The following is a 121,896-nucleotide window of genomic DNA, read 5'->3' on the forward strand; positions in this document are numbered from 1 at the left end:
ACCAGAGATAAGCAAAGCAAAACAAACCAAGTCAAGCAGATAGGTGTAAGTCTGGTCTCTAAGGACAATCAGAGGAACAATGTCATGGTAGCTTCTTCCTATTGCTGGGCCTTCAGTTTTATCTGTAAAATGAGAGAAATCATTGTGAGAATCAAGTCAAATAATGAATACGAAAATACCTGAAAATTACTATTTGCCTCTTTACTGCACAAATGCACACTGAGGCTGAGAGTTCAGAAACTTAAGTTGAGGTCACACAGCCATTGAGCAATGGTGCCAGAATTCACACACGAGCAGTTTCACGAAGTTCATGTCCACTTTACCCTGGACAAAATGCCCCTTCACAGTGCCACCAAAAGTCACAGATAACAAACATGAACAACTATCACATACTAAATGTTTCCAAGGATTTGGAACAGGTAGATGAGCACTTAAAACAGGATGCCCCAGAATCTCTCACCATTTCCCAGTTTCACAAGATGCTTTATAAAGCGAAGCTGTTGTGATGAAATGAGAACGAGTGGGTAGTAAGGTGCTTTATTTTAGATCTTTTTCCCCTCATGTTAGTCTTACAAGCCTCCTTACATTAAGTTAAAATTATTTTTACAGAACTGTAGATGAATGTTGGTGGATGTGTAGAATTCACCTGACAATCCACAAGAAAAATGTGTAAGAAAATGTTGAAGCTTCCTAAGGGTACTGCAGTGAAGTAAAAACCAAGAACTTTATGTATTTTAAATTTTACCTTCGAAATTACCTGTAAATATAGCTTAATAATCAGCAGGTTCTTTTGGTGCAAGAGCCATGCTTAATACAGCTTTCTCCCATGAACCCTACAAAGAACCAGTCATATTTTAAGTAGGTGTTCATAAACCTCTGTAATATTTTTGAAAAAAATAAACTTAACAGAGAGATCCTAATTTGCTTACAGCTATAAAGTCAAAACTAGAACTGACATCTCGTGACAATTTATCCCTCTTTCCACTATTCCATTTTACCCTATTTTAATCCCACAATACGAGAAATGAGAAATTGCAAGAGAGGTGACTTGGAAGTCACTTACAACCAACTTTCTTGTTACCATGAACATCCTATTCCTCTCCCACAGCTTCATCCCATCTTATCATCTGCAACCCTGGGATTCTTCCAAAGTCTCAGCGTTCTAATCACTGTCCCCCCAGTTCCCTGCTCTTTCCTTTCCACCCTCTCCGATTTATTCAACATTCACCTCTCAAGTCTTCCTTTTTCCTTTCAACGCAATCATTCATCCAAGGACTACGGACACACAAACCAAAGACAGCTTGGCCAGCGCCCCTCAGCAGCACAGCCTGGTCCGGGGCACCGCTTCCTAGATCTCTACAACGGTTACTCGGCAGTGATGTGTGAGCTGCAGTCCCATCTGCTGGGGTTTTCCCTGCCTGTTGTAGGATGCGGTGTTGATCCAGACGGTAGGTGCTCCCCACCACACGGACCCTCCCCCTGAACCCGGAGGAGTGTCCCCGGGGACAGTGGTCACCCCGCTGACCGGGCTGCGGATGGCGGACCCTGCGGCGCTCACAGGGAGGGACCGCCCACTGCCCGCTGGCCCTGACCTCGGGTGCAGGCCCACCCTTCTGGCCCCAGGCCCGGCCCCGCCTCCCCTCGCGGAGCCTCGGCAGATCGCCGCCCGCCCGGCCCCCGGGACACCGCCTCCTCAGAGGCCGGCTCCGGACCCGCTACTGCCGGAGCCTTACCAGCCGCGAGACCACACTCCCGGGTCGGCCTGCCCGCACGTGGAGCCACTCGCCCTTCAGCCTTCCCGGCCCCACGCCCCACCCCAGCCTTAGCCTCCCAAAGCTCTCCCCGCCGACCTGCGGCTTCCGAAAAGCGCGCGGACGGTGTGCGCCTGCGCACTGCTGCCGGTTCAGCCCCGCCTTGCGTGCGTGCGTGCATCCCGGCGTGCGTGAGTCTGTGAGACACTGAGAGCGCGGGCGGGGAAGCGCTGTAGGCTTCCGGGGGCGGGGTCTGAGCTCGCAGTCCCGCCCCGGCCCCGCCCCCGTGTCTCCGTTACCAAGCTCTGACTAGCTCCCTAGGTAAGTTGGTCTGGTTATTTCCTTTGGGAACGGGACTCCCTCACACACATTTTTAGACTCAATCTGGGAGTTAGAATCCGCATCTCAGATCCCCCCGTCACTCAGGCAGCGCGTCCTTTTCTTCCGTTGGCCCTGGAGGACTTGCTCCTGGAAGACTGGGAAGCATGCCCTTCTTCCCAGGGACTGTCCTGGCGCAGAACAAGGAACGGAATACCCCTCACAGCCACCTCTGGGTATTCAGTTCAGTTCAGTTCAGTCGCTCAGTCGTGTCCGACTCTTTGTGACCCCATGAACCGCAGCACGCCAGGCCTCCCTGTCCATCACCATCACCTGGAGTTCACTCAAACTCACATCCATCAAGTCGGTGATGCCATCCAGCTATCTCATCCTCTGTCGTCCCCTTTTCCTACTGCCCCCAATCCCTCCCAGCATCAGAGTCTTTTCCAATGAGTCAACTCTTCGCATGAGGTGGCCAAAGTACTGGAATTTCAGCTTTAGCATCATTCCTTCCAAAGAAATCCCAGGGCTGATCTCCTTCAGAATGGACTGGTTGGATCTCCTTGCAGTCCAAGGGACTCTCAAGAGTCTTCTCCAACACCACAGTTCAAAAGCATCAATTCTTCGGCGCTCAGCTTTCTTCACAGTCCAACTCTCACATCCATACATGACCACAGGAAAAACCATAGCCTTGACTAGATGGACCTTTGTTGGCAAAGTAATGTCTCTGCTTTTCAATATATTATCTAGGTTGGTCATAACTTTTCTTCCAAGGAGTAAGCGTCTTTTAATTTCATGGCTGCAGTCACCATCTGCAGTGATTTTGGAGCCCAAAAAAATAAAGTCTGACACTGTTTCCACTGTTTCCCCATCTATTTGCCATGAAGTGATGGGACCAGATGCCATGATCTTCGTTTTCTGAATGTTGCGCTTTAAGCCAACTTTTTCATTCTCCTCTTTCACTTTCATCAAGAGGCTTTTTAGTTCCTCTTCACTTTCTGCCATAAGGGTGGTGTCATCTGCATATCTGAGGTTATTGATATTTCTCCCGGCAATCTTGATTCCAGCTTGTGCTTCTTCCAGCCCAGAGTTTCTCATAATGCACTCTGCATATAAGTTAAATAAGCAGGGTGACAATATACAGCCTTGACATACTCCTTTTCCTACTTGGAACCAGTCTGTTGTTCCATGTCCAGTTCTAACTGTTGCTTCCTGACCTGCATACAAGTTTCTCAAGAGGTAGATCAGGTGGTCTGGTATTCCCATCTCTTTCAGAATTTTCCACAGTTTGTTGTGATCCACACAGTCAAAGGCTTTGGCATAGTCAACAAAACAGAAATAGATGTTTTTCTGGAACTCTCTTGCTTTTTCGATGATCCAGCAGATGTTGGCAATTTGATCTCTGGTTCCTCTGCCTTTTCTAAAACCAGCTTGAATATCTGGAAGTTCACGGTTCACATATTGCTGAAGCCTGGCTTGGAGAATTTTGAGCATTACCTTACTAGCCTGTGAGATGACTGCAATTGTGCGGTAGTTTGAGCATTCTTTAGCATTGCTTTTCTTTGGGATTGGAATGAAATCTGACCTTTTCCAGCCCTGGAAGAAACACTTGGAGTAACAGGCAAATTTGGCCTTGGAATACGGAATGAAACAGGGCAAAGGCTAATAGAGTTTTGCCAAGAGAATGCACTGGTCATAGCAAACACCCTCTTCCAACAACACAAGAGAAGACTCTACACATGGACGTCACCAGATGGTCAACACTGAAATCAGATTGATTATATTCTTTGCAGCCAAAGATGGAGAAGCTCTATATAGTCAGCAAAAACAAGACCGGGAGCTGACTGTGGCTCAGATCATGAGCTCCTCTGGGTATTAGGTTGGTGCAAAAGTAATTATGGTTTCAGACCTTGAATTTTAAATCATTATAACTAGGTTCAAACATATTGTGACTAATTAAAATAGGAACCATTACAATCAACATATTCTTGCCAACCAGAAATGTTTGTTTATTCCCATTGCATAAAAATCTGTACTTCGGGATTCAACAGACTCTTGGAAAGCATTTTCTGAGTCTTGCTGCTTGTGGAAGCATTTCCCCTGGAAAAAGTTGCTGAGATGCTTGAAGAAATGGTATTTGGTCAGGGATGAGGCAAAACTTCATAGCCCAACTTGTTTAACTTTTGAAGTGTTGGTTGTGGTAGGGCACTGTTGTGGAGAAGAATTGGGGCCTTTCTGTTGACCATTGCTGGCTGCAGCTTTGTAGTTTTGGGTGCATCTCATTGATTCTCTGAGCATACTTCTCAGAGATGTTTTTGCTGGGATTCAGGAAGCTGTAGTGGATCAGATGGGCAGCAGACCACCTAACAGTGACCATGACCCCTTTTTTGGTGCAAGTTTGGCTTTTGGAAGTGCTATGGAGCTTTTTCTAGGTCCAAGCACTGACCTGGTTGTCATATAAAACCCAGTTTTCTTCACACATTGCAATCTGAGAAATGGTCCATTGTTGTTGAATAGAATAAGAGAAGATAACATTTTAAAATGATGATTTTTTGGCGGGGGGGGATTTGTAGTCAGCTCATGAGGTACCCACTTACCAAACATTTTTACCTTTCCAACTTGCTTCAAATGCCAAATGACCATAGAATAGTCGACATTGAGTTCTTGGGCACCTCCTCATATAGTTGTAAGAGGATCAGCTTTGACGATGCCCTCAGCTTGTCATTGTCAGCCTCTGATCAGCTTTCATGATGGCTCTCAATCGGTCATTGTCAACTTCTGATGGCAGGCCGCTACATTCCTCATCTTCAGGGCTCTCGTCTCCTTTGCAAAACTTCCTGAACCACCACTGCATTGTACGTCTGTTAACAGTTCCTGGGCCAAGTGTGTTGTCGATGTTGCAAGTTGTCTCTGCTGCTTTATGACCCATTTTGAACTCAAATAAGAAAATCACTCAAATTTGTTTTTTGTCTTGCATCATTTCCATAGTCTAAAATACATATAAAGTAAACAGCCAGTAATAATTCATTAGCAAAAAACATGAAGCAAAAATGAGCATGAAAATGGTGTATAATATAACAACATTTAAGAATGTATTCCAGTATCAAATGGCAGAGTTCAACGAAGTAAAAACCACACTTTTGCACCAACTTAATAGTTCATGCCATGAGTCACTTGAGAAGTGTGGAGTTGATGGAATGAGCTCAGGGGGTCACACAAAGGACCATCTTCCCACCTTCTCATCCTGCCATCATCCTACCTGGGCTCATCACCTCAGTGTCCCAAGGGCACACCTACAACCCCAGGAACCTGCTGACATATTCTGGTTTAAAGCAAGAAGGGGCTGCGCTGGGGAAGATCGTGCCCTCCTGAGCACCTCTCTCAGAGAGGAAAGAGAAGACACTCCTTGGGAAGCCACAGGGCCTCCTCCTCTCCTGCCTGTGGGCACTGCTTCTCCAGAAAGTGAGCGCCTGGCACCAGGGCTGGAGAAAACGACTGTGCAATTCCTGGAGCAACTAACAGCACATGACATTGAAATGCAAGGCCTAAAGGAGTGTGAGATGGAACACTTCTTTTAGGACCTTTCTTTAAAAATTTTTTAAAGTGGAAATAAAATAAAAGGGAATGATTGGACAATACCTTTTAAAAATAAGGGAAAAGGGTAGCTCACAATTCATCTCTTGGATTAGATAGTAACAAAAGACTTTTTATTGTAATTCTTCATAATATACTAAATAATTCACTAATTATTATAATTACCCAGAATAAAATGAAAATTAAAAACATTATCTTAAGACCAGCTTAATAGCTTTGTTTACTAGCTGTTTTTCTACTTGTATATTTAGAAATCATGTCAATACTACATATTTGGGTAATAGCAATTTTCAGTGATTTTCATCACCAAAGTTTTAGTGATAGCATTTTGGAGAATTTGTATTATATAAACCACCACCTTAGCCTCCTAAGAGTACTGTTCATGCGTGTGAGTGTGTGCTAAGTCACTTGAGTCGTATCTGATCTGTGCGACCCTATGGATTGTAGCCTGCCAGGCTCCTCTGTCCATGGGATTTCCCAGGCAAGAATACTGGAGTGGATTGCTTTGCCCTCCTCCAGGAGATCTTCCAGGCCCAGGATTGAACTTGTGTCTCTTGCGTCTCCTCCGTTGGCAGGCGAGTTCTTTACCACAGTGCCATCTGGGAAGCCCATTGTTCACATATTAAAATTTCTCCAAGTGACTCTAGCGTTGCCACTTTACTTTTCACATTTGACAGAAAAGCATTTCCCAATCCAGTAGTTTTTTCTTCCTGCATAGTTGGCAAAAATCTAACTCAATTCCATGCCCTGTCTGAATTTCAACCTCCTCCTCACCTATAAACCAAGAATAAGCATCTCTAACCCAAGACGTTATTGTAAGAGTTATGGTTAGTATGAGCTCTAATACTTAAATTGTCAAAGCAGAAGCTTGCACATTGCAGACATTCAGCAGAAGCTGTGCTGCTGTATTACATTTATTGGTACCACTAGTGTTATTAGTGATATTTGGGGGATTCAAGCCCTAATCTATAGCAAGACCTTTTCTGTTACAAATGGGATATTTTAGAATACTGTCCTAATACTTTAGCATAATTTGTAAGAGTGTAGTGCTTGAGCTAAGCAGGTCTTCCACTTTCCTCCTGAGACCATACACTGTTTTTTTTTGTTGTTGTTGTTTTTCTGCTTAGTAAAAAATTTTAAACCTGCAAGGGAAGAAGTTTTCACTTACAGTGAACAGAGTGCAAGCTCTTGGTGTGAGGGATTCTGGGAGCTGGCCTCTCATTTCCATATTCATGAATATTATAAACATGATCTCCAACAAATGCCAATGCACACTTCAGTAATCTCATTTGTTTTTAAGCAGAGGGAGAATATGACCTCAAATAATGTGCATCTTCGTCTGCCAGGAGAGTCACTTTAATTTTAAAAGTGGTGTGTTTGTAGATCCTGGGAAATCGATGTGGTGGAGGGGAGGTGGAAGCAGATGGAACAAGAGTCAATTCCTTCTGCGTGGGATTCCTGATTGTGGCTGGACTCTGACCAAGTTCCCACCTTTCACCTCCTTAACTCAGCATTCAGGAAGAAGGCAGAGTGAAAATTGCGGGTGGAGGGCATGGGTCCCTGCCTCCATCAGAGAAGTAAAGGGTGGGTGGACCTGGAGTGAATGAGACATGCAATTTCAGTAACAGGTTTTCCCTAGCTCACTGGATGAACCGTGAGGCTCTGACAGGCTCCCTGGCATCAGCAACATGAATGGAGCTGCTGAGTGGGGAGATGGGCCTCCCCTGAAATGAGTGGACGGAGCAGGAAAGGAACGACCCGCTTCTATTGTTTTCCTCCTGAATCTACTGCCAACATGAGTCCATACCTCTGGCACTTCCAGTTTATACTGTATGTTGTGAGTTGAATTGTATCCCCCCCTCTAAAAAAAAACATACATACATCCAGTATCTGTGAATGTCACCTTATTTGGAAATAAGGTCTTTGCAGATGTAACTGAGCTAACCTGAGGTCATACAGGATTGAGATGGACCCTAATCCAGGGAACCGATGCTTCAATAGAGAAGAAGAGACAGAGAGAGAAGACAACCACCTGAAGATGAGGCAGAAGTAGGAGGTATGCAGCCACATGCCAGCGAACACCTGGGCTGCCAGAGGCTGGAACAGACGGGGAAGGATCCTCCGTGGGGCTTTGGAGGAGTGTGGCCTGGCTGGCCTCTCCACTTCTGGATCCTGGCCTCCAGAACTCTGAGAGCAAATTTCTTTTCTTTTCAGCAGCCCTAGGAAGCTAACACAAGGTATTCTTTTTTTTTTTTTCCAGTTTTCTGACACTTATTCCTGGAATTTGAGAATTTTTATCTATTTATTTTTAATATAAATTTATTTTAATTGGAGGCTAATTACTTTACAATATTGTATTGGTTTTGCCATACATTGACATGAATCCACAACAGGTGTACATGTGTCCCCATCCTGAACCCCCTCCCACCTCTCTCCCCATCCCATCCTTCTGGATCATCCCAGTGCACCAGCCCCGAGCATCCTGTCTCATGCATCGAACCTGGACTGGTGATTCATTTCACATATGATAATATACATTCAATGCCATTCTCCCAAATAATCCCACCCTCACCCTCTCCCACAGAGTCCAAAAGACTGTTCTATACGTCTGTGTCTCTTTTGCTGTCTCGCATACAGGGTTATCGTTACTATCTTTCTAAATTCCATATATATGCGTTAGTATACTATATTGGTGTTTTTCTTTCTGTCTTACTTACCAGTTTCATCCACCTCATTAGAACTGATTCAAATGTATTCTTTGTAATGGCTGAGTAATACTCCATTATGTATATGTACCACAGCTTTCTTATCCACTCATTTGCTGATAGACATCTAGGTTGCTTCCATGTCCTGGCTATTGTAAACACTGCTGCGATGAACATTGGGGTACACGTGTATATTTCAATTCTAGTTTCCTCGGTGTGTATGCCCAGCAGTGGAATTGCTGGGTCATATGGCAGTCCTATTTCCAGTTTTTTAAGGAATCTCCACACTGTTCTCCATAGTGGCTGTACTAGTTTGCATTCCCACCAACAGTGTAAGAGGGTTCCCTTTTCTCCACACCCTCTCCAGCATTTATTGCTTGTAGACTTTTGGATCGCAGCCATTCTGACTGGCGTGAAATGGTACCTCATTGTGGTTTTGATTTGCATTTCTCTGATAATGAGTGATGTTGAGCATCTTTTCGTGTATTTGTTAGCCATCTGGATGTCTTCTTTGGAGAAATGTCTGCTTAGTTCTTTGGCCCATTTTTTGATTGGGTCATTTATTTTTCTGGAATTGAGCTGCAGGAGTTTCCTGCATATTTTTGAGATTAATTCTTTGTCAGTTGCTTCATTTGCTATTATTTCCTCCCATTCTGAAGGCTGTCTTTTCACCTTGCTTATAGTTTCCTTTGTTGTGCAGAAGCTTAAAGATCTAAATGTAAGACCAGAAACTATAAAACTCCTAGAGGAGAACATAGGCAAAACACTCTCTGACATAAATCACAGCAGTATCCTCTATGACCCACCTCCCAGAATTTTGGAAATAAAAGCAAAAATAAACAAATGGGGCCTAATTAAAATTAAAAGCTTCTGCACAACAAAGGGAACACATGGTGTTCTTATGCCAGAGGGGCTGGTGCTAGGTGGTGGAGGCAGAGTCCAGATCCTGACCCCACTACTCATGATCTACCTCCAAGGACTGTGGGGGGATAAATGCAGCTGACCTCTAAGGCATCGAGGCCAGAGCCCGACCCCAGGAAACAGCGCCCAAGTGATAGGTGTGGTTATCGGCAAGTCCTTTGCCAGACATGGGTTGCACAGATTAGAGCTTCTCACAGAAAAATAACCCGTGCTGTTGGTGGTATTTCTACCGTGTAATTTAGCCAGATTCTCTTATTTTCATAGACTGTTGGAATCTCAGATACAGAAGAGAGATTAAAGGTCACGTACTGTAGTTTTCAGTCTCTTGGAGGTGTTTTCCCCACTATTTCTCAACTGTTGATTTTCCTGTCTCCAGCCAGCACCCACCCAGAGGAGCATTTACTGACCTGTGAGAAATCACATTCTATTTGCTGATAAGTTGACTTTTCACATTGAAAATAACTGTCCCTCTGTGTCACTTGCTGTTTGAGGCACAGACTCTTCATGTCAGAGTGAGGGTAACATTTGAAGACAGTTACCAAGTAAGGCCTCTCTGTGTCTTTCCCAATAAAATATTCCTCCATTTTAACACTCCTCATTGTGACTTGGCTCCTCTCTAATGCCTGGAGATGTCGCTGAAACTTGTACTCTGTTCACCTGTGCTGAATAGAAATGCAGAGACAGAGTTTTGGGTGAAGCAGAAAAGAACAGGTTTATTGTTTTGCCAGGCAAAAGGGACCATGGGAGGCTAATGCCCTCAAAATTATGTGTCCTGCCCTGGACGGGGTAGTGAGGAGTCGTATAGTGTTCAAGGACAGGGCGTGATCAACTTGTGGACATTCTTCCGGTGGGCTGGTGGTGAGGTAATTAGGAGTCAGCGTCATCATCAGGGACCTTCTGGTTCCCTCTGGTCCGGGTTCCATGTGCTTGTGAGCAGCACACAGTTAATTTCTCTCACCTGGTGGGGGTCTCAGCCTCTGCAAAACAGCTCAAAGGACATGGCTCAGAGTATTAGCTACAGTCCTTGAGGAAGAACTAAAGTCTTTGACTTTGTTTATTGCCTAATCTATTATCATTTTGTCTTGCTTGAGTTTTCCTTTCTGTATTTTCTCACTTCTCTGAATAAATTTATTCTTAGACTAAAGTTTTTCTATAGACAAAAGGCAGGTGGAAGACATGTGTGGGGGTCTGTTCTGGGAAGGCCTCATAGGGTCTCGCTCTTATCAATGGCAGGGTCCGGATTTGACTTCAACATTCTGGACATTTTTGGAGTCTTCTGTATATGGGGTGTATATGTATAGTCTCCTATATATGTCTTGGGTCTTCTCTATATGAATCCATTGTTCTTTTCTTCCTCCTTTCTTCTTTCCTCAACCATCCATTTTGCATCTCTACCTGTGGAATCACACTCAACTTTCTCCAAAATGATAGTTCCAAATTTATCCAATTCATACAAGCAACTTACTCTCACAGTACTTTCTTATTTTTTCTACTATTTATGACAAGTGTAGGTGATGGCAGGTGATACAGGAATACTGAAGAAATAAGTACTGATATCAAATGCAGTTTTAAAAAAAGCAAAAAATGTTCTTATATATTTGGAGATTTCCATGATTGAGAAAAGCAACGAAACAATTCTTCGATCAAAAAGGCATTAGGCAAGCTCCATTCCTTTCCTCAAATACAGGCCTTCTGAATAAAAGACCAGCAATATTTGTTGCTAACCTGGACTCTCAGGTTAAGGGGCACAGGTGTGAAGTCAATGGATGGTTGGAACCTGCTTCCTCTGGGGTCTTCCTCCTTATCCCTTGGGATAATCAGCTCACCTCTCCTTTGTTTTCAATTTATTAGTTTTTAATTTAATTTTTATTTTCTACTGAAGCAACTCACTCCAGTATTCATGCTTAGAAAATTCCATGGACAGAGAAGCCTGACAGGCTACTGTCCAAAGGGTCGCAAAGAGTCAGACACAACAGCATGAGCACACAGATAGTTGGTTTACAATGTTGTGTTTGTTTCAGATACACAACAAAGTGATTCTGATATACAGATTCTTTTCCAGGTTCTTTCCCATATAGATTATTACGGTTCCCTGTGCTATAAAATGGGCTTTCCAGATGTCTCAGTGGTAAAGAATCCGCCTGCAATGCGGGAGACCTGGGTTTGATCCCTGGGTTGGGAAGATCCCCTGGAGAAACGAATGGCTTCCCACTCTAGTATTCTTGCCTGGAGAATTCCATGGACAGAGCAGCCTGGTGGGCTACAGTCCATGGGGTTGCAAAGAGTTGGGCACTAATGAGCTACTGAGCACACACACACGTGCTGTGTAATAGGCCCTTAAGTTTATCTATTTTCTATATAGTAGTGTATATATTTTAATCCCAAACTCCCAGGTTATCCCTCTCCCTTCCTTTCCTGTTTGTTAACCATAAGTGTGTTTTCTGTGTCTGTTTTGTAAATAAGTTCCCCTGTATCATCTTTCTGAATTCCACATGTAAGTGATCTCATATGATACTTGTCATTCTCTTTCTGACTTACTTCACTTAGTATGATCACTTTTAGGTCCATTTATATTGTTGCAAATGTCATTATGTCATTCTTTTATAGAGCCAAGTAATATTCCTGCCTCTTTTTTTTTAAATCTTGGCTTTTCTACAAATTCCTCCTGTGTCAGGCATGGAGTCAGCAGGAATGAGATTCTCTGTTGTCAGGAAATTTGGCTACTTTCTGCATTTTAGGGAGGAGGTATATGATTCCAGGAGGTATCTTAGGTCTGATATAATAAGAGTTATGTATTAGGTCTATGTCCCTGGCTCCTGACACAGAGCTCCTAAATCCTCTGGATTCTGTGGGTATCAGGAATCTCTTTCATTCTAGGGAGGCTACTCCTGGCAGGTCCACGGACAGAGTAAAGATGGAGGTGGTCACCATAGTGAGAAGGGGGGAACATTCAGCACCATCCCATTCCCACCTCCAGTGGGGGAAGGGGACCAGAGACTTGGGTTAATCACAATGGCCAGTGATTTAATCAACTAGTGATGTACTGGAATCTCCATGAAAACTCCTAATCAATAGGGTTTGGAGCACTTTCACATTGGTGATGGCATCATTGACTCGATGGACATGAGTTTCAGCAAGCTCTGGGAGTTGGAGATAGACAGGGAAGCCTGGCATGCTGCAGTCCATGGGGTCACAAGGAGTTGGACACGACTGAGCAGCTGAACTGACTGACTGACTAAGCACATCAGGCTGCTTGGAGAGCCGTGCCCTCGAGGGAGTGGGGGTGGGGAATGGAAGCCCCCACTCCCTCCCCCTGCCCCACCCTATGTCTCTCTGCTATCTGGTTGTCCCTGAGTCGGATACTTCATGTGAAACTTGAGGATGCAAATAAAGTAACTTCCTGAGTTCTGTAAACTGTTCTGGCCAACAGCGGATCCTGACAAGGGAGTGGTGGGGACCCCCAATATATAGCAGGTCAGGTAGGAGGCCAGGAGGCCCGGGCTGGTAGTGAGGTGAAGGTATTTGAGGGACTGAGCCCTTAACAGGTGGGGTTGGATGCTGACTCCAGGCAGTGCTGTCAGACAGGTGGGAAACTGCTGTTGGAAAACAGTCCATGTTTTTGGTGCCAGGAGGGAAAACCCTTTCATCTGTGGACCGAAGTGTCATAAGAAAAAACAGATTTCTTGGCATCAAGATGTTAGGTGTGTACAGATGGATCTAGGATTTTCCCAGTGCTAATTGGAGGTGCCTGTTATCAGGAGATGCTAGCTGGTTCCAGGGCCAGCAGTGGTCTGTGCGCTGCACCCTGACACTGGATTGGTTATGAAGATGCTGCACAGATGGGTTAGGCTGCACAGTGCAGACCTTCAGAAACTTCCCCACATTGGGCTGTTTGGGGATTGCCTGGTTAAGGTCAGGGTCCAAGACTCTACCCTGGGAGGCGAAGATGGGCTTTTCCCAGAAGGGAATGAAAGCTCCTCACTGCCAGTTATCCTGAGAAATGTCTTATCTGGGCAAGAGACAGCACACTTGGAATTGAATGGCTAAGACAATGTGAATCCCAGACTGCCATGTTCCAGACCTCATGCAGAAAAGTCACTAGACCTCTTTCTCACCTGTAAGATGGGAATAATAGTTGGTAACTTTAAAATAAGTATTAAATAAATTAATGTTAAAATATTTACAACATAGAGACCATGCCATGAGGATGTGCGTTAAATAAACTGGGAGGAAGTATGTCCGTCTGTTCCGAGGCTGGGTAATTTGGGGTTTGATCACTGTGCTATGGAAATGCCTAGAGAGGTCAGGGGTGGGGGGAACTGCCACGAGTTAGCTAGAAATGAGCCAGAAGTGGGCAAGCTGCAGTCTCTCCTGGGTCTACATTCCAGCTGAGGTCTGAGATTCCCTAACACAAAGACCCAGCCCGGTCAGTGGGGAGCTCTTTGTTCATCCACCAGCTTCCTGCTCCCTGTCTGCCCATGTCGCCTGGCAGCATCTCTGCTGTCACCTGCTGCCCTGTCTCCTGCCTCAAACACAAATCTGGGTCATCTTTCCAAAGTGCATTTGTGGATTGGCTCGGTGGAGCCACTCCCAAAGGCTGCGGGCTGCGGCTGCGTTGGTGACTCAGGCTCCACGTAGGGGGCCCTGCAGCAATCTTAACTCCAGAGCACACTCGGGGCAGACAACCTCACTGGACGAGGCAGGCACCTCGGCCTCCACACTGTGATCTGAGGTCAGAGCACCACCCTCTGTGGCTCCTGACGTGGTGGCACCAGTGGGTCCCTGTGGCCCATCCCACGTCCCCATGCTGTGGTGGAGAGGCCAGGTCTGTCCACTGATGGGCAGAGAACAAATGACCTGACCAAATGAGAGGGGGACCACATGGCATCTGATGTGTTAACAGATTTCAAAAACACAGATAATTCAACTACATGCATGTAGACCTCAGAGATCTATAAAATTTAAATAGCCCTAATAATAATTCAAGGTACCATTCTGAGAGTGTTTTTGACAATTCTATAGTCTCCAAAGAATAAAAACTTGTCTTGGGATTAAAATATATGTGTTTCTAAGAATAAAAATAGTTTCAAATAAAGATCAGTTATTTGGACAAAAACTGCATCTTCCTGATATTTATGTGTAAAGAGAATCTTCAGGTGTTTATTAGTCATGATACCACAGGGCAGGTGGACTAATCAGATGAGGAGACCAAGGCCCCAGAAATCTTTCTCACCACACCAGCAGAATTTGATCTCTGGCTGTGTCTTGATTCTAAATTTACTGATATTACTTTAGAAGTTGAAGTCATTTCCAAATAAAACTCATGTTGTTATTACATCTAGAACAGTGACTGACATATACTGCATGCATATGTGCTAAGTTGCTTTAGTCATGTCCGACTCTTTCAGACCCTATGGGCCATAGAGTGCCAGGCTCCTCTGTCCAAGGGATTCTCCAGGAAAGAATACTGGCCTGGGTTGCCATGCCCTCCTCCAGGGAATCTTCTGACCCAGGGGATCGAACCTGCATCTCCTGCATCTCCCGCATTAGCGGGCAGGTTCTTTACCACCAGCACCACAGGGAAGCCCACCAGACATATACTAGGCAATCCCTAAATGCTTGTTGACTAAATAAATGTCATTTAAAAATATCCAGGAACGTCATATCTTTAGCTGTTTTGAAAGGATAAGTCCACGTTATAACAATCGATTTTCTACGGTATAGAACAAGATGCTCATCAGACACAATGCGCATAACACTTCACACTGTTTATTAAGCATTAAGCCACATGACAGGACAATTTAAACACCACAGGTATATATCCCATAATCATAGATCACCCTGGACGATATTTCAATAAGGCTTTACCCCACTGACAACTTCAAAGGCATAGAAACATGTGATTTTTTAATCAACAGAAGTCACAGCCAAATAATGGAGAAAAGCTATATTCACTGAGGTTAACTTGTAGCAAATAATATTTCTTCATTGATGAGTGGCTGAAAAGGTGCAATCATGGGATTCTTTCTGGATAACTCTGGGGAAAGACTGAAGGCAGGAGGAAAAGGGGATGACAGAGGATGAGATGGTTGGATGGCATCACTGGCTTGATGAACATGAGTTTGAGTAAACTCCGGGAGTTGGGGATGGACAGTAAAGCCTGGCGTGCTGCAGTCCATGGGGTCACAAAGAGTCAGATACGACTGAGCCACTGAACTGAACTGGAGAAGCATGTGCCACATACAGGCTGGGTTCCAAGGAGCTGGGCTGATACAGTTTCCTCTCATCCCAGTCTTCAGATAATTTCAATTTTTGATCTCTACAGGGGAAAAAAAGAACAGGAACATATGGCTATGTTTTAAAAATGTGAAAGAATTTTGTATACTCCTCCCTGGAACACAGAGAAGGAATATACTTTCTCCATCTGTGAAACAGAAGAGAGTTTGAACTGGAAGAAATGAGCTTTTATTGCCAGTCTGGCTTCTCTATGATTGTTGTTGTTTTGTTGCAAAGTTATGTCTGACTCTTTTGCAACCCCATGGACCGTAGTCCACCAGGTTCCTCTGTCCATTGGATTTCTCGGGCAAGAATACTGGAGTGGGTTGCCATTTCCTTCTTCAAAGGATCTTCCTGACACAGGGATTGAACCCATGTCTCCTGTGTCTCCTTCACTGACAAGTGGATTTTTTACCTCTGAGTCACCTGGGAAGCCCCTTCTCTGTGATACATTTTACTAATGCCAACTAGAGTCTTGGCCCCATTTCCTACCTTATGTGGAATAGGGTAGTTCCTTCTTTCCTTCAGAACTGTGACCATTGCATTTGATATAAACTTACATAAGCACAAGGGGCTTCCACTGTGACTCAGTGGTAAAGAATCTGCCTGCCAATGCAGGAGACAGGGGATTGATCCTTGGGTTGGGAAGACCCCCTGGAGGAGGGCATGGCAACCCACTCCAGTATTCTTGCCTGGAGAATCCTATGGACAGAGAGGCATGATGCACTGAAGCCCATGGGGATCACAAAAAGTCAGACATGGCTGAGCATGTGTAAACATAAGCACAAGTAAAACCAAGGTATTAAGATTTTCATCACTTTAATTAATCTGACTAAAACATATATGCATTGTGATTTACTATTGTATCCTACATTTTTTAAAAATTTACTTTCTGTTACCTTTGGAATTGATGGCAAGTATAGTGAAGGACAGGGAAGCTCAGTCCAGGGGGTCACAGAGCCGGACATGATTTAGTGACTAAACAACAAATAACGACTTCACATGGGCTTCCCAGGTGGCGCTAGTGGTAAAGATTCCGCCTGCCTATGCAAAAGACAGGAGACCTGGGTTCGATCCCCGGAGGGAAGATCCCCTGGAGGAGGGCGTGGCAACCCACTCCAGTATTCTTGCCTGAAGAATCCCCATGGACAGAGGAGCCTGGCGGGCTACAGTCCATGGGGTCGCAAAGAGTTGGACACGACTGAAGCAACATAGCTCTTGCACACATGCATAGTAACTCCAGGGTAACTGTTTTGTCTATCAGAGACCTGTCTCTGCTTAGATGAGTTTTCTGAGCTACAGTCTCCTGTGTTGTTCCAGGCATAGGGGAATAAGACATGATAAGATACACAAACACAGAGTCGCAGAAATGTTCCTCTAGAGTGTTTGCCTGTGTGGTTTTGCTTTGAATTTATCTTATTCCCCCTACATACACACACACCCCCACCACACACAGAGATGCTTATTGTGGAGCAGTGGAATAATCTGGAACTATAGGCCTCTTCCCAGCACCTTCCCGAGATGCTCAAGCTGTAACTGGGGTGTTGCTCCCTGAAGGGTGATCCCTCAGCTTATGAGCAGCAGCCCTTTAGGAAAGGGGTTTGCCGAGCCAGGAAAAGGACCTGATATTTCAGGACACACACTGACAGAGGGGTCTCTGACCTCTTGGGCCAGAAGCCTGGGATGGAGCTCTCACATAAATTAAATGCAATATTTAACTTCTGATTTTTTTGAGCACTACACAGCAGTCCCCAACCTTTTCAGCACTGGGAACTGGTTTTGTTGAGGACAACTTTTCCACCAACCATTTGTGGGGGGATGGTTTCAGGATGATTCAAATGTGTTTCATTTATTGTGTACCTTATTTGTATAATTATTATATTAGCTCCACCTCAGATCATCAGGCATTAGATCCTAGAGGTTGAGGACCACTGCGCCTATAGTATTAATATCTCAGGTACTCATAATTAAAATTAAGAGCCCAGAAGATCAAGTTGTATGCACTCAGCAAACTAATTCCATCACACATTTAGGTTTTGCATCCCCTGTTGATGATGACAGATGGGCATAAAGCAGAAAATGAAAGAAAGAAAAGTTGGAATGAGGATGCAATGGCTGGAGCATGAACAACCATTTTGGGCCATAAGACAGATGTTCTATGTTGATGCTAAAAATAGCAGGGAAGCAAGAAGGAAGGATCCTGAGATCCTGATGATTCTTGAAACCCCACTCTTGCCCCTTGATTGCCTTTCTTTAAACTCTTTTTCAGTTCAGTTTAGTTACTTACTTGTGTCCGACTGTTTGCATCCCCATGAATTGCTCTTTTCAGAGAGATATAAATCTCTTATTTGTTTAATATAAAAAAGAAGGAAAAGCAGAAGCTCCTACCACCTACCTCCCCCAAGTGGGGCAAAAGGAAAAAGAAAGAAATCAAAGTGGTGGAAAAACTCCAGTGGAATGACATTCATAAAATAACCTAATGCCAAGGCTCTAAAGATCCTTGCAGTTCAACAGACATTATTCCAACTTGTTGTCAACGCTGTGTTTGTGCAGATGCTTTTCTTACAAGTCACCTGCCCACTGTCTTCAGGGTTTCTATAACTGATGCACAATAGTTTAACATTTTCTTTCTCTAAATCAACATGAACTTGGTCCTTTCTGACAGCAAACCAGCAGTCATGTCAAATTCCTTTTTGAGTGTTTTCACCCATTTTCATTTATCTACCATTTGCCAGTTTATAAGTTGCTATGATTGTAAGTTGGGGGAACACTAAAGAAAGCTGAGGGGATATTACAGAGATGCATGACTGATAGTCTCAAATAAAAGAGTACAAAGGAGAAATCCATAGAAGTTTCTAAAGACTCCCTATGTGGTATGTTCCCTCTACTTCTCCAGACCAGACAGGGCTGGTTCTCTCTCCCTCTCTTTAGGGTGGAGGGAATTCGGCCCCACAGGGCGGCTTACCTGCCTTTTCCTCCCCCTGTGCTCTTAACACTGTGGCCGCCATCTCCTGGATGTGCTCCCAGGCCAGCTGTACGTGGGCCAGCTCCACTGTGCGTGAGCAGATGGCGAAGCGCAGCACGAACCGGTCTCTCAGGGAACAAGGGACCAAGTGGATTTTTTTGGCACTGTTTATGCTTTCCAGAAGAGCTTCGTTCAGTTTGTTGGAACCCTGCAGATTGAGAAAGGCAGTACTCAAATCTTTGGAGGCTCAAATGTGCAACACGAAGCCAGGTAGGTGTTGGGTGATACAGTCCCAGGTCAGCGGGAGAGCCACCTCACCACAGGCCTTTCATTCGCAGTCATAAAAAATTCAACTAAGTAACCGTGACGTGGGCCCGAGAGAGGGCTGCCTCCCCTGCACAATTCCTCCTGTTCCAGCGTTGCCAAAAGGTGAGCCTTCTGTGACCCAGGTTTACAGAGAAAAAAGGAAGCTTCGTAGACTGTTACCTGTAAGTTGATGAGCTTATCAATAACCTCAGATATGCAGATGGCACCACCCTTATGGCAGAAAGTTGATGAAAGTGAAAGAGGAGAGTGAAAAAGTTGGCTTAAAGCTGAACATTCAGAAAACAAAGATCATGGCATCTGGTCCCATCACTTCATGGCAAATAGATGGGGAAACAGTGGAAACAGTGGCTGACTTTATTTTTCTGGGCTCCAAAATCACTGCAGATGGTGATTGCAGCCATGAAATTAAAAGATGCTTACTCCTTGGAAGGAAAGTTATGACCAACCTAGACAGTATATTAAAACGCAGAGACATTACTTTGTCAACAAAAGTCCGTCTAGTCAAGGCTATGGTTTTTCCAGTAGTCATGTATGGATGTGAAAGTTGGACTGTGAAGAAGGCTGAGCGCCGAAGAATTGATGCTTTTGAACTGTGGTGTTGGAAAAGACTCTTGAGAGTTCCTTGGACTGCAAGGAGATCCAACTGGTCCATCCTAAAGGAGATCAGTCCTGGGTGTTCATTGGAAGGACTGATGTTGAAGCTGAAACTCCAATACTTTGGCCATCTCATGCAAAGAGCTGACTCATTTGAAAAGACCCTGATGCTGGGAGAGATTGGGGGCAGGAGGAGAAGGGGACGGCAGAGGATGAGATGGTTGGATGGCATCACCGACTCAATGGACCTGAGTTTGAGTAAACTCCAGGAGATGGTGATGGACAGGGAGGCCTGGCGGGCTGCCGTTCATGGGGTCGCAAAGAGTCGGACACGACTGACCGACTGAACTGATGAGCTTAAACAGCAGAACTGTATAATGGCACCAGGGCATGGAAACATACAGAAGAAATCTCACAATACAGTAAGTCTCCTGCATACGAACCTTGAAGTTGTGAAATTTCCAAGATGAGAGTGTGCATTCACTCTCACGTCAGCGTGTGTGGTGCACCGTGTCGCGTGCCTGCATGCTCTGCAGGCTGTGCTCTTGGGTCCTTTGCTGCACAGTCGTGGGTACAGTGCAGTAGGTGAGTGAAGTGAAGGTCACTCACTCGTGTCTGACTTTTGCGACCCCATGGACTATACAGCCCACGGAATTCTCCAGGCCAGAACACTGGAGTGGGTAGCCTTTCCCTTTCCCAGGGGATCAGAGTGCGGCAGGGAGGTATCTTTATTTCACGCCCAGGAAGTCTGGAAGCAAGCACAGAAGCAGTGGCGCTACACCTGGGCCTACCGTGCTGTTCAAGCTCCTGTACTATGAGATCAGAGAGGTTTTCTCTATTTTTTTATTTTTTAATGTAATATTTGTGTGAAAAGTTACAAACCTATTACAGTACAGTACTCTATAGCTGACTGTGTTAGTTGGGTGCCTAGGCTAATTTCACTAAACCTACATACAGACTAAACTCAGTGAATGCATCCTCACAATGGAACTCCTTCCTATGTAGGCAATTGCTGTGTAGAAAATGAAGCGTTGATAGTCAGCTTCTGGCTGGAGTGTTGGAAAACTGTCCTTGAACTATGGACCGAAGGACCGCCAGTGGCCCCCCTCTGGAGGGGAGCAGCCCACCAGCCTTGGACGGGGGGCCGGGGGCCCGCGCCCCACACCGAGAGGACCAGACAGGGGGCATGTGTTACAGACTGGGGGCCGTGCCCCTCCCGTCTGGTCGGTCCGGTTCTCCTTCGCATCCCCGCCCACCTCTCAGCCTTCGTTCTGTCCCCAGGCAGTCACTCCAGCCCCACACGCCTCATGGTTGATGTAGAGGGCCGGCACGTGGGGCCAGCGTGGGAGACTGTCCTGTTCTTGTCCATCTTGAGAGCAGGGAGCACAGTGGGAAGAGAAAAGTCCTGGTCGGCTGGAGGCGGGACCTGGGCCTCACGTCTCTGCAGAGTCTGCAGGTCGCCGACTGGCGTGAGGCTCTGACCAGTGGCCTGTGGACAGCGTGTGGGCCCAAGGCCACCTAGGAACTGCTGCTGCACACCAGATCCAGTTAGGGCCGGTTCCGCTCCAGGATGAGGGTGAGAGGGTGGGAATGATGCTTTGAAAGGATGGAACTTCACCATAAAGACGTAACGGAAGAGCAAACGCCTGAAAGTGCCAAACGCAGGAAATAAAAGCAAGCAACTCGGGAAAAAACTTTGCTCACCATTTTCAAATGGATCGGACAAGATTTGTTTTCTACTAAACAGACGCAAAGACAGAAAGCAGTCTGAGGTGTAACAACAGTAGCAACAGTGGAGACTTGACATCCAGAGCAGACAGCAACTGGGCAAAGAAAAGCAGCAAGATGGTAGATGCGGAGGCAGGAAAGGAGCGATAATGCCTGCACAGCATGCTTCCTCAAAGAGAAACTGGATTCATGCAATAGAAGTAACAAGTTTCACAGAAGAAACGTTTCGCTTTCTGAGGAGCCCCTAGGCTTGCGGGGCGGGAAGGGACATGCAGGTAGGTTTGCCCAAGTAAATGGGGAGGAGAAAATAAAAGTCTTGACTTTGACAACATGGTGCTCGTTGAAAGAAGCCAGTCACAGAAGCCAGCACAGTGATGATCCCGTTAACACAAATGTCTGGAGCAGACAGATCCACAGAGAGAAGTAGATCCATGGCCCTAGGGATGGGGCTGGGGCTTCTCTGGGGGAGAATGAAGATGTTCTCAAGCTAGACTGTGGGGATGGCGGTGCAACCCCAGGGACAGGCTAGACATCAAAGAAATGTATACTTTATATAGACAGAGAGTATGGTATGGGGATGATATCTCAATAAAACTGCAAAAAACTAAAAAAATTAAAATCTTTCAATAACACTGGCGGTAAAAACAAAAACAACTGCATGATGGCAAACACATCACAGCACATTTGCTGTGAACACCAGCACAGACGGAATCACAACTCTGCTCACCCTCTGGGCCCTGCGCCGAGCACCAGAGGAGACTTCTGCCCTCCTGTGCTCAGCTGTGTGTGTGATGCCCTGCCCTCCTGTGCTCAGGGGTTTCTGTGATGCTCTGTCCTCCTGCGCTCAGGTGTGTGTGTGATGCCCTGCCCACCTGTCCTCAGGTGTCTCTGTGATGCCCTGCCCTCCTGTGCTCAGGTGTCTCTGTGATGCCCTGCCCTCCTGCGCTCAGGTGTGTCTGTGATGCTCTACCGTCAGGTGCTCAGGTGTCTCTGTTATGTTCTGCCCTCCTGTTCTCATGTGTGTGTGTGATGCTCTGCCCTCCTGTGCTCAGGCGTGTGTGTGATGCTCTGCCCTCCTATGCTCAGGCGTGTGTGTGATGCTCTGCCCTCCTGTGCTCAGGCGTGTGTGTGATGCCCTGCCCTCCTGCACTCAGGTGTCTCTGTGATGCCCTGCCCTCCTGTGCTCAGATGTCTCTATGATGCCTTGCCTTCCTGTGCTCAGGTGTCTCTGTGATGCTGTGCCCTCCTGTGCTCAGGTGTCTTGTGATGCTCTGCCCTCCTGTGCTCATGTGTGTGTGTGATGCCCTGCCCTCCTGTGCTCAGGTGTGTCTGTGATGCCCTGCCCTCCTGTGCTCAGGTGTCTCTGTGATGCCCTGCCCTCCTGTGCTCAGGTGTCTCTGTGATGCTGTGCCCTCCTGTGCTCAGGTGTGTCTGTGATGCCCTGCCCTCCTGTGCTTAGGTGTGTGTGTGATGCCCTTCCCTCCTGTGCTCAGGTGTTACTGTGTGAGGCTCACAGCCCTCTGACAGCTTTTGTGTCAGGACTCTACCCTCTTGCTTCCAGGTTTTTGCATGAGTGGTTCTCAGCAGGCCTCAAAGCCTGAAGAATCGGTGTGGGGAAGGAAAGGGGAAGACCAGGGCCACGTGTGGATGGGCAGCACCTTAGCAAGGCAACTGAGTCCATGGTGCTTTCTCCTGCTTCCCTTTATGTACTTGAACATGGAGGCCTGTGGACAGGTTCGAGTCTGCAAATGGCAAGATAGTCAGAGAGTGGTCAGGGCGTTAGAGCTAAGGTAATGGCTTTCTCCACATGAGGCTGGTTGATAAGGGCCTGTGTGAGCAGTGCCCCTTGGCACCTGTGGAAAACATGGTTGTGATTCTCAGCACACGTGCCTGACACCCTCAGACGGCAGAACCACAGAGCCCCAGGGAACAGCGCCCCTCAAACCCCTGTTGCACCAGCAGCTGGGGGGCATACAGGGTGCAAGTCAGCGGGTCCCAAGTGAGCCGAGACTGGCTCCTCGCAGGCTCCCAGGTGATGCAGTGCTGGTCCAGGGACCACGCTTGGGCCGGTGAGCCCATGCATGGCTGAGTCCTTCAAGGATTCCAGTGGTACAGCTGGATTGACGGGGAAAATGTCCAGCACTCTCCTCCCAGGTACACACGGGCAGGGAGTCCGAGTACCAGGGAGAAGGGTGGGGGTTGCGGGAAGTCAGGCTCGGGAGCTGGGACCAGCAGACTGGAGAACTGGTGGGGAGCAATGCAAGGTCTCTGGGGAGCTCAGTCAATGTGTGGATGGATGTAATGAATGACCGCTTCCTCTCGTCCCAGTCAAGAAAACGCAGACAATGAAGTCGACTTAGACATACCTTTAGCCGGAAACAGACCAGTCCCAGAATGACTTCTGCACAGATTTCAAAGCGGGTGTCCTGGCGCACCAATGCCTCGAATGCATGGGACAGCTGGACATGCTGGAAAGGGAAGAGACATTTGTCTGAGTCTCTTGTCACGATTTGATTCAGAACTTCACCACCTAGAGAACAGTATCAGACCATGCATCTGTAACTCATTACTAAGCTTTAACCATTTTCTTCCAGCATCGATGTCACCCACGTCCCGGCTGTCCCCACAGAGGGTGAGAAACTTGTTACCAGGAGAAAGGGGCCACCGTCTTCCGAAAAACACCTCTTGTCTTCTGCTCAGAGGACTGTGTTCATCACACCCCATCTTTTAGAATTTTAGGCTAAATGTTGTCAGGAGGGATTTCAACTTTTCAGAAGAGAGGTGGCGCTAGTGGTAAAGAATGCGCCTGCCAATGCAGGAGACAGAAGAGACGTGGGTTCGATCCCTGGGATGGGAAGATCCCCTGGAGGAGGGCATGGCAACCCACTCCAGTATTTGTGCCTGGAGAATCCTATGGACAGAGGAGCCTGGCGGGCTACAGTTCATGGGGCTGCAAAGAGTCGGTCACAGCTGAGCACAAGCACACACACTTTTGAAGAGAGAGAGCGGACAACATCAGCTGGGGAGCTGGGCACTTCACCATCCTCTCCTGGTGCTGGCCCATGGTGTAGGGGCATGCTCAGTCGCTTCACTTGAGTCCAGCTCTTTGTGACCCCATGGACCTTAGCCTGCCAGGCTCCTCTGTCCATAGGATTCTCCAGGCAAGGATACTGGAGTACTGGAGTGCATTGCCATTTCTTCCTCCAAGGGAGCTTCCTGACTCATGGATCTAACCCGCATCTCTTGCATCTCCTGTGTTGACAGGTGGATTCTTTATCATTAGCACCACCTGGGAAGCCCAATAACACCACAATCATGCCCATTCTGCAGACCAGGAGACTGAGGCTGGTTCTAACGCAGTTGCCCAGCACCAGAGCTCCCGCTCTGCAGCTGTTTGTTGTTCCACAGCATCTGCTGCCATAGTGAGACCCTCATCAGCCCCAGGCTGCTGCCTCTCCCCGAACCAGCCCGAACTAAACATGGAGGTGTTTACAGAGACCAAGAGCTGGTTCACACAGTATGTGATCTGAGAACCAGCTCACCCAGGTCTCAGTGCCCATGGAGCTCATCCTGAACCCCGGCATCCAGTGTCGGGCTCACTAACAGCTATCCAGGGAGCGTCTGAGCAGAGGTCGCATTGCTCAAAGTGTTGGGACAGAAACATCATTTTTTTTTTTTTTGGAATATAGTTGCTTCACAATGCTGTGTTAGTGTCTGCTGTAAAACAACGTGAATCAGCCATATGTGTACCTATCTCCTCTCCCTTGGAGCCTCCCTCCCTTGCAGCCCACCCCTCCAGGCCATCGCAGGGCACTGAGCTGAGCTCCCTGCACTGAACAGCAGCTTCCCACTAGCTGTCTATTGCACACGTGGTAGTGTGTGTATGTCAGTCCTAATCTCCCGATTCGTCCCCCCTCCCCTCTCCCCACTGTGTCCTCTGTCTGTATCTCTATTCCTGCCCTGCAAATAGGTTCCTCTGTACCATTTTTCTAGATTCCATATGTATGAGAAACACCACCGTTTACATGAGGGGTCCCCAGGCGGTGATGGATCTGGTGCCACTAGAGGGCTCCAGAGACTGCTGGCAGGGGATCCCCTCAAGCTGGATCCTGGGGAGCCGGTCACCTGCCGGGGTGTTTCTGGCTCCTAGGAGGGCCCCTAGGTCAGTTGGTCCCCCTCAGGGAATCCCGAAGCGCTTGCTTCCCGGAGCTTCCAGCGGGAATCACCCTCGTGAGATGAACTACTTGTGCTTTGCCTTCTTTCCCCAGAGCAGCTGAATCTTCATTCAGCTTCTGAGCACAGGCTCCCCACGGGAGAACTCACGGGCCCGCTTCCATGTCCTTTCCCAGTTCTCTTCCCACAGAGATGCTCCAGACCCTTTACAGCCCCCAGCAGCCTCGTGAGCCAGAAGGGTGCAGGTGTGCATGGCGCCGTGGGGCCGAGCCGGCGCTCGCTCCACGCACTCTGCCACAGGGAGGGGCCTGGAGCCATTCGCCCTGCCCGCAGCCGCCTGGCACCTCTGCAGGGCTGCACCTGGCACCTCTGCACGCTCCCGTGCAGCCTGAGGGCCTCCGTCCGTCAGGTTGGGGCCACAGCTGAGGACACCAGCACCAGAGGACCGGCTGGAAACTGGCAGGCCGTCCACAGCCAGCTAAGTGAGCGGGTCTCCGCTGGCCTGCTTCCTCAGTTGCTTCAAAAAGGAAAAGAGCAGGGTATACATACTGCTATTGGAGAAGGGAATGGCAACCTACTCCAGTACTCTTGCCTGGAGAATCCCACAGATGGAGGAGCCTGGCGGGCTGCAGTCCGTGGGGTCGCGCAGCGTCGGACGCGACTGAGCGACTTCACTTACACACACTGCGCTGTGCTGTGCTTAGCCGCTCAGTTTCCTGTGCCCTGCTTGACAACATCTTACTTCATCTCTCAGGTCTAAGACCTCCCTAATGTCAGCTGGATAAATAATGACAGCACACTCACCTTGCGGATATAGGCCTGCAGTCCCTTGACTCCATACATCCTAAAAACAAACCACATCTTCAAAGAGCGGAACCTCCGGCCCAGCGGCAGCTGCCAGTGCTGAAATCAGACACAAGACGGCAGCTCGGTGAGGACTGTGCCAAGGGCCGGCTTCCTTTTCAACTCGTGGACTGGCTTGTTTCTCCTGAAGGCAGTTAGTTCCCTGGAGACCAACCCTCTGGCTGCCACAAGGGCAAAGCTGACAGCAGAGGAGTGAGCGCTGCAGCCAGAAGCTCTCTTTACAAAGCTCTGAGATGCCTGTGGAGTGTGCAGGGACCAGACCAGTGTCGGGCTCAGATGCCACTGAGAGCAGATCGGGGAGTGTGGCCCCTCGGGCCTACAACCCAGGAGGGGTGGGAGGGGGAACTTCACTGATTTCTCTGCCTACAGGAAACAAGAAGGGCGCAGCAGATCCCCATGCCCTCTGCTGCACATGCCCCATGACACCATTCTCTAGAGCGACATGCATCTTCTTCCTGCCCCGCAAGCCGCCATGGAACACGTGGGACGTCGGACGAGCCTTCCTGAGTTTTCCTGCATTTGTCAGCTGCCCGGGTGTGACACTCTCCAATGTTGTCAAGGTACCAAAGCGAGCAGGAGTGGACACAGAGGGGACAGGGTGCAGGGACATTTGGGAAGATAAAGATAAAACCATCCTGATTTTACATGGCCACTTCCTATTGGAGCTTCTAAAGGAGATGGGGAGCACAGGGGGTTTCTCTCCACCTTCGTTCTCCGCTGGCTGCCCGCAGAGCCCAGAGACGAACTTCCTGCTGGGCAGGGGGCAATGCCACTCAGGGGGTTGGGGTGCAGGGTGGCTGCATGAGGGGCACAGCAGGCTTGGGGGGCACTGCTGCTCTAGGGAGTGCACCCCTGGCCATTGCACCCCACTTCTGAACTGCAATGAAAGCACCAGGGGTTCCGCAGAAGCTTCTCGAGTTGCAAAGAGAAACGCGGGTCCAAGATTGAGGTGCAGAAGCATCCAGCACAGTGTCACTGCTGTTTACAGCGGGCACTGTGTGGATGCACAGGCCGTCTCACTTTATCTTCCTAACCGTGCTGGGAGCACGGGTTAGTAGCTCTGCTGTTTACAGCAGGCACTGTGTGGATGCACAGGCCGTCTCACTTTATCTTCCTAACCGTGCTGGGAGCACAGGTTAGTAGCTCTGTTTTATCCATGAGAAAGCAGGCATCTAGGGGCTAATGATGCGCCAGGCCAGAGAGCCCCAGTCGTGCCCACTGACGCCCGCTGTCCTCTGTGTAGCTGTACGTTTGCAAGCTGTTGGGGAATCTTGGTAAAAATTAACCTCCTATGCCTTTTTAGAAAACCCACTGTTGCCCCACTGAGTAACTAACTAACTAGAGCCCAGTGGCCCCTTGCTTACAGGCTGCTGCACTCCCCGGCAGCCTCCGAGAAACCAAAGTGTGAATGAAATCGAACACTGGAAAGGATAGCGAGGGGAAATTAATCTCTATGGCATGAGGGTAAACATGCACGCAGTGTAACTGTGTTCATTCCGCGTCACCCTAAAATGCTGTCCCTGCCTCTCTGGGGCCTGAGGTGGGACTGGGCCAGCGTCCCCGGGAGCAGGGCCTGTGCACCCAGGCTTTCCCCCCAGCCCTGACCAGACGTAAGTCCGGGGAGGAGAGGGCTGCTCTTTTAGCCACTTTACTCCCAGCTTCGCTCCCAGCTTCGCTCCCAGCTCAGAGCAGCACCACAGCAGCACAGTGCTCCTGCCTGGGGAAGGAGGCTCGACATGAGGGCTGCCGTCTGCGGACTTCTGATGTCCCCTGACCCTGTTCTCCCGCTGCTCTGGGAATGGTGGCTCAGGCACACAGCCTGAGCGAGGAACACAGGGCCCACATGACCTGAGGATACTTCTCTGCCTCACAGAGGAATATGGGCAGGGGCAGCAGCATTCCATCCAAACCTCACATCCGCTGTCAGTGGGCTCAGTGCAGCTGCCCCCTGCCTGGCCAGACTGCTAGGGAGGACCCAGTTGGAGGGTGTCCTCTTGCGGGACCCTAGTTCCAAGAGGACCGGGAGGCAGCAGGAGTGACAGCCCGGGACGGCCCCACACGGCACTCACAGTTTAGATGACCTTGGACCTGGACTTGGGAAGATAACTCTCCCACTTACCCTGTAGTCAGTGATAAGCCCTGCAAAGGAGAAAGAAAAAAGGAACCATTAGACACATGGGTCAATTACCTGCCTCATTCTTTTCCATCATCTCTTGAACCAGACCAGAGACCACTGAGGGCAGGGGCTGGGTGTTCTTTGAGGTGATTCCCCAAGGTATCAGATTCAAGGGGGTTCCAGAGAGCAAAGCACAAGAGGAAATGCTGAATTAGCAGTGGATTCCCACTCATTTCACTTTCTGCAGTTACACAACCAGGGAAATCTGAGATTTCTTCTGTGCCCTGGGGTAAATTGGCATTCAGACTCTGTGAAGTCTTCAGCATCCATTCATTCATGTGTGGGAAGGTGAATTTGTGATACAGAAGTGATTTGAATGTAAAAAACATCAAACTTTTGATGGGAGTTTATCTCCGTGTTCTCCTTTCTTAGTCCGGATTCTGGAGCTGTGTAAATACCCAGTGAGTATCTTCCGAGTTGGCTTCACAGGGGTTATGAACAAGGCCTCGTTTGCATTTAGGTCTCCTCTCGTGCCAAAAGCAGTAAAGTCAAAGCTGTGTATAGGGAAGAACAGCGGATGAAGAATCTCGCAGTCGGGAGTCTCCACATGGGAATCTTGGGCACAGCCATCAGGTGGGAATTAGAAAGCTGTGTGTTGCAATCTGATCCTCCAGTGTCGTCCTGGCTGTCCACCTGCCACAATCCTCCACCCACCCTGGTAAAATGTGCTTGGTCCACTGGGCGCACGGGTCTGCCTTACATTTACAGGAAAACCTAAAATTGCAGCTTGTTAGGACTTCCCAGCTGACAGCTGGAGAGACCAGATGGATTAGGATCATACCAGTTAGGATCATAGTACAGTTATAGTAACAGAGGAATATGCAGGGCCATTTTGCAGGGCTCAACCTCCTCATTTCATCTGGTACCCCGAGTGGAAGCCATAAGTCACGCAGCCTAAGTCAATTCCCAAATGATGCTTTTCTTCTCTTCATGCCCCTTGGAACAGGCTCATTAACAAACACCAACAGCAGTCATCAGAGGTAACAGCACCCAAGAGTGTCCTTGGCAGGTAATAAACACCCAGTAAGAAGGTGATGTTGTAAAGGAGGATGAATGAAACACTGCCGAGTTCAGGTCCCTGCCCCATCCTGATAGTCACTAGTCAGTTTACACTGAATTACAATTCAGAAAACTAAGACAACTCTTCAGTCACAGCAGCCACATTGCCAGTGCTCAAAAGCCACCTGTGGCTAGTGACTGCCACATGGGACAGCACAGAACCACAGGACACATCCATCATTGCAGAAAATTCCACTGGACTGTGCGATAAGAAGCCTTAAAGAAGAGGAGTCAGATCAGAAGCTTCTACAGCTGAACACCGTGGTTGGAGATGGAGCCTGTGTCCCAGAGAACCTGCTTCCCCGAGGACTGGCTGAAGACCTGGTCCAGCTAGGTGCTGCCCGGTACAAGTGTTTCCTGTTAACATAAAGAATGCTAAAGCCCTCTCCAGCAGCAAGTCCCGATGATGGTGTCACTTACACTGTGGACTACTTACTACATCCCACATGCCTCAGTTCAGTTCAGTTGCTTAGTCGTGTCAGACTCTTTGAGACACCATGGACTGCAGCACGCCAGGCTTCCCTGTTCATCCCTAACTCCAGGAGCTTACTCAAACTCATGTCCATCTAGTTGGTGATGCCATCCAACCATCTCATCCTCTGTCGTCCCCTTCTCACACCTTCAATCTTTCCCAGCATCAGGGTCTTTTCTAATGAGTTAGTTCTTTGCACCAGGTGGCCAAAGTATTGGAGTTTCGGCTTCAGCAGCAGTCCTTTCAATGAACACCCAGGACTGATCTCCTTTAGGATGGACTGGTTGGATCTCCTTGCAGACCAAGGGACTCTCAAGAGTCTTCTCCAACACCACAGTTCAAAAGCATCAACTCTTCAACGCTCAGCTTTCTTTATAGTCCAACTCTCACATCCATACATGACTACTGGAAAAACCATAGCCCTGACTAGATGGATCTTTGTTGGCAAAGTAATGTCTCTGCTTTTTAATATGTTGTCTAGCTTGGTCATAACTTTTCTTCCAAGGATCAAGTGTCTTTTAATTTTGTGGCTGCAGTCACCATCTGCAGTGAGTTTGGAGCCTCAAAAATAAAGTCTGTCACCGTTTCCCCTGTCTATTTGCCATGAAGTGATGAGACTGGATGACATGATCTTAGTTTTCTGAATGTTGACTTTTAAGCCAACTTTTTCACTCTCCTCTTTCACTTTCATCAAGAGGCTTTTTAGTTCTTCTTTGCTTTCTGCCATAAGGGTCGTGTCATCTGCATATCTGAGGTTATTGATATTTTTCCCAGCAATCTTGATTCCAGCTTGTGCTTCATCCAGCCTAGCATTTCTCATGATGTACTCTGCATATAAGTTAAATAAGCAGGGTGACAATATACAGCCTTGACATACTCTTTTCCTGATTAGGAACCAGTCTGCTGTTCCATGTCCAGTTCTGATTGTTGCTTCTTGATCTGCTTAAAGATTTCTCAAGAGGCAGGTCAGGTGGTCTGGTATTCCCATCTCTTTCATAATTTTCCACAGTTTGTTGTGATCCACACAGTCAAAGGCTTTGGCATAGTCAATAAATCAGATGTAGATGTTTTTCTGGAACTCTCTTGCTTTTTCGATGATCCAGTGGATGTTGGCAATTTGATGTGTGGCTCCTCTGCCTTTTCTAAAACCAGCTTGAACATCTAGAAGTTCACAGTTCACGTACTGTTTAAGCCTGGCTTGGAGAATTTTGAGCATCACTTTGCTAGCATGTGATGAGTGCAATTGTGCAGTAGTTTGAACATTCTTTGGCAGTGCCTTTCCTAGTATGTCTTTAAACTACTTAAGATGTAAGTGGGGTGAGCAGCTTCTAAATCTGCATGTAGTAAAAACAATAAAACTAAGCAATGCATATAAGAAGACTGGTGAGAAACACAGCCACATATTAACAGGATCAACATCTGGGTGGAGGGTTAAATTCAGGGTTATGCTTCTGGCCCACCTCTTTTCTATTGTCCAGATGTACAGTTTTTATAATGAAAGAATTGATTTGAAAATCTATATACCAGGTATGACTACTATTTTCCTATTATCTGTTTTGTGACAGAAATTTCTGTCCTCAAAATAAAAAATCCCACGTTTTTTGGTTGCTCTCTGGCACAAGTCCAATGAAACAATGTCTATAAAAGTGAAAAGCAAACGTGGGAACACGTGGGGGCCACCATCACTCCTAATGCTGTTGCCAGGGCACTGACCAGTCTAGGAGCAGCAGTGCGAGTCCCCCCACTCCAGGGATCGTTGGTTCTAGTGACAGACAAGTGACCAGTGAAGGAGCCGTGGGGAGATGCGAGGGGCAGATGACTGAGCGGAGGGGCCTGGCTCATGGGGAGAGGTCTGGGAGGACATTTGTCCCAGACCCAAGTGTTGGGGGAGGAGTCCCCCAGACCCGCAGGAGGGTCGTGGCCACAGCCTCGGGGGCTGCAGTGTGAGGGGTGAAGAGCAGGGCCACGTGTGCAGACCTGAGCGGTCTTGTTTTTGACAGTTAAATAATGAAGAGATTTCTTTTTTGAGTAGGAAGGCTTTTGAAACACTCTAAACATATTTCACTTAAAATTACAGGAAGATTAGCAGGTGAGTGATATACTATATCAGATAAAATACACCCTTACATCCACTGGCCATAGAAGTTTAAAGCTGATTTTGGGTGGTTTACCTGCTAAACACAAAATAGGTCATTGCTTTCATTGATTCATAGTTTTTAAGGGGAAAAAACACAAATAACTCAGGTTGTTCATCTCTAACAGCCATAGCTGTTTTGTCAGTCAGAAACTGCCTTTCCTTAAACATAGAGTAAAATTACTTTAAAGAAATTCCTGGAGTAATAAACTTTACTCAGTTGCCTTTGGCTCAAACTCTTTCTGTGGCTTGCAGGCTTTTAGTTTCCTGACCAGGGATGGAACCAGGGCTCTGGCAGTGAAAGCAATGGGTCCTAACCACTGGACCGCCAGGGGATTTCTGAGAATTCCTTCATTGTTGAAGAGCAGCATTTTGCAAGATGTCATGATCACTGAGGTTTTCATCATTCAAACATGAAATGCACTTTTAAATAGAAGAGTTTTTGACAGTTGGGTCATAATTCCTCACGGCTTCATGCCAATGCCATTACAAAAAACTAGAGTTTATTTTTTAGAGCAGTTTTAAGTTCTGAGCAAACCTAATCAGAGGATGAGTGTTTGCAACTGATGTGCTCCATGAGATGGTGGGGAATGTTAGGAAGGTGAACGCAGGTCTGATCTTCCCATGGAGATAGCACAGGGTGGGGTCTGGGCAGGAGGGAACGGGCTGTGCCCTGACTTCCATCCCTGCTGCTCAGTGCTCCTGCCACCATCACCAAAGCTGCCTCAGTTTCCAACCCATCCATTCCCACTCTTTAGGGGGAGGGTGGGGTCGAGTGATCCCTGGTGTCCTCTGTCATCCGAGGAAACTTGAGGAGAAGCTGGCACGAGTTCCCAGACTCAGCCTGTCCTTCCTTCCTGGGGCTCACAGTGGTCAGCATGGCACCAGCCGGGGACTCTGCGGGTTGGGGAGTGAGACAGCCCCCTCCCACCTGGAGGCTGAGTCTTACGGGGACAGACAGGCGAGTATTAATAAATAAGCTCCCCAGCCTGTGTATGACCATGAACGGGCACAGTGGACAGGGCGTCTGTGCGGGTCGCCTCATGCATCTTATCTTGTCTGGATCTCAAGTAATCATGATTTTTTTTTTAACGGAGAGACTTAATTTTTAGAGATCACATTCACGTGTCGATCCCACCCCAGCCTCGCCCACATCCTCTTCCCTGGCCCTTGGCCCACGTCTTCCTTTCCTTTTCTGCCCTGATGGTGTCAGCTGCTGTTGCTCAGTTGCTACGTTGTTCCTGACTCTTTGCGACTTCATGGACTGCAGCACGCCAGGCTTCCCAGCCCTTCACCATCTCCCAGAGTTTGCTCAAACTCGTGTGCAGTCTGCCCGGCTCTGCCCCGGCCCCCCAGGACTGTGGCTGTGATGCTTGACCCTGGCTCCCGGACGCTGCGGCCGCGGCCGTGATGGGAACAGACTGGAGGAAGCTGGGCCCAGCTCACCTGAGTCCTGGTGGCTGTGCCTCAGATAGACTGGGTCCAGCCTGAAGGCTCCGGTCAGGTCTGTCCTCTTTTTCACCCTGGTTCGAGACAATAAGCAACAGGACTTAATGAGGGGGCATCTTAGGGTCCTCTCCTCCTGCACTTTCTCCTCCCAGCTCAGTTGGGGCCTACTGCTCCCTGACACCCTTCCTAACACCCCCACCCAGAATGTGCATGCCCCTTCCCTAGCCTGCAACACACATTAACCTCCAGAGCCCTGGGCCCCTGCAGTGGGGGAGGCATGGTATAATAAAAAAAATAAGTAGTTAGCCTTTGTCCCTGGTTCTGGCACCCAGCTCCTGAAACCCTCGGGACAACAGCTGGATGGGATCAAGCCTGGGCAATTGGGTGGCTTCAGGGTCCAGGTTGGCTGCCAGGAAACTAAGTCTTGATTGGAAGGGCAGAAGTTTGAATTCTGCCCCCTGATCTCCGAGAAAGGACTTGAGATAGATCATCACCAACGGCTAGTGATTTAATCAGTCATACCTGTATATGGGAAAGACTCCTTAAACCCCTACACGATGGGGCGCAGAGAGCTTTGGGGCAGCTGAACCACATGGGCAGGCTGGGAGGGACCCATGCCAGGCAGGTACTGGGGCTCTGTGCCCCCCAATCCCACCCCTGCCTTGTCGTAGACATCCCTTCCATGAGCCATTCATTCAGGTCCTTATAATACACCACTAAATATAAATGAGTTGTTCTAGCCAACTGTCAAACCTGAAGGAGCAGGGGAAGGAGTTGTAGGAACCCCCAACTTTACAGCCAAGGTGAATGCAAGCGTGGGTGGTTGGGACCCGGGACATGTGACTGTCTTGCCAGGTCTGTGCTTACTCGGGTGTCAGAGCTGCATCAGGTTCAGGGACATCCTGCTGGTGTCTGGAGAGCAGGGGAACCGGGGTCTGGAAGAGGAACCCAGCAGGTTGGAGTCTGTCCCTCTCTGTCCTTCCAGGCCTGGCACAGCCCCCGCCGTTGATGGGCATCACAGGCAGGTGTGTGATGAACAGGGACTGTCAGGCAGGAGGCACTGCCTGAGCCATCCCAGACCTTCCCTTCATGCCTCTGGGCACCTCAAAGCCATTGTGTGCAAATGCAATCCTGGAGGCAAACTAGAGGAAGAGCCAAGTCTGGTGGCACTGAGGCTGGAAGCAAATGAGAGTCCCTGGAAGGTGAAACCCACGGGCATGAAGTAGGAAGCCAGGATGCAGCTCACAGAGGAGGATCAGGGAGCAAGGGGCTCTAGCTGATTTGAAGAGACTGCTTCAAAGCCTTAGAAGACAGTGAATTCCAATAGTGCGCCACGTTGCATCCTGCAACGTCCTGAGACCAAAGACTTTGTCCCCTTCCCAGAAGCAGCAGAGGAGGCTGGGAAGGGCAGGAAAGGAAACCGGAGATGTGAAATTGACAGCCAGGGTATGGGATCTGAGATTATGGAGATGAGAATTTCTTCCACCCAGATGGAATCATGTTTATTTTTTCAGCTGTACCTTTTATCACCATTCACTATCCTCCTCCCTCAATTTTCATGAAGTTGAAAATGGTTGCAATTTATTTTTTTCTGTGAGACCATGTTTTTAAAAAGTGTCTTTTGCAGAGTGAAAAAAAAGAAACCCAAAACAAAAAACTGCAGTGAGCAGTCACAAGCTGTTTGGGGCTGACCTGGGGGGAGAACCCGAAGCAGGGGCTACGTGTGAGTAGTGTGTACACGGGCCAGGCTGCCTCCCTGGCCTTGGGGGACCATTTCCTCTGGCCTCTCCATGATGGGGAAGGTCAGGCCAGGCCACAGAGAGACAGGAGAGAAAGGGCGTAGAAAGAGTATTGCTCTCAGCAGACCTCTGCCCTTTCTATGTAAAGTCACACTGCCCTCTCCATTGACACTAGCAATGACTTTGTAGCTGCTTTTTTTAAATTAAAAATACTATACGCCATGTTAAAGCGATGCAGAAAGGTATAAATAATAATATATCCACCTCATCACATGTGAAACAAAAGTTGCCCACAGGTTAGATCTCCCCTACACGTCCCTCCCCTCACTGCCCGCCCCTCAGGAGGCCATGAGGCAGCATGGGGGTTTATCACACCATTGGGTTCTACCGAATTTTCTGTGCAAATCACTAAGTAATCTAAGGTATTGTTTCACACATTTCTAAGTAAAACACAATGCAAATATAAGTTGTTTAAAGGTAAACGGCACCTCTCTCTGTGTAATTTTTAGAATTTGCTTTTTCTCCTAAAACTATACCTGTGGGCTCCTGACCTGGTCATCCACAAGGTCCTTGCTCACTTATCCACTTTTGCCAGCTCCCCGCAGGGCACTGCGGTAGTGGATCCCAACCTGTCCCTTCCCTTACTGTGCTCCATGTGCCCTTGGACGGACGACACTGTGTGGATGCTCCTGGTGTGTCAGGGACAAGCTGGGGATGGCGGCCTAGTCGTGGGCCAGCAGGAAAGGTGTGGTCCTGCAGCCTCGTGGGGCAATGACAGGTGCTCCTAAGGACCCGCAGCCCACGAGCCCGATGATCCGCGTCCCGGCCGACTTCTAGCCAGGGAGACACTTTTCCACCATTGGCAGTGCTTCCTATGCCTCAACGTGCATTTCTAATCACTAACAAAGTTGAGTAGCTTTGCCTCTATGAAGAGGCCACTCCCATTTCCTGTTTGGTGAGGACACATTTGTTCATTTACTGATTAGGCTGTGTGCCTCGGTGTGGTAGACAGGATCGTAAAAATGTGGTAAATATTAGGAATGCTGATCCAAAGGCTTGTTTGTGGGCCTCTGCTGGCCTCTGCCTGGCTGTGTCCCTCCAGCGAGCGTGGCTCGGTCAGTGTGGGGAGGGGCGTGGTCCTCACCAGTCCTGTGTTCACGCTTCTCTTGGTGTCCTGGGCCCCTGCAGATATTAGGCTCCACTTTCTCGAGCCCCACAGCAACGGCCAGAATATTTACTAGAATCCCACTGAGACCTGATATTGAGTCCGCATCTCCGTTTAGTTAGATCTCCTGGAATGACTTCCCAAAAACTGTGTCCTTTTCTTCATAAAAATCTTCACAGATTGCAACCTATTTATTCACAGTAACTTTTCTTGCTATTATAAAATATTTTCTAAAAATTTTGACAGCAAACAGTAAAAATCTGTAAAGAATTATCCTTCAATAAAAAATAATTTTTAAAAAGACATAGAAAAAAATTTACACATGCTGTTAATCATACGTGTAAATAAATGCAACCTTAAAAGTGTTGTGTATCCAGAAACCTTGCTGTGTTCTCTCAATAGTACCTTCTTAGAAGATTCTGTTTTCACTGGCAGACACTCACCCCATCTGGGAAGCGCGAGTTCTGTGGCTTGCAATCTAATCCTTACACTGTCGCTTCTCCGTTGGGTCCAACTGTGCAGGTTGGGAAAGCACAGCGCAGCCGAGGGTGGGCATTACAGGGATTGTGATTTTCTTTCTTTAAAGGCACTGCTTCTAATATTTTACCACCAAGAATATGTTTGCTGTAGCTTTTTTGGTAGATTTTCTTTCTTTATTAGATAAAGAAAGTTCGTTTCAGTTCCTCTTTTACTAAGAGCTTTTGTTCTGTATGTTTTAGAATTTTTATCTATTGCTTTTTCCATATTTAATGGGATGATAACCTTTTTCCTCCTTTACTGTTAAACATGATCAACGACATTTAAAAATCTGATAGGTTTAAACCACCCTGGGGTATCTGGAATGAACACATTTTGGTCATGATACACCAGCTTTTGTTTTCCTTTCAGTTCAGTTCAGTTCAGTCACTCAGTCGTGTCTGACTCTTCGCGACCCCATGAATCGCAGCACGCCAGGCCTCCCTGTCCATCACCAACTCCCGGAATTCACCCAGACCCATGTCCATTGAGTCAGTGATGCCATCCAGCCATCTCATCCTCTGCCGTCCCCTTCTCCTCCTGCCCCCAATCCCTCCCAGCATCAGAGTCTTTTCCAAGGAGTCAACTCTTCACATGAGGTGGCCAAAGTACTGGAGTTTCAGCTTCAGCATCATTCCCTCCAAAGAAATCCCAGGGCTGATCTCCTTCAGAATGGACTGGTTGGATCTCCTTGCAGTCCAAGGGGCTCTCAAGAGTCTTCTCCAACACCACCGTTCAAAAGCATCCATTCTTTGGTGCTCAGCCTTCTTCACAGTCCAACTCTCACATGCATACATGACCACAGGAAAACCATAGCCTTGACTAGACGGACCTTTGTTGGCAAAGTAATGTCTCTGCTTTTGAATATGCTATCTAGGTTGGTCATAACTTTCCTTCCAAGGAGTAAGCGTCTTTTAATTTCATGGCTGCAGTCACCATCTGCAGTGATTTTGGAGCCCCCCAAAAATAAAGTCTGACACTGTTTCCACTGTTTCCCCATCTATTTCCCATGAAGTGATGGGACCAGATGCCATGATCTTTGTTTTCTGAATGTTGAGCTTTAAGCCAACTTTTTCACTCTCCACTCTCACTTTCATCAAGAGGCTTTTTAGTTCCTCTTCACTTTCTGCCATAAGGGTGGTATCATCTGCATATCTGAGGTTATTGATATTTCTCCCAGCAATCTTGATTCCAGCTTGTGTTTCTTCCAGTCCAGCGTTTCTCATGATGTACTCTGCATATAAGTTAAATAAGCAGGGTGACAATATACAGCCTTGATGTACCCCTTTTCTAATTTGGAACCAGTCTGTTGTTCCATGTTCAGTTCTAACTGTTGCTTCCTGACCTGCATACACATTTCTCAAGAGGCAGATCAGGTGGTCTGGCATTCCCATCTCTTTCAGGATTTTCCACAGTTTATTGTGATCCACTCAGTTAAAGGCTTTGGCATAGTCAATAAAACAGAAATAGATGTTTTTCTGGAACTCTCTTGCTTTTTCCATGATCCAGCAGATGTTGGCAATTTGATCTCTGGTTCCTCTGCCTTTTCTAAAACCAGCTTGAACATTAGGAAGTTCACGGTTCACGTATTGCTGAAGCCTGGCCTGGAGAATTTTGAGCATTACTTTACTAGTGTGTGAGATGAGTGCAATTGTGTGGTAGTTTGAGCATTCTTTGGCATTGCCTTTCTTTGGGATTGGGATGAAAACTGACCTTTTCCAGTCCTGTGGCTACTGCTGAGTTTTCCAAATTTGTTGGCATCGAGTGCAGCACTTTCACAGCATCATCTTTCAGGATTTGAAATAGCTCAACTGGAATTCCATCACCTCCACTAGCTTTGTTCATAGTGATGCTTTCTAAGGCCCACTTGACTTCATATTCCAGGATGTCTGGCTCTAGGTGAGTGATCACACCATCGTGATTATCTGGGTCGGGAAGATCTTTTTTGTACAGTTCTTCTGTGTATTCTTGCCACCTCTTCTTAATATCTTCTGTTTCTGTTAGGTCCATACCATTTCTGTCCTTTATCGAGCCCATCTTTGCATGAAATGTCCCCTTGGTATCTCTAATTTTCTTGAAGAGATCTCTAGTCTTTCCCATTCTGTTGTTTTCCTCTATTTCTTTGCATTGATCACTGAGGAAGTTTGCCTTTAAACATCATTGAATTTTGTTTGCTAAAATTTGACTTAGAATTTCCACATGTAATTTTACGAGCTTGTCCTGCAGATTTTCTTTCTCAGCTTCTCATGTTTTTTTGAGATTTTTTGATGTGGACCATTTTAAAGTCTTTATTGAATTTGTTACAATATTGCCTCTGTTTTATGTTTTGGTTTTTTGGTATGCAGATCCTAGCTTTCCAACCAGGAATGAAATCTGCACCCCCCACATTGGAAGGCGAAGTCTTCCACTATGATTGATAAAGGCTTGAGAAAGAACATCAAGAAAAGAAGAAGAGATGGAGAAATTGGAAAACATGAACTAAATGAAATGGGATCAATGAATGTAAAACAGACAAAGTGAAACAAACTAGATAAAAGATCACCAAATAGTCCAGTTGTTTTAAGACATGGCTGCTCATTAGAAACATACCTGGAGTTTTGGAGAAAATTTTAGAATCTAGATGCATAGCAGAATTATCTTGGAATTTTTTGAAAAATACAAATGCCCAGGTATTGCTTTTTTTTTTCTTGGGAGGCTGTCTTAGCCACTGAACCACCAGGGAAATCCTTTTATCTGGTTTTAGAATCAAAGTGACACTAACTTCATGATAAGTCTATGAATTACATTTGTAATTAGACCTGTAGATGCCTTGACAGTTTGGTAGGACTTGCTATTAGAAGAAACTGAAGGTTTCTGTTGTGTAAACTGTCCCTATTGACACATTTTCCTTAGGGCTATGAGATGTTTTGGATTTCCTGTTATTCTGATGACATGTTTTGTAGTTACTGCATTGCACATGGTAGGCAGTTCTGGAGTGCTGTTGCGCACGTGCTCCCTGTTGTCTAAGACCCTGAGCATTTGTGGTGTGTCCTTCTTGTGTTTCCAGCGTGGCTGACTGCACCCTCTCCTCTATTCTGGCCCCTCTTTCTGGAGATCATCTGTTTTACGAGGCAGGGCGAGGGCCAGCACGTGGCTCTGTCGACCTCGGCTCCTGTTGCCTCACTTCCTGTTTCATGAGCGTCTCTTCGTCTTCAGTACCTCCCTCCTTCCAGTTTGGGAGTGTCTATTCTGCGGCTGTTTTTTGCTTCCTTTGGGCTCTCAGTTCATTACTTCTTGGCTCTGGTCTTTTCTGTTTAAGTCTGTTCTCCAAGCCCTGCTTTACTGTGGGCCACGACTTCTGTCCCACCTGCATATTCATTCAAGTCTTGAGATTTCCAACGACCTGTTTCCTTTTGTCCACTGGGCCATGGCTCCAGTGGTCTGTGGTGGTCTGCTCTTCAAAATGTAGGTCCCAGCTTTGCTTTTCCTGAAGAAGTTTCATGATACTACAATGAGGAACATTTTATTTAAACCAACGAATGGGCGTGTACATGCATGTGTGCAGACATGCACACGCACACACACACGAACAGAAACACCCTTTATAGGTACCAAAGTCGCCCCACCTCGGATGGGCCTGACAGTGAGGAAAACCTGTCCCTGTCACCAGACACATTCCTGAGGGAGGATCCTGAGGAGGAGGGGCAGGGGCTCCTGTTTTGTGCAGAAAGTATGGCTTCTTACATTTTTAAAAAAAAATCTACACCACCTTATGTGTAGGGCTCCCTGAATGAGGGCTCATGTTAGCTCTTCATGCCAATAATGCCATCAAGAATCCAAGATGCCAAAAGCACCAAGACCACAATGCAAAGAGGAGATTCACAGAAAACTGTGCCGCCCTGCACAGCATCTAGAATTACATCTTACCATAACCAGAGTGATTAAAAATCTTCCCAAGTAACTGAACTTTTAAAAAGTCCACTGTGACAGGAGTATACAAAAGCTTTAAAACTAAAAAAAAATGATTTTATTTGGGAAAAAAACCAAGTATTTTTAAAGGCAGAGTAAAACATGCCCTTGGTGGAATTTGAGACTTTCTTTGGAGAAAATCTACTTTTAAGAGACAATAAGGTCTTATCACTGACCTAGAGCCAGACATCCTGGAATGTGAAGTCAAGTGGGCCTTAGAAAGCATCACTACGAACAAAGCTAGTGGAGGTGATGGAATTCCAGTTGAGCTATTTCAAATCCTGAAAGATGATGCTGCACTCAATATGCCAGCAAATTTGGAAAACTCAGCAGTGGCCACAGGACTGGAAAAGGTCAGTTTTCATTCCAATCCCAAAGAAAGGCAATGCCAAAGAATTCTCAAACTACTGCACAATTGCACTCATCTCACACGCTAGTAAAGTAATGCTCAAAATTCTCCAGGCCAGGCTTCAGCAGTATGTGAACCGTGAACTTCCTAATGTTCAAGCTGGTTTTAGAAAAGGCAGAGGAACCAGAGATCAAATTGCCAACATCTGCTGGATCATTGAAAAAGCAAGAGAGTTCCAGAAAAACATCTATTTCTGCTTTATTGACTATGCCAAAGCCTTTGACTGTGTGGATCACAATAAACTGTGGAAAATCCTGAAAGAGATGGGAATACCAGACCACCTGATCTGCCTCTTAAGAAATGTGTATGCAGGTCAAGAAGCAACAGTTAGAACTGGACATGGAACAACAGACTGGTTCCAAATAGGAAAAGGAGTACGTCAAGGCTGTATATTGTCACCCTGCTTATTTAACTTCTATGCAGAGTACATCATGAGAAACACTGAACTGGAAGAAACACAAGCTGGAATCAAGATTGCTGGGAGAAATATCAATAACCTCAGATATGCAGATGATACCACCCTTATGGCAGAAAGTGAAGAGGAACTAAAAAGCCTCTTGATGAAAGTGAGAGTGGAGAGTGAAAAAGTTGGCTTAAAGCTCAACATTCAGAAAACGAAGATCATGGCATCTGGTCCCATCACTTCATGGGAAATAGATGGGGAAACAGTGGAAACAGTGTCAGACTTTATTTTTTTGGGCTCCAAAATCACTGCAGATGGTGACTGCAGCCATGAAATTAAAAGACGCTTACTCCTTGGAAGGAAAGTTATGACCAACCTAGATAGCATATTCAAAAGCAGAGACATTACTTTGCCAACAAAGGTCCGTCTAGTCAAGGCTATGGTTTTCCTGTGGTCATGTATGCATGTGAGAGTTGGACTGTGAAGAAGGCTGAGCACCAAAGAATGGATGCTTTTGAACTGTGGTGTTGGAGAAGACTCTTGAGAGCCCCTTGGACTGCAAGGAGATCCAACCAGTCCATTCTGAAGGAGATCAGCCCTGGGATTTCTTTGGAGGGAATGATGCTGAAGCTGAAACTCCAGTACTTTGGCTACCTCATGTGAATAGTTGACTCCTTGGAAAAGACTCTGATGCTGGGAGGGATTGAGGGCAGGAGGAGAAGGGGACGACAGAGGATGAGATGGCTGGATGGCATCACTGACTCAATGGACATGGGTCTGGGTGAACTCTGGGAGTTGGTGATGGACAGGGAGGCCTGGCATGCTGCGATTCACGGGGTCGCAAAAAGTCGGACACTACTGAGCGACTGAACTGACTGACTGAAGGTCAGAGCAGTGGTGACTGCAGCCATGAAATTAAAAGACGCTTACTCCTTGGAAGGAAAGTTATGACCAACCTAGATAGCATATTCAAAAGCAGAGACATTACTTTGCCAACAAAAGTCCGTCTAGTCAAGGCTATGGTTTTTCTAGTGGTCATGTATGGATGTGAGAGTTGGACTGTGAAGAAAGCTGAGTGTGGAAGAATTGATGCTTTTGAACTGTGGTGTTGGAGAAGACTCCTGAGAGTCCCTTGGACTGCAAGGAGATCCAACCAGTCCATTCTGAAGGAGATCAGCCCTGGGTGTTCTTTGGAGGGAATGATGTTAAAGCTGAAACTCCAGTACTGTGGCCACCTCATGTGAAGAGTTGACTCTTTGGAAAAGACTCTGATGCTGGGAGGGATTGGGGGAAGGAGAAAAAGGGGATGACAGAGGATGAGATGGCTGGATGGCATCACTGACTCAATGGACGTGAGTCTGAGTGAACTCTGGGAGTTGGTGATGGACAGGGAGGCCGGGCGTGCTGCGATTCATGGGGTCTCAAAGAGTCGGACACGACTGAGTGACTGAACTGAACTGAACTGAACTGAAGGTCAGAGCACATTGGTTCATATTTACATAGAAAACATTCAAAATACCCAAATGAACAATAAAAAGCTAATGAACAGAATAATGAAATCATTATAAAACGTATTTCCTATGCTTGTAATGAGGGCAAGTTTAAAAACTTCAATTATCTTGTCCATTTCAATATTTAGAGATTATAGTCAACAAGTTTGTTTTAAATTACAGATTAACCATTGGTAAAATTTCATTAAACCAAAAAGAGATGCTTCTGATTTTGAGGAATACAAAAAAGCCAGAGCAATAAAAAATATCCATTTTTATCTTATGTGTTGTGTTAGCAAAATCTTTAAACATATCTATAAAAGAAAAATTCAAGGGTTCCCTGGTGGCTCAGCAGTGAAGAATCCTTCTGCCAATGCAGGAGACTTGGGTTTGATCCCTGGGTCAGGAAGATACCCTGGAGGAGGATATGGCAACCTACTCCAGTATTCTTGCCTGGAGAATCCCATGGCCAGAGGAGGCTGGCGGGCTACAGTCCATAGGGTCACAAAGAATCAGACATGACTCAGCAGCTAAACAACAACATAAAAAAATGTACAACATAAAGCTGTGTGTTTGCTTGTTTTCATCTCTGAGGTGTTGAAGGATACCTGGCCTTTCCCAAAATCCAGTTCTTACAAGCGTCCTTATTGTCTCTGTCCTATTGTGTTAGGATAGCTCATTTTTACTGCAATACCTCTTAGAATAGCAAAATAGCTTAACATGATTCCCTGGATATACAGCACAGGGCAAAAAGCCTCTGAACAGACTCTTAGCCCCGCTCCCTGTCACCAGGCTGCAAGATGCGCTCACATCCTCTGAAAACACTCAGGGGTCCCTAATTAGGGATCTGCTCAGTGGATTTGCCACTCAGGTAGGTGAAGGGGCAGCTGCCCTGAAACAGGAGAGAGATGCTGTGGTCCATCCACTCTCCTCTACCTGTAGACTGTACATGCCGGGGCTAAAGTCCAGGACTGTTTTCAGTATATGAAAAGAAAGCGGAATCAGAGTCAGCTTGAACAAAAGTGGGCATAGAATCTAGGCTCTATTTTGCCTCATTCACCCCAAGAAAGCTCTTTTTTATACCCAATTGGAACAAGTCCAATGAATTTGCTGTGTATCCTTTTGTGTGTGTTTGTAAAATGTATATCGTTTTGCGTGCCTGTGATGAGTTGCATCCTGGGAGATACTTAATTCTGTCTCTGACTCTTTTTACTCAGTTATAGTTTCTAACGCTTTGCCCCTATCGTATCAAACATGTGGCTCTAGCATGGATGGTTGTCTGCTGCTAGTGATCCCATGCATGTCTCAGAACCCCAGTACCCTCAGCTAAGAAACCAGGATAATTCCTGTACCAACAAGGCTGCAATAGGATTAGATGAGGTGATGTATGAAGAAGAAAAGGGCACCTAATAGCAGATAATATCTTGAGTGTAAAATTTGTACTCAAGCATCTTTATTGCCATGAAGATGCTTTATGGGCACCCCTGGATGTGGGTTTAGGTATGTCCCCCTCTGCTGCCAGTGAGGGTAGGGGAATTCTCTCCAGACAGCCCAAGAACTTAGGTTTATATGTCACTTCTTGATAGAATCCAGTGCTGTAATTTAAGTTGGCACATCATTTCTTCAAGCTGGAAGTTTCTGGAAAGCATCACTCATGTATGCATGCTCTGGAAGCCTGGTGCCCACAGGAGCACAGGGCCAGGCTGTGTGTGGGGCCACTGGATTGTGCCAGGTGGGAAGGACACCCCAGCAACTGAGACCCACGGAAATGACTCTTTAAAGGCTCTCAGTAATTGATGAAACTTTGTAAAGTTGCAAGCATATGGAAAAACACCAACTTTAAAATGTAAACAGCTTATTTTAAACAAATTCAAAATCCATGTGGACCACAGAAAACCATCTGCAGTACCTGTGACCTATTCTGAGTTCTCTGCTGTGCACATTCATGTCTCGGGGCCTTTGCCCTGGCTACCTCTCCCCCTGGCCCTCAGGACGCTTGTTGCCTGGACCCTCCTCATGAGCCTTCTTTCAGATACCACGTCACCAAACACAGACAGGCATGGAGAACAGACCATATGAAAACCCAGGGAGAAGACAGCCATCTATACATCAAGGAGAGAGGTCTCAGGGGGAACCAGCCCTTCTCACACCTTGACCTTGGACTTCCAACCTCCAGAATGAGGTTTCTATTGTTTAAACTGCCCAATATATGGTTCTTTGTTATGGCAGCCCTAGAAAAGTAATGTAAGCACAGGGCCAAAAATAGTAGATGTTAGTAATTACTATGTTAAAACAAAAATCCTTCCAGATCAAATTCCATCAATCAATGTTCATACTATCATTATGATATTGTGGGATGAACCCCTGGGTTTAGGAGAGACCCGATTCTCCTGGATGGATGAAATCACCTCAAAACCCCTGACAATCATTCTGTTCAGGACTGCACCGACTCAGGAGAGAGGAGGCATATCCTCTCTTATAATTTAAATCTTTACTCATTTGTTTATTTAGCCTTTCAAACTAGCTGGTAGGAAGCTCCTGCATCTTCACCCAGCATCCATGGAAGCCTTGGCCATCACACCAGGCTCTGAGACAAGCCCCTGATGAAGCAGGTCTTCTCTTATCCTTTACTCGCTCCCCAGCTTTCTGGACACTGGCGTGCAATGCTGCTTTCATTGTATTCACCCTTATCACGTCTCAACATCTGGGTCATACATGAGTGGTCTCTGATAGCTGCAGTCTCTGCATCTGAAAGACGGGGCAGTGAAGTCAATGTCCCCCTCACAGGGCCAATGGCACAGCCACTGACTTCGGCTAATTAGTGTGTTGATGGACTGCATCTGCCGGGACTCGTTGAACATCCATTTCTGATATTATTTTACCCAGGAAATGAGTAAAACACCACAGCTTACCACGAGATCATCTGGAGTCATCTTGTTCCTTCCCCCAGCAGCCATCAGCTGGTCTGTCTAGGCTGATTTTGTGGCTTTTCTCAGTCAAATGGATCACTGGCCACTGAGGACCCCTTAACTGCTAGTTAATCTGCTCTGAGGCCAGCCCTTCTCCCAGAACCGAGGCCTCTGGGATACACACGGGGACTCATATTGACTCCATACCAGATGGGTACTCTGGAGCCACATTCCATCCACCAACTCCTTCAGATAGCATCTGTGTCTGTGTGTTAGTCACTCAATAGCATCTGACCCCATGGACTGTAACCCACCAGGCTCCTCTGTCCATGGAATTCTCCAGGCAAGACTACTGGAGTTGGCCATTTTTACCTAGGGGTGTGATTACTGGTTTGATTGCTCTCTCCCCTTTTGACACTCCCTTTTCTCCTCTAGGTCACCTCTATCTCCTCCCTCCCTCTTCTCTTCTCTACTTAACTCTGTGAAACTCTCTGGGTGTTACAGGCTGTGAAGAACACTTAGGGAATTGATTACTGGCTAGATTACTCTCTCCCCTTTTGATTCCCCCTCTTCTCTTCCTGGTCACCTCTATCTCCCTCCTCCTTCTTCTCTTGTCCATGTAACTTTGTGAACCTCTCTGGGTGTCCCTCACTATGCAGAATCTTTTCACCATTAACCTAGAAGTTTTATCATCAGTGCTGTACGGATGGAGAAGTCAAGAAGCTACTGTAAGAATAAGACTGAGAGCCAGAGGCAGGAGGCTTAAATCCAAAACTTCAGAACACCAGAAAATTCCTGACTCCAGGGAACATTAATTGACAAGAGCTCATCAAAAGCCTCCATACCTACACTGAAAGCAAGCTCCACCCAAGAGCCAGCAAGTTCCAGAGCAAGACATACCAAGCTAATTCTCCAACAACGCAGGAACATAACACTGAACATTAAAATACAGGCAGCCAAAAGTCACACCAAACCCACAGACACCTCAAAACTCACTAAGGACACTTCATTGCACTCCAGAGAGAAGAGATCCAGCTCCACTCACCAGAACACAGACACAAGCTTCCCTAACCAGGAAACCTTGACAAGCCACTAGTCCAACCCCATCCACAGGGAGGAACCTCCACAATAAAGAGGAACCATAAACTTCCAGCATACAGAAAGGCCACCCTAAACACAGCAATCTAAACAAGATGAAAAGGAAGAGAAATTTTCAGCAGGTAAAGGAACATGATAAATGCCCACCAAATAAAACAAAAGAGGAAGAGATAGGGAGTCGACCTGACAAAGAATTAAGAATAATGATTGTAAAGATGATCCAAAATCTTGAAAAAAAATGGAGTTACAGATAAATAGACTAGAGACAAGGATTGAGAAGATGCAATAAATGTTTAACAAGGACTAGAAGAAATAAAAAAGAGTCAATCAATAGTGAATAATGCAGTAACTGAGATCAAAAGCATGCTGGAGGGAACCAACAGTAGAATAACTGAGGCAGAAGATAGGATAAGTGAGGTGGAAGATATAATGGTGGAAATAAATGAAGCAGAGAGGAAAAAAGAGTTAAATGAGGACAACCTCAGAGACTTCTAGGACAATGTTAAATGCCCCAACATTCAAATCATGGGGGTCCCAGAAGAAGAAGACAAAAAGAAAGGTCATGAGAAATACTTGAGGAGATAAGAGTTGAAAACTTCCCTTAAATGGGGAAGGAAATACACACTCAAGTCCAAGAAACCCAGAGGGTCCCAAACAGGAATAACCCAAGGCAAAACACCCCAAGACACATATTAGTAAAATTAATGAAGATCAAACAAAAAGAGCAAATATTAAAGGTAGCAAGGGAAAAGCAACAAATAACACACAAGGGGATTTCCATAAGGATAACATCTAATCTTTCAATAGAAACTCCTCAGGCCAGAAGGGAATGGCAGGAGACACTTAAAGTGATGAAAGAGAAAAACCTATAATCCATATTACTGTACCCAGCAAGGATCTCATTTAAATATGAAGGAGAAATCAAAAGCTTTACAGACAAGCAAAAGATAAAAGAATCCAGCACCACCAAATCAGCTATTTAACAAATGCTAAAGGATCTTCTCTAGATAGGAAACACAGAAAAGTTTTATAAACTTGAACCCAAAACAACAAAGTAAATGGCAATGGGATCATACTTATCAATAATTACCTTAAATGTAAATGGGTTGAATGCCCTAACCAAAAGACAAAGACTGGCTGAATGGATACAAAAACAAGACTATATGCCGGGGTCCTGCCCCGGCTGATGCAGGGTATTCGAAGTGGGGATGGCATCAGTGACCTATTTATTTAAATATTTTATCAAAGATATACAGAGTAATAGGATGAGGATAGCTCAGTAGGAAAATTCAGTGGAGAAAAGAGGCTGAGTAGCTTGGTTTACGCGGGAGACCAATAAAACTTCAAGACAAGAAGTTTGCACCACTTACGTAGGCCACAGGCGTCCTTCCGTTCTCCCGAAGGAGAGGAGACACTGAGGCCTCCCCGGTCGGATCTTAGAAGCCCAGGCATAATTAGTAAGCATGGCTGGTTCCGCGCTCCAGATGGAGACTCAACCAGAGTGAGAGAGAGAGCAACATGGGGAGACCAGTATTTCGAGAAACTGATCCCAATTCTTTATTTCCCATGGTCTACTTTTATACACTGAGATGTTATACAAAAGTCACGTGGGGACAGCAGTCCTGACTTTTATCAAAGTCAGGTGCTTCACACAAATGCATACAGAGGTCTTAGGGGTGTTACATCATCTTCTGGCCAGGGGGCCTGCTGACAATTTATGACCCTCTCCTTGTGACAACGGTCAGTCAACCAGGACACTTATTTCTCCAGGGGTGATTATTCTTAAAATAGACGCCACCCAAAAAAAGTTACATTCCTATAGGGTGAGGGTGTAGTGGGTTTTAGTTAAGGAAAGAATTTACTTAGCCTAAGGTCTAACGTGATTAATATCAAAGGTTAATACTTATTTCCTCTATATATTCATTAATGTGTGTAAGGGCAGGGGATGTGGAAACTTAGCAACAAACATTGGCTCAACAAATGAAAAACCCTTCACCAATACAATTTCTAATCAGCCCATTATACTTATACTAATAGTTTTCTAACTTTTCTAAGGAACCTGTTTTTAGAAGGTTTAAAGCATCTCATGCCTCTCACGGTTGGGAGGCTGTGAGCAATCACATGTGGCCGGACAAGCCTGTCAGGCAGGCTAGAGAACCTTCAGAGGAGTTTGTAGGTTAAAACACTCTTATCACGCCCAGGAATTATTAATAACTGGAGCTTTAAGTTAACTCCTTCTCCAAAAGAGGTGGTGGGGGACAGCCCCCCGTAAAGTCAGAGATGTAGGTGAGAGCACAAACTAGTAAAGTAGGCAGGCTCTGGTTATGGGGGTAGATGCTTGAGGATTTCCAGGGGGACTCCTGAGGCTCAATCCCGCCTTTGCGTATGTCGAGCCTCCTTCCTCATGACCTTTGTCATGGGCGGAGTACCTCACTCTGGCCCCCAACAGCTATATATGCTGCCTACAAGAGATCCACCTCAAATCTAGGGACACATACAGATGGAAAGTGAAGGGCTGGCAAAAGATATTTCATGCAAATGGAGACCAAAAGAAAGCAGAAGTAGCAATACTCTTATCAGATAAAATAGACTGAAATAAAGGCTGTGAAAAGAGACAAAGAAGGACACTACATAATGATCAAAGGATCAATCCAAGAAGAAGATATAACAATTATAAATATATATGCACCCAACATAGGAGCACCGGAATATGTAAGGCAAATGCTAACAAGTATGAAAGGGGAAGTTAACAGTAACACAATAATAATGGGAAACTTTAATACCCCACTCACACCTATGGATAGACCAATTAAACAGAAAATTAGCAAAGAAACACAAACTTTAAATGATACAATGGGCCAGTTAGACCTAATTGATATCTATAGGACATTTCACCCCAAAACAATGAATTTCACCTATTTCTCAAGTGCACACGGAACTTTCTCCAGGACAGGTCACATCCTGGGCCATAAATCTAGCCTTGGTAAATTCAAAAACATTGAAATCATCTCAAGCATCTTTTCTGATCACAATGAAGTAAGATTAGATGTCAACTACAAGAAAAAAACTATTAAAAAAACAGACATATGGAGGCTAAATAACACACTTCTGAATAATCAACAAATCACAGAAGAAATCAAAAAAGAAATAAAAATATGCATAGAAATGAATGAAGATGAAAACACAGCAACCCCAAACCTATGGATTCAGTAAAAGCAGTGCTAAGGGGAAGGTTCATAGCAATACAAGCCTAACTCAAGAAACAGAAGAAAAATCAAATAAATAACCTAACTTTACACCTAAAGCAACTAGAAAAAAAGAACCCCAGGGTTAGTAGAAGGAAAGAAATCATAAAATTAGGGCAGAAATAAATGAAAGAGAAACAAAGGAGACTATAGCAAAAACAGCAAAACTAAAAGCTGATTCTTTGAGAAGATAAATAAAATAGACAAACCATTAGCCAGACTCATCAAGAAAAAAAGGAGAAGAATCAAGTCAACATAATTAGAAATGAAAATGGAGAAATCACAACAGACAACACAGAAATACAAAGGATCATAAGAGACTACTATCAGCAACTATATGCCAATGAAATGGACAACTTGGAAGAAATGGATGAATTCTTAGAAAAGTATAACCTTCCAAAACTGAACCAGGAAGAAATAGAAAATCTTAACAGGCCCATCACAAGCACAGAAATCAAAACCGTAATAAAAAATCTTCCAACAAACAAATACCCAGGACCCGATGGCTTCACAGATGAATTCTACCAAAAATTTAGAGAAGAGCTAACACCTATCCTACTCAAACTCTTCCAGAAATTTGCAGAGGAAGGTAAACTGCCAAACTCATTCTATGAAGCCATCATCACCCTAATACCAAAACCAGACAAAGATGCCACAACTAAAGAAAACTACAGGCCAATATCACTAATAAACATAGATGCAAAAGTCCTCAACAAAATTTTAGCAAACAGAATCCAACAACATATTAAAAAGATCATACATCCTGGCCAAGTGGGCTTTATCCCAGGGATGCAAGGATTCTTCAATATTTGCAAATCAATCAATGTGATACACTGCATTAACAATTTGAATGATAAATATCATATGATTATCTCAATACATGCAGAGAAAGACTTTGACAAAATTCAACATCCATTTATGACAAAAAAAAAAAAAGCCTTCAGACAGCAGGTATAGAAGGAACATACCTCAACATAATAAAAGCCATCTATGATAAACCCACAGCAAACATTATCTTCAGTGGTGAAAAATTGAAAGCATTTCCCCTAAAGTCTGGAACAAGATGAGCTTGCCCACTCTCACCACTACTATTCAACATAGTTTTGGAAGTTTTAGCCACAGCAATCAGAGAGGAAAAACAAATAAAAGGAATCCCAGATTGGAAAAGAAGAAGTAAAACTCTCACTGTTTGCAGATGACATGATCTACAAAGAAAACCCTAAAGACACCACCAGAAAATTACTAGAGCTAATCAATGAATATAGTAAAGTTGGAGGATATAAAATTAATGCTCAGAAATCTCTTGCATTCCTATACACTAACAATGAGGAAACAGAGAAATTTAGGAAACAGTTCCATTTACCATTGCAACGAAAATAATAAAATACTTAGGAATAAATCTACCCAAAGAACAAAAGACCTATATATAGAAAACTATAAAACACTGATGAAAGAAATCAAAGAGGACACAAATAGAGAAATACACCATGTTCATGGATCAGAAGAATCAGTATAGTGAAAATGAGTATACTACCCAAAGAAATCTATAGATTCAATACAATCCCTATCAAATTACCAATGGTATTTTTCAGAGAATTAGAACAAATAATTTCACAATTTGTATGGAAATACACAAAAACCTTGAATAGCCAAAGCAATCTTGAGAAAGAAGAATGGAACAGGAGGAATCAACCTGCCTGACTTCAGGCTATGCTACAAAGCTATAGTCATCAAGACAGTATGGTACTGGCACAAAGACAGAAATATAGATCAATGGAACAAAATAGAAAGCCCATAGATAAATCCATGCACCTATGGACACCCTATCTTTGACAAAGGAGGCAAGGCTACACAATGGAGAAAAGACAATCTCTTTAACAAGTGGTGCTGGGAAAACTGGTCAACCAAGTGTAAAAGAATGAAACTTTCTAACACCATATACAACTTCTAACACCATACACAAAAATAAACTCAAAATGGATTAAAGAGCTAAACGTAAGACCAGAAACTATAAAACTCCTAGAGGAAAACATAGGCAAAACACTCTCTGACATAAACCACAGCAGGATCCTCTATGACCCACCTCCCAGAATATGGAAATAAAAGCAAAAATAAACAAATGGGACCTAATTAAACTTAAAAGCTTTTGCACAACAAGGAAACTATAATCAAGGTAAAAAGACAGCCTTCAGAATGGGAGAAAATAATAGCAAACGAAATAACTGACAAAGAATTAATCTCAAAAATATACAGGCAGCTCCTGCAGCTCAATTCCAGAAAAATAAATGACCCAATCAAAAAATGGGCCAAACAGCTGAACAGACATTTCTCCAAAGAAGACATACAGATGGCTAACAAACACATGAAAAGATGCTCAACATCACTCATTATCAGAGAAATGCAAATCAAAACCACAGTGAGGTACCATCTCATGCGAGTCAGGATGGCTGCTATCCAAAAGTCTACAAGCAATAAATGCTGGAGAGGGTGTGGAGAAAAGGGAACCCTCTTACACTGTTGGTGCGAATGCAAACTAGTACAGCCACTATGGAGAACAGAGTGGAGATTCCTTAAAAAACTGGAAATAGAACTGCCATATGACCCAGCAATCCCACTGCTGGGCATACACACTGATGAAACCAGAATTTAAAGAGACACGTGTACCCCAATGTTCATTGCAGCACTGTTTACAATAGCTAGGACATGGAAGCCACCTAGATGCCTATCGGCATATTAATGGATAAGAAAGCTGTGGTACATATACACATGGAATATTACTCAGCTATTAAAAAGAATGCATTTGCATCAGTTCTGATGAGGTGGATGAAACTGGAACCTATTGTACAGAGTGAAGTAAGTCAGAAAGAAAAACACCAATACAATATATTAATGTATATATATGGAATTTAGAAAGATGATAACGATGACCCTATATGTGAGACAGCAAAAGAGACAGAGATGTAAAGAACAGACTTTTGGACTCTGTGGGAGAAGGCAAGGGTGGGATGATTTGAGAGAATAGCATTGAAACATGTATATTACCAAATATGAAATAGATCACCAGTCCAGATTCGATGCATAAGACAGGGTGCTCAGGGCGGTGTACTGGGATGACCTTGAGGGATGGGATGAAGAGGGAGGTGGGAGGAGGTTCAGGATGGGGAACATATGTACACCCATGGCTGATTCATGTCAACATATGGCAAAACACTATAATACTATAAAGTAATTAGCCTCCAATTAAAAAAATAATTACTTAAAAAAAATACTGGAGTTGGTAGCAACTCCAGGGGATCTTCCTGATTCAGGGATCAAACCCAGGTCTGCTGCATTGCAGGCAGATTCTTTACTGTCTTTACAGGGAAGCCCTCAGACAGTGTCTGACCTGATCAAATACCCCAGCAGAAAAGAATTCCATCTCAACCCAATTTAAAGTTAGAGCAAAGGGAGTTTTGACCTGCTATACAAACTCTCCTCAAAGTGTTCTCCTTTAGGTAAAATAGGCAAACACAACCACAAGAACACTAACATTCATAAAAGCTATAGCTTTTCTAAGTTCTTATTCGCATTTCTGACAAACTTTCACCCAAATACAAAAGGGTTTTAAAATCATGTATCAGAGTTTGGGGCTAAGACTGACCAAAAAGGACCTAAAACAGTGGTAAAGAACTTGCCTGCCAATGCAGGAGACGCAAGTTCAATTCCCAGACTGGGAAGATCCTGTGGAGAAGGAAAAGGCAAGGCACTCCAATATTCTTGCCTTAGAAATCCCATGAACAGTGGAGCCTGGCGGGCTACAGTCCATGGGCTCGCAAAGGGTTAGACATGCTTTAGTGACTAAACGACAACAACAAAGCACTGAGTGCAGCTTATCATTAGATAGATAAGTTAAAGGTGAACTTGGAGAACTGACTTCAGTTGCTTTCCTCAGCTTTTTAAGGTGGAACTCCATTTCCCTTAATTACACAATAAACAATTTTGCACAAAATTCATGCGAAACTCCTAGATCTAAGGATTCATTAACCAACTTCTTACTCTAATAAATTAAGAAGCAACATTTTCTAGTGATCCCATTCTACTCTGGTCTTCATTATTTCTTTAAACATCATCAGTGCAGTGAAATGTCATCCCCTTTAATTTCTGAATTCTTTTTTCTTGTTCTAAATATAACCAATGTGCTGATGGTATGGCTATTAAGAATTTCCAGGGAACTTCTTAGAAAACAGAATTACTTTTCTTTTTGCTTAGCAAATGCTTTTAAACATTTAGACTTAGATTTATTAAACATTTAAGAATAAAAACATAGAAGCAAATGAATTACAAATATGTAGTAAGGTTAATTTGTATTGTTTTTTTGTTGTTGTTAATACTAGGTAAATTAGATCAGATATTTTCTCTGTTAAACTTCTCTTGTGCCAATATGTTCTAGATGACAGCATACGACAGGGTAAGATTTAGTAAGAACTCTACCCATTGTGCAGAAATGCAGGCAGGCAGTGTTTTTTGTGTTTCCCCAGCAATGTCACTTCACCTGCCAGGTTTCTTTCATATGAACTTGTCTAGGAAGCAGGGTAAATTGCATGGTAATTGACATCTAGTGAACAGGGAAACTTACCACATGGCAGAGCAGTCAAAATTCACCAAGAGCCATTTGTGGGGATTAAAGTTAAATGAATCTGCAAACTGCCAAGGAATAAGAACAACAAAAAGAAAACACTTCAATTATTAATGCTTAGCTAAAAACAAGACCTCATGCATAGTAATTAACAGTTTGTATTCTCAAATTAAAATTGTCTGATCAGTCAGACAGAATGGGAATCAGGTGAAACTGTGGGGTCTGGGGCTCATGGGCACTTGGGCAGCTATCCCAAGCTACCTGAGCCTCGTTTCATCCATTTCAAATCCTATCTCATGAAACATGAAGCTAATATATCTGATTCTGGGCTGAGGCGCAAAGGGAGGAAACGAGCTTTGGAGCCAGAGAATCTGGGCTGGCATCTGGGCACAACTGCTTCTCCATGTGTCCGGATGGGAGTCCTGCTTTGTAGAAAAGTCATGAGATAACAGCCGTGAACGCCTCAGCATGGGTCCTGAGGGTGATGCAGAAACTGTCTGGTGCAAACCCTGTAACTGCTCTGTTGTTGTAGGGCCATACAGGTTGGGGAGCCATGTGATGAAAAGTGGCTGTGATCTCAAGCAGCTCTGGTTATGTCCAGAGAACTGGTGAGAGCAGTCATTGGGCAGGGCTTATAAAATGACGTCCCAGGCGGCCCTAAACCAGGCTTTGCTCATAGAGGGCGAGGGGAGGGACTCGTTGAGCTGGTAGGGCTGTGCCTTGGGCACCCTGCAGGGCACACCCACAGAACCAGAATTAGACTGTGGTCCACTGGGCATAAAAGGTACCAGGTTGTCGGCTGGAAAAAAAAGCACAAGCTAAAAGCTGAGAGTTATGCTTTATTTGACAGACTTTCCCAGGACTCCAAGCCCAGAAGACAGCATCTCAGGTCACTCTGAGGGACGGCCCTGAAGAGGGAAGGGGGAGGCCAAGCTATATAGGGGTTTTTGCAACAAAGATCAGGTAGTTGGAACATCAAAACATTACTGTCAATTAAAGGAAACCAAGGGCTTCCCTGGTGGTTCAGTGGTAAAGAATCTGCCTGTAATGCAGGAGATGCAGGGGACGAGGGTTTGATCCCTGGGTCAGAAGCCCACTCTGGTATTCTTGCCTGGAGAATCCCATGGACAGAGGAGCCTGGCAGGCTATAGTCTATAGGGTCGCAAAGAGTCAGACATGACTGAAGTGACTTATCACACAGGCCAAGGAAACCAAATATTTCAAGTTAAGGAATTTAGGGCTTTTCTTTGTGTGGGAAGATGCATGAGTCTGGGCTCAATGAAATCATTACCTTGATGGGCATCTCAGCTACCTGGGGCTAGTGTGCTGGGCATTCCTATCCCGAGTCCCCACAAGGCTCACTTTCGGGGGCGGCTGTGAGGTGATGTCTGGATGGCTGTAACACCCTTTATTTACTGATGTGGCCGCAGCATTTTCCCATGGGAATTTATGTGAGGGATAGGAAGTAGATAATATCTAAGGCCTTCCTAAAAATATATGCAAAAATAAATGTGTTAATCCTAATTTGGTGTGTTTGGATCAAGGGATGCATTTCAAAGACCTTGGATAATATAAAACACACAGAATTTCAAAGCATATGAAAGGTCATGGGATTTCTATCATCCATGAGGATGCCCACCCCCAAGAAGCAACACAAACACACTTTATAGTTCAGTGGGCTCTCCTGCTTTGACACTGGTGAATCCCAATTTGTTTTTGAGGAAAGTCATAGTTCTACTTTTCCACATAAAATGAGATGTTATTCATATTTTATGTTGTGTACTTTCAATTTTGCATAGTCCGAAGTCACATAAAATTTATCCACACTTCAAACTACTAGACTATTTGACAATCGGAATTTTAATTCACAGGTGCTATGGAAGAAAATTGGACTGATTCAGCTTAGAAAATACTTTGTGCATGTTTCCCAAACTTTATGAACTAGCAAAGTTCTCAGAGTATACATACCATGATCAACAATAGGAAATGAAAATATCGTAACTAATATACAGCAATCAGGATCAGCCCATTTTTCATTGAATTGACTTCCCTGGTGGCTCAGACGGTAAAGCATCTGTCTACAATGCGGGAGACCCGGGTTCGAGCCCTGGGTTGGGAAGATCCCCTGGAGAAGGAAATGGCAATCCACTCCAGTACTATTGCCTGGAAAATCCCATGGACAGAGGAGCCTGGTAGGCTACAGTCTATGGAGTCGCAAAGAGTCGGACACGACTTCAATTTTCACTTTACCAATATGGATGTAATAGAGCAACAACTGTTCTTGTTTCTCTAAATATTTCCTTCGTTCCAAAGACACCACATTCATTATACTCAAAACAGTGAGAGGATCTCTGGACACCAGTGGTAACAACTGCCAACAACTGGCTGTAGGGTCACTCGTCAAGTTCAAGTGTCAACCTATTTTCAAGTAGGACAAATAAGAGATTTCAACCAGCAAGACTGACTGGGGCAGTCTGTGTTTTCACTGACTTGTCAGAGCACGTGCCCCTGGCTTGTCCTCTGGCTGAGTGACAGGACCTGAGTCCACCTGAGGCCATGTGCCTGCATCTATAATTAAAGCAGATGACGACAGTGGCCATGCCGAGACCCCAGTTGGGAGGAATCTCCTGGGGGGAAAGCTTCAAAGTCTTTTGAAGGACAAAGGCTTTGGGACACCTCTCCTCCATCCTGACAAGTGGGGGAGCAGGAGGGGCCAGGAGGGGCCGGAGGGCAGACACTGGAGCTGCTGATGGCCACCTCACCCTTCCACCCACTCTAAGGGCGCAGATTCATTTCCCTCCAGGTTCCAATAAAAAGCAAAGTTGAGAAAGAGGCAGGAAATGACAAGGAGTTTCATTTGTTGATAACGAGAAACAAAAGGTGAAAGAAGGGCTTTGTTTGCTAGGAATTTCATTAGTTTCCTCCTGGGGGCTGATCTCTTTAAACCTCTCGGTCGTTACCCACAGGGATGTTTCTTCCTGCTGATGGAGAGGAAGGCGCTTATCAGCAGGGCTGGGCCGGGTAGACAGGATATTACAGTCCCTTATCTGCCAGCTGAGCAGCCAGCCCTCCCAGCCCAGCGACCATAGGAGGTTGGATGGTGTTACTCATTGTTGGGTACGAAACCCTATCTGATACTGATAGGAACTCACTGCAGAGAGGTGCTGCCCCACCTCTGCGGTGGTCTGACAATTAGACACCCACCTCATGAAAGTGAAACTTTGAGTTGTTGGTTCATAAGGAAGAGAAGAGTGTAGTGGGAACAGATCATGAAATTCTACACTAGACACTCAGAAAAGACCAGGCCTTGGGAGGGGCACATACATCCTGATGGATGCTTTGCCCCTGATCTCTTGAGGTCCCAGGGGAGGGAGACATTCCCAGTAATATGTATCATCACACACAGGACCACAACAAAATGCATTTACATGGTGGAGAGATTTCTTCTTCATTTCCCAGCACCAAACACCCACCTAACTATCAGCCATGAACTACAGGAGTCAGTGTGAGCACCCTGTTACCAGAACTTCTCATGTACTTTCACCCCTTCCCAAGATTTCCAGAGGCCTCCATGTACCCTCGAGGATTGATCTAAGCCCTTGCACACATTCAGAGATCAATAAGTAATTACTGAAAGAATGAGTGAATGAATGGATGGATGTGATGGAGGCATAAACCAGAATGCATCTTTATTCATTAGTGACAAAAGGCTTACTCATTTCAAAGATGAGAATTTTGTATTATATACCACTGATACCTACTTTTCTAGTATTATGGCGTTATGAGAATTCAAATCAGTCATTAGGAAATTGATTGGCAGCAGACAACAGATCAGAGAGAGGCTTGGAGGGACAGTCTCTCCAGGCTGTAGTGAGAAATGAGAACAACATGTACTGTGTGCACAGCTTGCTGTGTGTGGGTGCTGCTTCTCAGCCCTTTAAATATGATTAACGCTTCTGACTTTTATAATGACCCCTCAAAGGAGGCTTGATTACGAAATCCATTTTGTGAGGTATGGAGAGGTTACTAGCCTGCCCAAGGGCTCAAGGCTGGTCTTGGCGCAAAGCCAGGATGCAAACCAGCTGTTCAATCCCAAGACAACACCCTTGATTCCTGTACCACATGAGGCCATGGTCTCAAGAAACCCCTGTCTCTGAGCATGAAATCATTACTGACAAAGCCTGCTGCTCTGGGCCCTTCGCTGCATGTACATCTGAGTCCCTGGCAAGAAGGAACCTCCTGCCCTGTGAGCTGCTGACAGTGAAAACCTGCTTGGGTCTGGAATAATTTATTAGGATCTGTCCCTAAGATCATCTCTGTGCGTTAAGTCTGCACCCTGGAGAAGCAGACCATCGGTCAACCATTTTGATTGCTGTTTCTCAAAAGAATCAGATGTTTTAGGAGGCATTTCAGGCCATATATTCCAAATTCTGAGTGTGCGCAGGACATTTAAATGCATTGATGGCTGCTCGTTCCATCTCTATGAACGTGAACATCATGCTCAGTCGCATGATCAGAACACGACTGTGACATTGACCTAGATTGAATAGAATGGTGGGCTGGTTTTTAAAAACTACCCATTGATCTGAAATGCATTAAGATTTTATTTTCTTCCTAAATATTTCCCCATCATCTTATGAACTAAAAATCTATCCTATAATGACAGCTCTGCCCAGGATCTGCAGACTGAGAAATAGTATGAACATCAGGTGTGTCTTCTTTGAGAAGACAGTTTTTGGAACCAGGAAGGTTCTCACCCCCTGTCACAGGGAGGCGTAACTTCTAATCATCGGAGAAATGGGTATGGGAATGACTTGCTGAAACGAACCACAGTAGCGAAAAATAAAAGTATCACATCCTTATAAAGACAAATCACTGATCACAGTATATATACCTTTTAAAAATGGTCTTGTTGATTTCCTGCCCACTGAGCTCGTCGCAGAGCACTGACTATGTGTAACTGATTCACTTTGCTATACAGCAGAAACTAACACAACAGTGTAAAGCAACTACCCTCCAATAAAAACTTTAATAAGTAAGTAAATAAAAGTGATCTTGTTAAAGAGAACACTCACCTCCACGCCATTCAGAAGATGCCGGAACTCAGGGCAGATGAAGGCACTGCCTGCGTAGGCGGCGTCCACGTGCAGCCACAAGCCCTCCTTGTGACCTGAAGCCCAGAAATGACCTGTGAGTTCTTAGAGGGATGTCCCCGTGCTGGAGTCAAGCACCTGTCCCATCCCGACACCTTTTCAACATCGTCTGTCAATAGCGTTTGTCGGTCTGATGTCTGCATCCCTGACAGGCGGTGATGCTGAGGCAGCACCCCTTCATTGTTGCTGGCCCGACAGCGCCGGGCACGGGGACCAGTAAGCAGCACGTGCATGGAGGCGAGGGGAGCACCTGGACTTTCAGAGTTGACCCTCAGGCCCAGCAGACCTCCATGAGACCAGCATATCCCACTCGCATCCCACTGTCCACATCAACTCCAGGTATGCACTCTGCTCTGCTCTCCCCGCCTCACTCACTGCAAACTGTCTTTCCAATTCTCTGGGCTCTGAAGCCCTTCCCACAAGCATCTCTTGAGGTTGGGACCAACCACAGTCCCCACTGGTCTCTCTACCCCGCTCCATCTCCACAGGAAGTTCAGGCACCTATTTTATGCTTCCTGAATCTTCTCAGCTCCTTTCATGAGTGTGAATTTTATGTTCCAGCCATGCTAGAGGGCCTCACAGTACAGGAACCTTCTAGCATTGAGCTGGGAGGGAGTCCTGTCTGAACGTGCTCCTCAATTCACATGCATCTGGGTTCAAATCCCTCCCCCAGGTGCCCAGCTGCCATGTGGCCTTCCTGCCTGCCATGCTGCACGCTCCTCTGCTCTCAGCAAATGGAGATAAAGCAGCACTCAGACCCTGAGGGATAAACCAGATGACACTCATACTGTACCCATCACAACACTAGGGCAGACTCAGCGAGGAACGACATGATCACTGTGACTTTCCCCAGCCTCAGCACTGGGTGCTTCCCATGGCTGTGAAATACGCAAGCAGGAGAGCTGGTGGGTCTAGATCAAGGGGTGGGCTCCTTCCTTTATGGGGGCAGATGCTGCCTCAGGAGACCTGGATCAGGGCACCCTTGCAGGGGCCGGTCAGGACCTGCCAATGCATCTGTGCAGGTGAATAGATTCACAATTCACTTTTGCCTGCGTGATGCTGGTTCATCACACACAATGCTATGAGGAGTGAGGAGCAGTTCTGAATTCTGCTGATAAAAGATGGAAGAGACATTTCAAAGCCGTGATTCAGTTTGAACTTCAGAATGGAAGGAACAAAAGCCCTCAGTTGGATTAAGATCAAATGTGTCCTGGGACAATGATAATTAACACAGAGGGTCACAGTGGGTGAGGCCTAAAGTGCCTGCCCCCGGGTGCCCTCAGAGCCCCCACAGATGTGGCTGGGTGCCAGAAAGGGCACGAAGCCTTAGGAGAAATGGGATCAGGAAAGGACGCAACGGCCAGCACCGCTGCAGGAATGCTGTCCTCTGTCGCTGCTATAGCTCAGTTCTACTGAGGGAGGGAGGAGCTTCAGACACGCGTACAGGATGGACACAAACTCTCAGGGCGAGTTTGGGTTCTCCGTGGGGCCACAGAGGCTACTGTCAGAGAACTGCATTTTCTGCTAGAGGCACCTGGGTAGAGTCTGACAGATGCCAGGGTCTGTGCCCAGCTCAGGCAGACAAGGCAGGAAGGAATATAGCCATGAGGGCAGGAGGAGGGGGATGGAGTTCTGGGGACCCCTCAGCCCTCACCCTGTGAGAAAGATGCTTGTCACACAGTAAAACCACAACCCCTTTCCTTAGCTGGGCCTCACCTGGGAAGACGAGGAGAGGAGATCTGACCTTAGACCCCAAGGAGGGGGCTGGAATGATGCCAGCCCCCAAGGCTGTGTCACTGCAGAGAGTACAGGAGATCTCGGAGTGGGCAGTGAGTGGGGAAAGGCAGAGGGGCCTCAGGTGGGAAGGGGGTCCCCAGAAAGAAGGCTGCAGAGAGAACTAGCCTCACCCCAAGGAGCTCTGGCCTTTGCCCTTGTCTCTGGGGAGGGGAAGGCTGTGTCTGCTAGGACTCATCCCCCAGACAGTGCAACAGCAGGGTTTACAATGGGGGCTTTAGGTCACTTCATATCAGTTCTGAGTCCTGGAGGACTGGGAACTAGAAGTATTCACTGGATCTCCCAGAGGGGCCAGGAAATGTAGGCAGCCTCCCGGCCAGCGTGCGACAGCCCAGGGACACACCCTGACTGACACTACAGGCTGAGCGAGCATCCCTGGCAGGGAGGGTCCCACCCTGTGCCTACCATCCTGCTGTGGGACTGGAGGACCTCACAGGCGAGGATGACCAGAAGCCCCCAGGCTGGACCACACCCCACTCTGCCCCGGGCACCTCCTCTCTGCTCCCAGGTGTGGAGTGTCAAACCCGCAAACCCGAGGGAGGAAGCCCTGACCTGGGAACTGGTGTCAGGACCAAGGGCAGCTCTGGGGGACTGGCTTCCCTCCAACTGCGAACTTGGCCTAAAACTCCTGCAGACAAGCGAAAAATCATAAATGACAAGGGATTCTTGTGGCAACGGAACCATTCAGCACCTTGACTGCAGTGGCAGATACATAAACCTATACCAGTGATGATGAAATTGTCCCAGGCTTAATAAACACCCCCTACACACAAATGAGGACAAACGTAATTGGGGAAATCTGAATAAGATGACCTCCCAGATTGCACTATGTCAATTTTCTGGTTGTGACATGTATTGCAGTTTTGCAAAATGTTACCATCAGAACAAACTGGGAAAAGTATACAGAGGCTGTCTACTATTTCTGATAATTGCACATGGCTCTGTTGTTCATTTGCTAAGTCATGTCTGATTCTTTGTGATCCCATGGACTGCAGTACTCCAGGCTTCCCTGTCCATCACCAACTCCTGGCATTTGCTCAAACTCATGTCTATCGAGTCAGTGATGCCATCCAACCATCTCATCCTCTGTCATCCCCTTCTCCTCTCACCTTCAATCTTTCCCAGCATCATGGTCTTTTCCAACAAGTTGACTCTTCGCATGAGGTGGCCAAAGTACTGGAGTTTCAGCCTCAGCATCATTCCCTCCAAAAAAATCCCAGGGCTGATCTCCTTCAGAATGGACTGGTTGGATCTCCTTGCAGTCCAAGGGACTCTCAAGAGTCTTCTCCAACACCACAGTTCAAAAGCATCAATTCTTCAGCACTCAGCCTTTTCTATGATCCAGCTCTCACATCCATAGATGACTACTGGTAAAACCACAGCTTTGGCTAGATGGACCTTTGTTGGCAAAGTGATGTCTCTGCTTTTTAATATGTTTGTCTAGGTTTGTCATAGCTTTGCCTCCAAGGAGCAAGCATCTTTTAATTTCATGGCTGCAGTCACCATCTACAGTGATTCTGGAGCCCAAGAAAATAAAATCTGTCACTGTTCCCACTTTATCCCTTTCTATATGTGATGAAGTGATTAGACCAGATGCATGTGGCTCTATCATTATTTCAATAAATATTTCAATTGAAAAAGGAAAAGACTAAACATAAACTCCTGCAGAAGGAACTTCTGGATACCCTTGCTGAGTGGATTCCCCATGGGGTTCTCCTCTCTCCATGAGGAAAGGGAGAGCCAAGGGCCACATCCTGAGTCTCGTATGTGATTATCCAACAGCACAACTTGCCTTGCAGCCTCTTCAAGTACTGAGGGTATCTGTAGGAGTCAGGGGTCCTGGAGACCCCATGGCTGGAACACAGGAGTTGCACGCCCCAGGACCAGGCCCACCCAGCACCCAGGTGAGGCTGCCTGGACAGAGAGATTTCTGCTCCGCCCACAAAGGAGGAGGCTGCCTCTGTCCCTCTCGAGCCCCTGCTGCCTGCATGTTTCCTTGCAAGGCTTCCATGGCCCCACGGACAGAAGCAGCAGACCTCTGGAACTGTCTGCTGCATCCTCACCAGCCATTCCATCCTGCCTGCCCTGTACCCCGTCCCACACCCCCGGGACCTCCGCCTCAGCTTCCCACCTTCATACCTTCTGTCTGTCTGCCTTCAACTCTCTGCTTTCTGTTTCTTACCCTTTTCTCAATAAAATCTGCCAGGAATTTCCACTGATCACTCCAATGTGACCAACTGAAACAGTCTCACTGGCAAATTGTTTCAGAAGAAACTAAACAGAAAGTGTCTTTCCTGGGACTTCCCTAGTGATCCAGTGCCTAAGACTCTGCGCTCCCAGTGCAGGGGACTATCCCTGGTCAGGGAACTAGATCACACATGCTGTAAATAGAGTTCACACGGGACTTCCCTGACCATCCAGTGGTTAAGAATCCACCTGCCAATGCAGGGAACATGGGTTCAACCCCTGGTCCAGGAAGATCCCACATGCTGTGGAACAAGTAAGCCCATGGACCACAGTTCCTGAGGCCCAAGGCCCCGAGAGCCTGTGCTCTGCAACAGGAGAAGCCCCCGCCAGGAGAAGCAGGTGCACAGCAACTGGAGGGTAGGCCCTGCCGGCAGCAACTGGAGAAAGTCCGTGCACAGCAGTGAAGAACCAGTGCAGCCATAGAGAAATAATCAATTTTAAAAAAGAGTCTGTATGCTGAAACCAAAGATCCCACATGCCTCAATGAGGACTGAAGAGCCCATGTATATAACTAAGACTTGGAGCAGCCAAACACATACATAAATAATAAACATTGCTTTTCAAAAAGGCATCTTTCCTAAAGCAGTAGTTGGGAGAAGACCAGGTTCTGATGAGCCTCTTGGTCAAATACTGGCCAAGATAACTAATCTGAATTATTTTAATGCTTTTCTCTGATTGCACTATGGAACCAGGTTGACCTGGTCTTGTCCAAAGTTGAAGAATGCTAAATATTTGGTGACAAGCAAGAAAATGACACTCAGAGGAGGGCAAGCAGGTAAAAGGTGCTCATTCACTGTGAAGACACCACCCATGGTTCATAAGAGCCTTGCCAATAATAAATAGAATTGTCCAAATTGCCCTCGTGGATAAGCCTGGGCAGTGAGTGGAGGGTAGTGGTGCTCATTGGATCCCTCAGCCCCCCGGGAACAGCCTCTATGTTTGGCACCAAAAGCCCCTCAATGATCCAGCTTTTCCCACAGCCCCCAGCCCCGGGAGCATGGGAGCCCCAGGACAGGACAGCAGCCAGTGCTGAGGGGCAGGGTCCTGTGGGCTGTGTCCCGTGGGGCTCTCAGCCCTCTAATCTGATAGCCGTGGACTGCTGTCAGCTGGCCAGGGCCCGGATGTCCAGTTCCCAGCCTGACATCTGGATCCAGTGGCCCAGCACCTTGCCCAGGATCAGGGTTTGCAGCCCGTGAAGCCACGCCTATGGACATAGCCAGCTTGTCCCTCCTCCCTGGCCTCAACCCCGGCCTTGCACCTCTGACTCCAGCCAGCCGGTAGGACAGCTGTCTGCCGTGGTCACGGCTAGGGAGCTAGAGCCCATGGTCACAAGCCAGGAACGCCCAGGGCCACCTGGTGGGCCAGCCAACAGCCTCACATCTCCTGAATCGCAAGGGCTCCCCCCACCCTCCTGCCTCACGCCCTCTCTGTGTGTTAACTCAGTCATTCAGAATCCCATCAGTTCATAATGACAGGTTCTTCGGACTGCACTTTGCAGGTGGGGACAGAGCTCAGAACTGAAGCCACAAGGGCGGCTGGGCTGCAGCACAGCTGCTGTGACTGCGGCCGGCTCAACGCACGCCACCCAGCCATCATTCATGGTGGGGGGGAGACGGTCACTCCTGCATCCCCTGAGTGTGGTCCACAGGTGGACCCAGGTGAGGAGAGCTGAGAAAGCCCTGGAGTTCCACAAATGGGCAGTGAGCCAGGCCCAGCAGCCGGCTGGATGCCTGGCACAAGCCACAGCGTGGCCAGGAAACATCTAGACCCTCCAGGGGGCTCCTGCTACCTGCCTCCTCCCACCCTGGGCAGCGGCTCTGCCTGCAGCTAAGGAGCTGGTTCTCCTGCCCCGAGGACAGAGAGGATGCTCATAAACCGGGCCCTTGCCTGAGGAGAGGCCTTCCAGCAACAAAAAGCCCTGCTGTGTTCTGGGAGCCTCAGGTCCAAGACACTTATTCCCCGCTCACCTCTGAATTCTCTGAATTCTGTTTAAGAAAACCTCAATGCTCCACTGAGGGAGGAGGGAAGTTAAGTGAACTGTTAGCCACTCAGTTGCGTCCGATTCTTTGTGACCCCATGGACTGTAGCCCGCCAGGCTCCTCTGTCCACAGGATTCTCCAGGCAAGAATACTCAAGTGGGTTGCCATGCCTTCCTCCAGGGAGGCTCCCAGTAAACACACAAAGCTCACTTCTTGCGAGGAATCTAGTTTTTTTTTTTTTTAATTGATTTGCTTAATTGCTTTATTTGCTCACCTATATTCAGGAATTCCAAGAAGGCAAAAAAAAAAAAAAAAAAATGCTGGAAGACTTACTCCAAGGACAAGAAATTCTCCTGCCGTCCTACACACAACCCTCTGAGAATCTGCAAAGTTGGTTCTCTTCAGTGGGACAACACAGCCTTCAGCGATCTGATATCACTGTGGTATTTTACTTATTAACACTGTACTGGTACAGCTAAGGTTAACTGTTGTCCAGTTAGCCCAAATTCTGAGTTTTTGGAGTTCAAGCTTAAGATTTGTGCCACTGTAAACATGAGAAGAGTTTGGCAGATTATCCCACAATAAGTTTCATGATGTTAATATTATAATATGGTGTATTACTATATAATTATATTACATTTACATAATATATTATCAGTCAGTCAGTTCAGTTGCTCAGTCATGTCCATCTCTCTGCAACTGCATCACCAACTCGAACTTGCTCAAACTCATGTCCATTGACTTGGTGATGCCATCCAACCATCTCATCCTCTGTCATCCCTTTCTCCTCCTGCCTTCAATCTTTCCCAGCATCAGGTCTTTTCCAATGAGTCAGTTATATATTATCATAATATTATAATATATTATTATATAATGGTATAATATAATATTAAGTTAATATTATGAAGGAGAGCCCAAAGAGGCAGCTCACTAAAGTCTTTGGATATCAGGAAAATTTTTTACAAAATAAAATTTAATCAGATACTTACAAATGGGCCCCACTTCTAAGAGGTTGTCAAAGGAGCAGCAGGACGTGGTCCCCAGTGTAGCCACCACCTGGAGGGTAAGAAGCAAATGTCCTTTGTTCAGTCCTACATCACAGTCCCTGCTGTCACCTCCACACACACAGCCACACCCCCAGGCCCAGCCCTGGCAACCCACGAAACTCTTGAGACCAGGGTCTGCATCTTATTTGTTCATGTTGCTAGCAACTCACACTTTGCTGGCACAGATTGGGTGCTGAAACATTCACTGCATGCAAACACCCTCCAGATCAAAAAGCATCTGATGTTTTCAAAACCAAAAAGCCTAATTGATCTATGGTGGCGGGTGCTGTCTAAATAATGAAATTTCTCTTTCAATGTGACAAGACTGACATTTCATTCAGTCTGTGTAGCCTTTATGCAGCCTCCAGCAATTATCTGTGCCCCGAGAATAGAGATGGAAGAATCAGAAAAACAAAGCTAGTAAACTTGAGATCCAGGCTGGAGGCCTCCCTGGTTGCATTTCACCTATAACCACCTGTGTTTAATCTGAAAACTGAATGTGTCTCAGCGTTAAAGCGGTCTGACCAGGGAGGTGTGGGGCTCTGCCCTGGGATGGCTCCGCTGACATAGTCGCCTGAGCCGGAGAGAGCGATGCTTTGTTATTCAGGTCAGGGAAGGCCAACAGTGTGGGAGCCTATGGCCACTGAAGAGATAGCTTGTGATACCCACAGGGAGAGGGGATGCCGTGCCATGCAGGGCCACACAGGGAAGCACCACTGTTGATCAGGAGGTAGAGGAAGGGATGGAGAGAGGGGAACGGGTGGGCAGGAACTCCAGGTTCCAGCAGAAAGGAACAGGCGAGGCAGGCTTAATACTGACAAGCGTGAGTCATTTCAGATAACTGCAATGGGCTATGGGCACAAGAGCTGCTCTGGTTGTCTGGTCCCTGGTTCTGGGGAATCAGGGCAGGAGAACAGCGGCCTGGAGTGTGAGAGCCCCGTAGGGGATGTGGCAAGGTGTGTGGGCTCTAAGAGAGCTGGTTTGCTTAGGAAAGGGTCACTTTCCTTTCAGGTCCCCAGGAGCTGGCTAGACCTCCAGGGTCAGCAAGCTTCTTGAGACATCCAGTTACCAGCAAGACAGAAAATGAAAAGGCAAGATGGATACACAGACGTTGAAGCCAAGCACGTGGGACAAAGAGGCCAGATTGGAGGCCCAGCTCTGCATCATGTGGACACCTGCTGGGTGTTAGTTTTCTCATTTACACCACGAACACACTGGACCAGGATATGCCCAGAGTCTAAGGTCTGTAAGTTTAGACCCTTTCCTAAGCAAACCAGCACTCTCAGAGCCCACACACCTTGCCACATCCCCTACGGGGCTCTCACACTCCAGGCCGCTAGTCTCCTGGCCTGATCCCCCAGAACCAGGAACCAGACAATCAGAGCAGCTCTTGTGCCCACAGCCCATTGCAGTAATCTGAAATGACTCACGCTTGTCAGTATTAAGCCTGCCTCGCCTGTTCCTTTCTGCTAGAACCTGGAGTTCCTGCCCACCTGTTCCCCTCTCTCCATCCCTTCCTCTACCTCCTGATCAACACTGGTGCTTCCCTGTGTGGCCCTGCATGGCACGGCATCCCCTCTCCCTGTGGGTATCACAAGCTATCTCTTCAGTGGCCATAGGCTCCCACACTGTTGGCCTTCCCTGACCTGAATAACAAAGCATCGCTCTCTCCAGCTTTGACCTTTCCCATGGCTTCTTAGTCCCTCTCCTCCCACCTCTGTGCCCACCCCTCACACCCCTCCCCACCTCAGTCCAAGCACCAGCCATTCTCCAAGCCTGCTCAATCCTGACCATATGAGTCACTGAGTGGGAATCTGAGTCATTGAGCCATTTTCCTCTGGTGTTTGCAATTCCTTCCAAAAATATAACTGAATATTAAAACACTTTGTCTAAGGGTCCTGGTTTGGTAGGTAGAACGAGACCCATAAAATGCTTTGTCTATGTCATAAAGCTTGTGTAGCTTTAAAAAAAACCCACAGGATGATTCAACCATCTTAATATCACTTGCAAATTATTTTCTCAACTTAAGAGTCTCTTAGGAATGACACTTCTGACATCCAGGAATTCCTTTCATTTCATCTCATGTTCCTCAGTAAAATCCTAATGGAAATAAATGCCATACCATCTGTTTTTAAAATGCAACCTGAATATCCTCTTGTTAAAATTATTTTCTATTAATGTGTATATGGCAGTGAGTCTAGAATAATTTCACCAAATATTAGTACTGTTTGTCTCTTATGATGAGATTTGGTTAATATTACATCTTTTATTCTGTGATTCTTATGTTAGTATTGATATTTTCATTCTGCCGTGGAGCATTTTGTAAAATCAAGAAAACACTGCCCAGTCCTGGGAGTGGCCTCAGCTGAGAACATGTCTCAGCTTTGCAGACATTATATTCACTCATCAGGACCCTCCTGATTTGGGTGTCTTTGGGACCCCCTACTTTACTGTTAGCTTAAGTGAGACACTCAGCGTGGGGTCTGGGGATAAACAGGCAGGACCAGACCAAGAAGAGAGCGCAGGTATGCTTAGCTCTGGTTCTGCCAGTTAAAGAACCCCGCACACTGGCCATGCTGGAGGCCCTTCCAACCAAGCCCATCCCTGGGCAGCTCCCTGCACAGCATGTGGGCAGCATGGGACCCAGGGTCCCAGGAAGATGTGCCAGGCTGGTGATGGCAGGGCCCATGTATTCGTGTTTTGAGGGCTGTGAGTCAGCTTGTCCTCATTCTCAGAAGCCGCTTTAACCCCAGCACCTGCTCTGCTCCGGGCTGTGATTACTGGGCTCGGCTCAGAGATGCTAACCTGATTTCAGCTGCTCTGCAGAGACCTAATCACATTTGCAAAGGGGGAGGCGGGCTGGGCGCCCCACCTCTGAGAGCCTGGGGCTGTCCTGCTACCCTACTCTGCCCCCCTCCCTCGTCTGTCAATCTCACCACTGCCCGCTAGGCTCTGCCCTCTGCCTTGGGCCTGATCTTATCAGGTCAGGAAAGCAAACCACCAAGAGGAAGAAACCGGCGAGTTCCTGGAGGGCTTCCAGCTCAGATCTGCCCCATGTGCCCCCTACTTTCCACAGCAGGTCACACTCTGAAGGGGCTGTAGCCCCTTTGTGAACCATGAAGGAGGTGGGCAGGGCTCGTGGGCTTAGGAAAGGCTCACGTGCCTTTCAGGTCTCCAGCACTGGCTAGACTTCCAGGGTCAGCAAGCTCCCTGAGACATCCAGGCATCAGGGTCTGCATCTCAGGATTGGGCACAGAGTCACACATGTGAAGGATGATAACCACCAGGCATTCGTTTCAATGGGAACCAGCAAATGTGTCAAAGCTCAAGCAACACTCTTGCCTGGTCCAGGCAGCCTCTGCTTCCAGCTTCACGGGCCCTTGGCTGCCCCTTTAAGACAACGGAGAAGAAAATGGCAACCCACTCCAGTACTCTTGCCTGGAAAATTCCATGGACTGAGGAGCCTGGTAGGCTACAGTCCATGGGGTTGCAAAGAGTCAGACACGACTGAGTGACTTCACTTTCACTTTAAGACAACGGCCAGCTGCATCTCCTCATGCCTCCAGTGATCCTCCCCATCTCTGTGCTATTGCAGTATTGTTTTCTTCCCCAAGACAGGCTCGTGATGCATGTCCTCCAGGACGGGGGGCTTATAGGTTAACTCTCAGCAAAGACTTCACTGACACCCCGCTGCTGAGCTCATCATCCCTCTGCCCCTTGTCCATGTGCGTGTGTGTGCGTTAGTTGCTTCAGCCGTGTCCAGCTCTTTGCGACCCCATGGACTGTAACCCTCCAGGCTCCTCTGTCCATGCAGTTCTCCAGGCATGAATACTGGAGTGGGTCGCCATTCCTTTCTCCATGGGATCTTCCTGAACCAGGGATCAAACCAGGGGTCTCCTGCCTTGCAGACAGATTCCTTGCCACCTGAGCCATCAGGGAAGCACTGTCCGCATGCATAGTCCTCACCAAATGGCACAAAGATCAGTGGACATGTGTATCTGTCACCAGGAGCATTGCAAGAGGAAAGCAACCATGCCTACGCACGGATCCCCGGGGCTGGCAAAGGGAGGGCTCTAAGGAAGTAGGTGTTTCATACAGGTTGAAATATGAGCTCTGATGAAACCCTCTGCTCCAAATCGCTGGACCTCTAATGCCGATTACACTGCACCCTGGTGCAGACTGTTACCTTAGTATCTCCACTCCAGCCAGTAGGATGCTTGAAGGCCCTTCTCAATCTCAGTCCCACAGGCCCAGTATGTTATGGGTGTTCATTTGTCAAACAAGTGAGTGACTTAGTGAATTAGCATGGAATTGTTACTTAGTCCATCATGATAGGCTTTGAAGTGCAATGAGTGTGAGTATCTGGCCCTTGCTCCGAAGACTGTGAACTTGTCACCTTTTGCTTCAGAGCCCACCATAAGGATAGTGAAATGTAATTGATGGAGGTATAGATAGCTCTTAAATGGTGCATATAAAATGCCCCAACAGAGGTCTTGGCCACCCTGAAGAGCACATAGATGATGCTTATTTCAAAGTCTTCATCAACACAAAGACATACAGTAGCAGCCAAAATGAAACACTGTGCTGCCTCTGAATTTCCACCACCAGGTTATGAGGGTATAAACAAGAATGCTGCCTGCCACATCAGTAAGCAAACAAGGCTGTGGCCACCAAGCCATCGGCCACTGCAGCTGCCCTAGACTGTGCCCCCTGAGTGGATTCAGGACGGAGAAAAGCCAGATGCTGACCCTGGATGGTTAAGGTGTGTATCAAAGGAGTGATTTCCATGAACACAGACTCTTGCTTCTTCCCATATACAGAACAGTGCTAACTTCAAAATGAGATGTTCAAAGTAGAATTAGCATCAATTCTATACAATCTCTTTCAGAAAATAGAAGAGGAAGGAACTGCTTCTCAAGTCTTTTTATGAAGTCAGTATTACCCTAACATCAAAACAAGACTATAAAAAGGGAAAACTACAAACCAATATTACTTATTCATATAGAAGCAAAAGTCCATAAATGTTAGTAATTAGAATCTAGCAATAGGAATTACATTATGAACAAATGAGATTTACTCCAGGAATTCAAGGCTGGTTTAATATTTGAAATCCACTGTAATCCACCTTGTTAACAGACTTAATAAAACCACTCAACCACATTGATCAGCGTTGAAAAATAATTTGACAAAATTCAACACTAATTCATGATAAAAATTCTCAGAACTTCAGGAATGGAGAAAACTTTCTCAATTTGATAATGAACATCTACAGAGCCTAAAGATAACATCACATTTAATGGTTAAAAACTACATTCATTTCACTTTAACGTTGGAAACCAGATAAGAATGCCTACCTTCATCACTGCCAAACAAATAGTACTTGAAATTCTATCCAGTGCAAAAAGGCATGAAAAATAAATAAAAGGCAAACAGGTCAGAAGGGAAGAATACAGTTGTACCTGTTTGCATATGACATGGTTATCTAGACAGAAAAATCCATAAAATTCATTTTAAAAAAACCCTCCTAGAACTAACAAGTGAGTTCAGCAGCATTACAGGATACAAGGTCAACATAAAAAATTAACTGTGTTTCTGTAAGCTACAATAAACACATGGACACCTAGATTAAACATACAATGCTGTTTATAACTGTTCCAAAAAGAATTATGTAGGTATAAATCTAGCAAAGCAAATATAGGCTTATATGATGAAAGAAATTAAAGAAGATTTAAATAAACAGACATATCATGTTTATGGCTTGACAACATAGTAAAGATTTTAATTAACATATAGGGCAAAGAGAAAGTCTCAAGGGAAATTTTCAAAATATTTTTAACTCAATGAAAATACAACTTACCAAAATGTGTGGAATGCAGTGAAAATAATGTTTAGGGGAGCTCTATAGCATTAAATGAATACGTACACTAGAAAAGAAAGAAAATTTTCAACCCAGAATGTAAGCTTCCACCTTAGGAGACTAGAAAACAAAGAGAAAATTAAATCCAAAGGGCCTAAAAGAAAAGAAATAATAAAAATTAGAGTAGACATCAATGAAATTAGAAACAGGAAATCAATAGTGAGAATCAACAAACCCAAATGCTGGTACTTTGAAAAGATCGATAAAATTGATAAACATCTAACTAGGTTAACTAAGAAAAAGAGAGGACACAAGTTTCTAGTATTAGAAATGAAAGGACCATCACTACTGATTCCTGGGTGGTAAAAGGATAATATTTAAATAATATTATGAATAACTCTCTACGCCCACAAATTTGAAAACCTGAATGAAATGGATCAATTCTTTGAAAGACATAATTTTACAAAAACTCACATAAAGAAAAATCGATGCTCTCAACAGGTCTGTGCAAAACCACTGAAATCCAATGGTTGGGATTAAGAGGCGGGGCCTTTGGGGGACCGTGAGGACGAGGGCCTTGAGAATGGGATTAGTGCTTCTATAAAAGGGCCCCCACAGAGCTCCTGAGCCCTCCTCCATACACGAGGACACTGCACCCAGGAGAGGGCCCCCAGAGTCCTGGAGCCCCTTCCTCCATATGAGGAGGAAGTCCTGAGCCCTTCCTCCCATGAGGACACGCGAGCTGTCTGCACCCAGGAGAGGGCCCCAGAGTTCCTGAGCCCTTCCTCCATATGAGGACCCTCAGCTGTCTGCATCCAGGAGAGGGCCCCACAGAGCTCCTGAGCCCTTCCTCCATATGAGGGCACGCTGGAAGTCAGCTGTCTGCACCCAGGAGAGGGCCTGAGCCCTTCCTCCATATGAGGACACGCCGGAAGTCAGCTGTCTGCACCCAGGAGAGGGCCCCCACAGAGCTCCTGAGCCCTTCCTCCATATGAGGACACGCCGGAAGTCCTGAGCCCTTCCTCCATATGCGGACACGCCGGAAGTCAGCTGTCTGCACCCAGGAGAGGACCCTGAGTAGCACCCACACTGGCACCCTGATCTCAGACTTCCCGCCTCCACAACTGGGGGAAGTAAAGTTTTGTTGTTCATCAGGCACCTGGTCTGTGGTAGCTTATTGTAGCAACCTGAACAGACTAAGATGGCCTGTATCTATCAAAAAATAAAATCAATAAATTAATAGCCCCCAAAACAGGCAGCAACCAGCCCAGGTGGGTTCACTCGTAAAATCTACCCAACGTTTAAGAAAAGAATTAAACTAGATACAGAAAACAAATTCGTGGTTACCAGCAGGGAGAGGGAAGTGGGGGGAGAAATGGTAAGGGCAGGGGATTAAGAGGTGCAAACTACTATGGATAAACCAGACAAGCAAGTATTGGGACACACAAGGAAATATAGCATTATATGATAATAAGTGTCAATGGTGCATAACCTGTAAAAATGCTGAACCGCTATGCTGTATACCTGAAACTAGCAAAATATTGTAAACCAGCTATATTTCAGTTTAAAAAAGAGACAAATAAAACTAATTCTCTATTATCTCTTCCAGAAAACGGAGGAAAACAGAATGTTTCCTAACTCATTCTGTGAGGCCAGTCTCACCCAAGTTCCAAAATCAGACAAAACATTAAAAGAAAGAACCACAGACAAATATCTCTTATGGATAGATGTGAAAATTCTCAACAAAACACAAGCAAATTGTATTCAATAATATATACAAAATAACAACCAAGTGGGACTATAGGTATGCAAGACTGACTCAGCACTGAAAATCAATTAATATAATCTATCATGTCAAAAGGCTAAAGAAGAAAAAAAATCACATGATCATATCAATAGATAAACAAAAACTATTTGACAAAATCCAGCAAAATTTTAAAAATCCTAGCCAATAGGATAGAGCAGATAATTTGATAGATGTTCTACCTCAACTTGATAAAGAACATCTATTAAAAACCTGACATCAGAGTTAATAGTGTGAAACTAGAGGTTTTCCTGATAAGAACAGAAACAAGGCAAGGATATTTGCTTTCACCATGCCAACAAAAAAGGGTCTAAAGATACGCAGATTGAGAGGGGAAGATGACACAATTATCTACATAGAAATACACCTCCCAAATCAAAATCAAACCGAAAATCTCCTGAAACTAGTAAGCAATTACAACAATACAGAGAACAAAGGATAATATACAAAAGTCAGTTTCTTTCTCATACTCCAGCAATGAAAAATTTGAGTTTGAAATTAAGAACACAATACTATGTACACTAACACCAAACTAGAGAGGCAAAGCGAGAGAGGGAGGGAGAAATACTTAGATAAAAATCTAACAAAATATGTATAAGATCTATATGGTGGTGGTTTACTTGGGAAGTCGTGCCTAGCTCTTGCAAACCCATGGACTGTAGCCTGCCAGGCTCCTCTGTCCGTGGGATTCTCCAGGCAAGAATACTGGAGTGGGTTGCCATTTCCTTCTCCAGGAGATCTTCCTGATCCAAGAATTGAACCTGGGTCTCCTGCATTGATTCTTTACCAACTGAGCTACAAGGGAAGCCTCAAAATATATATGAGGAAAACTATAAAACTCTGATGAAAGAGTTTATCAAAATAAATGGAAAAATATTCTATGTACATGGGTAGGAAGACTCAACATTGTCAAGATGTCAGTACTTCCTAATTTGATCTATAAATTCAATGCAATCTCATTCAAATTCTAGCCAATTATGATATGGCTATTGACAAACCACATCCAAAATTTATAGAGAGAAGCAAAAGAATGCAGAATACACAACACAGTATTGAAGGAGAAAAAAAAGTCAGAGGATTGACACTACCCAACTTCAAGCCTTAGCAAAAGCTACAGTAATCAGGACAGTGTTGTATTGGGGAAGGATACACAGACAGACCAATGGATCAAAACAGAGAACCCAAAAATAGACATACACAAATATGGTCACCTGATCTGTGACGAAGGAGCAAAGGCAGTTTAATGGGAAAAGAAGAGTCTTTTCAGCAAATGGTGCTGGAACAGACATTCACATGCAAGAAACGGATTTGGATACAGACTCACACCATCTACAAAAAACAGCTCAAAATGAACCATAGATATAAAGGTAAAACGCAAAACTATAAAACTCCTAGAAGCTAACACAGGAGAAAATCTGAAACATATTGGGTTTGCGGATGAGTTTTTAGGTGTTACTGACATAGTCCATGAAAAAAATTGATGAGATGAACTTAAAAACTTCTTTGTGGTAGATACTTTCTAAGAATGAAACAACATGTCTCCAACTTGTTGGCAAAGCATACCTCTTGATAAAGGGACTGGTTTCCAACAATAGTCCAAAATATAGAAAGAAATCTTCAGACTCAACAACCTGATGAGTTTTTAGGTGTTACTGACATAGTCCATGAAAAAAATTGATGAGATGAACTTAAAAACTTCTTTGTGGTAGATACTTTCTAAGAATGAAACAACATGTCTCCAACATTGGCAAAGCATACCTCTTGATAAAGGGACTGGTTTCCAACAATAGTCCAAAATATAGAAAGAAATCTTCAGACTCAACAACCTGACATTTGTTGATGTTTCTACAATTATTTGTTTATGCTCCTTATTCCCTTGGAAAATCCTTGAATCAAGATCAAATTATGTATAAAATCATGCCTTCCGTCCCTTCCCCAGACTACATGTTAGTTATTCAACAAATGGTGGTAAATTTGAATTGATCAAAACAATTTTTGGATAAAAAAGCTCATCTCAAAGAGTAACTCTTAAAAAGTAATGGAAGTTATAACATGTGGCACCTAGAGTCTGTTGAATCTAGCTTGCTCTACAACTCGGAAGTACCCAGATTTGGATGGGTGCCTAGGAGCATGGAATCCTGGGTGCACAGCAGAATCTGGAAGCTGCTGGGAAGCGACTCCAATATCTACCATTGTCCCCAGAGAGGCTGGAGCAGGGCCTGGGCATCGGCATTCTTCTTAGCTCCCCAGGTGACTCCAAAGTGTAGCCAGATGACCCCACGGGGCCAGTGCCACAATCCCACCCGACATCCCAGTGCAGCCGGGAGACGAAGTCGTGGCACACCAGGCAGGGCGGCTCCCAGGCTCCGGTTGTAACAGCAACTGCTTCCTCCCCACTGGAAAAGGCCCAGCCATGTACAGCAAAACTAGCTGATGTTTGGCTAGATGTTTTAATGATATCCTATTTAATTGTATTTTAAATTAATCACCGCTGGCTTGCAACACCTCTCTCACAAGCGATGCATCTTAGTATCTTCTGAGGACACGCCTCTAGGTGGAAAGCGCACTTTATTTTTAACTCAGCTAACTCCGATGTCCGTCACTCATCTACCATGTCAAGGGTGTGCCCCATGGTGTCATTTTTAACAAGAAGCAGAAGCAAGACTTTTTGGTTTAGCAGTATCCCCTGGGCTGGGTACTCTGTGTTTCTGAGATTCACGCAAGCAGAAGGGAAAATCATTGGCGTTTTGCTCCAGCCGCCCTGAAGGAGAGGAGCGCTGACTTGAGTATGCCTGGCCCGTGACCACCGCGGCAGCCAGGAAATGATCGTGTCACCACAGGCCCAACCCACTGCCCCAGCAGGGCCCAGACACTCCTGTGGGGCCCGGGGAACTTACGAAGAAAGGAATCAGGCCGGCTGCCTTGTCTCTCTCCAGGGCCTCCTGCAGCGCGGAAGCTCGCATGGCAAACTTGCCATCGGAAGGGATGGCTTTTAATCTCACTCCGCCAATTAAGCCGGCTTTTTCCACGGAGGAGTGTGCCTGCAAGAGAGCGCCAGGTTAGACTCTGCAGCAGCTTCTGCATGCCTCCTGAGCATCAGGAGGCAGAGCTTCGATCCCCCCCAACTCCCTGCACCTCCAGGCCAGGAGCTGTTTCAGGTCCTGAGGACTCTACTTCCAAGTTTCATGATTCCAACTCAGATGGCAGAGTGCTGGGCTGTGCTCGCAGGCGAGCGTGGGGTCGTGCTCAGTTGTGTTTGACTCTTTGCGACCCCATGGACTGTACCCCGCCAGCCTCCTCTGTCCATGGGATTTCCCAGGCGAGAGTACTGGAGTGGGTTGCCATTTCCTCTTCCAGAGGATCTTGGCAACCCAGGAATTGAAGCCCCATCTCTTGTGTCTCCTGCATTGCAAGCCATCAGGGCAGTCGTATACGGAGCTGTATTGAGGGCTTTTCCGTCCACTGGTTTGAATTCCACAGAAGCAGTGGATGCTCATTTGGAAGCACAGCTGGGAAAATGACACCTGGTAACATCACCTGATGATGATATTACTTTATAAGTGTTCTTAGTAAGCTCCTAGTCCCACTCTTATCATCTGAGGCTCTAAAATTGCATGCAAAATATATGACGATGCTCAAAAGTAGCTCTCCTTGTGGTTTGTGCGTCCTCTTTGCCCTCAGATGAGGAGCAAGGTGATAGAGTTATGTATTTACAACCAGCACCTTGACCCCATGCTCCTGGGGGGCTAATGCTCACCTGAAATGTAGATTCCACTCAGGAGGAGCTGATGGGAGGTGACTCTCCCAGAGGGCACATCCTTGCTAATTCCTTCCCTGTGTATGTGGCTTCCCTAACTCCTACAATCTTCCCCAAAGAGCATCCCTCAATAAATGGTGAACCCCTAAAGCCCCACATCAGACCCTGCTCCTTGGAAACCTGAACCCAAAGCCACAGAATTGAGCCCTAGAGCCCATGGCTGTCCACTCGATGTAATGAACCCACCTGACTCCTGTCATCTAGGATAGTACTAGCCACACAGCATCCTTGTGAGAATCTAGAGACCACCACGGATCACTTCTCTTGGGTGAAATTCCCTCATGAAAACCCTGCTGGGAAAGGCTACCACCTAACATTCATAGCAACTTATCTCAACATAGATACATAGAGACCTACACATGCATTTTTAAAAGTTTTCTCATGTCTGTCTGGGAAACAAGGGAGAAATAAATAGAAGTGAATAGTTTTCTTCCTCTGTGGGCAGCTCTAGCACCAGAAGTTAGAGTACACACAGAGACAATCCTCCCAACAATGCATCAAAGTATGCATATTATATTTGATTTCAGGCTACATATGTTTATTCCCTAGAACAAAGCTATCACAGTTGAAGTGCCTGGCTTAACAAATTCATTAAAAATATTACATCAGTGATACAGAGAACAAACTTTTGGACATCAAGGGGGGAAAGGGGCATAGGATAAAGTGGAAGATGGGGACTGAAGTATACGAATGACTACGTATAAAATAGATGACTGATGAGAACATACTGCACAGTGCAGGGGAAGAGAAGGTACAGTCTATTTATAGGGTGTGCACTAAGTCACCCTTAAACACGCTCCAAAGTACAGTCTGAGCAGGCAAAAACTGTTTGATCCCACTTGCATGAGGTACCTAGAAGTCAATTTCATAGAGTCAGCAAGTATGTAGATGCCAGGGGCTCCCCCTCCTCCAGGGGTATGGAGGGAAGGGGTAATGGGGACTTAGTGCTTAATGGGTCTGAGTTGTGGTTTAGGAAGGCGAAAAATCTGGGAGACAGACGACAGCGAGAGTTGCACGACAATGTGAACGTCCTTAGTGCCACTGAACTGTATAGCGTGTGTGTTAGTCGCTGGTCGAGTCCAACTCTTTGTGACCTTATGGGCTGTAGCCCACCAGGCTCTGCTGTCCATGGAATTCTCCAGGCAAGAGCACTGGAATGGGTAGCCATTCCCTTCTCCGGGGATCTTCCTGACCCAGGAATAGAACCTGGATGTCCCACATCGCATGTAGATTCTTTACCATCTGAGCCACCAGGGAAGCCTGAACTGCACAGTTAAATATGGTTAAAATAGCACGTTTTATGTTATGTGACTTTTGCCACAATAAAAAGATTTTAAAAATACTATGTGGGCAAAGCTAAATCAGCTATTCCTTGTGGAACCAAAACCTCTGGTGGTACCATTTTTTGGGTGCCCTCTTGACTCCCGGTTCACTCGTGGAGCTGCTGCTCAAGGCTCTTTCCTTCTGTTCTCTCTCACACAATTGCGCTTTGCTTTGGCTTTTAACCTTTTTCAAGAAGGCTGATCATGGAAACTGATCATGGCCTAGATGTCCCCACTTGCAGAGATCTCTAAACCTTACAGAGCACTGCGTCATCCCTCATCTTGGGTCAACAGCTAGCTGGCAGAGCGGCAGCACCAGGTGGCAGGCCCTTTTGACCCTGTCTGGTGGTTTAAAAAAGGCTTTGAGAACTGACGTGATTGGCCTGAGATCACAGAATTTAAAATAGCAGGGCTGGGACGTGAGCCCAGGTCTTTGAGCCCTTAGCCCCACATGGGGCTCCACTACGCCGTGCTGAAGGCAGCCAGATGGCCTCAACATGAGCTGGGACAGGTGGGGTCGGGGTGATTTCACGGCACGATTATTCTCTTTCCAACCTAATCTGCTAAGTTCCACTGGCAGCCTATATCTTTTCTTTAGCAGAGGTCCCTGGCTTAGTGACACCTGGGGGACTGTTCTTGGATTGGAAAGGATACTGCAAGCCCTATAGTTTTTTCTTTTTTAATTTTTGGACACACCCTGAGGCATATGGAACCTTAGTTCCCCGACCAGAGACAGAACCCACAGCCCCTGCAATGGGAGACAGAGTCTTAACCACTGGACCACCAGGAAGTCATCAGTGTGGTTTTGACTTGACACCACACAAACCATTCCACCCGAGGAGGCTCAAGGGGGCTCTGGGCACCGCACTCACCTGGTCAGACGCGTAGGCCACCAACTTCTCCATGATGGCAGCCTGCGTCAGCTCCGGGGAGGCAGCCTGCAGGCGTCGGGTCACTTTGGTCCGAGCGGCCAGCAGGGCCACCAGGGTAGCTTCACTGGCAGTTCCCTAAGTCAAAGAAAAGGTCAACAGGACCTTCCAACTGCAGCCAGGGAATCATCTCTAAATGTGAGAGATGTGATGTGGGATCTTCCTATTTTCTTAGAAGACACATCTGAAATTGTCAAGTCCATTCTCCCATGCATGGGGAAAAGGCTGTACATCCGTGACTGACACTGCAGCTCTTATTATCAATTCAGCATTGCTTTGCCTGCTTCATAAAATACCCACCAGCACTTACTGGCACTTACTAGGCATCACTGGTACCAGACTTGGCAGACACATTCCCATGGACACTTTCTAGTCTGGACAGGAGGTGCTGGTCCATTTCCCCCAGAGGAGGAAATGGGACCCAGGGCACAGCTCCTGGCACAGCTGCACACACACCGCAACTTGGACAGACACATTTGTCTGTTTTCACAAAGGGGCTGCCCCTTCTTTAAGACCCAGAAATTGCCCTGGAGGGTGTTCCCCAGTCACTAATGTTACAGACTGAATCCCTCTCCCCCAGATTTCATATGTTGGAGCCCTAACTCCCAATTTCTCAGGACGTGACCACATATGGAGACAAAATCTTTGAAGGGATCACAAAGTCAAAATGAGCCTTTTAGAGGGGCCCATGGTCCAGCCTGGCTGGTGTCCTCATAGGATGAGGAGCTGAGCACATGTGCCTGCGTGCACGCATGCGCATGTGTGCGCATGCACATACACACACACACACGCAGAGGTGAGGCCACATGAGCACACAGGGAGGAGACGGTTGCGGGCAAGCTATGGGCAGAGGCCTCGGGGATGTCAGCCGCGCCACCACCGTGATCTCAGACGTCTCGGCTCCGGACGATGAGACAACCCTGTCTGCTGCCTGGGTCATCTGGTCTCTGCCTCTTCCTTGTGGCAGCCTTATCAAGCTAACACAATGACTGTCAACAACTTATTTTGGCAAAGGAATCAAAGATGCAAAATTCACCTCTCTGAGGGTGGGCGGCGGTGAAAGAGAATATAAATTCAGCACCCAGTCTGTCAGCCCATCTATGTTGCAAACTAAGCTCATTTTTAATTGTATCATCTTCGGTTGGCAAACCTATGTTCAGAGAGTTTAGGTAACTTGCCCCAAATCAACAGTAAATGAGCAGTATGGTTAGAAGCAAACCCACATCTGTCTGCAGGGACCACTCCACTTGTGATCACGGAATCTTGTGTAAACCCTGAAAGAGAGCATGAGCTGAATAGTATTACCGTTAGAAAGAAAAAGTGTAAAAGGTAAAAATTTTGTTGACTGTGAGAAAGAAATTCATAAAATAAAAACACTCATAGTTCTGTAGAATTGTGTAGCTCTAATGCATAAATTCTTACATACACATCTGTAATCTTAATTCCAAGAAAACACACTGGTCATAGCAAACACCCTCTTCCCACAACACAAGAGATTACCCTACACATGGACATCACCAGATGGTCAGTACCAAAATCTGATTATATTCTTTCCAGCCAAAGAAGGAGAAGCTCTATACAGTCAGCAAAAACAAGATCGAGAGCTGACTGCGGCTCAGATCATGAACTCCTTATTGCCAAAATCAGACTTAAATTGAAGAAAGTAGGGAAATCCACTGCCTCCTTCATACACACTGACATGGGAAGCTCACTGAAAGGCACAGGCCCAGGGGTGCATGTCCTTGTCTTCCCCTGACACTCCTGTGAGAGCGCAGCTCGCCCTCAACATCACCCTCTGTCGGAGGCCTTGGAACTCCCACTACCCACCAGCGTCCATGCTTCTCTGAACCATATTCTAAGGAAAGGCTTGAATCACCACAGCAGTTCACAGTGGGTTTTCCTTTAGGCGCTGTCCATGCCTTGAAAGAAAACGCCCCTTCTTCAGGCAACAAAAAGCGATTTTTCAAAAATATGACTGATGAAAAAACTGTCAGCCAAGCATCCATAAGTGCAATGGCTCGAGGAGGCATGGCTTCATTGTAGGAAATCTGTTTCTTTTACTTTAACCTTTGCTTCCCATTGCTTTTTTCACTAAAAGCATACTGTTTATACACAAGGACCTGCCCCAGGGAACCCTGCCCTCCTGCTTGAATATTAAACCAAAGTACCTTTGTTCAGGACCCTGTCCACCTGTGGATGGGAGTGCTCAGTCGCTCACTTGTGTCCAACTGTTTGTGACCCCATGGACTGTAGCCCACCAGGCTCCTCTGTCCATGGAATTTTTCAGGCAAGAATACTGGAGTGGGTTGCCATTTCCTTCTCCAGGGGAATCTTCCTGACACAGGGATCAAAGCACTGACTCCTGCATCTCCTGTATTGGCAGGCAGATTCTTTTACCACTGAACCACCTGGGAAGGAAGGAAGAAAGTAACACATCCTCTGCCCGAGGCATCATCCTCTGCCCGAGGCGTGCCATTCTAGGAGGTAATTGCAAGATTGTTTTGTTTTGTTTTACTTTGCTTCCTCAACTCCTCTCCCTTTCTGTTCTATAAAAGAACTTGGCATCCAGACCCCCAACAAGAAGGCTGAGACATTACTCTTCTATCTTCTTGGCCAGCCAGTTTTCCCAATAAAGATACATTCCTTGCCTCAACAACACATCTCTCAGTTAATTGGCCTGTAGTGCAGCGAGCAGAGTAGGCTTGGACTGGGTAACAGCTTGGTGACAGGGGCAGCAGGACAGGTGGGTCTCTGGCCTCTGCTGGAAGCAGGTTTGGGCTAAGGAAGGGACGGGGCGCCTGCTCTTGCACAGAGAGCAGTAAGGATACCTCTGTTTTCTTGCTGCAGACAAAGGTTGCCATGGTGAGGCTGCGGCAAGGCAGAAAGAACCGCGGTGAACATTGCCACTGGCTGCTGATGCTGGAGCAGGAACATCCTTTCATTTTCTTGGTTTTCAAGTGTCACCCCACACACAGCACGAAACTGGCTTTTCTTCCACGTGAGCTTTCAGAGCCAATTAAGAGACTATTTCCATGGCCCTGTTTGTCCAGCTCAAAGGACGGGTTGCCATTTGACGCAGACACCCATCACAGGGCCGACGCCTGGCAGCTGTGATTATGGCTCTGAGGGGCCAGCATCCCCCACATCTGAGGGCCCCCCGGCTGTCACCAGGCTCAGGCACTCCAAGCCCTTGCAAATTAGAGACAATCAGCCTTGTCAGAGGGAAGGGTGGGCTTCCTGCCTCACACACAGACACGATCGACTGCTTTCCTTGAACAAACTGGGTGGACAGGGCTCCAAGAGGGGTTGTATTGAGTCCTGGGCTGAGGGATGTCAGAATTAGTCCCAAACAAATGCCTGGGCTTCTGCTGTTTCTAGAAAATGGAAGTGTCTTTAAAGGAAAAGGTAATTTAAAGATGAAGCCCATGGCAGCATGCCCATCTCTGGACACTCACACCGCAGCCAAGGGCCCGGGACAGGCTGGTGGGACACCCTGGTCTCCAGCTCACCTGTGTACCAGCTTTGCCTCCAACTAGCTCAAGCCCTGGGGCCCCAGGCACTATGCTTCTGAGCCTTGGGTTGTTGGTAACCCAATCCTCATAAATATTTGGAGGTTGAGAAATGAACACCGAAAACAGAAGAAATAAAGCTAAAACCCAGCCTAACTCAGAGTGGGTGTTCAACACAAAGTTGGTATTATTGTGATATACACGCCTTGGATGATGAGGTATCTGTAAGATTTTTGAGTAGTATCAAATGAGAGAAATCAGCTCGGGCTGCTGAAAAGAATCAAACATGAAACTGTTTCTGTCATGATCTCCAGTGACCCAGAAAAACTCTTTTTAAACATTTTTGTTTGTTTCTGATTTTTGGTGGAGCTGGAGCATTTGTGCTGAATATGGACTCAACCAGGCGAGACTCAGTAGAAAGCTGAGGATCCTCTTAGGAGATTGTTGACCTTCATCCTAAAGAGTATCCTTTGAAATATGACTCACGAGTGAAAGATGTGATACTATACATATTTTTATATATATTCTATTTATATAAATTGTGACACCATAGAAAGTCATGCAAATGGAAGGAGATCATGCATGGTAAACATACCATACTTAATTAAAAAAAAAAGAGAAAATCATGCAATAATAATATTCTCAAAGACTAAACAATAGGAGGACTTCCCTGGTGGGCCAGGGGTTAAGAGTTCACCTGCCAGTGCAGGGGACACGGGTTCAGTCCTAGTCTGGAAAGACTCCACATGCAGGACAGTTGAGCCTATTTGCTACCACTACTGAGCCTGCTCCCTAGAGCCCGGGCTCTGCAACAAGAGAAGCCACCGCAGTGAGAAGCCTTCACACCGCGACTAGAGAGGAGCCCCTGCTCACCTTAGCCCGTGGGCAACAGCGCAGATCAGGCACGGCCAAAACTGTTTACAGATAAAATAGATAAACAGTGGGAAAACCCACACAAAACAGTAAGTAAAACACCACACAGGAAATGTACATGATGTATTATCCCAATTTTGTTTCTATTATGTACATATGTATGTATACCCACACTCACAGCTATTGAAATAACACTGGGAGGAAGCTGCCGCAGAGTGTTTCTGCATCTCTTCTATTTATCTAACGGATGTCTAGGTTTTGTTAGTGGAAAGGAGATGGTGCTTTTAAGTTGAATAGCAGACAGAATGATCTCTTTTCGCTTTCAAGGCAAACCATTCAATATCACAGTAATCCAAGTCTATGCCCCAACCAGTAATGCTGAAGAAGATGAAGTTGAACGGTTCTATGAAGACCTACAAGACCTTTTACAACTAACACCCAAAAAAGATGTCCTTTTCATTATAGGAGACTGGAATGCAAAAGTAGGAAGTCAAGAAACACCTGGAGTAACAGGCAAATTTGGCCTTGGAATATGGAATGAAGCAGGGCAAAGACTAACAGAGTTTTGCCAAGAAAATGCACTGGTCATAGCAAACACCCTATTCGAACAACACAAGAGAAGACTCTACACATGGATATCACCAGATGGTCAACACCGAAATCAGATTGATTATATTCTTTGCAGCCAAAGATGGACAAGCTCTATACAGTCAATAAAAACAAAACCAGGAGCTGACTGTGGCTCAGATCATGAACTCCTTAATACCAAATTCAGACTTAAATTGAAGAAAGTAGGAAAAACCACTAGACCATTCAGGTATGACCTATATCAAATCCCTTATGATTATCCAGGGAAGTGAGAAATAGATTTAAGGGCCTAGATCTGATAGATAGAGTGCCTGATGAACTATGGAATGAGGTTCGTGACATTGTACAGGAGACAGGGATCAAGACCATTCCCATGGAAAAGAAATGCAAAAAAACAAAATGGCTGTCTGGGGAGGCCTTACAAATAGCTGTGAAAAGAAGAGAAGCAAAAAGCAAAGGAGAAAATGAAAGATATAAGCATCTGAATTCAGAGTTCCAAAGAATAGCAAGAAGAGATAAGAAAGCCTTCTTCAGCGATCAATGCAAAGAAATAGAGGAAAACAACAGAATGGGAAAGACTAGAGATCTCTTCAAGAAAATTAGCGATACCAAGGGGACATTTCATGCAAAGATGGGCTCGATAAAGGACAGAAATGGTATGGACCTAACAGAAGCAGAAGATATTAAGAAGAGGTGGCAAGAATACATAGAAGAACTGTACAAAAAAGATCTTTATGACCCAGATAATCCCGATGATGTGATCACTGACCTAGAGCCAGACATCCTGGAATGTGAAGTCAAGTGGGCCTTAGGAAGCATCACTACAAACAAAGCTAGTGGAGGTGATGGAATTCCAGTTGAGCTATTTCAAATCCTGAAAGATGATGCTGTGAAACTGCTGCACTCAAGATGCCAGCAAATTTGGAAAACTCAGCAGTGGCCACAGGACTGGAAAAGGTCAGTTTTCATTCCAATCCCAAAGAAAGGCAATGCCAAAGAATTCTCAAACTACTGCACAATTGCACTCATCTCACACGCTAGTAAAGTAATGCTCAAAATTCTCCAAGCCAGGCTTCAGCAATACGTGAACTGTGAATTTCCAGATGTTCAAGCTGGTTTTAGAAAAGGCAGAGGAACCAGAGATCAAATTGCCAATATCCGCTGGATCATGGAAAAAGCAAGAGAGTTCCAGAAAAACATCTATTTCTGCTTTATTGACTATGCCAAAGCCTTTGACTGTGTGGATCACAATAAACTGTGGAAAATTCTGAAAGAGATGGGAATACCAGACCACCTGACCTACCTCTTGAGAAATCTGTATGCAGGTCAGGAGGCAACAGTTAGAACTGGACATGGAATAACAGACTGGTTCCAAATAGGAAAAGGAGTACATCAAGGCTGTATATTGTCACCCTGCTTATTTAACTTATATGCAGAGTACATCATGAGAAACGCTGGACAGGAAGAAACACAAGCTGGAATCAAGATTGCGGGGAAAAATATCAATAACCTCAGATATGCATATAACAGCACCCTTATGGAAGAAAGTGAAGAGGAACTAAAAAGCCTTTTGATGAAAGTGAAAGTGGAGAGTGAAAAAGTTGGCTTAAAGCTCAACATTCAGAAAACAAAGATCATGGCATCCAGTCCCATCACATCATGGGAAATAGATGGGGAAACAGTGGAAACAGTGTCAGACTTTATTTTGGGGGGCTCCAAAATCACTGCAGATGGTGACTGCAGCCATGAAATTAAAAGACACTTACTCCTTGGAAGGAAAGTTATGACCAACCTAGATAGCATATTCAAAAGCAGAGACATTACTTTGCCAACAAAGGTCCATCTAGTCAAGGCTATGGTTTTTCCAGTGGTCATGTATGGATGTGAGAGTTGGACTGTGAAGAAGGCTGAGCGCCGAAGAATTGATGCTTTTGAACTGTGGTGTTGGAGAAGACTCTTGGAGTCCCTTGGACTGCAAGGAGATCCAACCAGTCCATTCTGAAGGAGATCAGCCCTGGGATTTCTTTGGAGGGAATGATGCTGAGACTGAAACTCCAGTACTTTGGCCACCTCATGCGAAGAGTTGACTCATTGGAAAAGACTCTGATGCTGGGAGGGATTGGGGGCAGGAGGAGAAGGGGACGACAGAGGATGAGATGGCTGGATGGCATCACTGACTCAATGGACGTGAGTCTGAGTGAACTCTGGGAGCTGGTGATGGACAGGGAGGCCTGGCGTGCTGCGATTCATGGGGTCGCAAAGAGTCAGACACGACTGCGCGACTGAACTGAACTGAACTGAGCAGAGCCAAGATTGACAATGAAGGTAATCAATTGACAGTGTGGAAAAATGGAGATAGTGATATAAATAAAACCACGAGAAATTCCCCCAAAATACAGAGGAGAAAATGACCAAAAAAAAGGGGGGAATTGCCAAATAAAAGTGGAAAGTTATGGAAGAGGTACCCAAACCATGGAAAGCTAAAGTTCCTCAAAAACAGAGTATAAGGGACCCAGAGACAATGACTAAATTATAGTGGGAGGAAAACGTCCCCGGGTGAGGGAAGAGCTGAGTCTCAGATTAACTGGGCTTCCCAGATGCTGGGACGTGGGGTCAAAATGAATAGCAGAAAGGGAAAAAGTGTATCTTGACAAAAATTGTGGAATCAGAAAGAAAAAGTAGGTCTATCATGAGGGTCCATCTTGTCATGAAGTGTCAGATCACCCGCAGGGCTGGAATTCAGTCAGACAGAATTCACCACCAAGGTCCCCATGGCAGCCTGCCTCTCTCAGAAAGCCACCCGACTCCCCAGCAAGGGGAGATGCAGCTGCAGGGGCATGGGCTGGGGCTGTGGGCAGCAGCCCCTTCTCCAGGCTGGAAGCGGCTTGGAGCTCAGACCTTTGTGTGTGGTTTTTCCCAGGTTGCCCCAGGCTGCGTCACCTTGACCAACAGAAAGCTGTCCAAGGTGGCCGAAATGTTTGCCATTGTGAGAAAAGTCACTGTTGCTGCCGTGTCTAAGTCCCGTTCACAGCACCATATTGAAGATTTGCATACTCAGAGTGAAGGATTCATTTCCATCAGCCACCACTCAGAAGTGCTGTTGGAGGAGGGAACGGGCTATAAGCAGAGAGGTGAGACAGGAGGGGACGAGGGAGTGCGGTTGAGCCTGGCCAGACTGGGCAGGAGACAGACGGTTTCATATAGAGTGACCCAGCAATTCTCTTATCAGTCCTGCTAATAAATGGTTCGGTGATGCTCTCAACCATAGTCCTTTCACAAGAGCATCTGTGACTGATTTTCCCATCATGACCCCGAGCCGGGACGTGATTTATCTCCACACTGGCAGAAACCGCAGGGCCCCAGTTGAGCTGACAGAAGGAGAATTCTCCTCCGGCTTTAGCGGGGGCCGTGCAGCAGGTCCGTTTGTTCTATTTTTCCCTAGAAGGATCTGCCAATATCGTCACCACAAACATTTTCACGACCGTCCTAATCTTGGGAGCATTCCATAATCCCAAGCTGCCAGAATGATGCACAGTCAACTTCATGATCAAAACTCTCATCCTGGCCATCTCCTTTTTATGAATCTGAGCATCACAGCCAGGACTGCAATACAATCCATATCCAGATCAGTTGCTCAGTCGTGTTCGACTCTTTGCGACCCCATGAATCGCAGCACGCCAGGCCTCCCTGTCCATCACCAACTCCCAGAGTTCACTCAGACTCACGTCCATCAAGTCAGTGATGCCATCCAGCCATCTCATCCTCTGACGTCAGCCTGTATCATATCTCTGTCTGCCACTAACATCGGTCCTGTGAATATGCCATGCCTCACTGTCCATCATCACATCAGCCATCCCATCACAATCATCAGAAAGAGATCTGGCAAAAGAGTTACTCTGACACAGGAAGCAGGCTGTAGGTCACAGAAAAGTCAGCCCTGGGTCATGCCACAAGGCTTGTTTATCGAAGAGTATTTCAACATCTCCGAATGAGATGACATGAATGCAGCATCAGGACGACCTGACATGCAGGTTAGAATGCTTATTCCTGGGCCCACCAAAGACTTGTTGACCCAGATCTGTGAGGGTAGAAGTCAGACTCCCTCTGTGGGTCCCTCCCTCCATGACACTGACCCACACTGGTTTTGTTTGGGAGAATAAAAGATGCCACACTTTCATCCTGGAAGCTGAGAATCCCCACTGTATTTGGAGGAGGGACCCTGCTAGTGTGATTAAGTTAAGAACCTTGACAGGAGGGGGAGGGGGTTATCTTGGATTATCTGGATGGACTCTCTCTAATTTCGTGGGTCCTGAAAAGTGAAGACGCTTTCCTATTTGTGGTCAGAGGAGAGGTGACCTGAAAGAAGGGTCAGAGAGATGGGACACAGCCACTTTGCAGTCAGACAAGGTGCCATGGCACAGGAATGTGGGAAACTTCTAGAACCTAGAAGAGGCAAGGACAGAGTCTTGCTTGGGACTTACAAGGGATCAACCCTGATTTTAGCTGTGAGATCCATCAGGCTTCCACCAGAAAGAACTGTAAAATAATAGGGGTAGTCAGCAGATTAACACACTAGCATTTAAGAACCCCAGTGAGTCGAGCAGTCTCGAGCCTGGAGATAGGCTTGCCCCCATCTCATCCGGCCACACCAGCAGGTGACCTCACACTGAGGCATCCGGGCCTCAGCTCCCATCAGCCAAGTGGACACAAACACAGCTGCTGCGACTGACTTTCAGAACCTTTGAGAAGTCGATATCTGAAAAAGGAAATTCTTTTTTTCCCAAAGTATCGGAGGCGTTCCCTGCGAGGGCGGTGGGTTGATTGCTGTCCCTCTTTGCTGCTAAGAACGGAAACGGCTGGGCAGTCCTAGTTTCATGAGTGGCATTCATGCCATAGACGTCCCGCCATGCCTGTCATCGTGTGTCCCATCCCCTGACGCGTCGTCTGGCTCGTAGACATGCTCAAGGGCACGTGCTAGATGAAGAATACATTTAATCATCACACCGCAGAGGCAGCATCTTTAGGTGAATGGTGGGTCCCCGTGGGTGCAGCTCTTTCCAGAAGGCTCCGCAGCACTGGGTCACAGCTGCCACTGCGGACGGCCCTGCGTGATTGTCAGCTTGCGGCTCTGTGGTCAGATGGGTGTGGACTCAGACCCTAGCTGTAGAACTTACCTGCTGGGCATCGACGGGCAAGTTACCTGACTGCTCTGAGCCCTAGTTTCCTTGCCTGTAAAACGGGGGCTGGGAAATGGTCCCTCATCAGAGCGCTGTTGTGAAAATTAAGTTTGGGCCTGGGAAGCACTCTGGTAGATGGGCAAGCAATGGGGACCCACACACGTCTCCACAGCTGTGTGTATACTTCTGTGCACCAGCCAAGCGACAGCCACCATGCTGCCCACCATCAATGGCGGCCTGGAAGTGAGAGATGGCTGGGGAGCCAAACCAGATGCAGAGCTTTCCCAGGGCTCTGCTCTGCTCATTCTCCAGAAGAAACGAGGACCCAAGATGCTTGCGGGCCTCTTGCCCACCTGCACCCCCAGAATCCGGACCCTGCCCTCTCCACCTTACCTGGATCACCCCGCCGCCTTCTCCAGCTTCTCCAGCCAGAAATGCCTCTGGCAGCTGCAGCATCTTCCCCAGCCAGTCCATCATCACCGTCTCGAGCTCTGTGCACGCCGGGCTGGCAGCCTGTGGGCAGGAGGAAAGGATGAACCACAGGCGGCTGCCCTGAGCTTCCCGCCAGCTTGGGATCCAGGGGTATGACAAGCAGGGGAAACTTCCTTACTGCCCTTGATCAATTGAGGGAAAGGTTTCGAACATTTTCAAAAGGCCCATCCCTGGATGGGACTCACTTTGAAGGTGGGCTCGCACAAGGTGGAGCTTCTGGAGCAGCAGCGGCTGGACCGTTCCCCCCAGCAGCCCCACGTCGCTGCCAAGGACCACTGGCAGGACTTCGTGCTGAGAGCTGGCGCCCATAACCTTCTGCTCCGTCTGGCCCTGGAGAGCCAGGAAGGAGCCATGCTCTCTGGGGCCCAGGTTGGCTGCTGGAGTCCATGTTCTCTGCACAGGGTTTGCAAGTCTCTACCTGCCTCACCCACAGGCTTGGGTCCTCTGCCCTCCAGGGCTTCTCCATCATAAACCTTTAGGGGCTGGTGCCAGAACAAGGGCCTAGATCTGGCTGAATTTCAGAAGCAACAGCAGGCTTTATTCATTTATTGACCTCTAGATTAAAATTGCCTGATCCCAGGTGCTATTCAAACATCTCCCAAAGTTTCAAACATGGTCTCCAGCCACGACTTGGGAGGATAGCGGGGCAGGAAGGCATCGACCTCTGCGATGACCTGCCCCACAGCCGCATGTTCCCAGGCCAGCTTCCTCATTCAGCTGTCTGTTTGTTTATAGAAGGACCTAGTAAGACTCTCTGGTGGACCCCGGTCCACAGTCACAGTGAGAGGAATGAGATGGGCTGAGTGGAGGAGGTGAAGCCCCAGGAACCTCCCAGTCTCTGATCTTGCCTTCCAAGCTCTGGGATGGTTCTCCTTGGGCTCAGAGGGGGTGAGCTGGCCATAGGCCCCACCTGCAGATGAACCAGCCTTTCCAACCATGTGGGTCTCACTGTGGTGCTCTGGGTGCCCTTGGCCCTCACACGTGCCCCAGTTCCCCATATATTGTGGGGCAGCACCATCCAGAGGGCCCCCCTCCATCCCACCCTGGCCAAGGCCCACTCCAGGCATGGGAACCTGCCTCACTGCTCAGAGCCCAGGGCTCGGCCAGTGCCTCTCAGAGACAGTGAGGCAGCCCTCCAAGCCCCAGGGCACCAGACCATCCTCAGAAGAACAGACCCGGAAGGACAGGTGCCATCACCCTGAGGGACAGGGGGCTCTGGGTTGGAGTCCGAGTGGAGTCCCCTGTCCTGTCTGATGTAAGGAATGTGCTTTAGGGGACATGTGCTCTGAGGGTCCCCGAGGCCACATGGGCAGCACCCAGGCTGCTCTTCCAAAGAGAAATCCCTGCAACCAAGGCAAGAGTTGAGGGCTGACCCTCCAAGTCTGCCTCTGGGACGCTGAGGCCCCCTTCCCAGCAACTGTGGACCCCAGGCTAGAGAGGAGCAATGAGGGAGGGGGCCGGAGCCGGGGCTCAGGGGGTGGCGGGGGTGCCGGAGCTTGGGCGTTTAGGAACTCACAACTTCTTAGTGCCTGAGGCCGTTATTCAGCACAAGTCAGGAGTTAGGAGTCTGCTCAGCTACTTAGCACAAGCAAGCAGGCACCCTGGGCCCAGAAGGCTGAGTACAGACCCTGGCCTGCAGAGAGGCCCTCAAACATGGGCAGCGCTGGGGTCCCTCACACAGTCAGCAGGCGGCCCTTCTCTGGAGCGCTCTGCATGGGGGAAGCCAGGAATCTTTCCTGTGGTGCTGGGCTGGGATCTTTCTAGGCCTTTTTACAAAAAAGTTTTTATTGGAGCATAGTTGATTTAGAATGTGGTGTTAGTTTCTGCTGTACAGCAAGAGAATCAGTTATATGTATACCTATATCCCTTCTTCTTTAGATTTTATTCCCATATGGGTCATTATGGAATATTCAAGAGTTCCCTGTGTTATATAGCAGGTTTTTATTAGTTATCCACTTTATATGTAGTAGTGTATATATGTTAATCCCCAGCTCCTAATTTATTCCTTCCCCACCTTACCCCCTGCTAAACACAAGTTTGTTTTCTATGTTTGGGATTCTAGTTCTGTTTTGTAAATAAGATCGTTTGTACCATTTTTAAGATCCCACCTATAAGCGACATCATATGATGCCTGTCTTGGTCTGCCTGCCTTACTTCACTTAGTATGATAATCTCTACGTCCATCCACATTGCTGTGAATGGCATTACTGTGTTTTTTTTTAACAGATGAGTAATATTCCATTGTATATAAAGACGCCCCAGGGTTGGTGTGGAGGCAGGGCCGATCCCCTGCTCTTGGCAGCGGCACTTCTGTTGGGTTGGGGTCCCTCCTTGGACAGCATCCATAGCCAAGAACAGAGCGCGTGGGACCAGGGCAGTCATGTTTCTCAAACTGCAGATGGTCTAGAAATCCCTCGTTCTGCTTGGGAGACATGCAGGTCCCCAGGCTTGGGCTGCAGAAACTCCAGGGCCTCTGCTGTGGTTTGAATTCAAACCAAGCACCTCTAAACACACTACTGTGCAGAACAGACTTTTGAATATAGACAGACTCCCCCTCTGCTTCCCTGAACTCCAAATTCCCATGCAAGGCCCCTCTGCCCAGACCTAAGTTCCTCTCTTCCCACAGGGGTGGCACCACCTGCTCACTGCCTGAGTCCTGGCTGCATGTCCCATGTGGGAACCCCAGGACCCCTGCACCCCCACCAACACTCACCCAGGAGAAGCCGATGCAGCCGATGGCCCCACACAGCATGTCCGCGAGCATGGCCGGGTACGAACTGGCCGTGGGGAAGTAGGCGAAGAAGTAGGGACTGTGCCAGTGGGTCACCTGTGTGGGACACGGGCAGTCACTTGGGGCCGGGGGGCAGCCCTGCAGGCAGGGGCCAGGGTGCTTGGGTTTGCCACAGAGAGTCAAGTCTCTATTAATAGAAAAACCTTGTTTTAACTGCTGGCCAGAAGTGTCAGCAAGGGGGCTGCTCCTGAGATCCCATCTCCTTGTGTTATGAGACTGCTTTTCCTAAAACTTCTCCAAAAAATAGTCTATATCAGAAAAGGAAAAAAAGAGAGAAAGATTTGATTTTTGAGGTTTCCTCAGCCACCTACTCAGAGAAGGCAATGGCAGCCCACTCCAGTACTCTCGCCTGGAAAATCCCATGGATGGAGGAGCCTGGAAGGCTGCAGTTCATGGGGTCGCTGAGGGTCGGACAGGATTGAGCGACTTCACTTTCACTTTTCACTTTCATGCTTTGGAGAAGGAAATGGCAACCCACTCCAGTGTTCTTGCCTGGAGAATCCCAGGGACGGGGGAGCCTGGTGGGCTGCCGTCTATGGGGTCACACAGAGTTGGACACGACTGAAGTGACTTAGCAGCAGCAGCTGCCTACTGCAGCATCCTCACTCTCCTGTCCAATCCATTCCCAGCTAATGGAGCAGAAACTTCTGGGTTTGGCAGTCTCATGGAAACCCCGTGAAATGGTACCTACAGGTGGGACCTTCGGGAGGTAAGGGGTTGGAGGCAATGGAAAGGGCGGACCCTCTGTGCGGAAGAAAGGCTGGGATGAGAACCTCCCAGGATCCAAATCTGTGGGAACCTTGACCTTGAATACCCAGCCTTCGCCCCATGAGAAGAGGATGCACCTATCCAAGTTGCCAGCAGTGGGATCTGCTGCTGCAGAGCAGCTGGGCCGTCCCCGGCTCTGACATTTAACTGCACTCATGGGAGGGATTTCGTGCTGAGCGGCTTGTCACATTGGCATAACCTCTGGGCTGGTGAGAACCAGAATCCTGCTCTCTGCTCAAAGCGCAAATGTCACAGGAACTCCTGGGAGGAGGAGGGCGGGGAGGTGCCCTGGACTTAAGGAACCCATCAGGAACCCCATGGGTGGGGGCGCCTCATCCTGAGTGTCAGGGTCTGAAATTCCAGGCCCTGGGCTCCTGACTAGAGCTGAGGGGGTGAGGCTAAGGGTCTGAGACCCCTCACCACAGCAGTGAACATGCCTTTAGGTAAGTCCAAGGAAAACCTCACCATGCAAGCATGGAGCTGCAGTGGAGTTTCCTTTGAACTTGAGCTGTCTGCTTCCCTCCAAGTGACTCTTGGGAGACAGCTGTCCTGGGTGCTCCCCAGGTCTGTCTGCAGCCCCGAGTATACCCCACGCCCAGGCTCATGGACCACAGACAAAGAGGCCCACTTTGGTGATCCACGCTGGGCAGTCTCAGCACCACGCAGCCCACTCTGAGATAAAATAAACGAAATATTTTTTCCGCACACTGATCGCCCCTCTGCTGATTTAACTTATTTGAAACTAACCATCTCTCTCATGTCCCAGGGTCTCAGGGCAGGGGACTGACCTTGTAACCGAGCAGGACCCTATGGGGCTGGAAACAGACCCCTCCCCCATAGCCTTTGCGGTGGCTCCTCTCTGCAGTACCCAGATAATAGTATCTGACATGCACTTCCTGAGTTGTTTTACAGATGATAAAATCCCTACAACATGGAAGAAATTAACTACCTGATGACCATGAGCACATAGCTCCCAGCCTTTCGGCACCTGAGAATTGATCATGTGAACCCCTGTGATCCTACCCCGTGGCCTCACCATCAACCAACAAGAGGAGGAGCTGATCACTACCTTGAGACTTTAACAATGCTTTCCAGAAACCCACCGGGAGTTCGGGTGTTTTGAACGTTAGCTGTCCTGGACTCCTTGCTGGAGGCCTGCAAGAAATACGGCACTATCCTTCACCACAACCTGTGTCAGATGACTTGCTTTACTGCACAGGGGCCAGTGGACCCAGGTTGGCTCAGTAACAACCTAGGCGGCTGGAGGGAAATCAGAGTCGCCACGTTTGGAGCCCACACGATCTGGACTGCAGTCCTGCTTCCATCACTTACTAGCTGTGTGACCTTAGGCAGATCACTCAACCTCTCTGGGCTTCAGTTGTTTCAGCTATAAAAGAGAAAATAACAAAGTTTCTCCCCAAGAAAATGACTGTGAGGATTAGGGGCAATGATACAAGTGCATTGCCTGACACCCAACAGGTGCTAAGCTGACAGCTGCCCTCCCCTTCTTCAACCATGGATGTAGGCTTACCCCCGGCATGATGATCTTCTCGACGTCCTCGATGATGGCCTCAAATGTCTCTGGCTCCTGCGGGGCGGTGGTGGGGATCAGGGGGCGCAGGTAGCCTGGATCCACGTCAGGGAACACCTGGCGCCCTTCAATGCCCTCCAAGTAGTCAGCCACGTAATCCACCATTTCCTTCCCCCGCCTGCGGAACTCGCTTGCATTCATGGTAACTGGCCTTCCTCAGACGCAAAAGCTGCACAGAGAGAAGAGAAATCAGTTGCAGATGTGACGATGCCTCATCTGTAGTGGAGCAGATCCAAGCCAACCACGGGGGCTGCTGGGGCAGAGAACCAAACACCCCTGACTCCACCCAGACTCTGAGTCAGTTACACTTTTCCATGTCCATATGGGTTTGGAGACTGTAGCAAAGTACTTATTCTACTATTCACCAGCTACTCAGCTAACCACAATGCCACGTCTCTGTCTCATTTCTTTTCCTGTCTGTATCATGAAATGGACCAGGCACACATTTATTTCCATGGTCCATTGCAACTTTAATAACAAGCCTTGGTTTCCAAATCGTGCCTTATTCTTCATGGGCTGTGGGACAGAGACTCTCTGAGTCTCCCTTTATCTGAGAAAAGCAGATGACCATGCTGATCTTTCCGGAAGGTAGAAAGGCAGCCACGTGGCCGGTGTCCAGCATGAGCACAGCCTGGATAGGATAAGCCCCATCAGCAAGTCTTCTATCTCTATCTTGACTTTCTATATCATCACCAGATGGGACCACACCTCTCCATACAACCTGCTTCTTTCCTCATCACATAACATCCAGGTGATCCTGGTCCTCTGTGGTGGTAACATTCCATAAAGAATCCATGAACTCTGAATTAGCAAACACTGGACCTTTCCCAGAGAAAATGCAAGGTTACATTTATGTGCATTTCTAGTCACATTTTTGTCAATCAATCAATACATAATCTTTTTTCTGTTCCCTTTGGTGCGTTAGTCGCTCAGTTGTGTCTGACTCTTTGAGATCCCATGGACTGTAACCCGCCAGGATAGACTGTCCATAGAATTCTATTGGCAAGAGTGGGCAGCCATTCCCTTCTCCAGAGGATCTTCCCAACCCAGGGACTGAACCGAGGTCTTCCACATTGCAGGCAGATTCTTTACCATCTGAGCCTCCAGGGAAGGCCCAAGAAAGCTGGAATTAGCTTTGATTTGTAACCAGGCCTATTGAATCCTACTACTGTTGTCCAGAGACATTAACATTTGCCATTTGAAATCAGGCATGTATGCATGCTAAGTCACTTCAGCTGTGTTGGACTCTTTGCTACCCTATGGACTGTAGCCCACCAGGCTCCTCTGTCCATGGGATTCTCCTGGCAAGAATATTGGAGTGGGTTGCCATTTTCGTCTCCAGGGGATCTTCCCCACCCAGGAGTCAAACGCATGTCTTTATGTCTCCTGCATTGGCAGGCAGGTTCTTTACCACTAGCACCACCTGGGAAACCCTGCTGCTGCTGCTAAGTCGCTTCAGTCGTGTCCGACTCTGTGCGACCCCGTAGACGGCAGCCCACCAGGCTCCCCCGTCCCTGGGATTCTCCAGGCAAGAACACTGGAGTGGGTTGCCATTTCCTTCTCCAATGCAGGAAAGTGAAAAGTCAAAGTGAAGTCACTCAGTCGTGTCCGACTCTTCGCAACCCCATGGACTGCAGCCCACCAGGCCCCTCCGTCCATGGGATTTTCCAGGCAAGAGTACTGGAGTGGGGTGCCATCGCCTTCTCCATGGGAAACCCTATTTCCTTTTAAATACACTTTATTTAATACACCTTGGCCCCATTGACTTTGAACTTCTGGCCAAGAACTCTTTAACTCATGAATGTCACTTATCTAATACATGTGTTTTCTCCCTAAGGCACATCACAGCCTTCTTGCATGTAGGACCCCTGGAATGCACGTCAGCACTATATTTGGGGGCCATTTTTAATAGTCAGGTAACCAAGAATAACATAAAGACACAGCAGTAATTAGACCACTTGCTGAAGCAACTAGGCAGAGTGTTGCCTTATTAGATTCTGCTGGCAACAAGCCCCTTGGGCAACTTAAATTTTTAATCCTTTTATGTCTGTGTGCCCAAGAATGATCATAAAGGCACCATTGTGGCGACTAATAATACAAATGAATTGTTGAAAACAGTTGTACCTGCATATAGAAAATCTATGAATAGTAAGCATGGACTATATTTTCCAAACTGGAAATGTGGACAACACAAAGAAAGAAAAATATTCATCTAGAATCCCACCACTCAAAAATTCTGGCACACACCCTTCCCTGTTGTTTCTTATAAGAGACAATTGTATGCTAAGTCATGGATACATTTCTTAATTCTAATAGTTCGAAGATTCATAAATCAAGATTAGTTTTCCTGTGGGAGTAAGTGTTGGGAGACGGCTCTACAAGCCACTGTATCTAGCTGATGATCTTGAGATCATGTTCTCAGCACTTCTTCCTTCGTTTCCCATCATCTGTGTTGCTTTTCTTTTATTTTTTTGACAATTTTAATGTTAAACATATCAAGACAGGTTTTACTCAAGACTATTGCAATAGGAGAGGGAGACTGTCTCCCAAATACAACAGGGGTCAGTGGGGATTTCCAGAAGACAGGTAGAGCTAGGAAGCAGATGGTACTTTACTAAGAATAGTTTGGCTGGGTGTCCAGGAGGAGGAAGAAGAGCTGAATTGTATCCCAAGGGCAGAAGCTCTCTAGATAAACCAACTTAGCATGATTTTCTGCTACAGCTGGGCTCAGCTCCCTGAGGCCAGAAGGAGGAAGAAGAGCTGAATTGTATCCCAAGGACAGAAGCTCTCTAGATAAACCAACTTAGCCTGGTTTTCTGCTACAGATGGGCTCAGCTCCCTGAGGTGCAAACCTGCACTCAGGAGCGGGCTCAGAGAAGCCTGAGTGAGTCTGGCTGAGGAGAGTGTCTCTGAAACGGGGAATCAGCCTGTGGTGGCTCTCCTCTCTTGGCCTTCTCTCCAAAGTTCTCTGTTCAGATATCCTCCAGGAATAGTATAGAAGCCACCCATGGAAGGTTCCAGGCTCCATCAAGGCTACTGACTGGGTCAAACCTCCACATCCAGATGATTGTTTGGGGGTACAATTTTCACAAGTGAACGCATGAGTGACGGTGACTGGATATGATATAGGATTTGATTCTAAATTTCAGCAACAGCAAAGGCTAAAATAATAGCATGAGAAACACCAAACTGAGTCTTTGAGTTTCCATTGCACCTTTGTGTTTCATAAGCTGCAGGTCAAGGGGGCTTATCCAAAATATCGTGGCCAGAATTTCCAAAGGCTCTGAGTGCAAAGCCATGAAGCCTTCGTTATATGTACACTTTCGGGTTCATAATTCCTTGGGCCTGAAGGCTTCTAAATTTATTTTTCACTTGGAACAACTCTGATTATGTCAAATGTCACACATAGAGTAAAACTAGGTTTTACTTCAAATTGCCGTATTTTAAATTGACTTGATTCAAATTCAACCAAAATTGCATCAAACAGCTGATCTTTTTGCTAGCTTGTTTTCTTTCACGAAGTAATTATGAGTACATTTCCCAGGTTGATAAATACTTTTCTATTGCGTGATTTCTCCCAATTGCATAGTGTTCCAGAGGGTGAATGTGCTGTGTTCACAACGTACCTCACTATTGTTGAATATCTACGTCATCCCTGGTTATCACCTACGTTAGTGGGGACAGTTGGTGTAGCCTAACGGCCAACCCTGCACGATCAAGAACTAAAAGACTCTGCACAGCATGACATAGATGCCACTGTGGTTTCCTTTTCCTCAACTGAACACAAACACAATAATAAAGCTCTGTCTCAAATAATTTTTATCATAATTAGATAAGTACATGGGAACAGCTGAGGAAAAGAGGCACAAAATAAGCATTCAATACATGTTAGATTTTCTATAAAGCACTGAAATATACAACCTCAATCTTTTGTTTCTTCACTGTTTTGTGTCAAAATTTTCTTAGGAAAAGTATTTATTCTATAATTCCTTTAGAACAAATTATTATAGAGATACGTATTTTGTGTGCATGCTCGGTCATTCCATCATGTCCAACTCTCTGCCACCCCATGGACTGTAGCCCGCCAGGCTCCTCTGTCCATGGGATTTCCCAGGCAAGAATACTGGACTGAGTTGCCATTTCCTCCTCCAGGGGATCTTCCCAACCCAGGGATTGAACCCAAGTTCCCTATGTCTCCTGTGTCCATTGGCAAGTGGATTCTTTACCGCTGGGTCACCTGGTTAAAATTATATGGCCAGACTTGTCCCCAAAAAATATTTTTGCCAAATTACTCACTCACAGGGACTGTATAAAAACTCTAGATTTGCCACACAATGGCAAGCACTGGGCTTGAGATACGTTTTCAGCTTTGCCAGTCAGGCAAAGTTTCGTGATTTCCTTTTATGTTGATCTATGAAGACAAATAGTTTTCTCACACGACTTTGGATAGTGGTGTGAGATTTCTTTTCTTGGATTTCCTTTTTAATGAACTGCTTGTTCATTACATTTTTAGATGTTTTCTTATTTAATTACAAGAACACTAATATAATAAATACTTGCACCCTATAATAAATACTTATACCCTATGTGTGATATATTTTGCAGACATTTTCCTCATTTTTATTTGATATAGTTTTGCTTTTAATTTTATTCTGACCTATAAGAATTCTAATGTAGTCAGATCTCAGGATCTGTTTCTTTGTGATTTGTTCCTTGTGCAAGATTATTAAAAAAGGCTTCTTAGAGTAAATATTCTCACAACCTCTATTTGCCCTACTAAGGCTCCAGGGATGCTCTGAGGCTTCAGAAGGATGCTTAGGTTCCTGGAGTATCAGCCGCTCTCTTCTAATGGGAATACATGAGTATGGATAGCCAAATGGGAGGTCTTGGGAAAAATAAACTGACAGATGCACCAACTTACCCTTCCGAAGAAATATTCCCAGTCAAATTGTAAGATAAGACCTGATTATTATTTTCTAATCATTCTGTCCTTTATTTGCCAATTCTTTCCCACAAAGACTTTTCCAGAAGACTTTTAGTACAAAGTCACAGAGAATCTTGTGTTCATTGTGGAGCTGTTTGCTGTCTCAGCCCTCAAGCTGAGCAAATATTGTCTGGAAGATGTAAGCGATGATAAAGGTTATGACTGATGCCTTTCCGGGCCTTGGAACGGTGGCTGTTGACATTATCTGGTTGCAGCTGCAGCCCTGTGGTGAGCCCCACCTGCTCGAGGCCGTATGAACCCGTCTGCAGGCCCCCAGGCCTCCTGACTGACCCTTAGGCCATTCGTTTTTGTATTGCATCATTTCACTGTCATCCCCTGCTAACTGCGGGCTTCTCTAAGCAGAGTCCTCAACTCTTTATTTTGGTTTCTCAGGACCAATCAGACCCTACACCACAGTAAGTACCGTGACTGTTTTCTGAATGAGGAACGAGAAAATGAATGAGTGGAAGACCTTTTTGTCCTCTGAACATTTTCTTTCTGACATATTAGATCCTACTCTCTACCTTTAAGACAGCCATAAACCAGTTCATCATGTACCTCCCACAAAAACAGGAGACAGTTTGCCCTTTCCCCAGGGAATCCTGAGCCTTCTCCCAGACTCCTGTGTACAGTTCACGCTGAGCCTTTAACCCTGCAGGTTTAGAACCGACCTGGTTTCCCCAGTCTTGCACCCAGAAGTTCATCTTGGATTTGAGCTACCCTCTGCTCTGGCCCCAGCAGTCCTTGTGGTCCTAGTTGAAAATATTCCCCTTCCTGGACTCCTGGAATTCTGCCTTTGCCACAGGTGTTTGGAGAGAGCTGGGTGCAGGCTCCAGCCAATTCTTCCCTGGCGGTGGGGGTTGGGTGGGCCCTGTGCAGAGCTTACGAGGTGACTGCACAGCCAGCCCTGAACACACAGGGCCAGCCACTCCCACCGCACAGGGCTCTGAGTACGGTCATGCCTCTGGGCGGAACATCAGAACCAAGGTGGTTTGCATCTGTCCATGGTCCTGCCTGTGGATTCAGACAAACCTTTATTTTGGTTTCAAACCCTGGGACAGCAGACTCTTCAATCAACCTTTCCTGGCTTTCCTTCTCTATCAGGATAAAAAGAGAAGTGCTTACTTTAAAAAAAAAAAAAAACACCACTATTCCAGGAAAAACAAACCATAATTTATGTTTCAAAAAACACTTCTCCCTCTGGAACTGTGAGGCCTTGTCTCTTTTTTAAAACCTCAAGCACATGAATACTGGGCGCAAAACTAAATTGGCTCATCTCCCCCTAAATTGACTGGTTTCTGGATGATCATCCTCTCTATGGGCACAAAGAGAATAAACAATCCTGACGGGAAAAAGGCTTCTAGCCAAGGCTGTCAGGAAGCCTCCAGCAATGAGACCTATCTAACAATAAGAATGGTGATCTGTTAACCTGTTTGGGAAAAAAAAAATCCTCTAACATCGTTTGTGCCACTTAACACGCTAACTAACAGTGAGATATTTAGGGGCCTTAAGGCCAGGTGGGGGGTGCAGACTGTGTTCTGGAGCTGGGACTCGGGCCATTAGTGCAAAGCCACAACTTTGTTAGGCTCACCCGGATGGAGCTGGTACCGTGGAGGAGACGACCAGCATCACAAAGGAGGTGGGTACCTCTGCCCTTCAACCTCCCACCAGCACCCTCCATTGGCAAAATGCTCCCAGGACCCAGGTGCCCTTGTAATTGGGGAAACACAGCCTGTGAGGGCCCCAGGGGAGCAGGGAGAGGCAGGAACAGAGGCCCCAAAAGGCAGTCCTGACTTGCTGCATGCTTTACCACATCTGTGCCACTGCTACCCTCATCGTACAGGAGGAAGAGGTGCTGAGAGTCTTCCCAGGGATGAATGCAGAGCTGAGGCAGAGCCCGTGTATCCTGCCAAGCACTCTGTCCTCTCTATACTCTCTTACCACTTTCTTACACTCATACAATTACTTTACCTAAGCTGAGGTGTTCTTGGTGAAATAGGGACTCTTGCATCAGTTTAAAAATGGTCAACATTACCATGCATGCTGGAGACTGTGTGGAAAAAAGGGAATCCTCCTACATTATCAGTGGGAATGTGATTGGTGCAGCCACTATGGAGAACAGTATGGAGGGTCCTTAAACAAACTAAAAATAGAGCTACCATATGACCCTTCAATCCTACTCCTGGGCAAATATCTGGCTTCAAAAAGATACATGCACCCCAACGTTCACTGCAGCACTATTTACAATAGCCAAGATATGGAAGCAGCCTAGATACCCACTGTCAGCTGAATGGATAAAGAAGACAGGGTACATATATTGAAGGGAACAGTAAAAAGTGAAACAGTGAAGTCGCGTCTGACTCTTTGCGACCCCATGGACTGTAGCCTACCAGGATCCTCCGTCCATGGGATTTTCCAGGCAAGAGTACCAGAGTGCATTGCCATTTCCTTTTCCAGGGGATCTTCCCAACCCAGAGATCGAACCTGGGTCTCCTGCATTGTAGGCAGATGCTTTGCTCTCTGAGCCACCGGAATGGAATAGTACTCAGCCATTAAAAAGAATGAAATCATGTCATTTGCAGCAACATGGATGGACCTGAGATTAGCATATTAAGTGACAAATGAATTTATCCACAAAACAGAAATAGACTCAGAGAAGATGGACTTGTGGGTGCCAAGGGGGAGGGGCAGCGGGGGCGGGGTGGACTAGAAGCTTGGGGTTAGCAGACACGAACTATTACATGCAGGGTGGATAAACACCAGGGTCTACTATGCAGCACAGGGAGCTATAATCAATATCCCGTGATAAAGCATAAAAGAAAACAGTATTTTAAAAAATATATGTATGTGTAACAGAATCACTTTACTGCACAGCAAAACTTACAACATTGTAAATCAAGTACAGTTCAACACAATTTTTCTTTTAAAAAATGGTCAACATTTACATTAACTTACATGTACTAAGTGCAATGTCAACTTTTTGCAGGGGCTCCAGTTAATCTTCCTAACAATCTTATCAAGACTATTATCACCTCCTGAGCAATAAATCCACTGAGGCTCAGAGAGACAGGACGCAGCACTCTGACCCCTGACCCACCACAAACTGAATGCACTGGACTCAAACACAGGCACAGTGCATCTCCAACAGCTTGGGGGTTTCCTGGAAACAGTACGATCAACCCTCTAGATCAGAATGAAAAACCAGTTTTTCCCTGAGATTCCGGGAATGATTTCCTAGATGCTCCCTAGAGGCCAGGAGGAGGCAGTCTCCAAGGGCACCTCCCTTCTCCTGATTGCATCCCTGACACAGGGTAACTAGGAGGACAAGCTACTTGCCACATTTCATTGCAGGTGGGCCTCTGGCCAGGCCACTGGGCCTCCACGCCTCCGTCTTCAGTCTGTAAAATGGCACAGCGCTAAGCATCACATAGGGTTCTAAGTAGGGCACACCACCGCTTCTGTGGTCCATGCCATGGCAACATCACCAGGAGTTTGCTGTCAGAGGGGAACCCCACAGAAGCCTGAGCGATGGGCAGTGGGCTCTCCCTGTCAGGGCTGGACACCAGGGGGCACCTCCTCTCTGGCCAGCTGGGTCTGGATTAGAGAGGTTCCCTACTGCACTTCATAAAACCAGAGTCTTCCTCTCTGCCATCCCTCGACCGTGCTCCTCTTCCCAGCAGTTGTGAGAAGCAGAGAGAGCAGGGGTTAAGGTCAGAGCAACAAACGTGAGTCCTGGCTCTGCTGTAAGTGGCTGGGTAGCCGCCGGCTGGCTCCACGACTTCTGGAGTCCTGGTTTGGCCCCTTGTAATCGGGCAGCGAGATGCTGCAGGCACAGGACACTGCAATTCTCAGACTCAGAATGCTGGCCAGGTCTGGCATTTATGCATCCTTATGTTAGGAAAGAAGCAGGTCAGATCATCACGGGGTCAGACAGAGCGCCAGGGAAGTAGGAGAGAAATGGAGGGTGAGGAGAGAGCATGCCAGCCCTGGATGCAGATCAAACTTAGAGAGGAAAGCCTCGCTCCTCTGACATGAGAATCTCGCATCTGTTTCTGATTCAGTCCCTGCTTAATGAACAGTCCCCATCTTAGTATTTTCCTGGCCAGAAACTCTTTATGAGAAGGAGCCATAAAGAAAGGCACAGCACAATTTTTCAATCTTACTCTCATGGGAAGATACTGATTCCACTCATACTCCTGCAGATGGGTTGGGATGGAATAGACAGCTGGCTGAAAAACTCACAATTTAAGCAACTTCAAAAGTAGAGAATTATTGGTGACATTTAGCCAGTTAATAGTATTTTACTTTATCCCTGAGCTCAGACCATTCAAACAGCTGTCGTCAGGACATGTGTGTCGTTTAGCAGCCTCTTACCACTTATTTTCCCCGAAGCGTAATGACACCGTGTGCAATTACATTAATATCGTGCTCATATGTACCTTATCAATACCTGCTGATTTCAAAGTGTCACATCCCACATTAATTGCAGTTTGTTGGCTGTTGTGAACAGCACTGCTGTGGGGAAAGCAGCCGTGAGCTACCCACCATAGGGCCAAGCACTTCTCCCCTGTTGAATCTGTCCCTCAGAGATAATCATTCCCAATGGGATTCAAAGGTGTGAGTTTTACAGTTCTTTGGTATGTTGCCAAATTTCTTTCCAGAAAAACTAGAATTAAAAAAAATGTCACCCATCAGGCTTCGTAGGCATGAACACGCCATCCCTGCTAGCTTTTCAAATTAAGTTTAAAGTTTTCAAATTTAAGCTTCAAATTAAGCTTAAAATTTTATCGTTTTCACTCCTGTTTACTCTTCTAGGATAGTCACATAAGAACCATCAGTCACTTGAATCTGAACTTTCCTCTTCTGTTTCCATTTTAATTTAGTGTCAGACTAGACCTCCTCCCCCTTAACTTTTTTCCTTATTTTTTTCTCGATCCTTCACCCTGCCCCCTTCTCTTATTCTCTTGGAGTCACGTTAATAATTGATAAAAGGTCACAACCTTCTGCCTTTTTTATAGACTTGAGACGATGTTTTAGCTGCCTGCTTCTTTTCATCACAGGCAGGATGCCCTGTGACTACAATACATATTGACTTCCCAGCTAGAATAAACACCTGCCACCTGCCACTGTGCGTCTAGGCAGTATCTCTGGCACAAGCTTTATGAAGTCCCCACTTTTTCCCACAAATTGGGTCAGGAGTAAACACTGACTTTCTGGATTCACTGTGAACACTCACTCCTTGGGCACGGGTGCAGGCCTGTCACCACATCACTCACGAGCCTGCAACTGAGGATCCCCCAAGTCAAATCCTGGGAACGCTTGCCACTTGGTGGCTCCATCCTATGTTCCAAGAAAACAAAGGAATCGGTGTTGCCTGGCCTTCTGCTGAGTTCGTTGGATGCCTTATATCATTCACACTCTCAGCACCCTGGCCAGTGTTAACTCTGCCATCTTGCTAAGGCTCTGAGGGGCGGATGCTCCTATCGAGGCCAGAGCTGGTAAGAGGAACAGCTCTGCTGGCATTTCCAACCCTGAAGCCAGCCTCCTCCTGACCCCTGTGGCTGGACAGCCACACACACACCTGGGCTGTCTGCCACCTGCGTTCTCACGTGGCCTGAGGAGTCAGAGTGCCCATCCCTAGGGGCTCCCACCTGGGCTGGGGAGACAGAGCCAGTGTTGTCAGGGTCCTGCCTGGTCACCAGAAGACGCTCCAGGTGAGGGCACTGGCCCCAACCTGCGCTGGTCCCAACACGACAGAAACAGGCAGAGGCTGAACGACCCGGCAGAAGCACTTCTCCCCCAGCTCCTCCAAACCCTGACAAATGCTCAATGGTGACCGTCCATGGCCTGGGGTAGCCCTTCACCTCTGCCCTAAATCTCCACAGCAGCTCCGCAAAGCAGCAAAATTATCCCCACTCTCGAGATGAGGAGATGGGCTCAGGGAAGCAGGTGGCTGGACTAAGCCCCTCAGCTCATCAGTGGTTTCACACGTGGTCTGTGAGCTCAGGACACCATCCAATTCCCTTTGGTCTGGGGTCCCCCACACCCCTCACTTACAGGGAACCTCGCTGGATGCAGAGCACAGGGGGACTTTAACCTTTCCTCTGAGGCCGTATTGCTGCCCTCCTGCGCCCCGAGTGTCCTCCTCCAGAAATGCCGAAGAGATCCAAGAGACTGAGGACAGCTTTTCTGAAATACGGAGGGAGTCAAATTTTCCTGCAGTCTCTCCCTAAACTTGCCACCAGACTCAGATGACGAGTTAACAAGGTAAGACCTTCAGAATAAACATCATGAAGAGGGGAAAGTGCGTAAATAAACTGCCCAGCTATTTATTTGAATTCGTGGAAGTTTAAGGAAATGGCAACCCTCTCCAGTGCTCTTGCCTGGAGAAGCCCATGGACCGAAGAGCCTGGTGGACTAAAGTCTCTGTGGTTGCAAAGAGTCAGACACAACTGAGTGGCTAACACTTTCACAAAGGGATTTTGTTTTATTTTGATCATTGTAAGCAAACCGCCAGCCCACCTGCCATGGACCTGGGAGACACAGAGAGGCTGCTGTGAATGTCACGATTTTTTTCAGGAAACACCCAGATTCTCCTCATCTTGCCTGTCTTAACCATTCCAGGGTGACCATTGTCCTGGCTGCTTTTTATGTGGCAACGGTCCCCTCTGTTTTTGGTTCTGTCTCAGAAGAAAAACACTGCTATTTAAATAAGAAATCAACTGTAAAGACCCAACTCTTGGAGCCTGTGAGAGAAATAGGATGAAGGAGAAAACCCAAGTCGCCTACTTGAATTTCCCTTGAAAACGGGAGAAAATAACATACCCTGAGCAGATGGTTCCCTCACCAGAATTAGAATCCCCGCGTTTTCCCACCTGCAGTTTACTTACTTGCTTATTAGTAATATAGATCACATTAATGACCACCTACTGTGTACTTAGCCCTTTGTAAACATCGGACCCAATTGATTTTTACAAGCATCGTGCAGGAGGATGCCCTTCACAGCAGAGGACAAGAGGGGTCCATATTCTCCCCGGGTCTCCATCTCCTGGCCTCTGTGCGCTTCAGATGCACCACGAACCAGCCTGAGAAATCATTTCTACTCGCTCTGTTCTGTTGCTATTATGGCTCAGAGATCATGGGCTAAAAATTATCAGAAGTTTCTGATTCTTTATCTCACCTGTTGCTTAGACATGCCACACACAAAAGCAGGGAACTTAGATTGGCACCAATCTTCTCAAAAAGTTCCGGTAGCCTGCCACACCTGCACACAGCTGATGCACCCCTCCCAGCTGGCCAGAGGAGATCCACCCAGCTGCAATCAACAGGCAAACCTCCCATCCCCAGCATCCCCAAACTTAAGGGCCCCCGGCACCAGGAACTGGCTTCCCCTCTGAGTCTGGTCCCCCCAGGCTATGAGGACAAAGAGCGGTACTCACAGGCAGCCCGAGGTGATTGCTCTCTGTCTCTCCCTCTCTCCTCCTTGGTGACAGTTAAAAGGCACAGAGGATGCAATTGCCATTTATGTAGACAGTGTCCGCCTCCCTAAAGCCAATCAGAGCAGCTCGCTCTGATTATTTACTCTGCAGCATCTCCCCCCACCCCCCGTCCTCCTGCTCCCCACCCTCCGCAGGACGTGAGGGTCCTGAAGGGAAGAGCAGGGACCAGGGACAGCGGAGCCTGCAGGGCCTGGGAGCGGGGAGGGCAAGAAGACAAGGAAAGGGGCTCAGGGTTCCAGGGCCCTGTACAGGAACCAGACCGGGGCCAGTTCTCCTGGAGTCTCTCCAGGCAACCTCTGATCAGCAGAAGGCTCCTGGCTCTCCCAAGGGGCAAAGAAAGGCCGGCCTGGGCAAGGCAAGTGAGAGGACTTGCCCTGCGTCAGTGCTGTACCTGCTTGGGGCCACCGGGCCCCACTGTGCTGTGCAGGGGACTGCCCTGGTCACAGGAGGCTGCAAGGGCCAAGCCCAGGAGCCCAGATGGAGAAACAGAGACAGAGGCAGGCAAGGATTTGAATCCTGGATTCAACACTGAACAGAATTCAATGTCCTGTTCTTTTAGCCCTGAAGCTGACCAGCATTCAAATCAGGGATTTCTTTGAACTTGGGCTTCCCATCTCATCCACCTCACTGCGCAGGCTGATCCAGGCCTTATGGAGCAGGGCTCCTTCCTCAGTTAAGGCGAGCTTAGGTCCCAAGGGCCTGGATCACCTAGGCCAGAGCCCACCTAGGCTTGAGACCAGAGCCCACCTTGGCCGGAGCCCACGTAGGCCAGCAGGGCACCAGCTTCCCCGGCTCCCGCCATCCACTCTCTTATGGCACACATGCTCAGGCACACACACACACACACACACACATAAACTACACAGGGCACACATACACAGCCATGTACACACACACACCATCACAAACATATACACACGTGGCATGTGGTGCAGCCAGGAGCTGGGAACTCCGCACAGACCACAGACAGCCATTCCCCCTTGGCTTTAATGACACAGCATCTGCTCAAAGGGGCATCTGTTTTGCTGGGTTCCCAGCAGGCTGGGGCCAAGGCAGTGGGCGGGGCCAAGGCTGGGCCGGTGGGCGGGGCTTGTGGGCGGGCCGATGGGCGGGGCCTTTAGGGACCCGGGCCCGCCCCGCTCAGCTTCCTCCCTCCCTCCGCCCTGCTCTGAGTGCAGGGATCAGACCTCAGGGTGCTGTGCCGACTGAGCTCGGAACCACCTCGCCAGGAGCCACAGAGGATCTGGTCTCCCGGCCCCGCTCTGCACGATTAGAGGCCTGGAAGGGAGAGGGAAAGTTGGACGGGATGGCTGGAAATCTTGGCTCCAGCAGGATCTGCACGCGGTGCCCGCTGAGCCGGGAGCCTGGCCCAGCGCAGACTCTTGTGAATCCTGTATCACCGTGGAGGCTGAGTGGAGGGATCCAGATGTGATGACCGACCTCTGCGAGAGGGCGCCGTGAGACCAGAGTGAAACCTCCCGTTTCATAGTGACTGCAATAATACTACATTCAGCGTTTAAAAAGTTTCTTGTATAGCCGTTTTTTTTTTCCTATTACACAGAATCACTCAGTCCCTCACAACTCCCATAAGAAGGTAAATATGATCATCACCCCCAGTTTATAGATAAGGAAATGGAGGCCCAGAGAGGCTCAGAAATTTGTCCAGGGTCACACAGCTAGCACACGTGACCTAGCAGGGCATCCTTCACCAGGCAGGCTGGGCACTGCCAGATGAGCTTGCTGTGTGGCAGCTCAGGAGTGGATGCAGATGGTGAGTGAAGAAGCCGAGAGAAAGCCACAGTGGCCAGTTGTGACCAGGGCTAAGAAGCCAAGCCTGTGAGAAGGGAACCGCCCAGAAGGGAGCCCCAACACGGGGCCTGACTGCTCTTGGAGGGCATTTCCAGTTACTGAAGTTTTGGAGGCTGAGAAATGTTGTTCCTGAGGGTTTAAATGTTCCACCAACTGTTGCTTGGAGAGTAAATTGTAGGGAAGAGAATAAATAGATATGAATTGATTTGGAAGGTAGAAACAAGAATTTTTGACTCAGTGGACATCGGTTTGAGCAAACTCCAGGAGATGGTGAAGGACAGGGAAGCCTGGTGTGCTGCAGTTATGGGGTTGCAAAGAGTCGGACACAACTGAGCGACTGAACAACATCAAGAAACAAGATGTGAAGTTTCCTGAAGATGCAGTGCAGGCTTTAGACATCAGGCCCCAGGTCTGAGCTTGGACCTGCTTCTCACCCTGCTGGTAACCTGGGTGGCTTCTTCCCCGTCCCAGGGACATGACAAGCTCTGACTCAGTCAGGAACAGGACACTAGGAATGGCCATAACAAAATCTTACAAAAGGTGTGCAAAACTTGTATGAAGAGACACAAAAGCTCCTAGGAGGACACTCAAGAAGACCTAAATAAATGGCCACTCACCTGTAAGAACACTCCACATTGTAAATATTTCCATTTCACTCAAACTGATTAACAAATTCAACAGCACTTTAATCAAAATCCCACCCAGATATCTGACTCTAAAATATGAATGGAAAAGCATAAGTCTGAGAATGACCAGCATGTTCTTGAGAAAAAAGAGTATTACATTTCTGCTCTACTCTTATCAACACAGATGAAGCTGCAGAACTGTAACAGTTTTGATATAAGGATAGGCATCTGGCAAAGCTAACAGAATAGAGAGGCCAGGAAAAAATGCCACAAAAATTTAGAAAATAAACTTGTGGAATTGCAAATCAATGGAGTAAGGTTAAACTATTAAATGGTTCTAGAACAATTGGTTGGCTGCTTGGAAAAAATAAAATTGAATCCATTTCTCACTCTATATACAAAACTAAATTCCTGATAGATTAAATTCTTAACCATTAAGGCAAACTTCTTAGGATAATAGAGAACAATAGACATATTTTTATGAATATAGAGGAAAAAGATTTCTTAAATGGTTTCCTTAATCAGCTAACCATAAAACCCTGACAAATTTGATTACGTTACTGTTAAAAATATCTGTTCTTCAAACTACATAAACTAGGAAGACAACCTGTAGAGTGGAATGACGGGTTTAGAAATATGCATTTATTTCCAGTTTTTTAAGGAACCTCCACACTGTTCTCCATAGTGGCTGTACTAGTTTGCATTCCCACCAACAGTGTAAGAGGGTTCCCTTTCCTCCACACCCTCTCCAACATTTATTATTTGTAGACTTTTGGATTGCAGCCATTCTGACTGGTGTGAAATGGTACCTCATAGTGGTAAAATATCATGTATGAAACGAGATGCCCCAGGTTCAATGCACGATACTGGATGCTTGGGGCTAGTGCACTGGGACGACCCAGAGGGATGGTATGGGGAGGGAGGAGGGAGGAGGGTTCAGGATGGGGAGCACATGTATACCTGTGATGGATTCATTTTGATATTTGGCAAAACTAATACAATTATGTAAAGTTTAAAAATAAAATAAAATTTAAAAAAAAAAAGAAAGAAATATGCATTTAAAAAGAACTTTTCAGTAAAGAACACAATTCAGTAGAAACACAAGCATTTACCAGAAATGGAAACAAAATGTCTCATAAATATGTGAAAAAGTGATTTTTCTTGTTCATAATCCAAGAAAATAGATGTTTATTGCCAACATATGGAATTGCAATTGATTTTGTGTTTGATGTTTTTTCTGGCCGCCTAACTATATTCTCAGAATTTTCAATAATTTGTTAATTCAGGTGGATTTCAATGTAATCAGTCGTATCATCTGTGAATCATGAAAGTGTTCTTTCTAGTTCTTTTACATATTTGTTTTTCTTGTCTCATTGCACTGTCTAGGATGCACTGTCCCACATCAGAGATATGAACCATATCTGGCTACTGAGCTCTTGAAGTGCAGCCAGTGCTCCTGTGGAAGTGAATGCTTCTGTTAACTTTATTTAATAATTTAAATTTAAATCTAAAAACTGAAGCAATGTGGAAATTTTCTCCACTACATAATTTGAATGCAGGGCTACGTTTCACTTTGTTGTTCTAACTAAAATATTCTACTCCAGTGCACACATGTTTTTAATTTTGCTAATGTGATTGCTAGAAAACTTAACTTTTAAAATTCTTTATGTGCCTGTCACTGTTCTAGGTAGGGCCTTTGACGCAGTATTAATAGAAGCAGTGGTGGTGAACATCTCATCCCATTGACTTTAAAAGGACCACTTCTAACATTGCACTATTCACAGCCAGGTTTTATTGAATAGCCTTTAAAAAAATTTTTTTTGGGCCATGCTGAATGGAAGGATATTGTTCCACAACCAGGGATTGAACCTGTTCCCCTGCATTTGAAGTGTGGAGTCTTAACCACTGGACCGCCAGGAACTCCCGGATATTCTTTATTAGATGATTTCTTCTATTCCTAGTTTAAAAATTAATAGATGTTTAATTTTATCAAAATATTTTCTGCACCAAAAGTAAAAAAATCTTATGGTTTTCCTACTCTGAATTGTTAAGTGATGAGTCACATTAATAAATTTTCTAATTTTCAAATATCTTTTTATTCTTGGGATAAAACTGTGGTGCATTAACATTTTGTATAGAATTTTTCTCTAGTTTTATTGTCAGATTCTATGGTCTCACAGACTGATCTGAAGGTAATTTCTTCTTTTTGATTCTCTGAAACAGTCATATAATTTTGAAATTTGGAATTTTGCAGTTGCTAAAAGTGTAAGAAATCATACATAAAATCATTGGCCCCCCCTTCATTTCTGCAGATATGTTTTAATGTCAATTTATTTTTATTATAGGACTCTTCAGGATTTCTATTTCTCCTTGAACCCAATTTGATATTATTTCATCAGCTTTTTAGATTTAATGACAAGAATTCTTTTTATGATACAGTCATTAGCTTTTTAGTTTGTTGGGTTTATAATTATATCCCCTTTTATTACTGTATTATTTATCTATTCCTGTCTCTTTTTGTCTTTAGCTAATATTACGAAAATTGTGCCTATTATACTAGTTAAAAAAAAAAAAACACTGGGCTTTGTTAATCCTCTTTAGTTTACATTTATTTTGTTTTTCACTGATTTATCTTCTTTGTCTTTATTGTTGCCTGCATGCAGTGATCTTTATCCTGTTGTTCTTTTACTAACATCTTTAGTTGAGGGATTACCTCATTATTTTTTTGGCCTTTTTACTTTCTAATATAAGCATTTAAAACTATTTTCTTTCTTCTATGTGCTGCTTTCAATATGCAGTTCAAGTTTTAAAATTAGTATATTTCCTTATCACTTATTTCCAGTTCAGTTCAGTTCAGTCGCGCAGTCGTGTCCGACTCTGTCACCCCATGAATAGCAGCACGCCAGGCCTCCCTGCCTGTCACCAACTCCCGGAGTTTACTCAAACTCATGTCCATCGAGTCGGTGATGCCATCCAACCATCCCATCCTCTGTTGTCCCCTTCTCCTCCTGCCCCCAGTCCCTCCCAGCATCAGGGTCTTTTCCAATGAGTCAACTCTTCGCATGAGGTGGCCAAAGTATTGGAGTTACAGCTTTAGCATCAGTCCTTCCAAAGAAATCCAAGGGCTGATCTCCTTCAGAATGGACTGGTTGGATCTCCTTGCAGTCCAAGGGGCTCTCAAGAGTCTTCTCCAACACCACAGTTCAAAAGCATCAATTCTTCAGTGCTCAGCCTTCTTCATAGTCCAACCCTCACATCCATACATGACCACAGGAAAAACCATAGCCTTGACTAGATGGACCTTCGTTGGCAAAGTAATGTCTCTGCTTTTGAATATGCTATCTGGGTTGGTCATAACTTTCCTTCCAAGGAGTAAGCGTCTTTTAATTTCATGGTTGCAATCACCATCTACAGTGATTTTGGAGCCCCCAAAAATAAAGTCTGACACTGTTTCCACTGTTTCCCCATCTATTTCCCATGAAGTGATGGGACCGGATGCCATGATCTTCGTTTTCTGAATGTTGACCTTTAAGCCAACTTTTTCACTCTCCTCTTTCACTTTCATCAAGAGGCTCTTTAGTTCCTCTTCACTTTCTGCCATAAGGGGGGTGTCATCTACATATCTGAGGTTATTGATATTTCTCCCGACAATCTTGATTCCAGCTTGTGCTTCTTCCAGTCCAGCGTTTCTCTTGATGTACTCTGCATATAAGTTAAATAAGCAGGGTGACAATATACAGCCTTGATGTACTCCTTTTCCTATTTGGAACCAGTCTGTTGTTCCATGTCCAGTTCTAACTGTTGTTTTCTGACCTGCATATAGGTTTCTCAAGAGGCAGGTCAGGTGGTCTGGCATTCCCATCTCTTTCAGAATTTTCCACAGTTTGTTGTGATCCACACAGTCAAAGGCTTTGGCATAGTCAATAAAGCAGAAGTAGGTGTTTTTCTGGAACTCTCTTGCTTTTTTTATGATCCAGTGGATGTTGGCAATTTGATCTCTCATTCCTCTGCCTTTTCTAAAATCAGCTTGAACATCTGGAAGTTCACGGTTCACATATTGCTGAAGCCTGGCTTGGAGAATTTTGAGTATTGCTTTATTAGCGTGTGAGATGAGTGCAATTGTGTGGTAGTTTGAGCATTCTTTGGCATTGCCTTTCTTTGGGATTGGAATGAAAACTGACCTTTTACAGTCCTGTGGCTGAGTTTTCCAAATTTGCTGGCATATTGAGTGCAGCAGTTTCACAGCATCATCTTTTAGGACTTGAAATAGCTCAACTGGAATTCCATCACCTCCACTAGCTTTGTTCATAGCGATGCTTTCTAAGGCCCACTTGACTTCACATTCCAGGATGTCTGGCTCTAGGTCAGTGATCACACCATCGTGATTATCTGGTCTGTACAAAGATCTTTTTTGTACAGTTCTTCTGTGTATTCTTGCCATCTCTTCTTAATATCTTCTGCTTCTGTTAGGTCCATACCATTTCTGTCCTTTATCGAGCCCATCTTTGCATGAAATATTCCCTTGGTATCCTAATTTTCTTGAAGAGATCTCTAGTCTTTCCCATTCTGTTGTTTTCCTCTATTTCTTTGCACTGATTGCTGAGGAAGGCTTTCTTATCTCTCCTTGCTATTCTTTGGAACTTTGCATTCAGATGCTTATATCTTTCCTTTTCTCCTTTGCTTTTTGCTTCTCTTCTTTTCACAGCTATTTGTAAGGCCTCCTCAGACAGCCATTTTGCTTTTTTGCATTTCTTTTTCTTGGGGATGGTCTTGATCCCTGTCTCCTGTACAATGTCATGAACCTCTGTCCATAGTTCATCAGGCACTCTATCTATCAGATCTAGTCCCTTAAATCTATATCTCACTTCCACTGTATAATCATAAGGGATTTGATTTAGGTCATACCTGAATGGTTTAGTGGTTTTCCCTACTTTCTTCAATTTAAGTCTAAGTTTGGCAATAAGAATTTCATGATCTGAGCCACAGTCAGCTCCTGGTCTTGTTTTTGCTGACTATATAGAGCTTCCCCATCTTTGGCTGCAAAGAATATAATCAATCTGATTTCGGTGTTAACCATCTGGTGATGTCCATGTGTAGAGTCTTCTCTTGTGTGTTTGGAAGAGGATGTTTGCTATGACCAGTGCGTTCTCTTGGCAAAACTCTATTAGTCTTTGCCCTGCTTCATTCTGTATTCCAAGGCCAAATTTGCCTGTTACTCCAGGTGTTTCTTGACTTCCTACTTTTGCATTCCAGTCCCCTATAATGAAAAGGACATCTTTTTTGGGTGTTAGTTCTAAAAGGTCTTGTAGGTCTTCATAGAACCATTCAACTTCAGCTTCTTCAGCATTACTGGTTGGGGCATAGACTTGGATTACCGTGATATTGAATGGTTTGCCCTGGAAATGAACAGAGATCATTCTGTCATTTTTGAGATTGAATCCAAGTACTGCATTTCACACTCTTTTGTTGACCATGATGGCTACTCCATTTCTTCTGAGGGATTCCTGCCTGCAGTAGTAGATATAATGGTCATCTGAGTTAAATTCACCCATTCCAGTCCATTTCAGTTCGCTGATTCCTAGAATGTCAACATTCACTCTTGCCATCTCTTGTTTGACCACTTCCAATTTGCCTTGATTCATGGACCTGACATTCCAGGTTCCTATGCAGTATTGCTCTTTAGAGCATTGGACCTTGCTTCCACCACCAGTCCCATCCACAATTGGGTATTGTTTTTGCTTTGTCTCCATCCTTTCATTCTTTCTGGAGTTATTTCTCTACTGATCTCCAGTAGCATATTGGGCACCTACTGACCTGGGGAGTTCATCTTTCAGTATCCTATCATTTTGCCTTTTCATACTGTTCATGGGGTTCTCAAGGCAAGAATACTGGAGTAGTTGGTCATTCCCTTCTCCAGTGGACCACATTCTGTCAGATCTCTCCATCATGACCCGTCCATCTTGGGTGGCCCCACACAGCATGGCTTAGTTTCATTGAGTTAGACAAGGCTGTGGTCCGTGTGATCAGCTTGGCTAGTTTTCTGTGATTATGGTTTCAGTGTGTCTGCCCTCTGATGCTCTCTCGCAACATCTACCGTCTTATACTTGGGTTTCTCTTACCTCGGATATGGGGTATCTCTTCAAGGTGCTCCAGCAAAGCACAGCCACTGCTCCTTACCTTGGACGAGGGGTATTTCCTTGTGGCCGCCCCTCCTTGGCTACTTATTTCCAAGCATTATTTAATTTCTGTTACATTTTAAATTTGATTCATGAGTTAAATTGTAGCTTCCCCCAAATTTTCAGACATGCACAGCAATTTTTACTTATTTTTTTCTTCAGTTGTAATTTAATTAACTGAATTGAACTGTGGTTGGAAAGCGACTGGTATTTTAGCAATTCTCTGACCGACACTGAAACTCTCCTTCAGCCTGCTATGAATACATCCTGAAGTTTTGTAAACATTTCATGTACTCTAGAGAAGAAAGTGTGTTTTCTAATATTGGGTGGAGGGTTATTCTAATCATTGGGTAGACAGTACATCAAATAAACCAAGACTCTTACTTGTTGACATATTTTAAATCTTTACTAATGTTCTTGTTAGCTTGTTCTATCATCCAGCTCACAGTCATTGCTGAAGATGTGTTGAAGTCTGTTATGGTGGTGAATTTGCTGATTTCTCTCCATAGTTGTGCCAAAATTTGCTTAATATATTTAAGGCTTTTCCATTAGGTCTACATGTGTTTAGAAATACATTACTTCTTGGTGGACTGAACCTTTTATCATTTTATAAAGTCATGCCACTTAATAGATTACTTGTTAATGACCTTGCTGTAAAGTGAAACACCCCTGCTCTTCCTCAGTCATCAGAGGCCCAGGTGCATTGAAACTCAGGGCTCTACTTCTTTACGCATCATTTAGTAATTTTTAAAAGTCTGGAAGTTATGATTTAAATTTTAAGCAGCACCAACATTTTCCTGGTTTCAGAATGTCATCAATCCACTCTGAGTGGAGTTCTCTGGGGCATGTCTGTCCCAAGCCTTCATACAAGTGAGCCCAAAGGGCAGGGGTGAACTCCTTCAGACCTGTCATCTGGCCCCATCACAAGGGATCGCGAGGCTGACCGAGAGCCTCCTGAGGTCCTCAGAAGATGGCCATCAGGACCTCTCCTAAGAGATCCTCAAGGACTGGGAGCACCGGGCCCCCCGGCCAGGTACAGGGAGACTTCCCAAGAAGACTATGCCCATGTGCCCTCACCCGCTTTGGAACCCGAAGCCTCCCACTTCTTGTTCAGCCCTGCACTCTCCACGTCCCAGCTGTGCCCTGAATTTCCCCCTCCCACTTTTTCCATTCCCACCACAACCTCCTCCCATCCAATCCCTCCAGACCGTGCTCCTTGGTCTCCAAGCAGCTCCTATTAACTCTTCCTGGGGCACTCACTACAAGCCCCAGGCTTCATAGGTGCTTTAAAAAGGCACCACTCTCCCAGGGTAGCAGGACAGAAAACTTCAGATCGTACAGGAAGGTCCCAGTCCTTGGTCACGAGTTCTGAGGTCTTGGACCATGTCTCTCACCTCCTCTGTCTCGGTTTTCTCCCTTGTGAAATGAGGATATGACTGGGGACCAAGTTTGTGAGTCTCAGCACACAAAATACACCTAGAAGTTCTTGTTTGAATGCCAGCTGGATGGAGAAGCAAAGGTTTCTCCTCCAGAATTGCATCTTCCGATGGGATTATAGTGAGCCTGCTAGGTTGGCAGGGAAGATCCTTCAACTCTCTCAAATCCCACTGCACAGTTAGATTCTGAATTTACCTCTGAGGAGACTACACCACATGTCACGAAGGGACAGCCTTGCAGAGTCACAGTTGTTAGAAATGTAAAGGAAGAGCTAATATTTACTCAGCATCTCCGATATGCTGAGTATTTCCCATACATTATGAGAATCAGTGCTCCCCCAAATCTGACAAGGTAGGTACAGTTAAAACCCCCATCTTAGAGAGGAAGAGACAGGGCTCGGAGCCCCAGACCCCATGGGTGGCACGTGGCAGAGAGCAGAGGAGTCCACGTGTGTCCTGTGCTCGCTGTGAGCGGCCATCTGGAGACGGCGCCCCGTGTCTGCGTCATCACGCGGTGGCGCATGCCCCTGTGAGCACCCGCATGTCAGCTCAGCACCCCCAGGCCAGCTCAGCACCCCCAGGCTCACAGCCGGCGCGCTGCCGCTTTACGCCAAAGCCCAGCACTGGGGCGACAGAGTAAAGCCATTCCCAACAGTTGTAATCAAGTTAGAAAGCAGGACTTACTTGCTGGGAATTCTGGCCCTGTTGGGTCTCCACTCCTGTCTGAGATTTGCCAGCTTTGGGGGTTGGGGAGAACACGTGGGAGCAGCCGGGTAGCTGGGCTGAAGCCCTGCACTCTTCTCACTGCTTCAGGTCTGTGAGCCCTTGCCTTTCCAGCGTCATACGCTGGTTAAACATTAATTTCTAATAGTGATAAAGGTCAAGGAAATCTTGAGAAATCTCTGGGGAACCTGGGAAACGATTCTTCACTCAGAATGTATACACATTTACTTCTGTTTCCTTTTAGTATTTTATACTTTTAGATATTTATCTTTAGAACTTTCCTCCATCTGAAATTTATTTTAGGGTAAGTCTTAGGATAAAGTTCTGATTTTTTTTTCCCTCGATAGAGTAAGCTAATCCTTCCAACATGATTTTTGAAAAATATTTGTGTTTCTTGAGCTAGTTGTTTTGGTCCTGTGAAATTGTTCTTTTATTTCTGTGCCAGGGCTACAGTGTGTAAACTTTGCCTCTTTCCTTTTAAGATATTCTTGTTATTTTTAATTTTTTAAATTGAAGTATAGTTGATTTACAATGTTGGATTAATTTCAGGCATACATACAAATGCATCACTTTCTAGTGTATTTGGGTTCTTGAAAGGCAAGAAACCCCTTATCATTTTTCTTAAAAAAGAATCCTTGCTGCTTTCATATATATTTCTTTCAAGAGGAACTTTAAAATCGTTTGTTTGTAAATCATATTTAAATTTTGTTCAAAATATTCTGCTGAGGTCTGGGTTGCAAGCACACTGATGGAGTTAAATTGTGAGGATCTGACCTTTGGGAAGGGCGTTTTCCCTTCTATAGCCCCGTCGTCTCACTCCAGGGACATTCTTGTCTTAGTTTGGGTTTGTCCAAAGCTGCCCTAAGACACAGACTGGAGTGCAAGTTGTTTATTTTGTTAGTTGTTATTTTGTTAGGCAGCACCGGGCACACTTCCAAGCCACTTACCCCTGTGGTGGCCAGGTAGGCAGGCCCCACACCGCAGGACTAAGGAGGTAGGACAGACTGCCCGCCTGTCAAGGCTGGTAATTCCCCTGCTCAGCCCTCACTCAGGCACAGCAGGCTCTGGTGCCGAGGGGCAGCCTTGGGCAGAGTCACCGGACGTCAGCTGTGTGCGCAAAAGTGATGAGTCATGGACAGCCTCTGCCAAGCCTCCTTAACTAAGTCCTGTGTCCATAGGTCAGAGTTGGAGGCTCGCTGATGCTGGAGTGGGGATTCTATGTACTTTCACTGTACCGTGTGGACTGGAACTTTTCTACAGAACACATTTCCAATGGAATGCAGCTCGGAGGTGAAGAATCCCTTCTGGTGCTGTCGTGGGTGGATCTTCCAGGCAGATGCAGTAAAGCTGCCCCTAGTCCATGGTCTTAAGAAGACTTTTCCTCTCCCAGCGACAGTCGTGCCTGGGTCACACTGAGCAACTCTCTGCAGGGTCAAAGCCACGCCATCTGGTCTGGAGACACCTTTGCATGCGTGCTAAGCTGCTTCAGTTGTGGCCAACTCTTTGTGACCCTGTGGACTATAGCCGACCACAATCCTCTGTCCATGGGATTCTTCAGGAAAGAATACTGGAGTGGGTTGCTTTGCCCTCCACCAGGGAATTTCCCGACCCAGAGATCAAACGGGTGTCTCTTATGTCTCTTGCATTGGCAGATGGGTTCTTTACCACTAGCATCACCTGGGAAGCCCTGGAGACACATGTAGGAACTTCAATATCCCTACTTGGTGGAGAGCAGCAAGGGAGCCCTGGAGACTCCAGTGAAGCAGGTGGTGGAAAGCCAAGGGGCCACACTGATGATGACTATGACCCCAACTCTGACCCCCACCCCAACCCTATAACCCTAAACACTTCAACCTAAATCCT

The 121,896-nt window shown here is 46.4% G+C and overlaps 2 protein-coding genes across 12 annotated transcripts in view; both read right to left on the reverse strand.

The window, feature by feature from the left end:
• Positions 1-1,939, reverse strand: part of FIGNL1 (fidgetin like 1) — a 5,814-nt gene extending 3,875 nt beyond the window's left edge. The window contains exons 1-4 of one of the 9 annotated variants that reach the window (XM_070369904.1): positions 1,734-1,865; positions 1,229-1,418; positions 758-833; positions 28-122 (exon numbers count right to left, since the gene is read on the reverse strand). The gene's annotated coding sequence lies outside the window, so the exon portion shown is untranslated. Of the gene's footprint in view, positions 1-27; positions 123-745; positions 834-1,228; positions 1,672-1,733 lie in introns of those variants that run through there. The other 8 variants (XM_070369907.1, XM_005909964.3, XM_070369910.1 and 5 more) reach the window with 8 other exon arrangements.
• A 13,087-nt stretch (positions 1,940-15,026) lies between these two features.
• DDC (dopa decarboxylase) lies at positions 15,027-121,379 on the reverse strand. 3 transcript variants are annotated; one of them, XM_070369911.1, is made up of 15 exons: positions 120,981-121,379; positions 96,721-96,949; positions 94,344-94,457; positions 91,532-91,651; positions 80,935-81,069; positions 77,821-77,964; positions 67,206-67,272; positions 60,119-60,213; positions 55,044-55,111; positions 33,504-33,580; positions 28,336-28,355; positions 26,157-26,255; positions 23,546-23,647; positions 18,531-18,738; positions 15,027-15,608 (listed from the first exon to the last, which is right to left on the reverse strand). In XM_070369911.1, exons 2-15 carry the CDS (start codon positions 96,919-96,921, stop codon positions 15,595-15,597), a joined length of 1,464 nt encoding a protein of 487 aa, XP_070226012.1. In that variant the 5' UTR covers positions 96,922-96,949; positions 120,981-121,379; the 3' UTR covers positions 15,027-15,594. The 3 variants fall into 3 exon arrangements, with proteins under 3 accessions (XP_070226012.1, XP_005910028.2, XP_070226013.1); XM_005909966.2 differs by lacking the exon at positions 120,981-121,379 and adding an exon at positions 119,995-120,339; XM_070369912.1 differs by lacking the exon at positions 120,981-121,379 and adding an exon at positions 97,146-97,282.
• Between the last annotated feature and the right edge of the window lie 517 nt (positions 121,380-121,896).

This window comes from Bos mutus, chromosome 4, assembly GCF_027580195.1.
Source record: "Bos mutus isolate GX-2022 chromosome 4, NWIPB_WYAK_1.1, whole genome shotgun sequence".
NCBI lineage: Eukaryota > Metazoa > Chordata > Mammalia > Artiodactyla > Bovidae > Bos > Bos mutus.

Excerpts from the sequence above, each read along its gene's own strand:
- DDC (XM_070369911.1), bottom strand. The coding sequence starts at position 96,921 with ATGAATGCAAGCGAGTTCCGCAGGCGGGGGAAGGAAATGGTGGATTAC. Across the intron at positions 91,652-94,343 it reads GCTGCATCGGCTTCTCCTGG|GCTGCCAGCCCGGCGTGCAC; the intron begins GTGAGTGTTGGT and ends TCCTGCCCACAG. Across the intron at positions 67,273-77,820 it reads CCGGCCTGATTCCTTTCTTC|GTGGTGGCTACACTGGGGAC; the intron begins GTAAGTTCCCCG and ends CTTACCCTCCAG.